This window comes from Melitaea cinxia, chromosome Z (genome assembly GCF_905220565.1).
Source record: "Melitaea cinxia chromosome Z, ilMelCinx1.1, whole genome shotgun sequence".
Taxonomy (NCBI): Eukaryota; Metazoa; Arthropoda; class Insecta; order Lepidoptera; family Nymphalidae; genus Melitaea; species Melitaea cinxia.
Window position 1 is genome coordinate 95,285 of NC_059424.1, and position 121,896 is coordinate 217,180.

Consider the following 121,896-nt stretch of genomic DNA (forward strand, 5'->3'; position numbering starts at 1 on the left):
ATAAATAAATATTACTTAAAAAATAAACTTCAATCGTACTACTGCTTAGCTATCATTCATTATCTGTGTGTAAATTCTGTGTCAATTATTTTCTGTTATTTTAAAAGGTATAATCGTAGGTATTTTTGGTACTGTATAGCGATCACGCAGACGACGTCGCGGGCAGCAGCTAGTACATATAATAAAATGGTAGGAAAGTCTAAACTATATATATATAAATTTGAAGTGTCTGTTTGTAATAATAAATGACTGCCTTTTACTAAATGCACGTGGATGTATACACGGTACATATGCCAAAATCTCTCTGTCTGTCAGTTTGTTCCGGCTAATCTCTGAAACGGCTGGACCAATTTTGACGGGACTTTCACTGGCAGATAGCTGATGTAATAAGGAGTAACTTAGGCTTTTACTTTTTTTTTGGAAATTTATTTATTTTATAATTCTGCGAACTGAAAAATAACTTTTTTGTTAAATTCCACGCGGATAAAGTCGCGGGCACAGCTAGTGTATATATATATATATAATTACAGTTTTCTACTGAGTGAAGTACCTAGTGATACATCACTATGATAATGATGTGATACATCACTAAGTGGACTGCCACTTTAGTCAGTTTATTGTTCATAAATAATTATGATGATGAATGAATGAATGAATGTCGCAGGACGAAGAGCGATCGGCAGACCAAAAAAGCGATGAATGGATTGTGTGAGTGAGGATATGAGAAAGAAAGGAGTAAGCGCTGAAGTGACGAATAGTAGAGGAATGGAAGAGGAAAACATGTTGTGCCGACCCTACATAAGTGGGATAAGGGCAAGAAGATGATGGAATAATTTTGATAATTCTTGTTTTAATCGAAGCTGATGCTTGTCTTGTAGTCCCATTTGATTTTAATCGAGATCTCATAACTACTTTTGTAATTAAGTCGGTTTTTTTCGTTTGAGAGCAAACACAATTATACTTCAGTCATGTGGTCCAATATACTACAATAATATTAAATAAAGTATAACAATAACAAAAAAAAAACCGACTTCAAAAAGGAAACTAAAAAGTGAAAAATAAATTTAATTAGTACAAAGTAATTCGTATTTTGATTTAGTTAATCAGAAATGATTAAATAAATATTTTATAATTTTGAAGTCGGTGCCAAGTAAAACAATAACTACTCTAGTATCTACTCATAAGTTGTATTCAGTTTTCTTTCATAATTTGTTTCATTGACTATTAGGTTGAATATTGTTATTATTCTGTTATTGTTTTGACATATCTAATAATATTTTTTGTACTTGTTTGTTGTGTGTGTGTTGTTTGTATTTGTTTTTGTAGCCTTGGTACCATGATAAGGAAACCAGGATCTGATGATGGGATCCCAGAGAAATCGAGGAAAACTTTCAAAAATTGTAAGGGTGACTAGTAAATTTCATCATGTTTTCATTAATTACTATAAAGCACTACTATTTAATAAAGGTCTGGAGTCGATCTGATGATGGAGAAGAAAGATAGTCGAGGGAACTCTTCAACAATTTATAGCAATTACCCGCTGTTTGAACTTAATTCGTTTCTATTGATGAGAACTTTGCACCTATATGAGTTACAAGTGCCATTACAGTCTGATGATGGAGACAAAAGTTAGTCGAGGGAACTCTTTAACGATTTATAGCAATTACCAGCTGTTTGACCTTAATTCGTTTCTATTGATGAGAACTTTGCATATATATGAGTTATAAGTGCCATTTCAGTCTGATGATGGAGACGAAAGATAGTCGAGGGTACTCTTCAACGACTTATAGCATTACCTGCTGTTTGAACTTAATTTGTTTCTATTGATGAGAACTTTGCACCTATATGAGTTACAAGTGCCATTAAAGTCTGATGATGGAGACGAAAGATAGTCGAGGGAACTTTTCAACGATTTATAGCAATTACCTGCTGTGTGATCGTCTGTGTCGCAGGACCAGGTTTGATGATGGAGCCCATAAACACTCGAGGGAATTTCTCAACAATTTACAGCAGTTACCTTTTGATGTTTGACGACCGCTTTGATATAATGGTGCATGTGCCGTGTCGGCGGCGCCTAAACACCGACGGTCGCGGGTTCTATTCCAGCTCGGAGTGGATATTTATGTTTATTCAAATATTTATTTTCGGTCTAGTTGTTAATCCTTGTGGTTCCCCCAACCTAGCCTCGGAGAACACGCTAGGCTGTCAGTCCCGGTTGTTATTACGTACACCTGATAGCGAACTTTACTCATAGTATGTCGACGCGTTAGCGCAGCGGTCACAGCACCGGCTGTTGCGCTGGCGTTAGTGGGTTCAACCCCCGCGCACGACAGACTTTTGTATTGGCCATATAGATGTTTGTCATGATCTGGGTGTTTGTGCTTGTGTATTGTGTATGTTTCCGAACCCCCGACATAAGAGAAAAAGCATCCTTATTAGGTCTACCCATCACTAAAAATTGTAAAATAAAATAATTTTTAACAAAAAAAAAACCGACTTCAAAAAGGAAACTAAAAAGTGAAAAATAAATTTAATTAGTACAAAGTAATTCGTATTTTGATTTAGTTAATCAGAAATGATTAAATAAATATTTTATAATTTTGAAGTTGGTGCCAAGTAAATACTACAACAACCTGGCTACAAAAACAAATACAAACAACACACACACAACAAACAAGTACAAAAAATATTATTAGATATGTCAAAACAATAACAGAATAATAACAATATTCAACCTAATAGTCAATGAAACAAATTATGAAAGAAAACTGAATACAACTTATGAGTAGATACTAGAGTAGTTATTGTTTTACTTGGCACCAACTTCAAAATTATAAAATATTTATTTAATCATTTCTGATTAACTAAATCAAAATACGAATTACTTTGTACTAATTAAATTTATTTTTCACTTTTTAGTTTCCTTTTTGAAGTCGGTTTTTTTTTTTGTTAAAAATTATTTTATTTTACAATTTTTAGTGATGGGTAGACCTAATAAGGATGCTTTTTCTCTTATGTCGGGGGTTCGGAAACATACACAATACACAAGCACAAACACCCAGATCATGACAAACATCTATATGGCCAATACAAAAGTCTGTCGTGCGCGGGGGTTGAACCCACTAACGCCAGCGCAACAGCCGGTGCTGTGACCGCTGCGCTAACGCGTCGACATACTATGAGTAAAGTTCGCTATCAGGTGTACGTAATAACAACCGGGACTGACAGCCTAGCGTGTTCTCCGAGGCTAGGTTGGGGGAACCACAAGGATTAACAACTAGACCGAAAATAAATATTTGAATAAACATAAATATCCACTCCGAGCTGGAATAGAACCCGCGACCGTCGGTGTTTAGGCGCCGCCGACACGGCACATGCACCATTATATCAAAGCGGTCGTCAAACATCAAAAGGTAACTGCTGTAAATTGTTGAGAAATTCCCTCGAGTGTTTATGGGCTCCATCATCAAACCTGGTCCTGCGACACAGACGATCACACAGCAGGTAATTGCTATAAATCGTTGAAAAGTTCCCTCGACTATCTTTCGTCTCCATCATCAGACTTTAATGGCACTTGTAACTCATATAGGTGCAAAGTTCTCATCAATAGAAACAAATTAAGTTCAAACAGCAGGTAATGCTATAAGTCGTTGAAGAGTACCCTCGACTATCTTTCGTCTCCATCATCAGACTGAAATGGCACTTATAACTCATATATATGCAAAGTTCTCATCAATAGAAACGAATTAAGGTCAAACAGCTGGTAATTGCTATAAATCGTTAAAGAGTTCCCTCGACTAACTTTTGTCTCCATCATCAGACTGTAATGGCACTTGTAACTCATATAGGTGCAAAGTTCTCATCAATAGAAACGAATTAAGTTCAAACAGCGGGTAATTGCTATAAATTGTTGAAGAGTTCCCTCGACTATCTTTCTTCTCCATCATCAGATCGACTCCAGACCTTTATTAAATAGTAGTGCTTTATAGTAATTAATGAAAACATGATGAAATTTACTAGTCACCCTTACAATTTTTGAAAGTTTCCCTCGATTTCTCTGGGATCCCATCATCAGATCCTGGTTTCCTTATCATGGTACCAAACTATGAATATCTCCTTTCCAACAAAAAAAGAATTATCTAAATCGGTTCATAAACGAAGAAGTTATCTCCGAACATACATAAAAAAAATATATATATATACGGTCGAATTGAGTAACCTCCTCCTTTTTTTTGAAGTCGGTTAAAAAAAAGACGACACGATTTCTCCATCTCTGGCAGCAAGTCACAGTGTGACATTTTGTGTCAAAACTTATTAAATTTGAAAAGCATGTTTTATGCATGTTGTTGCTTGCATGTTTTATGTCACACTAGGTCACTAGCTGGATTTCATTAAAATCCATTCGGTAGTTTTTGCGTGTAAAAGGAACAAACATCCAAACAACCATACATCCACACGTCCATACATACAAACTTTCGCGTTTATAATATTAGTAGGATGTATTGTTTCTAATTGTACAATAAAGTATATTTGTATTGTAATGAAAGTAGTTTATGAGCACTATACGTATATTATCAAGCACGCTTTATCTGTATGAACAAAACTTGTTTTATCTTCAAGACCAATGTACGACTAAAAATTTTACAAGACAAAGAAATATAATTTAAAAAAAAAATTATTTGTCCGATTTTTTTTTTTTTTTGTTTGTTATTTTACGTCACATACACTGATAGCGCTTTCTCTCGTGCAGTTGTGAATTTATAATACCGCAGGACCAGTAAGGAGGACTGCAGACTGCAGAAAGTATTTGTTGCAAACTTGAAACAAACGCCATTCACATCACACATGTAAACTTTGTTCCGGTCAAAAATGTCAAAAATATTCCAAGTAAGACTAGGAGTTAATACAAAATTACCGAGCTAGAAATATATAAATAAATATATACATATATTAAAAAATTAAGTTGGTATATATATATATATATATATATATATATATATATATATATATATATATATATATATATATATATGTACCAACTTAATTTTTTAACCGACTTCCAAAAAAGGAGGAGGTTCTCAATTCGACTATTTTTTTATGTACGTTACTTCAGAACTTTTGACTGGGTGGAGCGATTTCGACAAATTTTCTTTTAATCGAAAGGTGGTGTTTGTCATTTGGTCCCATTTAAATTTATTTGAGATCTAACCACTACTTTTTGAGTTATATCTAATAATGCGTTTTTACTTGACGCTTTTTTCGTCGGCCTACGTTGTATTATGCCGCATAACTTTCTACTGGATGTACCAATTTTGATAATTCTTTTTTTGTTGGAAAGAGGATATTTCTAGTTTGGTGCCATGATAAGGAAACCAGGATCTGATGATGGGATGCCAGAGAAATCGAGGGAAACTCTCGAAAACCCGCAATAACTTTTTACTGGGTGTACCGATTTTGATAATTTTTAATTTAATCGAAAGCTGATGTTTATCATGTGGTCACATATAAATTTTATCGAGATCTGATGACTACTTTTTGAGTAATCTTTGATAACGCGTAGTTACTTGACTATTTTTTCGTCGATCTACGTTGTATTACTCGTCGATGTAATTGAAGTCGGTTTTTTTTCATTTGCGAGCAAACACAATTATTCATTCATGAAGATTTCGTTTGTCGCTCTCAAGCCTATATTTCTATGTAGTTTTGTAAATCATGTGAAATTATCTCAAATCTCTTAATCTCAAAAGTCAATAATGTTAATATTATAGGAAAGTATAGGAGTGTGAATAAAGCCAGAAGCTTACTCGTAGCTACGCGATTTAAGGTTTTAAAGGACAGCCAGCGCCATCTATTGTTGATTCGATGTATTACGATAGTAAATGTAACTATAGAATATCTATATTACATTCGACTCTTGTTGATCCAAAACTAGAGGGACTCGAAAAATATTACGGATTATCGAGTGTTCGAAATATCAAATGGTTCGAAATTTTTAGAGAAAATAAATAAAACTTCGAATTATTAAGTGTTGATCAATTATAATACTTATACAAATTTATTAACTACTATTCTTTAACGATGAGAAAGTCATCTTTCTTCTCACCTACCTCTACTTTGATTGCTCTTCAAGCATTTATACTGTTTAGGACTCATAACTAACATACTTTTAATCTGTATACAACGAAAGAGTAACAGTAACTGAAACATGACTAAACAAACTAATTCGTGCTGAAGTATATGTCAAACTCACCATTTCAGCCTATTGCAGTCCACTGCTGGACAAAGTGCTCCACAAGTTCGCGCCAAAAATGCGTGAACCCGCCATCGGTCGGCTTCTTAAATTCCAAGGTGGTAGTGGAACCTTGTTATCCCTTAGTCGCTACTTACGACACCCACGGGAAGAGAGGGGGTGGCTATATTCTTTGGTGCCGTAGCCACATAGCAGCAGTGTGTCTAACTAATCAATTAAAAAAATGTATAGAATTGGTTCGAAATATAAAGAGATTTTGTAGGGAAGTCGAAATGACTTTGAATTATAGAGAGGTTCGAATTATCGCAGGTTGGAATTAACGAGAGTCGACTTTATGTATATATATCCGCTTATTGGGTTATCAATTTCTAATAGTATATCTTAATGTTTAAATACTAGATGTCAATATAGTACTATTATAGACACACTACACAACTTCTTTAAAAAAAAAAGAAAATCATTCAATTTTGACGATCCTTATTTCTAAATAATAATCTAGTTACTTATCTTCATTCTTTAGTAAATTGTCAAGTCATTGGGATACTGATAGTGTTTAAATCAAATCTGAGTTTTTGAAGTGGGTCAAAATGAATTCCAAAGGAGTCGGTTACAAACATACAGGTGAAGCTAATATAAAGCGCGTAGATTTACACGTTTTATATTAGCTTATTATTTACACGCTTTATATTATTTATTCATCTTATTATCACCGAGTATTATTGTCTATACATACCTTATACCTTGCCTTACTATTTAGTTTTTCTAAAAAAACTAAATGGTAAGGCTATAGACAATCGGGGTCTAATTATATTTTTGTTACAAAATAATAAAAAAAACGCGCTAACGTTCACTCATGCTCCGTTTCGCAGCGGAGGCTGCCTCAGACGCTCCTCTACGCATTCGTTCGCGCGCTTTCGCGCGGCGGGCGAGGGCTACCCTCCATCCGCGCCTCCGACTTTGAAAAAAAAAAACACTGGGGGGCAGACCAAGACCACGTGGACAGTGGGGTGCTCCGATTCGGTTTTGGGTATTTCGCGAATTTCTATACCTATATTCTACCACCCCCCTCCCATTCACCACCTCTCCCCCAAACCCCATAAATTAGATCCCGATTGTGTATGGCATAGCCAAAGCATTAATGTATAACGACCACTGACCTGATGGCATCGCATTATGTTGCTGCGTCGTTGAGACCAACGCTGCAAGCAGCAGGCGTATTTAATCTCCAATTACGTAGTTTCAACCAGAGTTCAAACAATTCGACTTACATACACTCATTTTCACGAAACATTTCACTTCACATTACATACAAATTATTAAGACGTAAAAAAAAAAATATCTAAATAAAATTCTATTAAGTCACATATCGTTAATAACTACGATTATTTTTACGATATTTACTAACGAATACATAAACAAAAGGCGTCCGGAGGAATAACGTCTAATGACTAACGGTCATTATGAGGCACAGGAGTAAGACTGTCATATTAGGGTTGTTCAAATTATTATTAGCCAATTGCACAACGCGCTGAAACCGTTACTCGTACACCTTTTTCAAATCGGTTCTTTCCCTCTGGGAATGTTTTTGGGGATACATTTTTTTTTTTGGGTATTTTCTTGGGAACTCATAATTCGTCAGAACATAATATATTTTTAATATTAAAAAATCTTCATTTATCAATTTACGAATATATTTTAGCAATTTATAATATATAATTCCTTACTAAAGCAAAGTATAAGAAGAAAAGGGAAAGTATAAAAAAATATTTTCAAAATTAAAATACTTTGAAAAATAAAATCTAATAAGAAAAACATTAATCTGACTGATTTTTAAATAATTTCAATTTTTGGTCTAGGGGGTTTTGTTTTCAATTTAGCGCGTACAAACAGATAATCTAAATGATTTGACAAGTTACACGTATTCGAATGTCACTTAAATTAAGCATTTAATTTCATACTCAACTTTGTATTTAATTTTTTTTTTTTTTTTTTTTTTGTTCTTAAGGCAATCAAATGTTACATGAAATTAATATGAACCAAGATTTAGTAACGTTACCAATTACCGTTAGAAAATAAGTTAATATTTATTGACACCTTACATTAAGTTTAAATTTTTTTTTAGAGTAATTATGAGACGGAAACGCTTTAAAACGCTAAGTTTTACCGGTAAATAGAAGACAGACTAATTGTCACATAAAACTCTCGTAGGTAACAGAGTTTAACTTTAGATAATTTACTTAGATCGGTTGATAATACGTCGTTCACGCCATCTACAGCCTCCGCTCGTACTATTGCTGGTGATAGCGCCACACAATCACTTTGAAAATCAATTCTGTTGTCTTAAAAAGACTAGATAATAGGTAGAATAATTATGTCTCATTAAGTTAATTACATTTTAATTAGAAATAATTCAGACATTTTAAATAAAAATGTATTCGTATGCGGCCGCCATTAATTTGAATATAGTATGTCTTGCGTTTATCAAACACGTAATATTCAGGTCACACTATGACATGATTGATATTTCCCTTCAACGACAGTAGCAAAAGACCTTAAACATTATTTATATTATCGTCTTCATCATAAAACAGCAGCAACTCATCTTTATGTGTAAAAGAAAGCACATTAGAACTACATAATTATTGATATCTACCAACAGATGGCATGAGGTGCCGTTTAAATCGCGCTAGCGTTTCGTTCAGTTTAAAATGTGTTTGTTTTTACATCAAATTCTAGACGAATTTTTTTATAGACAATTAACGAGCTTACAAGTATGCAAGCACAAGTAAACAGGGAAAAAACGACATTTTATAAAAATGAATCCTAGCTATGTCGATTTATTTCTCCTGAAATCCCCTGAATACTAAATTTCATGAAAATCGTTAGACCCTTTTCCGAGTTTCTGAGATATATATATACTAGCGACCCGCTCCGGCTTTGTACGGGTATAAAATATAATTATAGCCTATGTCATTCACTGAAAAATGATTAAAATTGATCCAGTAGTTTTGATTTATTCATTACTGCCCGTGGCCCGCACGCGTTAACGTTAGAGTAAAACAATTTTTCTTTCCCTAAACCATGAAGCTTTCCTGCTATATTTGGAATATCTAAATTCATACACGAACATTTTTACTAATTTACTTTTTATATTATACTTATAGGCACGCTCCCGCCGCCCTGGCCGGCCGGAACCGCCGCAAACGCTACGTCCCGCAATTTTTTAAATCTATAATATCTTCGAAAATATTCATTTAAATCATATGCTGTAAAGGGCCATATAGATCTATATTAAATCAACAATGTATTTGAGGTATTTAATAAGATAAGGATTAATGCTGTATTGGTTAAAATCGCTTTAAAAATTAGCCATTATTTGTCGTAAAAAGTAAATGACAAAAAAAATGTTATTGTGGGATATCCATAAGAGTATATCCATACATATACCATAGCGGAGTTTTCTGTAGACCTTTTCAATGTGTACAATACTTAGTACATTATTTTGATAAATCTCGTAGGGTTCAGGCTGCGTTTGCAATGTAAGCGGAAAAAATGTAATTATTTACGATATCACGTTAGAAACCTCAAAAACCGACTTCAATTACATCGACAAGTAACACAACGTAGATCGACGAAAAAATAGTCAAGCAACTACGCGTTATCAAAGTTTACTCAAAAAGTAGTTATCAGATCTCGATAAAATTTATATGTGACCACATGATAAACATCAGCTTTCGATTAAATTAAAAATTATCAAAATCGGTACACCCAGTAAAAAGTTATTGCGGATTTTCGAGAGTTTCCCTCGATTTCTCTGGGATCCCATCATCAGATCCTGGTTTCCTTATCATGGTACTAAACTAGGGATATCCCCTTTCCAACAAAAAAAGAATTATCAAAATCGGTACATCCAGTAGAAAGTTATGCGGTATAATACAACGTAGGTCGACGAAAAAAGCGTCAAGTAAAAACGCATTATTAGATATAACTCGAAAAGTAGTTGTTAGATCTCAAATAAATTTAAATGGGACCAATTGGCACACACCACCTTTCGATTAAAACAAAATTTGTCGAAATCGGTCTACGCGGTCAAAAGTTCTGATGTAACATACATAAAAAAAATACAGTCGAATTGAGAACCTCCTCCTTTTTTGGAAGTCGGTTAATAACAGTATTTCTCCACTATTTAATGGATGTTATTATACATATAAACCTTTCTCTTCAATCACTCTATCTATTAAAAAAAACCGCATCAAAATCCGTTGCGTACTCTTAAAGACTTAAGCGTAATACATAGGGACATAGGGACAGAGAAAGCGACTTTGTTTTATACTATGTAGTGAGATATATATATATATATATATATATATATATATATCATTAGAGTCTATACAGTCCACTGCTGGACATAGGCCTCCACAAGTTTACGCCAAAAATAACGTGAACTCATGTGTTTGTACTGTGTGGCTACGGTACTAAAGAATATAGCCACCCCCTCACTTCCCGTGGGTGTCGTAAGAGGCGACTAAGGGATAACGCAGTTCCGCTACCACCTTGGAAATTAAAAAGCCGACCGGTGGCGGGATAACCATCCAACTACTGGCTTTTAAATACACAGGCCGAAGACGGGCAGCAGCGTCTTCGGTGCGACAAAGCCAGTATTGCGGTCACCAACCCGCCTGCCCAGCGTGGTGACTATATATATATATATGTCACCGCCGACGCTTATCCGATTTCAATATTACAAGCTTTGATTGATATTATAAAATTTTGTTTGTAATTTATTAGGTTAAGATTAAATGTTTAATGTTTGTAATTAATTAACGACATCTTAGTGAATTGATTATCTGTTTTGTAACTTCTTGAAGTAAGTACCTGTTTAGTTACTATTTCTTTTTCTGTAATACTTTTGCTGTTTAAATTGCTGAATGATTAACATTAAAATTTTGTTGTAATTTTAGAAGTCAATTTTATGCATTTGTACTTTGATTTATTCGTCTAATAATTTAATTTAATATTGTAACGATCCTAATGTGTGTACTCCCTCGACCAATAGGAACGCAGAATGACAATGTCTTCATGTAATGTATAGTGGCGGGAAATGGCGTTGACGTAAGCGTGTTTGGATCGGTACAGGGGCCAGATTCCTTTTAGTATTGACCAGCGAAAGATAGTTTAGTAGTGGAACCTGTCAATTTTCGGTCTTATATCTTGAGATTTTAAAATAATTTGTGAAGCTCTTGTTAAAAGTTAAAATTTAAGAAATTACGTTTAATTTTCATACTATTTTATTTAGTTCTTTAAGTGACGGTAGTTTTAAAATAAATGTATAAATCTACCATTGAAATCTTTTTTGTAGTAAATTACAATTAAAATTGTGTTCTAATAAAATCTTTATTTTTCATTTTGCTTTCGCTTTTAATTTCGAGTGATGGATAGAGATAGCAGACCAGTAGACCTAACTGTGGTCGACGGTTACACATACACGGTACAGTCCATTTCATTAACAAGCATTCGTCACGTGATACGTCAAAGGTCGAGCGAAAGTCACCGCCTTGCATTGTTCCTGTTCAAGTGGTTTAGCCGGAGTGAACATTGCTGCACTTATAGCTGACATTCCCGGACAAGAAGCGACCAATGAGTCGGCAGGAATACATCAGCTCTTGGATACGACAGAAGCTGCGATCATCTACATCAAGAATACACGTGAGATCGTTGCATATCCTATCATTCTATTCTATCTTCCAATAACATTATATTGGAATAAGATTAAATCATAATATTTTGTCGTAAATATTTTTATATTTTTAACTTTTTATAAATTTAACATCTACCTACATAAATAAATTAATCGCCACCGTTTTACAATTATTAGCATTACTACTCATTAAATAATAGCTCATATCATCATTTTCGTTCGTTGTAGCTCGATTCAAATTGATTTTTAACAGAACTGATAATTGAGAATTTTTTCATTGCAGATCGGTACTTCAAAAATAAAACTGCACAACATTATACCATCGTAGTTACAGTAGGGCGTGACTATTTCTAATAGCAATTGCTTATTTATTGCTTCTTTTCAATACAGTTTTTTTTTTACTTTTTTAGCAAATTGCTTTTAAAATTTAATTAATTGTAGTTAAATTTGTTTCTTGCTTACTAAAGTTTTAAACGATACTTGCTTATTGCTTATAAAAACAATAATTAGAAATAAGATAATAACTTTAAAATAATGATTAAAAATTAATTACTCATTGGTAATAAATTATAACAACTGAGAATAATATTTCATGTTTTAATATAATTAACAACGAGTGATAAAAAATAAAACATGTATATAAAGCTCTTGTTCAACGAAAGTACAAAACACGCCTTCATACATCGATCGTGCAACCTTTATAATCAATACTTACAAAACATTGACCCTTTCAGCTGCTCAATCTATCGAATACTATTGAATGAGCAATTCTTGTGTATACGAGTATGTATAGAATCTGAATCTCGGTAACGGCTCCAACGATTTCCAGGAAATTTAGTATGCAGGGATTTCGGTAGAGATAAATAAATCTAGCTAGGATTCATTTTTAGAAAATGTCGTTTTATCCCAGTTTTTATAGACAGTAAAAAACATGGCTACAATATCGTTAGAATACGAAGGTAAATTTTGGAATTGTCAATAGAGTTGTAATAGCACAGGTGGTAAATCGGCCGGTCGCGATCGAAGAAAAGACCGCGGTTCAAATCCCCAATAATTTTCCTTTTTTTTCTAATCGCACTCGTTATTTTTTATTTAAATAGCCAGTTCTTATTTTTATTATTTTGTCGGTAAAATCGAAAAATATTATTCATATTTTATCATTATTAATTATTTTTTCTATTTTTATATATTACTTTAAATTTATTGATTTAGTAAAAATACGGAGCTAAGCTCGGTCACCCAGGTACTAAGTATCTACTCGTATGAGAGGAGTGTACGACTGAAGCTGATGGAAATACTAGAATTCTTTTGTCCTTTTTATTTACATGCTAGCATTGTTTTGTAAATTTTGAATTGGCTAATCGAAATTATTAATATTATGGTGTGTTTGTTTTGTATCTTTGATATTGTTAAAATTATATTAAATTTTTTGTTTTTCACTCCAAATTATTTTGCTAAATGTATTATTTTTATAATTATTAGTGGAAATTTGTTTGAAAAAAATGCGTTAGTGGTATGTTGTGTATGAATGTATTATTATTGATTTTGTTTGTTTACCAATAAAAAAAAAATTAAGTGAATGCTTATTAGCTTTAGTAATATTTTGAAATCGCTTACAAGCAGTAACCAAAAAATTACAAACACAGATCGAACTTCAATTGCGTTTTGTTAAAATTGAAGGTTTATACGATGATTTCGGTGCTTGACAGAGTGAGCTGGACGAGATGTCAGATATGCTTTAGGCCGAGACTCGGAGAGTACTACCCTCTCGTGTCTGCCGGTCGCGCCTTGATCCAGAGTCCTCCACTTCCTTCGCGGGACACTTCGGTTCCGGTTAGCTGTGTTACACATCCACACAAGCGTAAGGTTGTTGAACTTTCTGAGACTTGCCAGATTTTAATGATGAATATCAGCACTGGCTTGGTTCTGGGCGTACGATTAATTCTTCAATGCATCCGGATAACACTTTCGAACATTTAAATGAATTTCGTGAGCTAGATAGTGCTGCGGGCCTTCTTAATATCTCTTCAATTAAAACTCAAATGTCTGATAGCAGTAATCATCCCCTTCAACTTCAATCACGCTCTCTTATAGGGAAGGCAATGATTACATAACTTTAGATAGCGCCATTCAACTTCTTCCAACTACTAATATTAATTTAAATAACATACACACACCCTCGCCGCTCCATATTCCATCTACAATCAAAATACTTAATCTTAGGGTATTCTTTTCTTCTGACTAGTAGTTGACTAATAGTTTGTATCAAAATATAAGAAAGTTTCTCAAATAGATGGCGCGGTATTCTTTCCAAGGTCTATTCCGCAGATATCGCTTCACGAAGGTTAAGAACAGACATGCTTGGTGTCTCTTCTTTACTATAATCAGTGTTTTCTTTTTCATTTAATAAAAATATATATTCTGTAACTTAATTTCTAGATTTATAATATTTTTAAAATAGCAACGTATTATTTCCCTTTTTTGATTATACCAGCCAGTAACGATAGTACATCAGAGCAACATGTAAAATCTCACATTTGTGTGTTTGTGTGTTTAGCAACGGAGACTTTTAATTTACCTTAAAGAAGCTTTAAATTTATTTATAGGTTGGATTTGTTAGCAGTTGCATTTATTGCAAGCGGCTCTCACCAGCAGACACTACTGCGAAGGGTATGAATTCCACGTTTAGTGTAACTTATGCTCTCTACGTCGGTAACTTTTTCTCAATCTGTAAATTAAAATTTACAACGCGTTTTAATGCTTACAGCTTGCCGGGCACAGGCCTGCCCAAGTTCGCGCCACACATCCCGGTTTTCCGCAATCCTCATCCAGCCTACACCGGCAATCTTACGCAGATCGTCGGTCCAACGGACCTGAGGACGTCCCACACTGCGTTTGCCAAGACGCGGTCTCCACTCTAGGACCCGAGATATAATTATAATATATAATACGAAGCAATGAGTTAAAAAACTTAAAGTTCCATCCGCTTCCTCCTTTGTCCAACGATCCTTCTGATCCTCTCTCTTGTTCGTACCGTCCAACTATCGAAGCAACACTTGGGATCAATTATCTAATAAATATGTTACTTTACTTCAGCAGAAAACAACCGCGGCGCGGTGGCCGACATCCGGAGTAGCAAGCGCGAAATCAGACGGACTTCCAACACGACATGTGATACACAGATTCCGACTGTGATTATTGAAGACGACTCTTGACGCGGGGAGCGTGTTGGAGACTCCTGTTCCAGCTCGCGGGGCGCTATTATTAATAATGTGGTCATTATTTAACAACAGATAATAAAGATTATATAATCAACATTAGGGTGTTTTATTTGTATTGTGAAACTACTTGTAAAACACGATTCACAGTTACCGTGTAACGTTCACTGTGAACACTTATAAAAGTGTTTCTTTTAACTTTTACTAATGATAAAACTAACAAAAGTTTTAGGGGAGGCGGCGGGAACCCTGGCGACGGCGCGAGCGCAGCGGCGACACAGATTCGATTATCATCCACGACGCCGAGCCGTCATCACTACTGTTTTGCTACTCGCGACGCCATGCCGTCCATAGCTATATATATTTCTTGTAGTTTACAAAAATATACGATACGAATAAAATACAGTCAATTTTTTAAAGTGTACCTTATTGAATTGATTGTTATATATTTTTGTAATCAACAAATGCCTTGATTAATTAAATGATTGCCTATACTTGGTACGTACGATTCTTTAATATTATATCCAATCTCGAACACCATCTTCTGACTCTCGGCAACCGCCATATATATGTATATATTTGTTTCGTTGGTTAAGTCTAAAACCTTAGTGTTGACATTTCATAAATCAGTTTGTCTTTTTTTGCGTCAGGTCATAAGAGAGTCTTGGAACATTGCCTTCCAGGCGGTTTCTGGGCCACTCAGCCGAATACCTCTAAAACGGAAGAACCACAGGAGTCAGCTGTAAAACCAAAAAAAAAGAAAAAAGTTGTAGTCGTGCCTAAGAAGGAAACTTCTCCAATGGCAGAGTTTGAGGCATGGTGTGGTAGTGTTCTGACTTCCTGGAGCTCGAAGATTGATGGTGAGTGTTCTCAAGACTTACAATATTTCTCGGTTGACTGGTTATTGGGGCAGATTAGATTTATTTATTTATTTATTTAGTGCCGTAAATATACTACCATTACAGGCTTATTACCTAATGCGATAGTACATACTAAAATATTGTAACCATAATAATTATTTGCTGGCAAACTAAAAAAACCGACTTCAATTACATCGACAAGTTATACAACGTACGTAGACGAAAAAATAGTAAAGTAAATCATCGTCATCAATCAATCATTAAAATCGGTACACCCAGTAAATAGTTATGCGGATTGTCAGGGGTTACATAGGGGAAATATATGTATATATAATATACGCCATATTTAGAAATAAAATTTCTAAGCATATCTATGGCGTAATCACAAATGTAATATACATTTTTTACAATGTTTAAATCAAACCACATTTGTATTTGAATATTTTTATTAATACTCGTATAATTTTGTCTTGCATGTCAATATGTAATAATTTACGTATAAGCTACACTGCTAACGACTTTTTCGCTACAAATTATTATGTTATATTTTATACCGCATGTATTGTATATAAATCTCATGAAACGATGTTTCTCCGAGCTAATTTCCGATACTACTGAACTGATTTTAATGAAACTTTACACAGGTATGTAACTTAGTCCATTTTAAAATATAATCTATATTTTATTTCGATTAATGACTGCGATATTTTATTACTAAATCAGGGTCGAAGTTCGGCAGGTGAATTATATAAATAAATAAATTAAATAACGCCTACTCTTCAGTGCCTAGATTCACCGGTTTCCTCAAGGGCATTGAGTCTCCCTACGAGGTGAAGGACTATGTGAAATGCTACCTCGGGCAATCTAAGGATGCCAACGATTTTGCAAGACATTTTCTCGAGAGAAGGTAGGTGATCATCGAGGTCAATCATATTTACTAACCTTTTTCTTTATACGCCTAGGTCGGCACATCAGTGTACGGCCCACCTGATGGTGAGCGGTGACAGTAGCCTACAGACGCCTGCAATACCAGAGGCATCGCAAACGTTGCTGGCCCTATCCCCCAATCCCGCCAGCTCTGGTCACCTCACTCTCCACAGGAACGCAACACTGCTTGAGAGCAGTATTATTCAGCTGTGGTCTTCGTTGCTCTTAGTTGCTCTCGTTGCTCGTAGTCAGGGTGTTTAAGCAGTTTCCAACCGGATTGTCTGCTCTTTTCTGAATCTGTCTTAGAGCCAAAGTTCGGCCATAACGTTATACTTTTCTCATTGGATTCAAACTTGTCTTCAGCAAACTCTAGTAGTGTCAAGTCGTGTATTCTACGACCTGAGGCAAGTAATAAAATAAGTGCAGTTCTTCTTGAAATCTCAAAAAATGTCAAGCTTTGGGTCTATTTTAAACCATTCAAATAGTGTTTTGGTGCCCCATATAGGAAGGTTGTGTTTTGGAGGTTTAGCTAGGCTTATGGCTTTGAGAATTTGGTTGAAAAAAAAATTTTTTGAATAATTTTCATTAGTGTTTCCGCAGTATGTTAAGATGGCCGATTTATTTACTAGTATTGTTCGGTAGGCTAGATTTTCTTTTAGAAAAAGATTTGCTAAGAATCTTGCTATGTCATTACTCTCTGGGTATTTAGGGTTGATTTTGTTATCGCTGCACCAATCTAACCTGATCTACGCCAGCTGTTATGTAGTAGTTCTTTCTCTTTTAAACTCCAGTGTGTGACTTTATCGGACCACCCCCAACTATCCAAGCTTTTAGAGATAATTTCATCACTTGTGGTGGGCACCTGCCCGTTAAGTAATCTTTTAGTGTCTTGTGTAAATTATTTATCTGTAGTGGTTTTGATAGAGCTCTCGGGCTTGAGTGATACAACGTGACGTACGTTGTATCACTCAAACCCAGAGACAGACTTGGATAGTGTGCGCTCTTTTACTAGGACGCAAATAAGTCGCTGGAATTCGCGGGCTACAACGTAATACGCCAAATTCTTTTTGTGCTGTCTTGGCTATTTTTATTGAAATCAATGATATAAAACTATAATTAGCCACAGAGTGGAATTCAATAAACGCTTCAACTGTATTGTCAAAACCGGATCCTGCCTCTGGACTTATATAATTCACTTTTAGCACAGGTCATTGACAAAAAAAAAGTGTTCACTTGACGCCTGTGTTCACTTGTGAACTAAATTTGGGTAAGAGTGCCGAGATTTTTCTGCTCTGTTTTTTTACCTCTCGATCATACCAGGGTCCGTTATCTTAAGTAACTTGTTATAATATTTAATAAAGCCTATGACCATAGGCGATGTCCAACAACACAGTAGATAGTAGTGCAGAGTAAGAATATTGTTATGTATCGCATGACACGGTAACGGCCTGAGTTTGTAATGTACCGAATGTTGTTGTTGTTGTATTTGTTAGTTGATTTGCTGCCACCTTTGGTTTTTTTAATGTAGAATTTTTTTGTTGTTCGTTAAGTGTGTGTAATTAATCATCTTTGGCGAATTAAATATTTTCATTTGATTTCACTTCACCTAAGAAATTGACTTTTGTCATTACTGCTTTTGGCTTAGCTGTAGAAATTTTATTTGCTTCTTTTAGTTTACTTCTTACTTATTTCGGTTTGATAACCTATCCATGTCCTCTGTTTCGATCAAATTATATTTGACTATTTGATAGTTGCTTCTCCGTAAACAGACTTTCTAGCATAACATTTATTTTTGTAATGCGGATGATTATTGAGAAATTAATATCGACCTCAGTAGGGTGTCATTAGATGTCAAGAATCAAGATTTATATATGTATATAGCAGTGGGCGTCAAAGAGGTTCTTGAAGGATGAATAGTGCTTTTAATACGAGTTCTTTATCTTTATTATATAGTAATAAGAAAGAAAGAATACACTTAATTGTATATCACTTACGTAAGGAATTAACGCAAAAGGTTGAATAGAAAAACGAGTGTGCTTTAGACCACACGACTGAAGTAGAACTTCTTTAGTAGTTCCATCTAACTTATATCTTCCCCTCGACCATTCGCCTCGCCCGATCACGCTTTTCGTAACGCTTAATTCAGGCATTAATCAAATGACTCCCTTAGTCAAGCGTGCGTAAAGAAGTTTTACTTCAATCATTTTTTAAACATAACATTTACCATATACTCGTAATGGCTAAATTCCAGGCTACAGGCAAGAAATCGAAAAAGAATAAAAGGCTCAAGTTGGCGCCGGAATCGTCGGTTCTTCCGTGACCGCCTCTGAGGACAGAATCAACGTGAGCGATATAGACACGGTATGAGACGATATTTATGTGATAAAACGGTTATTGGCGCTATTTATATTTGTTATTTACTGTATAAACACTGGGGCGCTGGGCTGCCAATAATTAATGTAAATTATAACTAAAGGAGCGTGTGAAGCTGTTAAACAAAACTGTAGTCAAATAATTTCCAGTATACGTAATACTCGAACGGCTCCATAATAAATGATTGAAATAGTGTAGTAGAGTTAGTGATGTACTATTATATAGCCTTCGGTGTCGAACAAAAAGGGATTAAATGCAATATATATATATTTACCTATGGTCCATTTGATGAGAGATTTACGAAAAGATTGCAATTAAACCGTTTTGTTCGTCGACTGTTTTTTTTTATCTATTGTAAAACAAATTCAACGCCATTGCCTCGTATTGTAATCAGCAGCGTCCACTGGTATCCATTGGACGTTGCCTTAACACGTGTAGCGCTTTGCCCACTGGTGAGCTTCCGATTCGTAACGATATTTGGCACTGTGGACAGAAATTATGTGTTTTGCATATTTGCTGTTTATTTGATATTGAAATTGAAATTTTTTAATGCAAAATTCATATGAAGGTAAACATAAATATGATGAAATATCAATAATAGCTTTTTTTTAATATTAACAATAAAGTCAAATTATTTATTTCACAATTTAAACGTACATGCACGATGTAACCGAGTGCGGTGCTTTCCATCGTAATCGCTATCCGATCGCTTTCACATCGTTGTTGACGTCAATTCGTTAGTAATAACTTCGGATTTAACCGTGCAATTATTCGATTATTCCGATTTTTAGTCGATTTTTGACTCGATTCAAATTTTGCTACTACTGTTCGAGTCGTAAACGTTATAGGTCATCAGTGTTAACCTATCGTATAGTACCTAAGTCTCATACAAACATATTATACGCGTATACCGAAGTCTGCTAGATCATTTAATATTTACATAACATCCGTGCAATGTAATGCATAAATGTAAAAGTTTATATATTATAGTAGTATTTTTTTCTTTATCTCAACGAACGGTTATAAAGTAACCTCATGAATACACGAGGGTAATGTATATTGAGAATATTACATAACATACATAGACGGCTGGAAACAAATACCAGGTTCCCATATCTACAACTGTATGACAATGGTATTTCAGTTGTCTATCGTAATAATTGTACCGGTCGGTTTGGACAGTACAGGCGTTCTACGCGATGACGTCGTCTAATTACCACGAGTACTGCAAAAACAATTAACTACGGTATATTCATGATCGACAAATGACATACCGATACTATTGTATGATTATGGATCTACTAATGATACTACTGTCATATGATCTCTAATATATCAGCGCACAGACACACACACTCACACACACACACACACACATATACACACACAAACGCATATACACACACACAAATACAACCACACGCGCGCGCACACACACACACACACACACACACACAACAGAGAGAGAGAGAGAGACAGACAGACTCAGACACACCATGCTCACGATTAAATATAGTTGACTCAAGATTCCATTGAATGAATATGAGTTTAACTTATATTAGTAATCTCATTAGGATAATACGAGTATATTTATGACGTATTTAATTTAAACTTAACTACACTTGGCAGGGCTTGGCTAAGACAACTTGTCTCAACAACTTGCCTTTCAATAAGTCAACCTTACCAAGAATTGCTTATTATTTTTTTGAACGAGAAAATTATTAGTCGATCTTGATTCGATTTGATGATATTTTTCCGTTGTCAGTTTACGTGAGGTCTTCTCAGTCCAATGTCAATCGTATTATGTACTTCCGTGGACGCGATCGTAACCGCGTAGTCATCGGTAATGATAGATCACATAAATATTCTATATACACATAAAAATTATGTATTAACCGTCTCTTGTACTCGATTATTTATTTAGGTATATTATTTAAGGTAATTTTCGCATTTTTATAGTGCGTGTAATGATTTCCTCAGAGTTACCAGTTACCAGTTACCAGAGTTAGTTAGTTTATCTATTCTATTCTATACCACATTATATATAAAGTCGATTAGCTTGTAGTTGTTAGTTTGTACTTAAACTAAATTAAATTAAAACAATATTATTATTATTTTTAATTAGGTACGTGAATTAATTGTAAGCGTTTGAATTTTTGTAAATGATTTGTTTTAGTGAAAACTCTTAAAGTGCATGCTTATGATTACATATTATATATACTTTATTTGATGCGGAATTAAATTTTTCTATAGCTACATATAGCTACATATAGCTGCAACGATTGTTTACTATAAAATTATCACAATACATTCGATGTATAAGTACGAATGGGGCATTGATTTTTATTTTTTATTTTTTGTGTTTTATTAATGTTGTAACTTATTATGCATGTAACGACATTGCCGGTTTAATTTGTTTTGTATAACTTTGTATTTACGGCTAAAATGTGAACGTCTTTTTTGAATAAATGATTTGTTGATGATTTTTAGGTATTTTGAATTTGTATAATTAGCTACCTAATGTTTTTTTTTTGATTGTTGCCATAACTTGGTAAGTTTGAAGATAGTGTAAGTTTTTTTTTTCATTGCATGTGATATTGGGAACTTAAATTTTCTGAGAGTCAGTAAGAAAGCCATACTTATTGCATCATAGCAGTGTAACACCACAATGCTCTGCCTCTTTCTCCAAGTAGGAGAAGGACTGGAGTGTAGTCCACCACGGCGCTCCACTGCGGTTAGTATTTGTAAACAATAAAGTATTTTGAATATCATATCAAAAATTGACCGCTCCAGCGGGATTCGAACCCGCGTCTCCGACTGACCGTGTCGGCGCTCTAGCCAATTAAGCTATGGAACGATGTACCCGCTAGAGCGAAATTTTTGATATGATGATTTTTATTGTCGGTTTAAGCGAACCGTGGCGCCGTCTATAGTGAGTTCTTTACAGAGACCCGTAACTATTCAAAGTTTCATATTACAATGAAAATCTTTGACAGGAGACGACACCATGCTATTCTTAATATGTACGATTTTATTTTTATGTTACCCACACATTATGGATTCTAAACATTTTGAATATCATATCAAAAATTGACCGCTCCATTTCCATTTGATATGATATTCAAAATGTTTAGAATCCATAATGTGTGGGTAACATAAAAATAAAATCGTACATATTAACAATAAAGTAGTCATATTATCAAGTACTTTTATATGAATTCATTTTTTAATCAACATTACAGTTTCTATCCTGTCCATAGATCATTAAATTTAGAAAAAGTTTCAACGGTTAATCCTACGTCTTATATTTTATTTTGTTTGTCTTAGTTCTAAAACAAAACTTATACGTAACAGTCGGCAAACCGTCCGAGTCGGTGGCAAAAAGGCGATTTTCTATTTCTTGCTGTAATTTTTACAAAACATTTTCTATCGCTCAGTCAGTTTCTTTAGTCGTCTGATGTCATTTACAATTCTTTACTTATAAATTATATGCGACTATCTTGACATAACGATTTAAATCGGCGATGTTGCTGTCATACAGTTTCTGTGCAAGTAGTCTTAAAACGCAAAGTGCTTCTTAACAACAGATACCAATGTATGTAATAAATGTTCCTCGACGTTTTGTGAATACTATCGGACAGTTTTAACGATGTGTTGATTAAAAAAGAAACTTAAAATGTATTCTGTGATAATGCGAAGTACTAAATAATTCACGTGTGTTAAGTGCCTTTTTCTGACTCGCGGAAATCAATGAAATCATTAGCACATGAAAATTCTTCAAAATTTGAACATCGTACAAAATAACTGTCCGTATTCACAATCCGGTTTCGTTTCGACCACGCGACAGCTCACCGATGTTGTCAGCTAAAATGTCTCAGCTGAGACACTAAAGGCAGTCAAGTATAATTAACTGTATTCAATATATTACAATCGGCAGAGCTTGTTTAAGGTTCGGACTCGCTTGCAAGTGACTTAAAGCAGCTGCCGCACTGGACGATAAGGCTTCAAGGACCTCTCGTTCCGCCGCGCAAGTGTGTTCGTACCTTAATACGTATAGATTATATATTATTACTAGCTGTGCCCGCAGCTTCGCCCGCGTTGAAATCAGTTTGTCACAAAGTTTTCGCGGCAAACTTCCAGTGAAACTCTCATCAAAATCGGCTTTGCCGTTCCGTAAACCTTCCTCTTGAAGCCCTCTCTCCATTTGTGAAACCGCATGAAAATCCGTTAAGTAGATTTTGAGGGAATCGGTCACATACGCTTTTGGGAACTTTGTTTTATAATACACTAACTGTTGTCCGCGACTACGTCCGCGTGGTTATGAAGATATGCATTACTATTAAGATGCTTAACGCAAATTATTTTTTTATTTCAGTCACTTGAAATGCTTATCACTCTAAATAACTTTTTCAAAGGCACAATTTAGTATAATTTAATAGTTATTTTTATAAAACCTCTCTATACACCACATTTTTAGTTTTATTTTCAGGCTGCAGTATGAATAACCTATCAGGCGAACTTGATGCTACTGTATATGTTTCATACAAACTATCAACCCCAATTAAACCCCCTTAGCGACGGAATATCGCAAAATCCGTTCTTAGCGGACGTCTACTAACTATAATCTACCTCCCTGCCAAATTTCATCTTTGTCCATCTTGGATGGATGGACCATCTAGCGGTTTTTGAGTTCTCGTGATGTCAATCAGTGACCTTTCTCTTTTTAACCGACTTCCAAAAAAGGAGGAGGTTCTCAATTCGACTGTATTTTTTTTTCTTTCTTTTTTTTATGTATGTTACATCAGAACTTTTGATCGGGTGGACCGATTTCGACAAATTTTGTTTTAATCGAAAGGTGGTGTGTGCCAATTGGTCCCATTTAAATTTATTTGAGATCTAATAACTACTTTTCGAGTTATATTTAATAATGCGTTTTTACTTGACGCTTTTTTCGTCGACCTATGTTGCATTATACCGCATAACTTTCTACTAGATTTACCGATTTTGATAATTCTTTTTTTGTTGGAAAGAGGATATCCCTAGTTTGGTACCATGATAAGGAAACTAGGATCTGATGATGGGATCCCAGAGAAATCGAGGGAAATTCTTGAAAATCCTCAATAACTTTTTACTGGGTGTACCGATTTTAATAATTTTTAATTTAATCGAAAGCTGATGTTTTTCATGTAGTCACATATAAATTTTATTGAGATTTGATAACTACTTTTTGAGTAATCTTTGATAACGCGTAGTTACTGGACTATTTTATCGTCGATCTACGTTGTATTACTCGTCGATGTAATTGAAGTCGGTTTTTTTTTCGTTTGCGAGCAAACACAATTATATATATATAGATTACGATGTATTATTTGGACACTTCCTCGCCATCTATAGAGCATACATTTTAAATTTCAAGTCTCTTACCTTAATAACATATGACTTTCATATAAACTTCCAACCCCCGTTTTATCCCCTTATGGATCGAGTTTCGTAAAATCCGTTTTCAGCGGATGTTTACGCCCTATAAGGAGCCTATCTGCCAAATTTCAAGTTTGTAGGTGTTATAGTTTCGGAGATTTTGTGATGAGTGAGTAAATCTACTATCCCCCGTTTTAACCCCAAAAGGGAGTTGATTTCTAAAGATTCATTATTTGAACACCTTCTCATCATCTATAAGGTATACATTTTAAATTTCAAGTCTCTTACTTCAAAAACATGGGACTTTCATACAAACTTCCAACCCCCTTTTTACCCCCTTAAGGGTCGAATTTTCTAAAATTCGTTCTTAGCGGATGTCTACGCCTTATAAGGAGCCTTCCTGCCAAATTTCAAGTTTGTAACTGTTATAGTTTCGGAGATTTCGTGATCAGTGAGCCGACCTACTATCCCCCGTTTTAACCCAAAAAGGGGTTGATTTCTAAAGATACATTATTTGGACACCTTTTCACCATCTATCTATAGAGCTTACATTTTAAATTTCAAGTCTCTTACGTCAAAAACATGGGACTCTCATACAAACTTCCAACCCCCATTTTACCCCCTTAGGGGTCGAGTTTTGTAAAATACGCTCTTAGCGGATGTCTACGCCTTATAAGGAACCTACCTGCCAAATTTCAAGTTTGTAGATGTTATAGTTTCGGAGATTTCGTGATGAGTGAGTCAATCTACCATCCCCCGTTTTAACCCCAAAAGGGAGTTGATTTCTAAAGATACGTTATTTGGACACCTTTTCATCATCTATAGAGCATTCATTTTAAATTTCAAGTCTCTTACTTCAAAAACATAGGACTTTCATACAAACTTCCAACCCCCGTTTTACCCCCTTGGGGGTCGAGTTTCCTAAAGTCCGTTCTTATCAGATGTTTGCGCTTCATAAAAAACCTACCTGCCAAATATCAAGTTTGTAGCTGTTATAGTTTCGGAGATTTTGTGATGAGTGAGTCAACCTACCATCCCCCGTTGTAACCCCAAAAGAGAGTTGGTTTCTAAAGTTACATTATTTGGACACCTTCTCACTATCTAAAGAGCATAAATTTTAAATTTCAAGTCTCTTACTTCGAAACCATGGGACTTTCACACAAACTTCCAACCCCCGTTTTACCCTTTAAGGGTCGAGTTTCGTAAAATTAGTTCTTAGCGAATGTCTACGCCCTATAAGGAACCTATCTGCTAAATTTCAAGTTTGTAGCTGTTATAGTTCCGGAGATTTCGTGATGAGTGAGTCAACCTACGATCCCCCGTTTTAACCCCAAAAGGGAGTTGATTTCTAAAGATACATGATTTGGACACCTTTTCATCATCTATAGAGTATACATTTTAAATTTCAAGTCTCTTACTTCAAAAACATAGGACTTTCATACAAACTTCCAACCCCCGTTTTACCCCCTTAGAGGTCGAGTTTCGTAAAATCCGTTCTTAGCGGATGTCTACGTCCTATAAGGACCCTACCTGCCAAATTTCAAGTTTGTAGGTGTTATAGTTTCGGAGATTTCGTGATGAGTGAGTGACCTTTCGCTTTTATATATATTATAGATTATAGATATAGATTATAGATTATAGATTATAGATAGATAGATTAACGCTAATTGTAACAACAATGTGTATGTGAACCAATAAATATTATTTGTTTCGATTTAAGTATATCATTATGTTTTGGAGACGTGTAAATATTATTGTAGAGTTTAAATAAAATAATTGATCACTGATTGAATTTTTTTTTGTCACCACGTCACGTATGTTGAATTAAGAAACAGGTTTTGTTCTTTTATACCAAAACTCCTTAGTACGAAATAAATCGCTTAACTTATAACAGTAAGCTTCATAAGAATCGCTTCCCGCTGTCTGTATGCTTAGACCTTTACAACTATGCAACGGGTTTTGATGCGGTTTTCTTTAGTAAATAGAGTGATTCCAGAGGAAGGTTTATCTGTATAATATAGTAGAGGAACACAGATAGTTTTTGCACCCGTGTGAATCCGGGGCGGATCTCCGGTAATATACGCTACATTTTACCTAGAAGTTCCCACGGATCTAGAATAACTCGGGGAAACCGCACGGCGAAGCTAGTTCTATATAACTAGGATATCGCATCTGCGTACCAGCAAACAACGGACAGTAGGTTACAGGCGATTTATATTGCAGTAGGTGCTAGTGACCGTTTCACTATTACCTTTGACGACTACTAAAATATTATTGATGGTAATACCACAAAGTTAAATCTGTTTTGTGGCCAAGGTTATAAATATAATAGGATTGAATAGGGTTTTATAAGTTGTTTAAAAAGGCCTGCGTAGATACTTGACTATTTTTTATTTATTTACTAGCTGCCCGGACAGACTTCGTTCTGTCAAAAGTTAATAGTAAATATTTTAATTATTGGAACGAATTTCCTTACGGCAGGCTTGGCATTTGGCTGGGCGACCGAACTGATAAAAATGTGATACTAAAACCGTAAGAAAAATATATAACGGAAGTGACGTAATATCAGTCACACGACTGTATAATATGACATTTGTAAAACTAAAATATTAATAGTAAACTTTTTTGAAATTATTTATGTAATTTTATACTGTCGACCAAAATAAATAAAGACATGTTTTTTATTTTTATTATTTTTAGTATAAAAATCTTCCGTAAATCGATATTTTTTAAACCAATTATTATTTTCTTATAATCGATCGATGTAGTACTATTATCCTTAAAACGGGCAACGGGGTTGTTATAAACTGTGAAACAAAATTGAATATAGTAGCAGGGGGTTTCGAGGGCAATAATTCAATCTAGCTAGGATTCATTTTTAGAAAGTGTCGTTTAACTGTTTTCAGGCAATGAAAAACTGCTGCAATATCATTAGAATACGAAAGTAAATTTTGACAATTTCTACCAAGTTCAGGTGTGCTCGGGTGTGAAATGGGCCGGTCCCGAGAACCCAGTTTACTTGGAAGTAATCGATTATTTTTTCCACTTTTTTTTCTAATTGCACTCGTCATTTTTATTTAAATACCAGTTCATATTTTTATTATATATATTTGTACGTTCGAAAAATATTATTCCTATTTCATCAGTATGTAATTCGTATGTAAATATGATTTCCAAAAATCACGATTTACTGAAAATAAAATACCGCGCTAAGCTTGCTCACCGAGGAATTAATAATATTAATAATTTTTTTTAAACTATTTATGAATCTCAAAGGTTGTGCTGTGTGGTTACTGCAGTAAGAATAAAGCCACCCCCTCTCTTCCCGTGAGTGTCGTAAGAGGTGCCTCAGAAATAACACAGTTTCACTATATAACCATCCAACTTCTGACTTTGAAATACACAGACCGAAGATGGGCAGCAGCGTTTTTGGTGCGAAAAAGCTAGCCTTACGGTCACCAACCCGCCTGCCCAGAGTGGTGACTATGGGCAAAACACATGAGTTTTCACACAAGTCACGTAACTTTTGGAGGCCAATGTTCAACAGTGGACTGTATTAGGCTGAAGTGAATCTCAAAGGTTTATTATTTTAATTAATTCAAAGAAATTGATCCAATAAATATCGCTCCAGCAAAAACTAGTGCAATACTTAACAAATTAAAAATGTTTTTATAGCATATACTGCGTATGAATTACAATGTTATTATATTTATTTGGGAAACATACAATATAAAAATCACGTACAATTAATTTTCTTACAAAAACACATTAATCACTAAAGTTTCCACTAACAATAATATACAGACATGTCATTTTGAAATCAATTAACATAATATAAATTAAATTAACTATCAAAAGAGACAAAAAATATCACTTTGATATAAAAATTAATGTGATTTATAAAAAAAATGTCATAAAAAGAGTCGAACGTGTCAATTATGTCAAATGAAAGGGTTATAATTTAAAAATAAGAAAGGTTCGATAAGATGGGTTCGATTTGAATGGATATTCAAATCGAACCCATCTTCCAAATTATCAGAACTGTCATAAGTTATCGGAAGTAAGACACTATGAAAATGTTCAGTCTATATGTTGCAGTCACAACTCTTAACCAGTCAAAAGTACTATTGACTAGCAAATTAGTCAATTGAGTGGACAAGTTGGTCAAAAGTGGTTTTGACTGAAAATTATTGGTTATTAGTACTTTTGACTGCAAATCTGCGTTTAAAAATACTTTTGACTGACGCTCTCCGTCAAAAGTAGTTTTAACTGCAAAAAAGCGTCAGTCAAAAGCACTATTAACTCGTTAGATGTGAATAAAAAAGATATTTATTAAATGTGAAATCAATCAACTTCAATTAAATTACGAAGGTCTGCCTTTCCTTTGTCTTTTTTTTTATAGTGAGAATGGGGGCAAACGAGCATACGAAGCTATCTGATGTTAAACAGCTACCGTCGCCCATGGACATCTGCAACATAAGAGGAGTTGCAGGTGCGTTGCCGGCCTTTAGGAAAAAGATGCCTATACACTCGACGCTTGAAAACCCCCAAATTATAGCGCTCAGGGAAAACCTCAGGAGGAAGGTCATTCCACAGTTTGCAGGTGCGCAAAAAGAATGCGCGTGAAGCTCGCACGTTGGTCGCAAACCATGTCTACATCTGGGATTGGTATGGTCATATTGTCTCCAACTTTCAGTGGTGGATGAGATTGATCGCTTGCTAGCTTCATTATCTTTGCTTGTTTTACTAAATTCAAATGAGCTTTTTCTCTTGCTTCCAGTATCATTGATTCGTTTCTGTTGTGTTCAAATATTTCTTCTTGTTCGTTGTTTTCTCCTTGTTCTTTGATTTCTTCTTGTTCTTTACCTGTTTCTTTTTGTTTCAATTTTTTCTTGTTTGTCTTGGTTCTCTTCATTATCATCGAAGTTTTGATTCATTTCTGGGATTGCAACTTTCAAGTTTTCTTCACTATGTAATCCACTTATAATTTCCAAAGGTAGATTAGATGCTGTTAGCCCCACTTTAGGTTCCGTTCCAAACATTGCTTGATACGGAGACTGTTTTATCCCTGACTGAAATGCTCTGTTCTTCATGAATTGAACAAATTTAAGTCCATTCGACCAATTAGTGGGTTTATTGTCTTCCATCCAAGAAGCTAGCATATTTTCAACATCTTGATTAGCACTTTCCACGGAACCTTGACTTTGGCTATGACGTGGTTTCCCAGTTACTAGTTTTAGTTCCGGCCAATATGATGTTAATTCTTTTATAACTGAGTTAACAAACTCTCTACCATTATCTGAGTGCAAGATACATGGTGCTCCAAAGGTCAAAAAAATATCCATTAAATGATATGCAACTTCAGTAGCCCTTTTTGATGTCAGTGGTCGCAAAATTACAAATTTAGTCAAATGATCCTGATAAACCATAATAAATTTATGACCGCGATCTTCTTGCGACTGCAGTCAAACAGATCGACTTGGCAGCGGCTGTTCATTTCAGTATGCGGGATTGGTTTCGAAACCAGACTCCTTCTTTTCTTGCTTTTCTTCCTTTGGCATACTTCGCACGTTGATAAATATATATTAATCATTTCTTTTGTAACATTAGCGTACTTTTTTGCCGTTTAATTCTTAAGTCTATCGCGACCACCATGCCCTATAGAAATATGAGCAGCATCAATAATGTCGTAGATTTCCTCAGCCAGCAAAATATAAATGACAGGTTCTGTGTTTGTAACTAATTTTTTTTTATACCACAAACTTCAATGATGTTAAAGTGTTGTAGTCTACTGTACTGTAATGGTGTTTTCTTTTCATTAAATTTCGCGTCTTCCACAACCATTGCAAACTTTTCAAATGATTATTTTGTTATCACATTGAAATTACTATCTTTCATATCTTCCATCGCTAAAATTGTTTTGCAAAAAGCCTTCTTTCCTTTTGTACTCACTCATTTTTGTTCTAATATCAGCACGTTCTCCACTAATAATGAGTAATATAAAAGTTTATATGTGCGTTTGTCGTTATTTTTATCGACCGCCTTAACTTTTTAAGATTTTTGACTGATACAACCAGTCAAAACCACTTTTGACGGAATCATTTAGTCAAAAGTACTTTTAACCAGCTCTATTGGGCAATAGTACTGTTAACTGTTATTTTAGTCAAAAGTATTATTGACTAAAGCAAACGGTCAAAAGTGCTTTTGACTGATTTTGCTAGTCAATAGTGCTTTTGACTGGTTAAGAGTTTTGACTGCAACATATATACTGGTACGTGAACAAGTCAACAAGCTATTTAATAGCGCACAGTGACATCTATTGGCGGGGAGGTAGAGGATGGTCAACAACAGACTCACCCTCTTCCTCATACCGGTACCTAGTTTCTCCTTAAAATATCTAACAGATACACCTAAACCTTATCACAAGCATAATAAGGTAACATTCAATAAAAAAAATGAAAATTTTAACTTTTAACATATTCTCCCTTACCTATAAACCTTTCCTCAAAGTAGTACAATAGCTAGCGAATTAATGATTTAGTATTATTATACAGTAAATACAGTATACTATATATACTATAGATGTATAGCACTAATATTTGGTTCATAAATCGAGCCCAGCTTCAAAAATTGCGTATAGAGAATCAAATTTAACACAAGTAGAACTAACGTGCTATTTTTTTTCGAATTGTAAAGTGCTGCTGTAATCTTCCATACTGTACCGCGTAAACAAAGTTTTAGCGCGGTCCATGTTGATCCGCACGCCATCTATCGAGCGTTGGGCAACTTCTACATACAACGATATTTAATCATAAACAATATTGGTCAACGTTCTGAACAATTTGATACTTTTTTGTGTTGATCTAAAATAGTTCGCAGAACAAAATGTTTTCTGACACTCAGTATCTCACATTCTGTACACCTACCAGTAACTCCTATGTTAAAAATTTATAGGGATAGAAGATCGTGTTGGGCTCTCTCTAACATAATCGTATTACTTTTATTTTCACCGTCCCATGCCAACAGACAATACGACAAAATCGATTGTGCCAGGGAAAAATAGTTTTAATGGGGTTTGAGTCTGCTACGTGACGCAGAGATCTATGTAAATATACTTTCCAACACTCTCAAATATTAGCTCGATACGAGGTTTCCGTGTAAAGGGGGTGATAGACTTCTTTTTCGCTCGTGTCGTCTCCGCCGAGGAAGTTCGTTGGCGATCCAACAAGTTTGAAATTTTGCTCGTAACCCGCCTCCGCTCGTGCGTGTGGCAGCACTGAAGCCGTAAGCCACCATTTTTAACCGACTTCCAAAAAAGAGAGGAAGTTCTCAATTCGATTGTACTTTTGGTGGACCGATTTCTATGATTTATATTTTAATCGAAAGGTGGTGTGTGTCGTGTGGTCAATTTGATTGCGATCTAACAAGTAATTTTTGAGCTATTTCTAATAACTGCGTATTTACGTGACTGTTTTTTCGTCTACCTACAATGTGTTACTTGTCGATGTAATTGAAGTCGGTTTTTTTTGTTTGCGAGCAAACACAATTACGTAATTTTTGTTACTTTTGATTGTGAAATTACTCAAAATGAATTATTTCAGAATTTTTCATTTTTGATTTTTAAAATGTACTACGATACAACTCCTAAATAACACAAAGCTTCTTCTGTCGACGACATCGCAATACAGAACGAGTAAGCTTCACGTGTGTCACCGACGTCGAGCCGAGTAAGTTCGCGATCTTCAAAACCGCGTACTGTAAGTTCGCACGTCTATCACCGCCTTCAGTTTGACCAACTAATACGCCCTGATATTTTATAGTGTGTAATCTTTCTATTTCGGTACACTGACAGGACTGAGCTATAATAACTTCGCTTCAGCCTGTAACATTCCACTACTGGGCATAGGCCTCTTTCCCCATGTAGGAGAAGGACCAGAGCTTAATCCACCACGCTGCTCCAATGCGGGTTGGCGGATATATTTTCTACTATGAGTAACGACCGCTATCAGGTGTACATAACAACCGGGACCGACGGCTTAACGTGCTCTCCGAGGCACGGTGGGGAGACCCACAAGGACTGCACAAACACCCAGACCACGGCAAACCTGTATGGCCAATACAAATGTTCGTCATGTGCGGGGATCGAACCCGCAACCGCCAGCGCAACAATCCATAGCTGTGACCTCTGCGCCAACGCGGCGTCAACTGAATGTCAAATAACAGTCAGTCAAATAACTTGATATCCGTGAATTTTGATTTTAAAATTTCCCTCTCGTAATACGGCTTTAGACCTTTCGAAAGTTAAAAATTTTGTTTTCGTTTCCTTCAACATTAGTACCTATATTTAGCCTGTGGTTAGCTGTTAGTTGCAATCCGTAATACTTCCGCCGCTTTGGATCTTACATCTTGCCGTGTTTATATCATTATTATTATTATTTTTTATTTGTATCTAGTCTTTTTTTTGGAATTTTTCATAATTTAGTTTCTGACAATAATTTTTGAATTTAATCTCGTATATTCATTACTGTATGCTAAATGGACAATTTTGAATTTGACTCATTTCGATGTTGACGATATTCTTAGAACACCTGTAAATAAAAATAGGTAAAAAAACTTTTTAAGTTAAACGGTTTTATGTTAAACATAGGGTAAACCGTATAGCTATTGCCCACTTAAGGACTTCTAATGCATTGACATCAAAAAAATAAAAAAGTATTATAACAATCAACCATTTATTACTTTTTTCTTGTTACCTGATAAATTCTCCAACAGAATATTGAAAGTTTTTAGTTAAAACTTAGATAACATAGAAAATAATGAAATAAACTTAAAATCTTCTAAAATTTACAGTAATTGCCCCTTTCCTATACTAATTGCCCACATCACAGCATAGTAATTGCCCAGAAACTCAAAATGATAAAATAAACCTTAAACGTAAGTAAATAATCAAAATAAAATATTAAACTTATACATCTAATAGGATAATCTTCAATCTTTCAAAATAAATTGTGTTTGGCTCTAAAAACTCTATCAAATAATTCTTTAGCTGATGTTTATGAATCAGAATCGCCAGAGACAGAGTCATCTACTTTAAAACAAAGATGGCATAAAAATAAATGTGAATCGGAGCTGTCGGGTATATTTTCTTTATGTTTTGGTGGAATGCAACGCACATGAAAGATCTTTGAACAAGAACTGAAAGTCAATCATTTTTTATCACATTAAAATGACAAACTCCACAAGTAGGCTTTGGTACAATGTTACTAGGTTTTATTACAATATTATTTAAAACAGTGATCTTTTTTGATGTTGGGATTCCTGGCTTTTCCTTATTTACTATGTCTATTTCTTTTTTAACTTTTTGGTATCAGTTCAAATTGTGACTCAGAATGATCAATCAGTTGTTGGCTATTATTCCCTAAAGTCGTATCTATTTCCTTAGAACTAAGTCTCAATATTAGAATTCAGAGTTAAATTTTTATTTTTTGTATTTTCCTCTGATTTTTTTTATCAATATTCTTAGTATATTTATTTTCATTTTCAGTCTTTTTATTTTCTTTGATCAACTTCTTCTCTTCTTTTAATTTTAACAGATTTTCTTTTTCTTTTTGTTTTCTATGTAATGCTGCTTTAAAATTTTGGGATCTAATGGCATAAGGCTGTCGTTCAGTTTGCCCTTTTCCTTTCTTTATTGACGTTTCTGGCTAAGCTAAACTTGCTTTTGTCACTCCTTCTGATGTTCTGACTGTCAGCTTCGGATGTCTTTTTAAAAATGCCTTCCTCCAACCATCACCTGGCCTATTATTTAAAAATGAATTACGACGCAAGTTTTCCACCAGGAACTTTTGCACGGTATCTAAAATGTCTTCTTTATTTCGGGAAATCCTTTTCTTGCCGAAATTATTATCCAATCGTCTAAACGAATTTTTTCAGTTATAGTTAATATAGGTGATGGGCCTAAGCTAGTTTTATGTCCTGGATTTTTAATATGGTATCGGAGACTGAACCTAGGAACACCGTACTTTTCAGCAGTTTGTCTTGTAGATAAATTGTTGGAAATATCTTGTACAGCTTAGATCGCTTTCTGAAAATTCTCTTTGCTATATTTAACTTTTGGTCTCTTTGGCATACTGTAAATGTAATAATAATAACCATTTAGATAATCATGCATAGCAATTGTGAAACAAGTTTAAGCAATGAGCAAGTTAGACACTACTTCATGTGATGACAAGACACTTTGGTAAAAGAAATACCCATAACAATAATTGCCCTGGGCAATAACTATAGACATTATCATATGGCAATAACTAAAATCATGGTGGGCAATCACTAAAAATATGTAGATTTAAATGCAGTGATTGCCCACCGTTAAAATAACCGTTAAGAATTAAATATTACCAGGTATAACTAATTTAAAACTGAGAAAATACATATAAGTTCATGATAACTATACGCCAATAGTTTAATATCAAATAAAATGCGAAAAAATGAGCCTTTAAGCAAGTTATTCCTTATGAAAACTGTTAAACTACTAACCTTTTTGAATAACACGTTCACCCGTCTCGATAAAATCCGTCATTACTGTTTTTTTTCTTTCAGTGTTGCCAGCAGTCAATTTTAAAAATACTATACACTAATCACAGAGCGACCTAGTAAATTCTAATCGAACTAGAATTATTCAAAGATAGCACATGAGAATATTTTTCTTAAAGTGGGCGATCACTGTCAGTGGGCAATCACTCTCTGGTTTACCCTACATTGCAATGTTTAAGATAAATGTACTAAAAACCAAAAAATAATAAAATAGATACAGTCGTGGGAATTATAAACATATGCATAGACTAGACTAAAATAAAACCGTGGGGCACGTCAATTGTCTACAATCGTTGATTAAAATGTTTGTTTTGTAATGTTACACTATAATTAGGCAGTTGTTCAACCGACAACGATGGACGTGTGATAAGTAGGGCTAGAATGTGGAAACAAGCTAGCAAGCTCGATTATAAGCGAGTTTTAGGGTTTCATAGTGGTGAGCGAGTAGTACTTTTATCATATGTTTTGTCGATTAAAGACAAACTACGAGCAGTGAAACGATTCCTCGCCAGCCAGCAGTGTGAATGTCCAACGATAAACTAGTTGAAACATCTCTTTTATTTACATGGAGTGTATAACTATTGGAATTTCCATGAACAAGAAAATAGTAAGTAATTTCCTCACCGTCTGCGGGCCAACTGCCTATTTTAACGACGAATTAAACGATTCTTCTATCGCACATTAAGTCGATAATTTGTAGACAATTGACGTGCCCCACGGTTTTATTTTAGTCTAGTCTATGCATATGTTTATAATTCCCACGACTGTATCTATTTTATTATTTTTTGGTTTTTAGTACATTTATCTTAAACATTGCAATGTATGTTTAACATAAAACCGTTTAACTTAAAAAGTTTTTTTACCTATTTTTATTTTCTAGTTTTTAGTTTTTATTTCGCATTCTGTTTAATTCATTTAGTGCTTCATTATTGCAAGGCCCATCTTAAATATTGAGGTTGTATAGTGCACTGTATTCTTCTTGTCAAGCCCTTTTATTTGATACCCATATTGGTGGGATTGATAAAAAATTGTTATCAGACATTTGGTAGCGGCGGCCAGCTTAGATTTCAATTTTGCATAGTAAATTGTATTCTACTTGTTGAGACCTTTCATTTGATACCCATGTTGATGGGATTGATAAAACCTAAGTTATCCGCCATTTTGTAGCGGCCGCCATCTTGGATTTCAATTTTTTATAGTATATTGTATTCTGCTTGTTGAGCCCTTTCATTTGATACCCATATTGATGGGATTAATAAAACATGAATTATCCGCCATTTTGTAGCGGCGGCCATCTTGAATTTATAATGATAATGAATAAACATAATTGTATTGTCACCAAAATCCAAAGTGTATACAAAATTTCAGATTAATCGGTTGACAGGAAGAGGGTGAAATTTGAATTACTAAATTTGACCCAAGAATAAATAATAAATAAAAAATAAAACAAACGGGGTGAGCTAAATAAAACCGTTTAATAAAAAGTAGGCAATTAATAGATACCGATGTTTACTCTGTTTATTTTGTAGTTGTCGTTTTACTGCTCGTTGGTGTTGAGTTATGAATAAATAAATAAATAAATCAATTTGTAATAAAAGTCATATAACACATCTAGACATATATTTCATTGACTATGTTAGGGTTTAAATCTGAAGATGTGATAGTTTTTCATAGAACTGTACAGTTTGCCAAATATTGTTATTATCATATTAGATAACATTATATAACATACCCCGACCTTATACGTAATAAAAAAAAACCGGTACACAAATATGAATAGTATTTATTTAAATTGTAAATACACAATTTCTTAAAAATATTATTTATAATGTAACTAGCTGACCAAGCGCACTTCGTACCGCCTTATTTTGTTTCTTAAATATAACAATTACATATATCAAAATATAATATAGCCTGTCTTTCAAACTGGATCGAACTGCACCCGTTATGCAAATTTGATTAAAATCAGTCAAGTACTTTAAGAGTCCATCGCCGACAAACAACGTGACGCGTAATTCATATGTACTAAGAAGATAGAATACACTTCATTACATTCCACTTTGAAAGGATTTACAACAAATTTTGTTACATTAGAGAGACGTCAATTATTTACATAGCTAACAATTTTAAGTCATCCTCCGATAACCTCCCTTCGTTCTGACGTACTTGTAATCTGAAAAAAAAAGGTAATTGTTAGTAATTAAACTGTACAAGAAAAAATTACTATTTAGTATAGCAGACAGTGTATAGTCACGGGAGTAAATCTTAAATTCTGTATTACAGGGTTGCAATAAGGTTTGTCGATAATAAATAAAATAAATCTTGTGCACCAACGATATACTTTCGAGGTATTATTAATGGACATTTTATATACCACGGAAATTATAAAATCTTATAAATAAATACAATAGCGTTAGTGCGACGTACAAGACAGCTAGCGCCATCTATCAAGAAATATTAGAACTAGAAATTAGTTTCGAGTCTGAGTTGGAGATTGGAGAATATCTGTACAAACTCGAACCTTAGTTCTGAGTTTTCTTAATAGATGGCATCATCGGTATTTTACGTCACGCATACATTACTATGTATATATTAATAAGACTTAATCAATTAATTTGGTGAAATATAAAATTTGTATACTCTTCAAATATACCGTTGCTTGCAGGGTTTTTTATACCCAATTTAAAACGCTCGCTTCGAGCCGTCAACACACAGTACCAGCGGCAGTGACGCGTTACCTCTCCGCGGTGTGCGTCACGGACCACAGTGCGGGCAGGTGTTGCGGCCGCATGGACTCCAGGAAGTGCTCGCGCCACTCCTGCTCCAGCCGCAGCAGGCCGTCGTGCCGGCGGTAGTGCTCCACCACCTTGGAGCCGTGCGACTCGTAGTCGTCGTTCTCGAAACTGTACATAATAATAATAAATATCTACACAATACACACACGGTCGTCTGTTTCTAAAGTAAGCAACTTAATGCTTGTGTTATACTAACAGCCGACTGGTATGGTACATATATTTTTTCCGATAAACTTACTTATAAATAATAAATATATAAATATACAAACAAATATTTATATTGAACCAAGACTCGGGGTGGGAATCTAACCCACAACCCTTGGAGCAGAGAGCAGGGTCACTACAAACTGCGCCAACGGGCTAGTCAAACATACAAAATAAACTTGTTGTTTTCTAACTAGGCATGTATTAACAATTCATTTATTTAAAAAAATTTAAACAGCGTAGAAAAAATATTTTGACAACGGAAGGTGTAGGAGTAAAACTTCTGGTATGCTATCTGACTTACCATTAAAAACACCTAAGTACCGGCAACAACCAACCGTGAACATTTGCAAGCAATACGAATTCACAGAGACGTCGATACTCACGCGACTTGAATATTGGCCGCCTCCTCCAGCAACTCGGTCGTGATCTCGTCGTGCTGCAAGTAGTGCTGCAGTACAACAGACTCCAGCTTCCTTCGACGCGCCTCCGGCAGCACGTGCTTCCTCGAGCCGTGCAGCAGCGCGCGGGCGGCGGAGCGGATATTCCTACAACGATATTACTCAGGCTGACTTCTGTCTCAACCTTAACGAGCAGAAGTGAAAAATGGGTACATAATTATCATCAGTGGACATGTAATAAGTTGCAACTGTCGGGAAAAATTTAAACATTTAAGGAAAACATTTTATGCAGTAAAACTTCTTTGCGCACTCTTGAGTTGGGGGGGGGGAATCGGTGAATGCGTGACGAGAGCGTCACGAAAAGTGGTAAAGTGGAAAAGTCGGTAAAGATAGAAAGAGAGAGTCACGTTTCGTATGTTACTGTAGGGGCAAAAGAGAGGTGCGAGCGCACATTTCCTTTCTCTCATATATACATAGTTCCCACAGGCTCCGTCCTGTGTGTAGGATGGAGCCTGTACGGGTTAGCGCACGTTGAGCAATATGATTGTTTTGCTAATTAGTAACCTCTTTAATTTAGCTGATTTATTACGAAATTTTTATTTTACTAATGCAGAATTCTAATGAAATCGATATTTGTTTGCTACGAATGTCGTCTGTACTTCTGCCTATATACACTCGGGATAATCCTAATAAATTTAGTGTTGATCGACTTTCATTGGGTTTGGTCTCCCTCATAACCTTCCCTCACATGTCATCTCTCACTCAACCATAGACTGTTTTTTTTTTTACATCTGATATACATCCACGGGCTGAACCCATGTCCTTTTTTATTCTAAAAACATGCAATTTTTATTTTTATTTTTTTCTATTTCAAGGTAGGCGTTACTACCATACCATTACCATAGACTGTTCCATACAGAGCCAAAGAAGTTTGACTTCGGTGGTGTGGTCTAGGCACGGTCATTCTCTTGAAGCGGTCCACGGTCTTGGGTGAGCTCACCTGCAGGCCGCGTCCTCGGAGGTGCGCGCATGCGCGAGGGGCGCCAGGGGCGCGCCGCAGCGGGCGGCGAGGCGCTCGCGGACGGGCTGGTCGCGCGCGTTGCTGCGCTGGTGGCACGCCGCGCACAGCAGCAGCACGTCGTGCGACGAGTGCTCCTTCATCACCTCTGCGACAGGCGGGCCGACCGCTAGAGCCGTGTACAAGCTGCGCGGGCGCGATTCGACGGCATATCCACTTACACATCATCATCATTACAGCCTATACCGTCCACTGCTGGACGTAGGCCGTAGGACGTAGCTTTTTGGACAAAGTTAATGTTATACCTCATCATCATCATCGTCATCATCATCATTTCAGCCTATTACAGTTCACTGCTGGACATAGGCCTCCACGAGTTCACGCCGAAAATAACGTGAACTCATGTGTTTTGCCCATAGTCACCACGCTGGGCAGGCGGGTTGGTGACCGCAGTACTGGCTTTGTCGCACCGAAGACGCTGCTGCCCGTCTTCGATCTGTGTATTTCAAAGCCAGCAGTTGGGTGGTTATTATCGGTCGACTTTCTAAGTTGCAAGGTGCTAGCAGAACCGTGTTATCCCTTAGTCGCCTCTTACGACACCCACGGGAAGAGAGGGAGTGACTATATTCTTTAGTACCGTAGCCACACAGTACACATCATCTAGTGTATTTGTTGCAGCGTGGAAGGAACTATAATAGTTCGTTATTATAATTTAATAATGCTCTTGTTCAAACACGGCGACACGAAACCTTTAACGATTATAGACCCTTCACTATTATTCGGTCAATTACCGAGCATTGAGATGTGCGATGTTGTTCTACTGAGCAACACCTGAATGCTCGGTAATTGACCGAACAACTATCCTATTTGTAGTCATTTTTTTTCTAATTTTAAAATATACGTGACATATTAAATTTTTAATTATTTTTATTTTATGAATTGTAAGAATTGTTTCTAAAAAGGTCTATTTAATTTAAACGAGTTGTTGGCCCCCACCAGCGCGGTCTTTGTTCATAATAAACATTGACATATTTGACATTGTGGCGACATGTATCGCGCGAAATACGAACGACTACAAACTACGTAATTAGAGAAAACTGACGTATGCTACATCGCGCTATCAGAGTTTTCAAAGTGATTAAGTATATATACAAGATCCCGACAACAACCGTTGGGCCAGTAGCCCGCCAGACACAACATCCGTCTGGTGGAGGATCCTCCCTTTTCGATGGCGACGCGATTCACACTACGTTTCACGCGCATCGCCAAAATAGTGTACTGGACTGTCCCGTTTTGCTCAGTTGTATTTACTTATCGACACCTGCTAAATGTCTGCTTGTAAACAAGCGGATGCTTCTCTACGAGGTTCGATATTAGCCCAATATTCGTCGAAGTTCGTATATGCGTGGTGGCACTCACCGGGGAAGTGCTTGCGATACTCGCGAGGCACGACGTTCTTCCTGATGAAGGAGTGGCCGGCGCCGCAGACCACGCACCTGTTCTCCTTGCTGAGCTGGTAGTAGCGCCCCGCGGCGCCCACGGAGCGCCCCGCCGGCTCGAAGCGAAGCCGCACCGTCAGCGGCTCGGCGCACACCGTGTCTGCCAGCTCGTTCTCCACGTACCTTCGGATAGTAACCACTTTCATTAAACTGACCTAACACGCCGGCCATCTAAGAAACATAAACAAACTTTATGTAACTACCTCCAATATTTTTTACATTTCTTTGATTGTACGTAGCTGCCTACTATTTATGTCTTATGTTTAAACTTTAATTGTTTCTTATGAAAGTGAATTGATATATTCTTATAAGAAATAAAGTTCTTAAACCTTATAAACCGCGACAAAATCCAAAAAACTTGTTTCATTACGACGCTCCAGCCTGTAATATCCCACTACTGGGCATAGGTCTCTTTCCCCGTGTAGGAGAAGGATCAGAGCTTAATCCACAACGCTGCTCCAATGCGGGTTGGCGGATATATTCCCTACTATAAGTAGCGATCGCTATCAGGTGTACATGATAACAACCGGGACCGACGGCTTAACGTGCTCTCCGAGGCACGGTGGGGAGACCCACAAGGACTGCACAAACACCCAGACCACGGCAAACACCTGTATGGCCAATACAAATGTTTGTCATGTGCGGGGATCGAACCCGTAACCGCCAGCGCAACAGGCACAATCCATAACTATTGTACCAACGCGACGTCCATTGTTTCATTATAACGAGTGAGGTTTCAGTTCAGCCTATTGCAGTCCACTGCTGGACACAGTTCCCCGAGTTCGCAAAATAATATTGCGACTTATTGTTAGAAATCAAATGGGAATATTTATTTCGCCGTAACGTACATACACACACTTAACGAACGTCAAATAAGATACATCTGCATTTCAAAAATATAAGTCTCGGTAGCAAATGAACTAAAAATTTCAGAATCGCTACAATATTGGGTGTACGTTGCCAAAGCAGCTCGTATATTAAGACAAAGTAAAATTTAAAAAGGGCTAGAAATTCGAAATTCACGTGGATCGTTATCTATAACACCTACGGAACTCCTCACTTGAAGAAACGCAATTCGAGCATCCTGTATATTATGCAGTTAGAATTCGAGCATCCTATATATAACATCTATTGCGACGTTTAACGAGGTATAATGTATTAAAAACTTACCATTTTGCTTTTTTATCATCACAAGTACTAAGCAATTCGCCATCGGGCGCTGTAAGTAAACAGTTGTGATACAAGGGCTTGGAGCGAGTTGCGTGCGTATACCTCTTGCTGACCACTTCTTTTGTTCCTTTTGATTTCTTCTCTTTACACCTAAAATCGGAATGACGGCGACTGTAATAACATTCAGGCAGTGAGGCGTTCTCTATAATTATAATTTGTAAATTCCCAGGACCAGGCGTCAGTGCAGCAGTTAAGAAAGATTTTAAAACTATATTTCACTAGCTGACCTGGCGAACTTCGTACCGCCTTATTTTTTGGTGAACTCAATAATTATATATATCGAAACAAAATATACTCTATCTTTAAAGTTGGACAAAGTTACATATCTGTGCAAATTTGATTAAAATCGGTTAAGTAGTTTAGGAGTCCACCGCGGACAAACAACGTGAAAACTACGCAGTGTTGTTAGTGTTCTTTTCTAACGGAAGACGATGTTTATCAAGTCCTATTCATATTTTTGGCTGCACATCCAAGACCCAATATATTTTTCAAATACTTTGTTTATAACAAATCAAATAACTTACTCTTTATCATTCTTGGCTTTGTTCTTTGTTTTGTACCCAATGTCTAAATATTTTGAACAAAACTGTGATATATTATTCCAGTGTTCAGTACTATTTCTTCTCGATGGGGAAAATTGTGGTGTTTTATTATAATCATTTACAAGTTTCACAAATATTTTTAAAGCGACGTGGGCGTCTAAAGCTGCATATGTAATCTGCCGCTCCGTTAGCTCCTCAGCTTCCCAGTCACTGCATCTGATCTAAAAATGACGGCAGATTAACTTTCAGTAATTCATCTTACCAAAGCAAGTTATTCAGTTACAGAGTGTAGTTACATGGTGGGTAGTATCGAGTTGCAGTTACATTTATATTATGAACATTAAAGCTACAACTCACCCTCCAACTTTTATCTAGTTCGATGCCCAGCAAAGCTTTAGACAAGGAGCCCAAGCCGCCGGGTTCGTAATTACAGAGCTCCGCGAGATGTCTGATATCCAGTGTAGACTTCGTGTAAACAGAGTAGTCCTTTGCCAGATACTTTACATCATTCCCGGGAGACACGCCCACTTTGTATATGTCCCCATCTTCTAAGAGATCCTAAAATGCAGTTATCGATGTAGAATTTGTAAAACAAAAACCATTTAAGTGCTTGGTCTATTGCCGATCACTAGGTGTTCCGACACACCGAAACAATATCGCACACGCATGGCTTAGAGCTCAACACATTAGACCAACGCCGTGCATTTTATTTCAGTGCATACTTTACCATTCTGACAATCGGATGCGTGCTCTCATCAACATTAAAACAGTTTACGTTGACGTAACATTTAATAAATGTAATAATCATTTTGGAGCCACATTCCTTTGTAATTTAACATTAAATATTACACTAAAGCAAACAACACAGTTTCTTCTTAAAATATTAGAAAAGACAAAACAGTGTAGACGAAAAAATTACTTGTAAATAATTGAAATATGAGGTAACCATCATTCATCATCATCATTCCAGCCTACTGCAATCCACTGCTGGACATTGGCCTCCACAAGTTCACGCCAAAAATGCGTGAACTCATGTGTGTTGCCCATAGTCACCACGCTGGGCAGGCGGGTTGGTGACCGCTGGGCTGGCTTTGTCGCACCTAAGACGCTGCTGCCCGTCTTCGACCTGTGTGTTTCAAAGCCAGCGGTTATATGGTTATCCTGCCATCAGTCGGCTTCTTAAGTTCCAAGGTGGTAGTGGAACCTTGTTATCCCTTAGTCGCCTCTTACGACACCCACGGGAAGAGAGGGGGTGGCTATATTGGCACACAAGTGGCACACAGCACGTAACTAATGATCAGATAACATCTCAATTGTAGAATAACAAAATCTACACACTTAATAACAAACTTAAATAATACCTTTAAACAATTAGGAATAGACTTCAGGTGAGAAAGCCTGAAGAGTGCACAGTAGCCATCATTGGTGGAGAGCTGCAGCAGAGCTACGGGATGTTTCTTTCCCTGGTCGCTCACCCACTCGCAGTCAAAGCCAATGGCGTGGTACCGAGCACTGCGCCTAGTAATTTAATTACATTATGATTTATTCTACTATCTTCTATCACTGACACCATGATTCAGGCTGTGACATTCCACTGCTGGGCACAGGCCTGTTACTGCATGTAGCGATCAAAATGCAAACCGCCAGTGTTTTAGGCCACACATGACATGACATGACATGCACCACTACACCAGAGCAATTGTTATTTGTTGCGTTGTCATTGATTTTCAAATGTCTTTAATAAATTATGTGTTTCGAAATTGTTTAACAAAAGCTCAGTTATTGTTAACATCATGTTTATAATACATTTTTAGACTAACTCACCTCTACAAATACATGTAGAAACACAAAAAAGTAATTATAACATGTTTACACAAAAACACTTCGTAAAGTACCTAATCGTATGTACCTTTTGAGTATTTTTGTCCTATATAATAATAAGGAGGTGCTTCCTAAGGGCAGTCCTGTTAAAATTGACCTGTTAGTAAATCAGTAAAAGTACATCAAAAATAATTGGAAGTGATTACTTAATGCATTAAGACCGCCTTTGCATGCTGGCAGTGTATATGAATACTTTTATTTAATGTTTTTATACTAACATATTTTTTTACTATGTGAACGTGGTTTACTAGTCTATATGTATGTATATTATATTAAATAGTTCATCATTATCATCATCATCATTACAGCCTATACAGTCCACTGCTGGACATAGGCCTCCACAAATTCAGGCAAAAAATAGCGTGAACTCATGTGTTTTGCCCATAGTCACCACGCTGGGCAGGCGGGTTGGTAGCCGCAGAGCTGGCTTTGTTGCACCGAAGATGCTGCTGCCCGTTTTCGGCCTGTGTGTTTCAAAGCCAGCAGTTGGATGGTTATCCCACCACCGGTCGGCTTAGTCGCCTTTTACGACACCCACGGGAAGAGAGGGGGTGGCTATATTCTTTAGTACCGTAGCCACACAATACATTAATAGTTATAATAAATAAATTAAAAAATATAATAAATTAATTAACAGAAATACAAACCGCCGCAATTCATTCACAGCATCCTCACTGTCTTCTTCGGATGTTATTAAATTAATATTGAGGTTATCTGGCGCAACATGTGATGCCTTTTGTTTCAAACTTTTCCTTAAAACCACGTACGTGATGCCAGCAAAACCGAGGGCAATAGCAGAAGTGAGAGCGATGTTAAGCGTCGATGAGGTATTCATTTTTATTAACTTTAATTACAACGTATAAAAAATTACATAGATTTTTATTTAATTTTTTATACCTAACGTAAAAGCACATTAGCTCGTGCTGTAGTAGATAATAATAAACTAGTTATTCCATATGTATTACAGCATAATACTAAATTATTACTTTTCAATTTGTCACAATTTTTTCTACGAAAGCGAAATATACAAACATGTTTCAAAGAGCAGGTTATAAGCTAAGTAGGTATTATCCGGTTAAAAAATTACGACACATTAGTTATGTGTCGAATGAAAAAATTTATCCCTAATTGATTCTTGATTCCGTCAAAATGTTTACATTGAGGTAATAGATTTATTATATTATTGAATGTTTTCTTTACTCTTACTATGGTTTGTTGTTCTGGTTTGAGACTTTGAAGTTTGAGTAGTAGTTAGTTGTCAGAGCGAGAGCTGTCATATTGACGGTTGATACCGGATACGGGGAAACGTCCACAGACGAATATTAGTTATAAATATAACTTTTTTTTCTTTCTTTCTAATTTTTAATATATTATTTTATATTTATTAAAATAATTTTCTTGTCATTACATACATAAAATGGAAAAAATATATCATGTCTGTCCTTTTTCCATGAATCGCAAACTAAAATTTATGCGATATTTGAAAGACGTGCAAAGCTGCAAAGCGCTCTTCACTGTGGCACTAAGCGCTCAAGATCGGGCCAACACCTTTAACTTACAAATAATTTAATGGATAACAAAGTTGATCGTTATTATTGTACGTGTTCAACTCCTAATTTCGTTTCTTCTAATGGGGCTCTCTAGGTGCAACGACATTCCACGTAAAAACAATATTCCTAAACCATTTTTAAATGTGACTTTGTTCAAATGGACGAACTACACGGCTATAATCATGAAACTTTGTACAAATATTCTTGGAGGTATTACAAGTAACATAGAATACTTTTTATGAAAATATATATATATATACTAGCTGATCCGGCGAACTTCGTATCGCCTAACACAAACTTTATCGTATGGTATTAAAGTTCAAATTGACTTTTAAGTATTATCACAAATCTTTTGTATGGGAGTATAGAAAAGTGTTGTTTTTAGACTTTTTCAGGAAATTTAATTTTTTTTTTTTTAGAATTTTTCTCTCCGTAAGAACCATCCTCGTACTTCAAGGAATATTTTAAAAAAAGAATTAGCGAAATCGGTCCAACCGTTCTCGAGTTTTGCGCTTAGCAACACATTCAGCGACTCATTTTTATATTATAGATTTATTTGGTATAAATAAATATATATATAAATATTTCATTTTTTAAGACTAAGAAAAATACGAGTAGCACTGGACGGTTATGCAGAGGTATGTTGCCAGAATAGCTCGTATATTAAGACAAAGAAAAATTTAAAAAAGGGCTAGGATCTATTTTCACGTGGAACGTGATCTGTAACACCTACAGAAACCCCCCATTTGAAGAAATGCAGTTAAGAGTCGAATATCCTGTAGTATATGAGCATTTTCCACTTTTTTTATTGGAATAAGCAATTATACATTTCTGTTAATCATAGAATTAATCCATATGATTAAAGATGTCACTAAATCTGGATGTCTTAAGCTATAAAACAACTCATAATTATTGTCCGCTGTAAGTTCTAGATCTCTACGTCGGGTGGGTTGGAAAGCATCAAACTAATATACCTACTTGTGTGTTTAGGGTTGCAAAATAAAAATATACTTTTAATCTGAAAAAATATTTTAATTCTTAAAAATGACCGCAATCGTTATCGAAGTCCAAGTGCCACAAAAACGTCATCGCCTATATTCTTGTAATTGGTCTACAGTACTATAGCAATCCGAATTCACACCCGCAAACATACAGTTATATCGACAGTTGTACATATTCCCGTTTCTTATTGCATAATTATAATTGATATTAATTTATTGCTAAAAGTGCATTCCCTTTTTAACTTATCAATGTATTATCTAATAAGGTACATTACGTAAATATTTAGAATTACAATAATAATACAATCACATTAGAAAAACAACAGGAAATCTTCAATATATACTCGTATAAACAGCGAACGTAGGAATATAGGGTACCTACTTTAAATATAGGTATCGTTAAATAACATCTTTGCGTCGAAACACGTAATCACTAAACAACGGCGTCGCTTTTCATAAAATATTTAAAGTTGTGAGGAATAACTTGAAAGAGTGTGACCAACAAATCATGGTTAAGTTATTGACTAACACGCGGACGGACTGACCGGCAGACGGACGGACACTGAAGCTTGGGTTGACGTGGGCGTACCCACGGTCGGGCAATCAGTACTCTCAGTGGGGCATTTGCCCCATCCGGACACGAAGCTAATTAATATTTTAGATTTTAATAAGGACATTTTAGGTAGATTTAGCCAAAACCTATTGTCGAAGTAGTGTAAATAAAGAAGGTAAACGAAAAGTTGCAGTAATTAAAAGGCATTTTTAAATTCTACAACTTATTTAGTTTTTAAATTTACTTATTTTTGTCCCACCCTTACAAAATTCTGGGTACGCCCATGTCGAGATGGGTTGCAGCGAGAGCGAGTAGTGATTAGTGTGAAAGAAGAGACGCGTGGAATAGGCGGTCCTGCGAGCAAATCATTGTACCAATAAGTCCTAATATACACACCCTCCCAACCAGGAGGACCCTTATAATTATTAATCGACATCGAGGTGTAATCGCGACCACTGCTCATCATTGTAACACTGTGGCAGATTATCGACATCATAACTTTTGGTTAAGACAGCTTTTGTCATATTCAGTCGATTCGAAAATTGTCACTGTGGCGTCGGTCTGCCTGTGACTGTATTAATTATTATTATACAATAGTAGTAATTCGAAGCTGTCACACTATCATTGCAATGTCAACGATCAACTATCATCGTTTGTATCGCGCCCCTGATTCTGCAAAACATAAAAAAATCACGATAAGTTCCGCCTTCACATATATAAGATATTCGCTACAACAACTCAGAGGTAGTAACGTTCAGGAACGCCGCCATTATGTCGGTCTTGAGGCTCCAATATTGTTCGAGTCACTTTTGAAACACGTACACACAAGTAACTCGGTTAAGAGTTTGCTGACACTGAAATTAATACGACAGTATCTAGCTGTATTCCATTGCTATGGAGTCAATTCCAAAATTTGAATCGAAGCGCGACCATAGTCCGTCACTCGTGAGTCGGTCGGAGGGACGCTGAGGGGAACGGATTAAAGCTTATTATGTAAGAGTAGGTATATGTGTGGTTACTGCATTAAGAATATAGCCACCCCCTCTCCTCCCGTGGGTGTCGTAAGAGGCGACTAAGGGATAACACAGTTCCACTACCACCTTGGAACTTAAAAAGCCGACCGATGGCGGAATAACTATTTACTGCTCTCTAAATAACTGCTGGCTTTGAAATACACAGGTCGAAGACGGGCAGCAGTCTTCGGCGCAACAAAGTCAGCCCTGCGGTTACCAGCCCGCCTGCCCAGCGTAGTGACTAAAGGCAAAACACATGAGTTCACTTCATTTTTGGCATGAACTTGTGGAGGCCTATGTCCAGCAGTGGACTGTAATATGCTGAAATGATGATGATGATGATGATGATGATGAGGTTAACGTTAACTTTGTCCAAAAAGTTTATACAAATTGTATAGTATGACACGCATTAACTTTAGACGCAAACAAGAGAAACTGTAAGAAATGCTTGTTATGGTTACGGCGGGCGATTTTTAAAAAGACTTCTAACATTTTTATATTCAAGAGTTTGGATGAAAAACGTATGATAACAATACGTAGTCAGGTAATTTAAAGTTCAAAGCGCTCTGTACAGCGTACTCACTTCGCATCCCACGTAACAATAATATCTCTATACTACTAAGAATGGTTAGTTTTGCTCGTAACATCTACGCAGCAGAACTCGGAAGAGACGGTATCAGCTACTGGCTCACCAGTATCGAGTACCTACTCGACCGCATTGGGGTCATCAGTTCATACACGATCTTCTTCGCGTTTAAACCGAACGAGATATCTCCAACTCTACTAGTAGGAGACCGAGCGCAAGGCTCTTCTGACAGTACACGTCACGCGACTTGTTCGAATCTCGTTGGAGCACGTCAGACTTCAGACAGGGGCAGTTTAGTTCGGTCGTCGTCCAGTTCGTCGATAGCGACGCGGCCGCGCCTATCTTAATTTCTTCTATTACAAATATAACACACACACATTGGCACAATCGGAGCCAAATTAAGTTATTTATTTTAAGTTATATTTTAATTTTTATAACGTTTGAGTCTAACATAAAGCGCTATCGCACGTCATCTGTAAGAGGCTGAACGCGACACCAATGACATTTAATAATTCGATATTCGTTTGTCAGCGGTCATTCAAGTATAACGTAAACACGGTTAAGAATTACTGTAATTCTGCTTACGTAATACTTGAATCACCCCTTACTTTAATTTTTATCTACAAGAGTTAATATTTATTATAATAATACTCGGGTTATTTCCTAAATAAGCGTAGATGGCCATATGCGAAACATTTTAAACAGGAAAAAGCACTCGAAGGATTCTCGAAGTCGGTTTTGATAATGAGAACAGCATCATAGCATATTTGAACAAAATAAATACCTAATTATCTTAGCCGGGAAGGTGTTGTGTATCTTAAAGACTAACAAAGGAACTAGTTCCTAAATGTAGCGGATAACACACAATGAATAGAACCATCCCTGCTGGAAGTTCCAGATCAATCCAAATAAAAAACAATGAGCGATGGCAAGTTATTGTAAACCATTGTGTTTGAAACAGGGATTCCAAATACTTTATTCATAATTGATACGTTAAAATACAATTTTGATCTGGGCATTTTTCGATCCAGATAGATCTATCAGGATCCCCAATGGAACTTAACATTTTATATCGGAGTTTTTCCACAGGGATGTAACTGTCACTTACTTAAAGAAGGACATTCTGTGAAGTTTAAGTTGTTATAACAAAATCTGTGACAAGATCCCTATAACTAGTGTTCTGTATCCGTCCCGGATATGGCCGTGTACGCTCACTTGAAACGTTTGCCCCATAACATCCTGATAATCTTAATTCATCTAACTAACTCTGAATTAGAACGTCGATGTCTGTCGAACAATACGAATGTGTTTACATAAAATATATTATTCATTAGCCGCTGTACTGGGAAAGATCACAGGAATCTTTACTGCAGGTTAGTTCACCGCGTAAAGACTCCGGTTCCACTTTGTGCTACAAATACTAACATTAGTCGGAATGCTTTGTGCATAGAAATAAAAAAATATTATCTCTCGAGAATTGACCTATCTACGGGAGCCGCGCTCGCGCACGGGTGTGTTAGGGGTTGTCCATTAAACCACGTGATGTTTTTAACAACATTTTAAACCCCCTTGGTGATATTTGGCAAGGTTTTAGAGTATCCTCCCTTCCACAGCCAAAAATCACGTGTATTTTTTTTTTTGAGTATCATATAAATAATGTACTGTGGGTGTAATATAAATATTTATTTATATATTTATATATGTATTATTTATAAGTATGTTTATCGAAAAAAAAAATATGTAGCTATATACCAGTCGGCTGTAACCTATAACACAAGCATTAAGTTGCTTACTTTAGGGACAGACGACCGTGTGTGTATTGTGTAAATATTTATTTATTATTTATTTATATCTTTAAATACAGATACCCATAATCTGATTAAATTTTGCAAAATTGAACATAGCGATACAAATTTCTAGCCAAACATCACCAGGCTGGTTGTTAGGTCAACGAAAAATAAACACACGTGATATTAGCATAGCACAATATAACCCTCTCTTGATATTTCGTAATGATTTCCTAACCCCCCCCCCCCCCCCCATTCCTTCAAGCGTCACGTGATTAATGGACGACTCCTTACACGGTATGCACGGACGCGGGCACCAGCGCGTCGCGCGGTAGCGGCGGTACATCCAGCAGGAAGCGCTGCAGCGCTGGATAGTAGTCGGGGCGCGTCCACGTGTCGTCGTGCCCGCCGCCCGACAGCACGGCCAGCCGCTTGAGCGGTGCGCCACAGCGCTGCAGCAGCTCGCGACCCATGCGCGGCGGCACCAGCGCGTCGCACGCGCCCACCACCACCAGCGTGGCGCACGACACATGACCCACCTTACTCAGCGACTGGAACTACGAACGCGACTTTTATTGAGGCGGCGCATAGCAGGCTATATCCCTCGGACTAGAAGATCACAGCTAAACATTATTGCTCCCGAGTAATGTTGTGTTCCTGTGGTCAGTGGGGTAGCCAGAGCTCCTGGGGAGGGTTGGGGGATAGCAGTGGTGATCGGCAATGCACTTGCGATGTTTCTAGTGTTATAGGCGTCTATAAGCCACGGTAATCGCTTACTATCATGTGAACCGTACGGTTATTTGCCGACCTGGTCGAATATAATTGTGTTTGCTCGTAAACGAAAAAAAAACCGACTTCAATTACATCGACGAGTAACACAACGTGGATCGACGAAAACATAGTCAAGTAACTACGCGTTATCGAAGATTACTCAAAAAGTAGTTATCAGATCTCAATAAAATTTAAATGTGAAACATCTTATATTTATCATTAAATTTACATGACAAACATCAGCTTTCGATTAAAATAAAAATTATTAAAATCGGTATACCCAGTATTTTTCGGGTTTTCAAAAGTTTCCCTCGATTTCTCTGTGATCCCATCATCAGATCCTGGTTTCCTTATCACGGTACCAAACTTGGGATATCCTCTTTCCAACAAAAAAAGAATTATCAAAATCGGTACATCTAGTAGAACGTTATGCGGTATAATACAACGTAGGTCGACGAAAAAAGCGTCAAGTTAAAACTCATTATTAGATATAACTCGAAAAGTAGTTGTTAGATCTCAAATAAATTTAAATGGGACTAATTGACACACACCATCTTTCGATTAAAACAAAATTTGTCGAAATCGGTCCACCCGGTCAAAAGTTCTGATGTAACATACATAAATAATTGTGTTTGCTCGCAAACGAAAAAAAAACCGACTTCAATTACATCGAAGAGTAATACAACGTAGATCGACGAAAAAATAGTAATACTTTGTTCGTATTCCATATAACGCGACATTATAAAATTGTAGAATTATATAATGTTCTACTGTTATTTCTAACATTTTGTTAGCGATTGTAGGCAGAAATTTCATAAAAGGCCCGTCGTCGATTCGCGCGAAGCTTATTACGGCGGGTTTTTTAGTTGAAGCGGATTTATATTGAATTACGGTTTATGTCTTTTTTATTAAAAATATGTAATGTTCATGTTTTCACACAGCTCCGATGCACGACTGGAGTTTACCCCTTCAGATCAACTGTCTAAATAGGCACAAAAAGGCTTACTAGTCTAAGAAATATATTATTACTATATCAAATTGTAAATAAATGAATGCAATAACGCCATCTATCGGAACCTAATTGCGTTATTAGAAAACGTCTGAACGCCATCTCTAACAAGGTCATTCGTTCAGTAGATTTTACTGTTCAATTTTTTCATTCCGGGGCCTTAAATGAAAATCGATTCTTAAGGAGAAAACTCCAAAAACAGTCAAGTAAATACGCCATATCAGATATAGCTCAAAAAGTTCGAGTCAAATCTCAATTATATTTAAATGGGACCACATGACAAGCACCACCTATCGATTAAAAAAAGAATCATCGATATCGGTCCACCCAGTAAAATAGTAATGAGGTTAATATAACGTTAGTCGACGTAAAATAGCCAAGTAAATACCCAGTATTAGCGATAACTCAAAAATTAAAAGCTCAAATATATTTATAACGAATAAACTGCTACTCTCTACTCTAGTGGAATATTGTAATTTGATCGATAGTGAACGAAGTAATTTCATTACATTTTGATAGATGGCGTTGTGGCAAAGTATTGAACATGACCACAGTCGTCTTAACATCGTCATGTAAATACGTGACATCAAAGATTACTCAAAAATTGCTCATTATATCTCAATCATATTTAAAACGGACGACATGACAAGTATTAGCTTTTGATTTATACAAAAAAGATCAAAATCAGTGCACCCAGTAAAAAGATATAACGTATAATACAACGTAGGGTGACGAAAAAACCGTCAAGTAAATACGCAATATTAGATATAACTCACAAATTACGAATCAAATCTCAATTAAATTTGAATGGGACCACGTGACGAATAGTAGCTTTTAATTTATATAAAAAACGTCAAAATCGGTGCACCCAGTAAAAAGTTATGAGGTATAATACAACGTAAGGTGACGAAAATAATGTCAAGTAAATACGCGTTATCAAAGATTAATCAAAAAGTAGTTATCAGATCTCGATAAAATTTATATGTGACCACATGATAAACATCAGCTTTCGATTAAAGTAAAAATTATCAAAATCGATACACCCAGTAAAAAGTTATTGCGGATTTTCAAGAGTTTCTCTCGATTTCTCTGGGATCCCATCATCAGATCCTGGTTTCCTTATCATGGTACCAAACTAGGGATATCCCCTTTCCAACAAAAAAAGAATTATCAAAATCGGTACACCCAGTAGAAAGTTATGTGGTATAATACAACGTAGGTCGACAAAAAACGCATTATTAGATATAATTCGAAAAGTAGTTGTTAGATCTCAAATAAATTTAAATGGGACCAATCGGCACACACCACCTTTCGATTAAAACAAAATTTGTCGAAATCGGTCTACCTGGTCAAAAGTTCTGATGTAACATACATAAAAAAAAAAAAAAAAAAAAAAAAAAAATACAGTCGAATTGAGAACCTCCTCCTTTTTTGGAAGTCGGTTAAAAAAAAACATAAAAAAAAACAGTCGAATTAAGAACCTCCTCCTTTTTTGGAAGTCGGTTAAAAAAACGACACACTCGCTGACGAAACTCGTCTGCGAGTTTACCACGTAAGGTAAAACGACGCTCCCCACTCGACTCACCTTGTTTTTGTGACAGAACATCGGCAACCAATTTAAGCAGCTCCACTTGAGTAGTATCTTCGCCATGTCCGGTATGCTCGTAAAAGTATTTTCGACTATCAAGACCCAAACTTTATTTTTATACTCTAAGCGTGACGCCAAATCTATTGCTACGGCGCCCCCTGCGACAGTATAAAAAAAATATTTAGTATGCGAATCGGTTTTGTAAAGAAGGACCTGAATCTAATAGACACCGACCAAGAGATCTGCCAAAGAGTATAATTTGAGTTCTGTCAATATCGTTTCGTTCCATGATGTAATCAAAAGCAGCCTGCGCGTCCATGTACAGGCCCTGCTCTGATGGCGAACCTTCAGACAGCCCGTACCCTCTATACTCCACTAACAGTATATTAATGTTTAGCTTGTGATAAAACCCGGAAACATTTGACAACCTGAAACAGTGATATTGATTAGACAAGCTCTACTAGGTGCGGCTAAGCGGTCGCTCCAAACAAGTACTGACCTCTGACCCATGTTTCCAGCGTTCCCATGAAAGAATATCATGGTTGGTCTGTGATTACTATTTGTAGATTGCTTTATTAGAAACATGTGTATTTTAAACCCATCCTTACTCTTTATCTTAATACTTTCATATGGTAGCTTAAAGTTACTGGGCTGAAGAACGAACACTCTCGAGTCCGGCGGATCATTGGGGTAGTACAGTAGAAGATCCTGGGCATTGTACAGTATTCCTGGAGAAATTAGCACAATGCTTTTATAATATTTTTATATGAACTTACATCTACTGCTGTTGCAGCCTCTAATATCCCACTGCTGGGCATAAGCCTCTTACCCCATGTAGAAGGACATAGTCATCAACCTATCTGATTAATATTATATTAATTATCATGTTAGATGTTTGTAAAAAATTGCAAAATGTCCCAAAAATTTGACTACATATTTTTGACTAAAAATATCACTCCAATCTGCAGCATCTATTGGACATCTACAAATACATAAATTTACAAAAAACAAGTATTTAATCAACAGCCTTATATACAGGTCTTGCAACAGAACCCAATTTCAATGGTGAGAAACTCGTACAATCGTGTCATAACTTTCTTTGGTATTAACGCTATTGTACGTCACTCCTATCGATAGGTGCCGTGTGCATTGTTTATATTTTAAAACATAAATGCAAGCAAATCATAAGTTTCCACAATAAAACAACTTGTGTTGTGCTTATTATATATATATATTATATCTATTGTGCTTATTATATAACAAACACATGTGAAACACATTTGAATATAGATAGAAAAAGAGACACAAATGCATTTCTGTCTTTGTTGCACAGCACACTCATCAAATAAATGCCTCTGGCGGCCGTCAATTGAAAAGAAAAGAGCAACCATTAAGCCGACGTACCCCTACTACTGTTGCTGCAAGACCTGTGTAGAAAACTGTGATTTAAACTGTTTGATGGTTATCTTTTTTGAATACTTGTTTTTGGACAGTCATGCTGGTGTGATTACATTTTGTTTTTGTAGGTATACTCGTATGATGTTAAAACAGTTGTAAATAATTTTGCACGTAAAATATAAAGTTTAAAAAATTGTTTAAAATATAGATTTTTATTACATAAGTCACACACTCTTTGCTTTTATGTCATACTTCATTAAACTTTTTTTGTTTTAAATTAGGAGTAAACAAGCGTATTGCAAGCAAAATCAAAATAACTTAATTCAAAAAGGCCTCAAAAATAATAAAAATTTAATATAATAAATAATAAATAATTTTAATTATCATTACAAGTGAAGATAAAACCGATTCGGAATGTTATTCCACATCCAATGGAAAGAAACTACACATTTACAAAATTGGTGACATCATGCATGAAATACAGCATCACTAAATCCACACATCTTTTTATCATTTATGTAAGCATGTGCCGAATAATAAGCTTTTATAAACTATGGCATTTATAGATACGAGTTTGTTATTGCATAATATGTATATATTATATAAAATCTTATATAAAATTATAAAATTCAATTTTGATAAAATTCAGTTGACTTTAAACTGAACACCTATCTCCAGCAAATGAAGTAGCACACTTATGTTATGTACATAAAAATAACACTGGTTAGTAAAAATGTTTAGTTCAACCCGATTCATATTTAGAGGTATATTTTATGTATATAACGTATAAGAGAAATGTTTATTGTAATTAGTCCTACAAAAAAAGTCTGCAACAGCATAAATCTTTTTTTATGAGTAAGCGAGTATCGCAAAAACAGTGAACCATAAATGCAATAAAAATTCATAATATATTTCTAATGCACATTTGGTAGTAACAAGTTAATATTTATGCATGATATTGCAGAACCAATTTTGATGAATTTTGGTTTAAAGATAGATATTGAGAAGATATTAAGCTACTCGAAGTACTTACTAATCCTGCGCAGACAACGTCGCGGGTACCAGCTAGTGATATATAAAAGTAATGTTATCTCTTATTTAATAAGTTAGCTTCCAAAATGATTTAATAGCGATTGGAATAATTTTTAGACTAAGACAGTCAGAAAATATGAGTTTTATCAACATAAATAACTTACCCGTTATATTTTAGATACGATAATACTTGTAAACAGAAAACGGTAATAAGTAGTGCTTACCTGATATTCCGAAACTGAATACAGTGAGTCCTAGAAAAAACCCATAAAACCAGAATATAACAGCACTAGAGAACAAAGTGAATGTAGAAACAACCCATAACCTGTACAATAACACTCGGAGAATGTGATACATTATCTAAATCTTTTAAAAATTCTACAAAATATCATCTTCTTGATATGAACTTTTTAATCACAATTACTCAAACATTTCTTTAATAATTTGATTTATTGTACGTGTATACAAAAATAACTATTAAATTGGACGAAACAACTGCAGATTTCTATCCCTTAAAAATAATTTATTCTTTTAATAGATTGTAAAACCAAACATTAAAAATACTTGTTTATTGAAAGGTTATATTTGTAAGGCAATAGATAGGCAAATTGACAAGTCGGAAAATGACAAATATGTGACATTTTATTATTTAAGTGTCTGTTTAGAACTTTAGATTTATATGCTTACACGAAGAAGACCCTATAAATTGATAATAAATAGCTTACTAAATTATACGTTGCAAGAAAAAATATATTTTAAATATATGAAAATTACAAAAGATCTGACTATTTTTCCATGAGCTACAAATATATTAGAGTTAATATCGTTAGCGAGTCAACGAGGAAATGCTGCCAGCATTCTTGGTACCATTCCACGCGGATATGATTTGTACCAAAACTCTCTGTAATATATATCTGTAAATATTTAGGTATATAGTTCTTGTTATATAAAAAAAAAAAGAAAAAAAATCGCTTTAAATAGGTAATAATTTGTAAGATATAACAAAAAATAAATTTATTTTTGTTTATGAATTTATTTCCTTATCTTTATTGTTTTTCTTATTTCGTTAGAAGTAATAAATATTAGATTGGTGCGAGCTAAAAGTTAAGGTAATAATTAAAAAAAATCAAGACAAAAACGGACCTAAGCATGGTTTTTTATCCAAAGTCCACTATACTAGTATCAATGCCTGGCTGCACACTAAGGACGTTTACCCACTTGTATATAATTATTTGATCTGCATTTATCGACCGTGATACATAATATTTAGATAAATATTAATAATAATTAACTGGATAGAATATAGCTACGCCGTCTTTTCTGAGACTGTCGTAAGAGATGACTGAAAGATATGAAAGTTTCACTATCATCTTGGAACTGCATAAGCCGACGAATGCAGAATAACTATCGAACTGCTGGTTTTTAAATACACAGAACTGATATGGGCAGACACTACTTCGGTGCCAGTCCTATGGTCATTAACCCGGTTAGCCAGCTTAGTGACTATGAGCATAAATCCATATGAGTTCACTGTTCACTCTCGCACTCTTCGTGGTCCATCAACAATAGACCACGATGACCGCTCTGGTGTGATGGTGCGTTACCGTGTCGGTGGCACTTGAATACCGACGGTCGTGGATTCGATTCCCGGTCGGAATGGATATTTATGTTCACACAAAAATTTATTTACGGTCTGGTTGTTAGTGCTTGGGGGTCTCCCCGCCGTGCCTAGAGGCACGTTAAGCTGTCGGTCCCGGTTGTTATCATGCACACCTGATTGCGATCGTTACTCATAGTATGAATATATCCGCCAACCCGCCGTGGAGCAGCATGGTGGATTAAGGTCTGTTCGTTCTCCTACCTGGGGAAAATATGGAATATGCCTAGCAATGGGATATTACAAGCTGAAGCGCGAATCGAAAATCAGACTACATGGAATGGAGTGCACGAGTCACAGGGGACAAATACTGTTAGTCAACTAAAACACACACACATTGACACTCTCATCTTAGTGTGGTATGCAGTGGATGTAATGCTGCGTGAAATGTAATGAAAATATTTAATTCGTCATAAGGCGACAACACACACTTAACGAACGTCGAAAAAAAATGCATTTACAAAAAATTCAACAAAAATAAAAAAGTCAATGAAGCAAAACATCGACCAATTAAAAAAAATGAGATCTAATCATTAGGTACATTACAAACTAAGGGGAAGTACCAAGTGTTTTATTCAACAAAACATATAAGATCTAAGGACTGAGTTGTTATGGTTTTATTTTTTGCGTCAATTGAATACGAATTAAACACATAACGTACATGTCGATACATCAATATGCTTTCTTATTACAAGCCGTGTACCCAAATATTGTTAGGGCTCAAATCATCACCATATCGTTAGACATTTAACTTTGAGTAAATGAAGTCCAAATAAAACAAGGTACGGTTGTGGTAAGACTTAGTTTATTTATTATTCATTTTATTTACAATAAACAGTTATAAAAGTGTAACAAATTGATTCGATTCAATAATATTGCATTGGATATATTATAAGAATAAATCGATCAAGGATACAAATTTCTAAAATTCAGTTATTTCTCTCAAATTCGTCCTACTTCTATATATATATCCGTGTAGATACCTACGATAATATAAGGCCACAGAAATATTCAGTTTTGTACATCTCGTATAGTCTCACGCAGCGAAAATAACATTTACAAATGACGTGTACAATATAACGATAACAAGATACACTGTAAACCGTTCTAAGCTGCGTCGGTCGCGGAACATATTTGTACTCGTAGGAGCTCGCGAGTGAGCCGCGGTGTGTATATACTTATATACAGGACGTTTAGTTTAACTACAGTATATTCAGTAAAATTCACTAAGAAACCGTAACAGTAAACAACGTTACAAAATAGCGTCGAACAGCTTGTGTATATTGGTAACCGATAAAATACAAACGGTATAAAAATACGAAGTGATATGTGGAGCCCGGGCCGTCGGCGGCGGGGCATTCCTGTGAGACGATACCTACACACTCGTCGGGCGACGCGCAGAGAAACAACGAGGAATCCGTTTCAAATGCGTTAATAAAAGCAATCGCGTGTAGTTCCGCGGCACCATTACTTACTAAATAAATAACATTAAAATTAAGAAATATTTATACCGTCACCTCCAAGCGATACCGAAGTACACGCGTGCGCGCAAGTGCACGTCTACCGCCTCTTAAACTATTCGAGTATAATCGCTACGATTAGTAAATAATACAGCGAACGTAATCACTACGTTTTAAAGCACTATTGCATTGATTTATTGAAATATTTATAACATTTTAAATATTCAAACGCAACTAGTACGTCCGATTGTGATTGACGATTGATTACTTAACATATCTTCGCTTAGGCGTCGTTCATTGATCACGTGATGTTTCCCCTTTCCCCCCTTGGTGGTATGTGGCGAAGTTCCAGACACCTCCCCCCATACCCTAAAATCACGTGTATTATTTTTTTGTTAAAAATTATATTGAAATTTCCAGAATACTATCTGTAACTATAGGTATAATCTGATTTAATGTTGGAAAATTAAGCTTCGTGATACAAATATCAAGACAAACATTAAGGTTACAAGAGTTTCTTATATTAAATTACGCTTTCAACGAAAAATAAGATCACGTGATACTTCATTACAGACCCATCTCCTTGTGATATTTCGTGATTTTTGAGACCCCCCTCCCCCCTTCCCCCATCACGTAATTAATGGACGACCCCATGACAGTAAGTCAAAAACGACATCACTACTCGGCGGCGACCTCGCCACCCCTCGGCCTCTCCCGCCTCTACACTTCGTATCTAACACAATTGTCAGTTGTGAAGCGATGTTAGAAACAAGATGAAGTACGAACACATTCACCGCGGCCTAGTCTACGTGGTCAGTTGACGTGGCATCACGAAACAACAGGTTCGATTAGACGTTTAACTTTTAAGACGCCAGATGAAAATAATTATAAAGTTACAGACAGAAGTGTTTTGTATTCGCTCACAACCAGTTGTACGTCGTTTGTCTGTGATGGAGATTATAAATTAATAAAGTTAAACGAAACGGCGACCCTCGTACATCGTCAGTTTACAACCCTGGAACGGACTGTCACGTGAGAAAACCCGGTTATAGTTAAAATATCTAAGCACATTTAAGACAAGAGACGGGCCAAAAGAAAACAGTGATTCGTGGTCCCAGTTCACGACGTGGACGGGTCGAAATAGGAAGACCGTAACTGACAATGTTCACAATGAAACGAGTAACTTTTACAAATTATACTCATACTCGTATCGACGACACAGACACCGAGAGCCCGATTTAAAAGTAAATGAAAAATAATACATTTTGTTTCGTCAGAATCTATTGTTGCCGTAGAGCTGAAGATCACTCGTCGCCCCCTCCCCGGGGGCGGGAGGGGGCGAGGCCGCCGCCCGCAGCGACAACCGCACAACACTAATCTAAAGCAGTAACGGGCGCGCCCCTATTTGTCCTTCTTCACACCGTTTTTGAGCTTATTGTATTCCGTGAATAGGGTCCGCACGTCCTGCAGCGACTTCTCGATCTGTTTCACGAAGTTCGACGAGCTCTGCGGAGGAGTAGACGTTTCAAAATTAAATTACCGTGAACCAACACAAGGCGTTAAGTGTAAACATGGCCGTGCCTGGAATCTTGTAAAGGTGGGGCAAAGACAGATAATTTTAAAAACTCAATAAGTAGTAGAAATTAAAGCCTTTTATTAACTGCAACTTTTCATGTACTTTTATACCCGACTGAGGTAGTGTGTGGCCAACAGTAGGTGGCCTATAAGTAGGTTTTATGTGCACCGCACCCATGTGACCATGGAACGGTGGGTAGTGGGGACTCACTGTGATGGGGCAGCTGATCTTGCTGGACACGTGGAAGAAGATGGTGTCCTCGCCGACGATGATGTACGACACGCCGTACCCGTCGTCCGCCACGGGCCCGAACCCGCCGCCGGCGCTCACGCACTTCGGATACTTTTTGAGGTCCAACATCTTCGTCTGACCTAAATTACGGCGTCATATGAGAAAATTACTCTTCGAACCGAGTTAGAGGCCATCAAAAAATTACGTCACTCGAGGTAAGTAGGTGGTAGAGGGAGTCGACGAAGTGTGACATTGTTTGAATTTAGTGACATCCCGTTTTAACTATATATATTTCAATTATACGCCTACTAACGATTAGCTCAGCTTTTTGATAGTGTTTTATAATTCTTAGTGTAAAATTGAAAATGTGTGACGTCACACTACGTAGGAGAGCTTATATAAATGTGACAATGTGTGACAATGACGGGAGAGGGGTTTAAAATAGTGGAATTCGTAGGACGCTATTTAAGGATGATAAATATATATAAAAAAATACGTGTGATGCGAATCGTTGCGTACCGAGTGGCGTCTGGCTCGTGGACAGCCGCCAGGGTTCGTTGAAGACCTCCTGTAGGAAAGGCGACTCCAGCTCAAGGTATTTCGACACGACGTAAAGGCAGAACAGATGTCGGTCGATGCCGCGGCCAGCCATGGCGTCTTGGTAGCCCAGCTGGTGGCGCTTAGTCGCTTTTATGAACAGGTCCATGCGTTGTTCGATCTGCACCAAGTGGGGGTGATAATAATAATATAATTATTTATTGGACATCAAAATAAAGAACATAACAAGAAGAAAAAAATAGGAAATAAGAACAAATGATATTACAACTAAGTGTGTATACAAAATTTCAGCTCAATTTTCAGCTTCAAAATTGGTTTGCTAGATTCCATCACATACATACATTTTACGTTACATAAAAACTTTATCATCAACGAATGTTATTTTATTGTACCTCAGCTTGTTCTAACTTGGGCTATCAGGCACTTTTAAACAGGATGATGAGATCCTACAGTATTATTTCAAAAAATTTGAACATCGATATTTTTAATGACACAAATTTTAAATTTAAAATAATGATTAAATTGTATTTATCAGTATTTAGTATTTTACAATTTTTTTTTTTATATTTTGATTTCTTTTGTTCAATCTTTTAATCTAGTTAATTTAACTGTGTAACACTATCTTAAGTTCTTGTGTGTTATGTTATTTATGTGTGTTATTAGTGTATGTTCCTCAAATTTAATGTAGTTATCACCTATAATTAAAGTTACACTCAGACTCTACTGTTATTGTATATGTACTTGAAATTTGGTGTATATTTTGTTGGTGTTCTATAAATAAATAAATAAATCGTACTCAATGAATATGAATTTACTAATAGTAAATAAAATACACAGATAAGGGGCAGGTAAGTAGACGGGGCGTCACCCCGTCTGCAAAAGGGGTGTGAGAGAGGCGAGGGGCGTGAGACGTACCGAGGCGCTCTCGTCGAGCATGGAGCGCACCCAGGCGGAGCTCTCCAGCGTGCACGAGCGCACGGTCTCGGTGCGGCCCTCGCGGAACAGGCGCGTCATGGACGCCTCGTACGTGAGGCAGAAGCGGCCGGCGTCGCGGAAGTAGGCCAGCTGCAGCGCCATCTGGATGTAGGCGTCGGGCGACACGCGGCAGGCCTTCATGAAGCCCTTGCCGTAGGCCGCGAACATGAGGATGCGCAGGTCCACGTCGCGCAGCAGCGCCTGCGCCTCGGCGTGCGAGCGCTCCACGGCGGCCCGCAGCGGCGCGCTCAGCTCCCAGCGCAGGCGCGCGGGCGCGGGCGGCGCCGCCACCGCGCCGCGCGCGCTGCCGTCCGCCTCGTACCTGCAGACAAACATTGCTAGCACTTCTACGAGTTGTTTAGTCTATTTTTATTCGCCACCGGGGTACAAGATATTGCTGGCACTTCTACAAGTTGTTTAGTCTATATTTTTTATTTTTTTATAAATTTGTTAATATGTAGTATGTTACATTTTTGTATATATATATAAATTTTATTCTTTTATTTTATTTATTTTTTCTTCGGTGTTTTTTTTTTAATATTTATTATTTATTTTTTATTTTCCTCTGAATGAATACTTCTTGCACTGTTTGCCTCGCTATATGAAACACTTACTCATGACCATAGGTTGACTGGAAGAAATCTCTTTAAGAGATAAGTCCACCTTTGCCATAAACCTTTCTATAATTGTATGTTTTACATCTATTTTTTGAGTGCAATAAAGTATAAAATAATAAATAAATAAATTTTTGATCCACGGGCTCAAAATGTCCGTGACTTTGTTTATCATGCATGCATTATAATACCACAGGCGATTTTTCTACTTATTATACTACAGATCAACAGTCCTGTGACTGCCTAGTAAAACTAGGACGTGGTCTGACGACGACGATTTTAAACGGTTTGTTTAGTCTATTAAAATGTTGATCTTCTCAATCAAACTATCTTAGTTAATTTATACAAACAAATCTACATTTAACGTCCAATACTCACCCGTACTCCAGCTCATGCCAGATGACGTACTCCCAAAGGTAGCCCATGACAGGTGCGTCCGCCCTGCGAAAGTAAAACGCCATTTAAAATTATATTATGCAATGTGTATAATTAGTATACAAAGATTATACTGAAAATATTATTATAACATTATAGGGGAAATTGCCGATGGTAAGCCGTTCAGTAATTAAGTTAATTAGTGTCATTATAGTAGAGTCAATTGGAATTAAAGATAATAATTTTAAATGAGGTACATAATCGTGCGTGCGCAAGCGTATTTTGTTAGCTTCCTATGCACCAACTTGCAAAAGATATTTACACTATCAGTTACATATTCAAGAATGCCTCATTAGTGATCGCATAGAACAAGTTCAGAATAACAAGAACTTCACTGTATTTTTTTTTTTTTTTTTGTATTGAAAGTATTTTGTACAATCGGAACTATTCACAAGGTAAAGTCAGAATTTATTATACAACAAAAGGAAAGGCCGTGTTACGTTTGATTTTAAGAGTAATAATAAATAAACAGTTTTACTTACCAAGAGTGCTCTGTATTGAAGCCGACCTGCAATGCACAAACAATTAGTTCTGGCGCAGTTCTACATTACTCGGAATTTACAGTTGGGTGTATTAAAATAGAAGCAGATAAGTAACATACGGAGCCGTTGGTACTGAAGCAGAGGTTGAAGGACTTGTCGAACCAGCGGTCGTCTCCGTTGCCGTGCAGCAGGATGCGGCCGTAATGGTCCAGCTTGTTGGAGTCGTTCTCGTCGAATCCGTACTCGATGTCGTCTGTGGAGGTGGGAGGGGTTAATTGTGGTAGGGCCTGCACAAAATCTGAAGCGCGACTGGGGAAGGCACCTCGACCTTACAAACGATCACAGCTAAATTATTTGTATTATGTTCCTGCGGTGAGTAAGGTGACCAGAACTTCTAGGGGAGTCGGGGTAGTTTTGCGATACTTCATGTGTCGCAAGCGTCTATAGGCTACGGATCGCTTGCCATCGGGTGAGGCGTGCGCTAGATTGCCGACCAGGTTGTATGAAGGGTCTCACCGAGGCACACGTGGAAGGCGGCGCGCTCGATGCAGTGCAGCGAGGTCCGGTTGTGGCCGCGACTGAAGTGCGTCTGTCGTACTTGGGCCCAGTGGGTGCGCTCGCCCGCCGTCAGGGCCGCTAGCCGCAACTCGCCCTCCTCCGCCGGTACGTCGTCATCCAGGATCTGCTGGATCTGCCTACACACACACGCACATACATTTTTTTTCCTATAACATACACACACAGTCATATGTTCCTACGGCAAGCAACATAAAGCTTATGTTATAGATATCTAAATATTTTTTCTGATACATAGAAATATTATGTATATATAAGTAAATATAGTTTACAGTAACAGACCCAGACTCACACTTTAAAATACACCGAGAGTCAGGGGGGAATTTACCTACAACCCCCAGAGCAGATAGCAAGGTCATAACAAACTGCTAACCTAGTGAAGTTTACATAGCTTTTATTTATTTCTTTAATGTTATACCAAATATATATTACAAGGTTGTAAATACATATCGTCCGATACATGTCCGACATGTTCGTCAACAGCAGGAATTCAGAACTTTAAATGAGAACATTAGTGACGACAAGACTGAATATGAATTACAAATTTTGTAACAAAGTAACTAAACGAAATGACTAAACTTTTGTTCTCATTGTTAATAATTACAAACATTATATTAAAAAATAAATAAATATAAATATTATATGACATAAACACACTGTCGTCTGTACCTGTGGTAAGCAATTTAAAGCCTATAGGTAACTGCCAACTGATATAGCTATTTTTATGATAACTATACACATAAATGACATATAGGAATATATAAATACACATGTTACACCCAGACTCGCTCGAATCGAACTCGCAACCCGCAGAACAGAAAGCAGGGCTACTACTAACTGCGCCAACGGACTAGTCAGAAAAATTCCAAATGACTCACCCTCAAAGGCATACACTATGATTTACACCTGTGCCGGAAACACAGAATACACAAGCACAAACACCCAGAACACGACAAACACCTGTATGACCAATACAAATGCACGACACGTGCGGGATTTGAATCCGCAACAGCCACAAGCCAGAACTGTAACCACTGCGCACGCGCACATACACGTGATACATACCATACATGCGGGGTTTGTAGGGGGGGGGGGGAGGTTAGGGGTTAGGACACTCACACTTGTATCTCGGCCGGGTTGAGCAGACGGCCTCGCGAGTACATGAGCAGCTTGTAGTATCGGCCGCGGTGCGAAACGGTGATGTGGGTGGAGTCGCTGTAGTGCACTAGGCGGTCGGACTCGACTCCGGGCACGCGGACAGTGTTGAAGATCCGCTCGTACTGCCAGGAGCACAGCGGCACCATCCCTTGCAGCATGATGGGCTCGAGTTCCTGCCGTTCGATGAGGCGGCGGAACTGAAGGCAGAAGTGGATGATGGTGCCCGCGCGAGCCGCCTGAAGGCTGGTGGGGCGCAGCAGCGTGTCCGTGCCGTAGAAGTTGGAGTTCACCATGAGCGGCGAGCGGCCGCGCAGGTAGACGTACTCCTCCCACCAGTCGGACACGTAGTTGCTGGACCACCTGCGACATGTGGTGGCGTCAAGCGACTCATATCCGCTACAACTAGGTTAGACTATAGAGATGGACTGATCGTTAACGGTTTATTGCTAAGTCAAAGTTCAAACTCAAAGCAATAGTTCATTGATATTAATGAAACTCGTGAGAGTTCGTATTCAGCCTTCAACATCCCATGTTGGGCAAAGAGCCACGATCGTATAATTAAACTGGCTTTAATATAAATCTGAATATGTGTGCACTATTAACATAGGCATGAATCATTTACAAGTGCACTAATTGTAAGTTATTAGAGCTCGGGCGAGTTATGATGGGGTTGGTATCAGTGGTTGAGGGAGATCGCCAGGCGCACGCACCAGGACTTGAGCACGAGGTAGCGCTGCAGCTTGACGGCGATGGTGTGCTCGAACTCGTGCGCGAGGCGCTCCACGCGCGCGTAGTTCTCGTCGTCCAGCAGCGGCCGCACGCTCAGCAGGTACTGCGGACACGTCTCACTTTTACACTAGCCGTGCACGCGGTTTGCTAATCCCAACCTACCTAAACATTATGTAGCTTCTAGCATTCTCGGTAAGTGGACTATACCAATACGAAAAGAATTTTTCAATTGGAACCAGTAGTTCCTGAGATTAGCGTGTTTAAGCATGCTCTTCAGCTTTGTAATATTTTTTTGGGTTATCTGAAGGAATTTGAATTCGTTTCTTCGGGATTTACACCATGTACCTTTTTATATTTGAGGCTGATGGCGCATGCAATTGCGCCGACTCAAATATAAAAAGGTACATGGTGTAAATCCCGAAGAAACGAATTCAAATAATGTTAACAACCATGGAAATTTAAAACAATATATCTGTAAGAAATGGCTAAATAGCCACAAGTCCGCTCATTGTACTACATGTACATAATATGTGTACAATAAAGTATAAATAAGTAAAATAAAAAATAATATGAGCACAGATATCTTACACTAATGAACGATCGCATCTTGTTTATACACAACTGTTTCGGCGAAACAACATACAGACAAGACAATGTTCAATATGGGAGTCTCGAACCTGTGTCGCAATCTTCTGCGCTGGAAGTGAATTACTAGCAACATTGAACTTTTCTATGTAAACATTTATCGTTTTACAAATTAAAATTACTTGTATAAAATTAAATATTATTCACTTTATATTACAGAGAGCGAGGGAAATGTGGTATATGTGCTGAGATGTATCCGTAGATAAGCCTATGAAATGATGCGACATTACAATAAAGTCTGCATTAATTGCCTTTAATTAAGTAGCCGTCAGTTCGCGTCACTGCGACGCCATGCGAAGTTATCAAGATATATTCCTACACTAATCTAATAATATATTCCTACACAAATTTCACGATTTTTAGATAATTTGTGATAATTTAATATATTGTAATTTTTTTTAGTTTTAATTTAAATTGAATGTCATTATTTTTTATCCTTTTAATTGATTGAATTTTGATTTTAGTTTTAATTTTAATTTTAATATTGATTTTTGTTTCTTTATTGATTTTAATTCCAGTTTTAATTGAATTTTCGTATTGATTTTGTTTTTAATTTTAACTATTGTAATTTTAAATTTTAGTATTTATTTTAATTTTAAATTTTAATTATTGTAATATTGAATTTTAGTATTGAGTTTAGTGATGATTTTAATTTTGGGTTTGATTGAATTTTAGTATATTCATTTTGATTTTAGTGTGATTTTGTTTTGGTATATTTTGTTTTGTCACAATTGTTTAAACTAACATAGTTTAGGAAAAAAATGTAACTAACAAAAATATGGACATATGTCTGAGTTAAATTATTATTATTATTATTATAATTTTAGACCCCTCCCCCGTCCTTGTCACCGATGATTACATTTATGAGACCCTCCTCTATCTAAAATTAAATTGATAAAATCTAAATTGTTATTTATTAAATAATTAAAAAATCAGTTTCTACTTTATTTTCATTTCCATTTAACTAACAATTAGATAAATTATATTTTGAAAAGTGATGTCACTAAATTTGGACCTCGCCCCTACCCCTTGTCACACTTCGTCGACTCCCCCCACCCCGACACGCGACGTATTTATGTACGGCCACTGGTGTCCTCAATCTCGTCTGGATTCTTATCGTTATCACATTAAACAAAATATAGAAAGGAAACGTCATTCAAATTGTACCTTGTTCTATTTCAGTACGACTATAAATGTGGACCGTTACGTTACGATAGCGTTGAGATAACAATAATTATGATTATCAATCATAATTAGATAACAATTAAATCGATGTGTAATTAGGAAGTCTAGTCGCACGGATACACTGGTCGTCAATGTCGGGCGACAGGCGACACTCGCAGGGGAGCAAAACCTCTCAGACGTGTGTTTTGATTGTTATTACTTCCTATTTCCTTACCATTACATGATATCTAAATGTCGGCACATCGGCGACGTATCCGACAAACCTACTATTGTTTGTAGTCTTTTACAAAACAACGAAATTGATTTTGTATTAGAAACGACTTATGTTTACACAATTTTATATTAAGCGAATATGAACACGTGATGTAGGCGTAGTGTGTGTGTGTTTGTGGACGTGGTGTGTGTGTGGGCGTGGTGTGTGTGTGGGCGTGGTGTGTGTGTGGGCGTGGTGTGTGTGTGGGCGTGGTGTGTGTGTGGGCGTGGTGTGTGTGTGGGCGTGGTGTGTGTTTGGGCGTGGTATGTGGCACTCACGCGGCGCATGGTGTCAGATACGGAGGGCAGCGGCAGGCGCGGCAGCGAGCCCTGGAAGCTGTAGAGGCGCGGCTTGTTCCAGCCGGAGAGCACCTTCACCACGCTGGCCCACACCATCGTCTTAAGCGACAGCTTCGAGCCCGGCCCGCGCGACTCGTACATCCAGCCCTGAGGACACGACATAATAATAATAATAATAATAATATACTTTATTGCACATTTAAATAAAGAACAAAATTAAAATTACAAGCAATTATAGTAACAAATTGTACAACCAGGCGATCTTATTGCTAAAAAGCAATCTCTTCCAGACAACCTGATAATGAAAGGGATATTGCTTTCCAGATGGGCAGGTGGTAAACAGATTTAAATAAGTCAATATATGACATACATGAAGGTATCAACTGACCCGACAGACGTTATCGAATTTTATGCGCGATTTTCTTAAATTTCCATTTCGTAAAAGACGTTCTACAAAGTATTAGAAAACTTTAAACAAAATATAAAGCAAATCAGAAAAGTCGTTCTCATATTATGGCGTTAGCAAGGACAATAGGGATATCTTATATATAAAATACTCGTGTCACAATGTTAGTTAACATACTCCTCCGAAACAGCTGGACCGATTTTTATGAAATTTTGTGCGCATATCGGGTAGGTCTGAGAATCAACCAACATTTATTTTTCATACCTTTAAGTTATGAAGGGGGAGGGATTAAGGGGGTTAGTAACATATATGGAAAGCAACGTTTGCGGGATCAGCTAGTGAGTTTATAAAAATATACATTTTTAATAAGACGGTCAGAGCTGACTTAGTCTTTAAGGTTTTAAGGCTGTATGGCTATAATAAAGAACAAAAAATAAAAAAATAACGGTTACTTTTTGCAAATTTTTCCTCATTCTAACTATTCGTTGGACGCCATTTGGGTTTAACCGTTGAAGACTCTTGACCTATATTATCTCTTAATTAGAAGTTTGTCATTTTTCTTATTACATTAATGTCATTACAATAATGTGCACTTTTTAACTAGAACTATTAAAAATAAAAAGTAATTTTTGACATAGATAACTTAAAAACTACGTTTCAGATCTCACTGAAATTTAAATTTTAACCATATGAAATACACTAAAAACTTTCGAATTAAAAAGTGTCATCAAAATCGGTACACCCAGTAATAAGTTATGAGATAACTATAAAAGGCATTAAGGGGGTTAATAACTAATCCTTCCGAGTGATAGTTTTTATGTTTTGCATTATTTTATTTGTATCACTTGGACCGACGATCTACGTAAGACTGCCGGTGCAGGTTGGATGAGGATTGCGGAAACCGGGATGTCTGGCGCGAACTCGGGGAGGCCTATGTCCAGCAGCGGACTGCCATAGACTGAAGTAATGTGGTGTGTGAGTGATTTGTATCACTCATGGCGTTTTAGTTAATATTTACAAAACTTCGAGTTTAATAACCAGGAAACAGATTAACAAATAAATCTATTGTGACGCATTTTTAATCGTAGATATAATTAAACAACAATGTTGATATATATAAGGTGTTCGATTTCTGACTTCCTTTACACGGGGGTTGTAGATGTAATACGTAATTCATGTTCCGCGTTAAAATAAAAAATCTGCCCATTTTAAAATTTGATTTTGTTTAAACAGACGAGCGCGTAAGTATGTCTTTAATTTACAATAAACATCAGTGAACGAGAAAAAGAATTCGTTTCCACGTGCGGTTCTTTATTTGTATGCGGCAGTCCGTATAAATATTTCACTGGATCGAATCGATCGTTCTTTAACGCAACAAATTATAACGTTGGACGGTTATGCAGAAGTACGTCGCCAGAGCTGCTCGTATATTAAGACAAAGTAAAATTTAAAAAAGGGCTAGGAACTCATTTTTTACGTGATCCCTTTGAAGGAACGCAATTAGGAGTCGAACTGCCTGTATATCCTGTGCGTCATTACTTATTGATGTTCACGCTACAAAGAAGTCCTAAGCATCCTAAAAAAGCAATACGTTTATGTTTTAAATTACAAACAACATACTATTTTATTCAAACATTACAAACAACATTCATTACAAACAACATACATATATATATATGAAAGTAACAAAAAGATAAATAAACTATAATTTTATTAGTAACCTTCAGTGTAGGGCAGTACTTAGCATCTAACTACAGAACACGACACGCGGTCCAACGGTCATCACACGCTAGTAAAACGCGTTATCAGTCAGTGATAAGTGAACTTGATTGTTATAATTAATTTATTAAACTGGAATGCGGATTCTCGCCTACACGGAAATAGTAATAATCTTTGGTCGTGTCCTAATAAATAACACAGACATAGGGCCAAGACTGGGGCAGGGCGCAGCATAAAATATCCTGCTCAAAATCTATAGCAGACCGACTGGGGGACTTCGACCTTACAGAAGATCACAGCTAAATAATGAATTTAAGCAGTGTTGTGTTCCTGTGATGAGTAAGGTGACCAGAGCTTTGGGATGGGGGGGGGGGATTGTTGTACATCGTCGACCCAGTTGTGTATATATATATATATATATATATATATATATATATATATAACTAGGTCGGCAAAGAAACGTACGGTCAACGTGATGTTAAGCGATTACCGTAGCATATATCAACCAGAAGCATCGGAAGCGTAGTTACAGACCCTATGCCCAGTTCCCCCATGAGATCTAAAAACAGTATTATTTAGCTGTGATCTTCTGTAAGGTACTACCCCAGTCGGGCTGCTCCATATTTTGAGCAGGAAATTTCCTGCTGTGCCTTAGCTCAGTTAAAATAATAAATAAAAGTTATATATCTAAAGAGAGGTACAGTACATGTTGGTCAGGGAGTGTTATACCTTGTACATGAGCAGCAACTTCAGCAGGTACCGCATGAGGAAGATGACGGACAGCCACATGGTGAGCGCGGCCAGCAAGCACGCTATCACCTGCCACATCGGCGACGACCTGCAACAAACACGGCCTCACTCACGGGTCCTCCCATAGCAGCGTCCAATAATCTCGTGACGTTCGAAAGGGGCGAGTGGTTCGGAAAAACATCAAGAAAGATCACGACGATCATCAAGAACATAGCCTATATTGAGATATTACGTGTATTTTTCGTTGAACGTGCTATTCTAAACCAAAAAACAACAACGAACAAACTTGTGTACGTGTTGAACCTGTCTGTATGGAAATTAGTATCACGATGCTTAACTTTCCAAAATTTAGTCAGATTATACCTGTATTAAAAGATAATATTCTCAAATATTCAATTTACTTTGCACAAGAAAAATACACGTGGTCTTTTATATAAGGAGGGGAAAGTCTAAAATCTCACCACATAGGACCACCGAGGTTGGGAGTTAAAAGTTTGGCACAAAGTCACGTGATTAATGGACGACCTCATACAGTGCGACGGTAGATCAGTCTCACCCTGGCAGCACGGCGAGGGCCTTCGTCACCAGCCCGAAGGGGATATCGACTCCCCCGAAGTGCGCCGCCACGAGGACGGTCCACAGGAAGTAAAGCGACTGCAGGTGGCCCGGGTACACGCCATTGTGCACGCTGTTCTGTTATAACATAAACAGTAGGCCTTCATTAAATCCGAGCTGACTCCACTGACGTCCTGACGCAACTATGAATATTCAATTCGAACTGGGATAAATGTATCTATTATCTATTTACGGCGCACGAACCGTCAGAGTTAAAATAGTCGTTAGCTTCTCTTATAATTTTCCAATATTTTGCAATATTCTTAATTTTTTATGTCGTGCTAGCGACCCGCCCGGCTTCGCACGGGTGCGATGCTGCTACTATACTAAATTGCCTTAACTCTAAATTCAAACCAAGGTCTTAATAAAACAAATACAATTGATAAGTTATAGTTTTCATCGAATCCTATTCAACCTATAATGTACACCATTAGTGCAGCCTAAAAAATTAACTTGAATACGGATTAAAGTACGGACACACTATTTCGAATATACCTGTATATTTTTAATATATCGTAACGTACTTATATTATGACGTTGGCGCTGAAAAGCATATTTTATTAAGCAAGTAATTAAGTATATATTATTAAGTAATAATTGTTATTTTCCTCGCTAGAGAGCTTCGATAAACGCGTGCGGTCGCTGCTAATCATAAAGTGCTTATATAGGGAATAGTACCTGGGTGACCGAGCCTAGCTCGGTATTTTCAGTAAATCGTGTTTCTTGGAAATCATTATTTATAAAATATGAATAGTATTTTTTTTTACCGAGAATGATAAAAAATATAAATAAATATAAAAAAATCAAAAATAAAAAATAATTTAAAAAAATATTGATAAAATATGAAGCTAGCTTATAGCATGGTTATTATTAACATAATAACAACAACCTTCAAATATGCGTCGTCAGATTACACGTTGTTACAGAATGCGTTAAGAAATAAAGGTTCACTGCTCGTTCCCCGTAGGTGATAGCGTGATAATATGTAGCCTATATGTTGACCCGACTTCTTAATAATATTCGTGCCAAATTTTAAGTAAATCCTTGCAGTACTTATTGAGTTTATCCCGGACATTACATACAGAAAAACAGACAAACAGACAAAAAAATCTAAAAACTATATTTTTGGCTCCGGTATCGATTGTAGATCACACTTCATATATATTCATACTTGGAGTATTCTTTAAAAGAAATATTCAATGTACAGTTTTGACTTTCCTAGCATTTCATTATGTCGCACCTTCGGTGGTACAAGGGCTCAACTGCACTTTTAAAGTTTTTTTTTTGCATTCCGAGTCGTATTATTCGTCTTTGTACTGCTTCAAACTGATTGTTCTTTGCATGAAATACGACCTATTCATTTGTACGTGTATGGCCATGTACTTTGCAAGTGTCAAATATTTTTTGTTGATTGCTATCAATATTTTTTTCAAAAAAAGGTGTACATTAATGCCTTTGTACCACCAACATTTAAATCGTTTTGTAATTATGACCATATGTATCGTTGGTGTTTTAAAGATTTTGAATAATAGAAACTAGTTTATTGTTAGTGTTTTTGTTGCAAAAAATGTTTTATTTTATCATTCTAAATCTTGTTTAGGGATCGCTATTGAAAATCTTAAAAAACTCTAGCGAAACTCTTTGGAATTTGCCTCTCAAATTAGCGCCAATATTAACGTTATAAAATCTTTGTCCATAGTAATCAGTCCGTTTTGACTTTACTCTCACAAATCAAACTCACTTACTCACTAACTCTACTTAAATAAATCAAAACTAACAAACATAAAACTACAAACAATCATCGTAGTTATTGTTGTAAAGACCACTTTGGCATTTTACAGTAAATCTTTAACAAAAAAAAAATACGATACAAAAGAAAACGTATCTAAGAAACTAAAATAATAATAGCGACAATGCTTTCATAGAAAACAAATGAATCACGTAGCACGAGATCTATCCCTTAAAGAGGTATCTGTAATCTCACGCATATCTTCACATTCTATTCTTCGCCGACCGGCATAAAATAGTGCTACTTCATCTTATCCCGTGGGTATCGTAAGAGGCGATAGAGGGAAAACCACTAGAGGGTGGGCAGCAGCGCCTTCTAAATACATGGTTACAACTGTGATCGCCAACCCGCCTGGCAAGCTTGGCGATTATGCCAAATCCCCCTAAATAGCAGACACGACAAAAAATTGTCCCCCAGTCCTCGGCGGCCCCGCTAGTCCTGACTACGGCGGCAGCCACTTCGGGATCCCATTTTCCCCTGAAAATTTAACTGTATAACTTAAAATAAAGCTTCAAAGTTTAAACAGCAACACCATTTTAAAATTAAGAAAATAGTTATTTGTCACAGTGTTATTAACTACTCAGAGTTAGAAAGGAATTCGGAATGAGAAAGTATGAATTGTTTTTATGCCTATTTATAAAACATGTATTGGAATAACAACACCACATTTGTTCCACATCCAAAATGACAAAGACACTTTTGCCGTGTAGCGACTTTTAAAGTGAAATTAATGGGAGTCTTTGTCCCACTAGATACTAGACTGTTTTTGGGCATTTCCGCATATTTAACTCATTCTACGATTTTTTGTAAGATGCGCCCTTGTACCACCGAAGATGCGATATGTATAGATACAAGAATTGCTCGTTTCATAGTATAAGACAAGGCGAAGCGCGGCCTTCGACGCGCTACCGCCGCAACCGCTATGTCCCTGCATTTTAAATCTGTAACATCTTCGGAAATATTCATTTCCATTACATGCTGTAGAGGGCCATATTGATCTATATTAAATTCACCATGTATTTAAGGTACTTAATTGGATAAGGATTAATGCTGCATTGCTTAAAAACGCTTCGTAAATAAGCCGTTATTCCTCGTAAAAAGTAAAGTATAAAAAATGGTTATTGTGGGTTATCCCTAAGAGATAGACATACCGTCGCGGACTTGTTTGTACTTTTTAAGGTGTGCATACTGTTTTGCATTATTTTAGTCTGTCTCGTAGGGTTCACCAAGCGTTGGCAATTTAAGTGCAAAAAATGTGTTTATTTACGACATCACATTAGAAATCTTTAAAACTATCAGTGTTTCTCTACTATATTATGCATGTATTATACATATAAACCTTCTCCTTAAATCACTCTATTTATTAAAGAAACGGCATCAAAATCCGTTGCGCACAGACAGCGAAAAGCGACTTTGTTTCATACTATGTTGTGACAGCGAAGAACCTTCTACAAAGTTACGGCGTGACCGTAACCGAAATGACGCACTTTGCAGACGTACAGAGATTACATAAGTATTGATGTAAGGGTGTACATATCGAGGCGAAGAAATTCTTTCACGGATTGCGATCAATCAAATCCCTGTTTACCCTTCAGCGAGCGCCGACGTGTTTACAGAACCGCGCCGAAATACTTAGCAGTCAAGAGCTCGTACAGTACTAACAAGACCCTCGACGATACAATGTCATTATCAAGCAAATGTGTGAACTTGATATTACGTAAGACCTATTTGAGATTTATTACTTCGTTAATTTTAATTCCTCTATGTTTTTATTTATGATTATATTCTGATGTTAATGTCCTCATAATGTTTTCGTCGACGGCCGATCACGAGACAGTCTGTTTGTTTTCGTAGCGCGAGCGAGCGGAGCCAGACTTTACACCGTGACCGGCGATTTCGATGTCCTCGTTCAACGGCCAGGCGAGAGTACGACCCAAGTGACGTCACACGAGCGATTGTAGAGACAATGACAGCCGACATTTAATAAAATCATCTTATACTATTAAACGAGCAATTCTTGTATATATATAATCTGAATCTCGGAAACGGCTCCAACGATTTTCATGAAATTTAGTATGAATACGAAGGTAAATTTCGCACTTTGTCAATAAAGTTGTAATAGCTCAGGTGGGAAATCGGCCGGTCGCGATCGACCAAAAATACCACGGTTCAAATTCTCAAATTTCCAGATCGATTATAATTTTTTCTTTTTTTTTTTTTCTAACTGCACTCGTTTTTTCGTTATTTAAATAGACAGTTCATATTTTTTATTAATATGTGGGTAAAATAGAATAACATTATTCATATTTTACCATTATGTAATTCGTATTTAAATATAATTTCCTTAAAAACACGATTTACTAAAAATACCAACCAAGTGCGAGTCCAACTCACGCACGAAGGGTTCCGTACCATCCCTACTTAATATTATAAATATGAATGTAAGTTTGTTTGTTACTGAATTGATCATCGTGAAACTTTGTACACATATTTTTGGGGGTATTAGAAGTAACATAGAATACTTTTTTATTTAAAAAAAAATCAATACGATCGAAGCCGTGGGTAGAAGCTAGTTATCAATAAAAACGGCAAAAAATCACGTTTGTTGTATGGGATTATTTATTTTTTAACTGAATATTTAACTAACTATTCTGTGAATATTTCACGTGTCTACCTGTTACCGTTATTAATATCGAGCAAAAACGATAAAAAAAATTACGTTCGTCGTATGGGAGTCCCCTTAAATATTTATTTAATTAAGTTTTTTACTATTTGTTGTTATAGCGGCAACAGAAATCATCTGTGAAAATTTCGACTGTCTAACTATGACGGTTCACGGGCCCGGTGATAGGCGGGCGGACAGCGGAGTCTTAGTAATTGGGTCCCATTTTCCCCTTTAGGTACGGAACCGTAAAAACGATTTCATTACGATGTCAGTGCGATTGTTTACAGAGAGACAACTGGACTTGTGGACTGTGTATCAAAATAACACCAGATTTTAATTTAGACCTGCAGGACTAGAATTGTGGTAAACGAATGAAATCGAGATATTCCGAGATGAACTAATATACAGACAAAAGTTCTAAAGATAATTCCTTAAATAAAAGTTTTAGCTACTATTGTTCTCATAAATATTAGGAGTATCAAGATATCAATTCTTTTTAAAAATGTCTCGTCAACGTACCTACTGAATTCGGCCAGCTACAAATTTATAATTGATATAAATAACGGTCCAAAAAATCCACCCTCGACAGCGTTCACAAGAGTTCACCTGTTTATCTTAATATATGACGTAGTCATACGGCCTCCCAACCTTCAGATCTATCGTGTACCTTGACTTAACAGAAGCGAAGGCCGGTCGCAGTGTCCCTAACCACTGAGTGCGATACACGAGAATGCTTCCGCGGTCATCAATCAATAGAGCGAGGTGAGCGCGGTAGAGCAGGTAGAGTGCTCCGCCTGGCGGCTATCTCGTATCGCCAGGGCTTTAATTTACTTATAGCTCTGCAGGATTCAGTCGTGTCACATTCAAAACTTTACGTCTCAAACATGAAATAGGTAATATTCTTAACAATAGTACAATTAGCGGCGCGGCTCCGGCGATAATTTCGCTCCGTCACGCAGCGCCGAGCCCGACTTAAAAATTAAATACCCAGTTTTACTTCTCAAATCGCTTCAAATTAATCAGTAATGAGACTTGTTTTCCCGTTAACAGATTTACGTCGACGTTATCGCTGTTTACTTTCATATCGAACGCGATTGCTAGCTAATCTACGAAATCACTTCGGTTTTATCATACAGTTTTAGGTCCGATCTGGAATATTTGAATGTCCTTTGTTTGTTTCAGCGTTTTCCTGTCGGAGACGTTTAGAAAGTAAATTGTGCGCGCGTGCAGTGAGTCTGCCACGTGTGGACGCGAGTCGCGGTCCGACCGCGACGTCTGCGTGTGCATTATTCTTAGCGATTCCGGCCAAAATTATCGAGGCGTCTAGACGAGACGAGCTATTTTTTCCGCGACGCACTTGTCGCACGGCATTACAATACTCATTATTCGATCCTGCGTACTTCTACGATACATTTTTATCGTAAAATAATTTCTCATCGAAATCATTCGAAGGGCCACGGAAAAAAGGGGACTGAAGTCACTTAACCAAACTTTTTACGAGACCCATTTAAAGTAATTTTATTTAATGTAACAATTTGGTTCCGCTCTTCATATACATATCACTTATAATATTAGGAACCGATATTATTCAAATGAAAATATTTATTTCGCTATAAGGTGACAACACTTAACAAACGAGCACAGCCTCAAAATGGCGATCCATAATAGGGATGCGAATGTTATTGAGGATGTGCTCGCGAAACTGGCGGCGGGCGCTGTTTTAGAAAAATGAGAGTGGCCGTCGACAATGCGGTAAATTAACAATGTAGAGTTACACATGTAAAGTATAAAGCATGTAGTGTGTTATGAAACAGTAATGCATAGAGCATGTAGCATAAAAAAAAATACCATAGTCGTAAATAATTATCTTAATTATTAACCTACATAAATATATATGTATATATAAAGGTATATATCTCTCTCACGGTCAGTTTTGGACTCACCATCGAATTAGAGAAAATAAGCTTTAGTTCGCAATTTGAAGCATGCAGTGTTGAAAATAATACGCCTCAACGCTTTGAAAATTAAAATGTAAATAAAAAAGGCATGGGCACTTAAGAGCCTATGGATGTAAAAACTTATATTAAAACACATAACAAAAGACAAAAAAACGACATTCTTAAAAAAAAAGTAACAAAAACAATCAGTTAAGGTATCAAAAACATCAATAAACAAATAAAAAATCAACGTATATTACGTACTTAGGTAGTGTACCTAGTGTGGTAATAAACGACTCGTGCGACTTGAATATACATACATACATACATATAATCACGCCTCTCCCGTAGGGGAAGGCAGAGACCACTTCTTTCCACTTGCTACGATCCTTATATACTTCTTTCGCTTCGTCCACTCTCATTATTCCCTTCATACATGCTCTTCGGTTTAGGGTACTCTTGGCCTGGCTTTTTTTCAAGACGTCCCTTATTTGGTCTCGGAACGAATGATATATACGAATATCTATCACCTACTTAAACTTCTACCGCGACGCTACCACATGACAGCGTACCAGTATGGCAGGCCCTGAAAGTTGAGAAGTCAGTGAAGTGAGGGGCACTCACCCTGAAGCGCGCCAGCCGCTTCTTCCAGGATCGGATGCCAGACTCCCACACGAGGTAGAGCACCTCGCGGTCGAAGTTCACGTCCCAGCCGTCGTGCGTGATCGCGAACGAGAACGCGACCGCCGAGTGCGCCTCTGCCATCTTGACTCACTCCTGCGCACAAACACCGCCGTTATTCACTAGCTAATTTTTTGAAGTAAACTTCGTTAGGTACGCTTGACTTGGGTAAGGGTAAACTGGTGTATGCATGTCGAGAGCGTTACGACTAGTGTGATCGGGCGAGGCGAACGGAAGTTGAAAGGAATATATAAGTTAGTGTAGATAGAAAGAGCGTTACAGTTCGTATAATACTGTAGGGGCAACTAATCAAGTTATACTTCAGTCGTGTGGTCGAAAGCGCACTCGTTTTTTTCTTTATTTTATCTTTGGTGAACACATACGATCGACTGTACCTAAGGTAAGCAACTTGGAACTTAAAAAGCCGACCGATGGCGGGATAACCATACAACTGCTGGCTTTGAAATACACAAACCGAAGACGGGCAGCAGCGCTTTCGGTGCGACAAAGCCAGCCCTACGGTCACCAATCCGCCTGCAGTGTGGTGACTATGGGCAAAACACTTGAGTTCACGCCATTTTGGGCGCGAACTTTTGGAGGCCTATGTCCAGCAGTGGACTGCAATAGGCTGAAATGATAATGATGATGATGATGATGAAGGTAAGCAACTTTATGCTTGTTTAGGTAACAGCCGACTGATATAGCATTTTTTTTTTTCGATAAACTTAATATAAATAGTACATATATAAATATATATATATATATTACACACAGACTCACGGTGGGAATCGAACCCACAACCCTCGGAGCAGAAGGCAGGGTGCACACTAGGCCGTCGGGCGGACGGACAGTTGAAAATCAATAAATGTAAGTTTATAACTTCAAAGTAGATACGCTTCATTCACAATTAATTTTAAAAGCTGTAATTAAGTGTCTACACTATGTTTTGACATCGTTAACTAGATTAAATAACAGACTATTAACACAAATGATGAATCATTTATTGTAATTAGCTGATGGATCTTAATGCTTGTATGACAGAACAAATATTGTAATCTTATCTAAGATACAAAGAGGAGGTTAAAAGCAGAGCTATTTAAAAAGAAAATTAGACAATTAAATGTTTACTTTTACAGATTTGTGTAGCTATGTTTAAAATTTCGTCTATAAGCTACGGTAATCGCTAATAATCAGGTGAACCGTACGTGTATTTGCTAACCTAGTTATATATAAAAAAGTGAACATTGGTTTGGCTTCAATCATTTTTTATAATAAAAAAAAGTTTGACGCCCGAGACAGCATCAATGCTCGCACAAGTATTCCGTTCAGATTTCAACAACAGATTAAGCTGGAGCATCCCATCGCAAGTGCAAACAGTATGTGAGTGAGAAACAATGCCACAAATAAATATAAAACTTATTATACAACTCAATACGCATGTAGCAACATACATCCAATAACATTAAATTACGCATGGTACAATACAAATTAAGAAACAAGTAAAACTGAATTAATTTGCAATATCCTGCATACGTCTGTACTTCGTTACTTTCAAGTACTCTGTACTGCTCGGAAAGTCTTACTAAAAACAATTCTTATAAAGTAACCTAAAAACACAGGATGCGCTAGTAATTTAGCTAGTTATTTTAATTAATGTAGACAGGACTCAATTGTTCTGCAGCTCTTAAGGTGGTAATGTATAGCATAAAGTCATCTCATTAAAGCAACACTTTTATAAATACCATTATTTTCATATAATTACTGAAATGAAGTCATTTAAAGTTAATTTATAATTAATTAAGGAAGACCTTGGAGATAAGGCACATGTTAAGATACAGATACTGATGGTAATTGTAATATAAAAGTATTTTAATATTTTAATGGAAAGCAGGCTTATAAAACTCAGTCGTCAATAACTTTTAATATATCTTTGTCATACATACAAAAAAAATTCACTTTCATGAGAAATTGAACACATACGTTGTATACAAATAACTCAAAATTTGTTAAAATTATTAATATTTTTAATTGCTGACATTTTTCTTTACATCGTGTAGTTAAAATATTGAGGGTACCTTCTCTTACTCTCTTTCATATAATTATACTAAAAGGTTCAGAAAAGACCAACTTTCTCTCATGAAATCGAAGCCTAGAGCGATCATCTATATTTTTAATGAAAAGCTCGCATAACTTACAACTTAAGAGAAATCGTTCCAAAAACTCATTCGCGTAATCGGAATTCCGACGAACACATTCGCAACAGCTCACGCACACAGGCGACGCAGTGTCAAAGTCTAATCAAAGAACGCGACACTGTTCCACATATACGTGGATTATTGAGTGAAAAACGTTTTAAAACGAACGCGGACGCCGCTTGTGGATATCTATATTTAACGATTACCGTTACCTACACTAAATTGTCTAATAATAAATACAGACTGATGTGCTCTTTTAATATTTTCATTCAGCAGCAAATATTAAAATAATCTTGTTAAAAACATCGATTTAGAAAATGTTTATAGTATATATTATTTACTCACCTATAACTACAGACGATGATTTTAGCACCAGCAGGAACGGTGTTTATTGCGACAAATAGCTACGCAGGTACTGAAATAACAGTACCTTGTTGGTTATTATTTATACGACACCTATTACAGACATAATTGTTAGGACGCTGTAAAAACGTATGCAATAAAATAATTAAAACAAATAAATTTGCTATAGGAACTAAAATATATATATACACGTCGAATAAATATCTCTACACTACGATGAAAGATTGTACTATAACACAGTAAACTATACACAGTAACGCAATGTGCAGTGTACACACGGTCGCTTATGTCATCAAGTGACTGACTGACACACGACACAGACGATTATACAGTCTGCACTCCTCCTGCTACAGGTGACTGACAAAACACAAAACAATCCAGTGCTGCCAAGATAACATTTCACGTAATGTAGCTCAGAGTTGCCAACTATTAATAAACTACATAGAATAGTAATTTAGGATTAAATTTAGTAAAATACGTTTAGTCTCGAATAAATATATTAATAACAAATTCACACTTATGAACCGAGATGATATAGTGGACAATACATGTACTACATGTACACACAATATTTCATTAAATGTGTACAATTGAAATTCACTTTACAAGACCCAAGATTTCGAATATTTTTCAAAACAAACCCGTTTGTTATGTCGCATACAAGGATTGTTTCACTAAACTCATTTGTTTTGCTGTTTTAATCTAAAATATTATTTTGCTACACTATAAGATAGTAAATGATAATTATTTTATTTTTATTAGTTCTACAAAGCTTATGTTCGCTCTTATTTATAAGTTAAAGGGTTAACTTAGGGAACTTTAATTTGTTACATATTTTGTTGCTATAATAGGACCATTAAAGCAACAAAATAATTAATAAAAAAGTATAAGGTTATTATGTTAGAAACGCATTTATTTTCGGCGCTGACAATTTATGGTGTATTAAACAACGAAAAGTTGTGTTGTGTTAGTAACAACTCACACCCTCCTGACGTAGTATATAATTTTCTGAGTGAGAGAGTCTCATCATCAGTGTGAGGCCCGCGATAGCGATGGCGATAGGAAAAGATGGAGAGGAAATATTTGAGCTCACTAACTTGTTTCCGTCAATATGGATAAAGTATTAACTATAGTTGTCTAATTACTTTCGAATTACTGCATTGTACTTTACCATTTTTAAGCCGTCGCAAATATTTTTGTAGATGAAATAGGAATAATTGCACCCTACGTTACTTTCAGTTTTTCGATGAAAGCTCCAGGTTATTTGATATATTCCAACGATTTTAACAATCGTCGTTAAATTTTAAATAATTTACACAAAATCTTAACAAATATCAACTCATCAAAAACTCACAAGTCCATGACTCACTCGGTCTTTTAGTAATATAAGCATAAAGATCTATTAAACAGCTTTTGAGTTTATAGCGAACTAGCAGACAGACAGAGAGACAAGGCGAAAGACCATATTCATATAATATTATATGTTGCTTGTATATTTTGGCATTGAAATGATATTTATTTAAAAGCATAAAACTATTTTAAAGTTTGACTAAAAAAGTTTTAAAGAATCCTTACGTTTATTATAACTACATACATAGATACATATTCAAACAATTAGTTCATTATTGAGATTCAAAGACGAAAAACCATGTCAGTAATTATGGGTAAGATCATTATTACTTCTTTATTTAAGAGAGCTGTAATTCTTAAAAAGTATGTCAAAGTTATCAACACGATCACGCAATATTTCTAGTACAAGATCGTGTATCTTAATTGACATGTTAAAATCTTTTGCCAAATCACTTTCTTCACACCGTTTGCAATTATTTAAATAAACTGCAGTCATGCCTTTCAGTTCGGGTGATGTGGCGCAGTAGACTATCGTACTAGCGCCTTGCGTCTGAAACGAAATAAAATGAATATATATATATATACATGTTATAGACAATTATTCAGACAAAATTTTTTAACCTTAAGGTACATTTTATGTTGATTATTAAAGTACTAACTATCGATTTAGAAAATGGTATCATAAGTATGTACAGTGCTTCGTAAGCCCACCAATTTCTACATAAACCACTTTTAATAAATGAACCAGGATGAGCACAGAAAACACTTTTTCCTGTTTCATACCACAGGTAACTCAAATAATGCATCAGCAATAAGCCACATAGCTTCGATATATTATACGACTTAATGGAAGTGTATCTATCCTGTGGTAATGAAATATCTTCTAAAGTAGGTGACAGGGGCCAGTTGATATTTCTGTAAGCGACAAACGATACAAAATTAAATTAAATATAATTTGTATTCTCACTTCTTGTCTAATTGATTGCCGAATCGAATTTAAAATTATGTACCTGTGAGATTCAGAAGATGTAAACACAACTCGTACATCCGATGATAGAATTTTATCGAGACACATGAGCAAGTAGTACTGACTGAAAAAATTTACTTGAAAAATTGTTTCGAGCCCATCTTCTGTAATGGTCCAAGGTAGTCCAAACGTAGCAGCATTTAAAATAACAATATCTATTTTCCTAAAAAAAAATCTACCATTATGAACATTGCTAATAAACTAAGGCCTTGTGAGACAGCAATTGAAAATATGTTCTCTTCCACTTATAATAATTTTAAGCGGTCACAGCCACGGGTTGTAACTGTTGCGCTGGCGGTTCTGGGTTCGACTCCCACACATGACGAACATTTGTATTGGCCATACAGGTGTTTGCCGTGGTCTGGGTGTTTGTGCAGTCCTTGTGGGTCTCCCCACCATGCCTCGGAGAGCACGTTAAGCCTTCAGTCCCGGTTGTTATCATGTACACCTGATAGCGATCGTTACTCATAGTAGGGAATATATCCGCCAACCCGCATCTGAGCAGCGTGGTGGATTAAGCTCTGATCCTTCTCCTATATGGGGAAAGAGGCCTATGCCCAGTAGTGGGATATTACAGGCTGAAGCGTATAATAATTTGTGCACTATTCATGTAATGAAATAAATCGAAATACAACTAATACTTTTCATTTGCGAGGATGTTTTCAGCACAAGTCTTAACGGAAGCCAGGGATGCTAAGTTGACTTGATAAAACGTGAGGTGATTTCTCTCGCAAGTATTGTTGGTAACAAGTTTAGCTTTGTAAACATTACGACATGCCATTAGGACATTACAGTTTCGTAAACTGAGACATCTCGTTACTTCTGATCCAATACTACCACTAGCGCCCGTTATGAGACATGTTTTTCCCGCTAAGTCCAATTCTTTTACTACCTAAAAATTAAATAAAATTATCGACGCTCTCTATTGTTTACTCGAAATGAAGTGGCTAAATATTAAAAAGGAACTATGCTAGTCGACTGGCAGAAGAAATAGTTTTAATAATTATTGTAAATTAAATAGTTTCTTCTTTACTAAATTCCATTTAACTCAGTGAACTTTATCTTCGAAATAATCTGACTAAAGTGAGTGAAAACAAAATATTTTTTATTGATTGTTCATCATTACCGCCTCAGCTGGTGGTCCGAATAACCTTTTATAATTCGCGTTCCTTTTAATGTTCTTAAGAATGTTTTCTAGGAACGAATCTTTCCAAATAACAGAACTTATATTTCTTTTATTTATTGCTACGGTACCACTGTAAGTATGGAAAATTATTTGATTATAATATAGTATTTTATAATTATAACTGAAAGACAATACATTTCTCTTAAAGATTTCTTTTATTTTCTTTTAAAGATCATAATTATGACCGAATATTCGTCGAAGTTTATTGGGAAATAAATTGGATCACTAAAATTATAAACCATAAACTTTTCACATCGATGTGAATCACGTCAGTAACATGTATAATGTACATCAATATAATTTTAGAGATAATAACCGACAAATATTGTAGCTATACGATATCATCATCATTTATATTTATATATTAGATCCAGATATGCAGAAAAGTTATTTCGTTTCTGATACGCATTTATCTAAATTCACTTTATTGAAAGTAAACAACAGATTCTGTCCAGGATAGTATTATTATCTTTTGTGTTACATTTGATGTGAAACCAAAAAGTATGTCATCGTAATAATATAAACCACTAATTTTTTAATTATTAGAAATAAAATTCATTATAATCATAATATTATTTAAAAAGATAAAAATATAAATAACAAAATTTTTATTCTTGGAAAAATATTTAAATTTTTTTATAGTAATCAAAGATTAGTTGTAATAATATCTCAGAATATTTTGTTTCTTTCACATTTCTCACTTTAACTAGTAAGTTATATTAATATACATATGTTTGCCGTGATCTGGGTGTTTGTGCAGTCCTTGTGGGTCTCCACACCGTGCCTAGGAGAGCACGTTAAGCCGTCGGTCTCAGTTGTTATCATGAACACTTGATAGCGATCGTTAATCATAGTATATCCGCCAAGTCGCATTGGAGCAGTGTGGTGGATTAAGCTCCTTCTACTGCACGGGGAAAGAGTCCTATACCCAGCAGTGGGATATTACAGGCTGAAATGCGTATTTATACTATCATCTTTTTATGTCTTAGAAATCAATTAAATATTGTGGCCCACTATTATTGTTGCCAGTTATAGAGCAACACGGAGTTGCTCTATGTTGCCAGTAGTTCAAACGTCGAAAAGGATTGCGAAAAGGCGACGTCACTCTGACAGACATTGACAGTCATTGCCAACATCATTAAGCAATTATTTGACAATCTTAAACCTATGATTATTGTGTATTTGACTTTGTTGTAATATTCAATGCCTTTATAAATCACCAGTCTAATTGCGTAAATTCGTGAACCTTAAACAAAATATAGCTATTTATTAACCAGTACACTTTTTTTTCAAACGTGGAGTTTTCGAATAAAAATTCAGTCACGATGATGGCTGGTTCGGCTTTAAGAAGGCTAATGGCCGAATATAAACGTAAGTTACATGTTTACTTTTTTAATTCCATCTACTTAAATCTTTAGTGAATACGTTTTATTAATTTTATTATAAAATATTGAAAAGTAATAATTTATTTATACATTTTATGTTACCTCTTCTATTTAAATTTGTAGCTTATAAATAGCACTGTTTATAATTTGTTGTCTGTAATGTGTAAGATAATACAACCTGTGCCTATCACTACATTTGCTATCCTGAATGTTCAGCTACTTACAGACAAAGTTATGTTACAGTGAGTGCACTACTTTTTGTCTCATTTATTAACACACCTCTAGCTATACATTTATTAATTAATTCTAGTTGGACTTCATATATCTTAATATCTAATAAATGCTTTTCTATACACAAAGGACAGGAATTCTTGTAGTGAACATGGTTGCTTGTTCTAGATGCTTTTGAATAAATTTTGACTTGCTCCTTGGTGCGGATTGCATTATAATATACTTTAAAATATAAATTTATTTCATTGAAATCTTTGTAGAGTTAACGGTGAATCCACCTGAAGGGATCATAGCTGGGCCTGTTAATGAAGAGAATTTTTTTGAATGGGAAGCATTAATAACGTAAGTTGTATGTCATTATTATCATCACAGCAGCCTTTGGCAGTCCACTACTAGACATAGGCCTCCACAAGTTCACGCCAAAAATGGCATGAACTTATGTGTTTTGCCCATAATCACCATGCTGGGCAGGCGAGTTGGTAACCGCAGGGCTGGCTTTGTCGCACCGAAGACGCTGCTGCCCATCTTCGACCAGTGTATTTCAAAGCCTGCAGTTGGATGGTTATCCCGCCATCGGTCGGCTTTTTACGTTCCAAAGTACTAATAGAGTAACTTGTATGTGGTGATGTAAAATTATAACTTGAGGTCCCATACATACAGGCTAACTAATGACAAGCTGTTTCAGCCAATTATTTCTGCTTTCAGAGGTCCAGAAGGTACTTGCTTCGAGGGAGGCATATTTCCAGCTAAACTTGTTTTTCCACCAGACTATCCCTTGAGCCCGCCAAAGATGCAGTTTATATGTGAAATGTTTCATCCTAACAGTATGTATTGTTTCATTATTATAATTTTAGGTATGGGTTAAGAACAAAATAATTAATGTTTTTTGCTAAAAGCTTAAGTAAACAACCATAATAGTAACAATAATCAGTTTCCAAACATTCACAGTATATGCCGATGGACGAGTGTGTATATCCATCCTGCATGCGCCCGGAGACGACCCAATGGGCTACGAAAGCAGTGCTGAGCGCTGGTCGCCCGTGCAAAGTGTCGAGAAAATTCTACTCTCCGTTGTCAGCATGCTAGCCGGTAAGACGTGACTAGGACTAGTCAACGAATAAGTAAAGGTTCAATTATTAAATAAAGTCTTTTCCAGAACCAAACGACGAAAGTGGAGCTAACGTGGACGCGGCAAAGATGTGGCGGGAGGACCGCGAGCAGTTTAATAGAATAGCTGAAGGCTTGGTCAGGAAGACACTAGGTCTGCCACCACCCGAGTAGCCACATTCATTTTCATAAAAATTTGGGGTTTTTAAGACAATATAATTTGTTATTAATTTTATAATTCTAATATTCAGCCATAGTTGTATAAGTTTGTAAATACTCAGTAATCGGCAGCGCATTTTTAAATGGAGATAAAGATTTGTTGATGTACCTCATGTTATAAGTTGAATATTGGTTGATGCTACTAAAAGTTTTGTTTTTTACAACACTTCTTTGAAAGACGGATTTGTTTCGTCATTTAATCTTGCCTTTGATATGGGTAATATAATACATTATTCATTTATTGAATGTTATATAGAAAATACATTTTTAATGAGCGACATGTGCCCCATTATAATGCTCATGTTAAAAATAATTTAAATAGTAACAAAATTGTATTTATTTTGGATCAGCTTCTTAGACAATACACTTTTTAAAAGTCCCACTATTTATAATGCAAATGTTACAGCTGCTGATTATAGGAAAGGCATTGTGGTGTATGTAAATAACACTAATTTCATTGATGTCTGTGTACATCACACATGTGCTTAATTCCACTTGTGTGTTTCACTGACAATTTATTGTAGATTGATTAATTAGTAATTTAATTATTTAACACATATCAAATCAAGCGGGTAGAGTATATTTAAGTATTATTGTTAACTTATCTTTTTGAGTGCCCGCAAATACTTTTAACTGGACGGATTTTAATTAATTGTGAAAAAAAATTCTTTGATTCAATAAAATATTATTCATATCGTAGCAATGCATAAGAAAATATGAAAAGACATGGGTGCTGAAGCCCACTCGGCCGCAACTACTTAGCAGCTAGGTGCAAACAGGTAATAACTTGTTGTATTTTTACATTCATGATGTTCATGCTTTTTTTATCAAATTAAAGCTAATTTTTTTATTATTTAATCATTTGCTAAATGCTGCCTGTGAGAATATGACCGCAAATAAATGTTGATAGTAATTAAAAATGTTAGGTATCGAAGATAAACGATTAGAAAGCTATCGCGCTACGACTTGACTAATAGGGTGCGCCTTGTAAATGTAATCATTTACAAGACACACCGTAGTAAATAATACAACAATAATGTCGTGTGCTGCCTCGTGGAGTAACGTAATTAAAACTGTTGGAAGGCAGTTGATATTGTAGTTTCTTAAAAATAAAAATAACAATCGAATGTAATGTAGCAATTAAAATGCAATGTGACGTTACTGTATTGGTAATTTATACCTAACGATTGACCTATGTTTGCATCCGGTCGCTATGCTTGGCGTCAGGTTAGCAAGTGTACTGCGAGCAAGTCAACGAATTAACGAATAATCGATGGATGACTCACGTCTAGTAACTAATTCCTACGATATACTCGTTAAAATTCCATTTGGATTTAAATTTCCATTGGAGGTGTATTCAATAAAATGTACAAGTTAAAGTGATTAATTATTTCTTTGCAATAACGAGACAATAACATGTAATGTCGCTAAACTTTTGTGTACCATATCAGGATAAAACTTAATAATGATTATTAGTGCACTGAATTTGTGTGCTTTGTGTGATTTAAATTGATATTTATTTTTTTTCTAGAAGAACAGCATTTTATACAATTTTATCTTTATTTACAGTCTGTGTGTAACATCTTAAATAGTTAAGACGTGCGTGCCGTTGTTGATTTATTCAATTGTGTTGGAAAAAAATAATCTTTAAAAGTTGTACAGACTACAGTGGAGATAGAATGACGAGAGTAGACACGCTTAGGGCCGTTATTTGGCGCACGGCAGTATCCCACAGCAAAATGTTATTGAATCATTATTCTTAATTTGTACGATTTTATTTTTATGTTACCCACACATTAGGAAATTCTAAACATTTTTAATATCATATCAAAAATTGACCTATTATTCTCTTTTACAATCGATACCTTCTACTATTTTTTTTACTGGTGGCCGTAAGCCATTATGCCAACGTACCCTCCCTGTAGTATGATTTAAAACCGTTTTTTGTATCGTCATCCGTTAAATATCCACAACTACTGACACAGGCCCTTAGTACAACATTTTGTTTACATGTGTATTATGACACAAAAGTTGACTATAGTTTTTGACTTACGTTTTCTTACGAGTAATTTCCGTAGTGTGTAGTATTGCTGTTCTTTTGTGATTTTGAGTAATAATTAGAATTACTATATATTGCAATGTATTTTAATCTCAGCGACTGACAACTAAGTGATAATTTACAAACGTTATACTATTGTATATAACAATTCGTAACGGGGCATTGATTTAGAAATAAAGAAGTTTAAAACGAATAAAAGTATTTTTATTTTGTCCAAAACACGTATTACATGTCGACTTGAATGTACCAAAGGACAATCTTTTTATAACCCATCGTTAGAGTACGATTCGTAACCGAAGTTATAAAAAGATTGCCCTCATCGATTACGATAGAGTTTGAAACGATAGAGTTGAACGTTTGAAAGTAAAATCAGTTGAAAATAACAATTTTTTTTTTTTTTTTTTGAAGGAAATAGATAATATATTAAAACTTAACATTATTTCTAGCGAATTATATTATGTAATTCCTTATGGTAAGAAGAGAAACAATATCTTGTTTCCAAATAATTTAATAATAAACACATACATCTTTGTAACCTACTTAAAAAAGAGGGAGTTTCTCAATTCGACTATTTTTTTTTTTGTAGTGAAGTTTCTGTAGAATCGTTGGGATTTGAAACTCGATGAAACGAAAATATGTCACGATACAGAAACAAACATTATGATGTAGGAGGGAATGAAGGTGCTAACGACTTTTTTTATGAGATCGTGATCATCGTTGATAGAACAAATGACAACGACCTACTTTCCCACAACTTTTTGGGGTTTCACTTCTGCCGTGTGTGGACTGCACAGTGGCACACACACTTTTGCTACGCTTTACTTTGACGAGCAATATTTTGAATATAATGTCTAAAAATACGTATTTATTTGATATTTTCATCGTCTACCTACGTTGTAGTACTTGTCGATGTAATTGGAGTCGGTTTTTTTTTTTCGCTTGCGAGCAAACACAATTATATAGCTTTGTGTTCGTAAAGATGCCATATAAAAGTTCCATAATTGTTACCGCTTTATTCATTTTAAATTTTGTGTCAATTTCAATTCAATTTCTTCGTATGGCTTTTAGCTGTATCATTTACACATTACTTCGCTCACGAAGTATACATATAGGTATCCGAATGTCTCAATTTAGGTTTAGGGGACGAAATTTTTACCGGTAGAGCGCGCCATTTTTCAAGAAGTACTCGTTTAAATCCTTAAGTGGGAAGTTTTGTTGTTATTGACAGCTCTGGATAGCGTATTTTAATATTAATATTTTACTTTTAAATTAATTAAAATCGACGTTTACGTGTGATAATAATAGCATTGGTATGTCCTAAATTTTAGCGCAGCCAGTGGCAGAAAAGAGAACTAAGATCTGGGTTTATTATTGTGTACATGAATACTATGGAAAAGCCTATACCACTCGAACTCCTTGTTTCTTCACTTCGTGACTTCGCCAATATCAACTTGAGTGGCAAAGACGAAGACTGAACTAGTGAAGACACAACGGAGACTCTCGGAGACTGTTCAGTTCAGTGAGGTCGAGAATATAAACTCGGTTAAATTTCTTCGTATTCTAACGTGAAAATTTCAGTGTTATTTTTAACCTCTCAGACTCTCAGATAATCTGAGTTCCTAACTTGGAAGTTGGAATCGGAATGTAAGGAACACGTCAGTGTCATTAGAATAAAATTATTTTGTAATCAATGATTATTATAAATTATAAAACAAGTGCCTTGTCTGTCTGTACCATGGAGCATAGAGAATGTCTGGCCATGGTCTGTACTCTGTACCTTTATAAGTTTATATACTCTTTGGTCTGTTCATCTACAGTTTTTCCTTAATTATCTGTTGTTGATCTGTAGTTTATTAATTTCGATTGTAATTGTTAAAAGAAGACAAGTAAATTGTTTACTTAAAATTTCAAATAAATCAAATATTTCTCATAGAAATCTACGATGAGATTTGAAGCGCTATAAATACAAAACTAGATATATCAAATTAATACTTCAATTTTTATTTATATTTGTAAATAAAATATTATTACTTTTATTAAATGCGTAAACAGTACTGTACATTGCGACACAACACAATCGAAATAATAAAAGAAACTAATGAAAAACTATAAGATGGCTTCGTCTAACACGGACATGCAGGACCGGTTAAAGTTGTTTAAGTTTACAAAGATATTAACGTTGAAAGTGGCTCAAATCGTCGTCCAAAGCAGACAAGGAAAGAAAATAGCTCACGACTGCAACGTCGTTAAACCCTCGGACGACGGGCCGCCGCCCTCGCCCACTAGCTTGCAGTGGGTAAGTTGTGGCAGTAAATAAATAGAACAATAAAACTAACCAAGCACCGTCAGGGAGAGCACCTTGATAGCTTTCAAACAATATCAACAGGTAGAATATTGTAAACAAGTAAGCAAAGTGAAACTTTTACAATTATTTGTTTGATAAGAAAAAGTACTTTCGAGCGTATGTTCTGAGTAAAAGTGGACTTTTTATTTCTTTATTTGTATAAGTACTGAATTATGTTGGTTGGTTATCTCGGATATTGATTATTATTTAATCAAGAGTGTCAAATGTAAGAAGTATGTAACAGTTCTAAAATCATTAAAGAAATGATTGTTACCATGTTTGTTCATATAATATAAACTGATGACTCCAGCGGTAATTTAGCTTGACTAGCTTGACTGACATTAAGTACAGTTTAAAATCTGTTCTGGTTCTGTTTCCGTAATTTAATCACGCTGAATACCCATACACTGTACTTAGGAAGCTGGAGGAGCGGAGGAGAGCAGCCCTCGCCCGCTGTAATAAAACGCAGACACCCGGGCGAGCATGGGTGCCTGCATTTTGTTACGCAAGAGCGAAGGGGCTTCACCTTCTAAAACGCCAGAAACGTCATAGATTGAAATTATGCCAATGAACGGTCTAATTTTGAGGTTAAGTCTATGGGATTTTTTTTTTCAACAAGTACCAGTCATGCTAGATTACCGCTGGAGTCACGCTAGTGTCCAAAGTTCCTTAGCCTAATATGAATCTCCACCTCCTGAAAATTTGAATTATTCAATGAGTTCATTATTTTTAATTTGCCAATAATTTTTATCGGCAAAATAAAACCATGTTAGAATGATCTGTTTTTTTAAAGTATCTGCTCTTATGGACAATAATAAATTAGCGAACAAATTAAACCGATAAATATGTATCTCTGTAACAGTGTCATTTTGGATGGATTAAGGAGTCGTAGATTGTGAGTTAAGAGAATTTCTTCAATAATTTAAGTGTCAATCGAATTACTCTTTCTCTTATCCATTATGACTGTGTTCTCAGATTAATAGTAAGTTGTAGTAGGATTAACTGATAAGACTCTTTCTTGAAGTCAACTGATGTTTTTGTGATGATGAAATAATATGAACTGGATTGTATCTTTGTTTCAAGTTTAATTTATCTATTCCGGACGTGCCAGAAGTCAACACAGACACAACGAGAGTATTAAATGGTGAAGTGATCGAAGCTTTAAGTAATGTTCTGTGCATTGAGATTTCGTTGCACACAACTGACGGTGATGAGATGGTGCTAGAGCTATGGACAGTCCGCATGGCACCCGGCGGGGATGCCGGCGTCAACTCTGTCTCAACTATTTACTACCGAATGAGTATCATGCTCAAGTCTACGTTGAGCATATCGAGAATAACACCTGCATATAAATTATCACGACTGCAAAATAAAGACTCTTATAAAATTTCTCATAAAATTTATGGTGGAAAACCCAATTTAGACCTTTTAGGTAATATATCTGTATACATACTCGTAGTGTAATTGTAACTGATCAACGTCTGGTACCGTAGTATATTATGAGTTATAATTGTTGTCTGTATTTTTGCTAATGTTGATATGTAGTGAGTTAGCTGAGTGAGTCTTCACAGTTGTGTTCCTGAAAGTTTAACTTTAACTTTGAAGTAAGTTTCACCTACGTTTGACTAGGTCGGCAAACAATCGTATGGCTCACCTGATGGTAAGTGATTACCATAGCTTATACACGTTGCCGACCCTATCCCCTATACCCCCCAGGAGCTCTGGTCACCTTACTCACCAACAGGAACACAAGACTGCTTGAAAGCACTTTTATTAAGCTGTGATCTTCTGTAAGGTGGAGGTACTACCCCAGTCGGGTTGCTCCATGATTTGAGTAGGAAATATCCTGTTATTCTCTACCTCAGTAAACATTCATACTCTGTCTAAAAGAGGCGTTATTATTTTACAAACCTTGGTAGTGTAATTATAACAAAGCTTAACATAGTTGTCAAAACGAATAGTCTTCTATGTTATGTTATATAGTCTACTATGTTCATAGAGGTCTAATTTATAAATGATAAACACTGTTTGTCAGTCTATCTATCACTGTAAATATTGTGCTGTGACACACATATGTTAAGCCTTATCACAAAGGCTAAAGGTGGTCAAGCAACCCGTGTTAGCAAGTTAGGTTAGCGTATATAAAGGATTTTTTGCGTCAGTCAATCTTAAAATATATTTATATTTCCAGGAGAACAGTATAAGACTATTAAAGTGAGTGAATTGCATACTCCAATAGGCACTATTTATATTGACGTCGTGTACAGGACAAAAATGACGATACTTCCGGAGGACAGGAAACCTGTCGAGAAGAACGTCATGATGATGAGCGACGACATTGTGATCAAGAGTGACCATTTCCCCAAGGATAGTCCTCGGTAATAGACTTAGACGTGCAAGTTGCCAGTTTTGCTCGATCATTGCTGTAACTCAATTCGGTTTTAATCAAATAGATATTAATTTGTTTCAGAAAAGCTTACAGCGATAAGAAAGAAGTGGATCTGTCGAAACCCTTAACGGCTGGCGCGTTCGTCGACACCGTCAAGATAAAGGAACTGCACGACTCGCTAAGCCAGCAACTGCCCCCCGAGTCGCCCATGGTGTGGCTGCTTGCTGAGAGGGACAGGATGGACGAGGTTAGCAATGAGCTCTTAGTTTCTTCTGTCGCTCTAGAGTCTAGAGTATTTAATGCTTGTCGAAATACTAAATGTACTCGGATAGCTTGAAATGTTCAATGGAATTGTATTCGTATAAGGAGTCGGAGGGAGTCAGAGTAATTCAGTAGCGTAGATGTTGCGAGGGAGTGGGGCGCGTGTAAGTTGAGTGAAACTAACAGTAAGCGGTGTTTGTTCGGTAGAAGATGAAGCTTCTCGCACTCGAAGAGGACTTGGAGGACGTTGAGGAGGAGGAGGAGGAGGGAGAAGGAGAAGTCGCTGCGGCGGGTGGCAGCGGGGATCACGTCGTCAGCCAGGCCATCGACGTGCCCAGGACGAGGGACGCCGGCAAGTACGCCAGCCTCATGGTACGTGTGTGTAAGCGCCCGCAATAGCACTCCTAATGAAATACTGAACTTAATCCACAGTCTAAGAGAGCTGTCTCCATTGCGAATTATAGGATAAGTCATGGTCTATTCACTTACATCCCTCATTGTACAGTTTATGCCGAACTAACTTACCTTCTTAATTTATTTACTTTATTGATTAATTAACGTTGCCTGGACGCTATTTCATCAGGGAACCTATCAGATATGTGTCAATATAACAAGTTCTTACAATGCTTCGTTTCTTAAACAAAATCTCAGCGGTGCACGCCTGCGCTTGTACTTTTATCAGTCCTTATGGTTATCTGTAATCAAGATGTCATGTAAAGGCTCTCGCTCACCTACAGCGATAATTGAACGTTGATTGCTCGATTTCAATTAATCTTGTCTGTGGCGGTAAAACATTAAGATCTGGGTAGCCATTATCGAGCCTCCGTAGCATATTCTGTTAATATTTTCGGAATATTATTACCTAATTTTTAACTGAACTATAAATATGGCAATTAAAAATTAATTAATTTAAATTTAATTAATTTATTTTTTATTTAATTAATAATTATATAATTTAATCGTATTGCAAGCTTAGCGAGGTTCTTAAAAGATAAATTTGTGAAATGTTTGCTTCGGATGTGTACCACAGAACTTAGTATGAACACAGCGACTTCTATTCGTCTATAATAGACGGACTGAACCTTTTGTGTACACTAGGTCTAATCTATTTATAATAAAAAATCATGTCGGTCATCGCACATTAATCGATACCAACAATTTATACTACGCCAACTCGAATTTTCGATAAGTTGGTTTCTTTAATGGGAATTTCATAAAATGTGTTTTAATAACTACTTAAAATAATTGTTAAATTGCAATGAATAAATTAACTACTAAAGATACAAAATTTCAAATAAGTTTCTTAATTAATATAAACGGTATCACGTTTTTACCTTTTATAAGCTTCTATGGTAAAGTTCCCTTTATGAATTAGCTTAGTATAAATTGTTGGTGTCGAAATTTGTTTTGAACAATATTTAAAAATATTTTATTGCTTACAACTTTTAACGAAACTTTTCAAGTAAAACTTCTTTACTCTTGACTTGGGGAGTAAGTTGGTGAAAGCGTGCGTAGCGTTACGAAAAGTGTGATCGGAAGTTGAGAGGGAGATATAAGTTAGTGAAGATAGAAAGAGAGAGAGTTATGTTAAGTTTTATTTCAGTCGTGTGATCCTAAAGCACTTCGTTTTTTATTATTGATTTCAATTTTATTATTAGACATTGATTTAATTTTTTTTGCAATTGATTGTGGATTGGTGTGAAGTATATGAGAATTAATGTTAGCTACATACATTTCTTTTGAATACAAAGCTATGCGAAATTATTTTTATTTATATTTTACTTTATTGTACACCACAAATGTATTACAAAGTACAAATAAATCTTAAAGAGAATAGGTATATAATATAATGAAGTACAATGGGCGGCTAGTTAGCGATTTCTTCCGGACAACTCAAATAAATGGCATTTATAAAGTAGCATGTATGGTGCAATAATGTGGTGTAATGCTTGTTTATTGTTGTTATATTTACAATAAGTGTTATTGTTTTGCGATTGATTGATCTATTGTTATTATATAAATAAAAATGAACGTTGTTTAGCGCATAACTCGCGAATGACTCGACCGATTCGGGTAATTTATTTTATGTATCTTCCCTAAGGCCATTTCAAAAATCTCTAATATATAAAATTCTCGTGTCATGGTGTTAAACATTGAACTCCTCAGAAACGGCTCGACCGATTTTAATAAAATTTTGTGGGCATATCGGGTCTGTGAATCGGCCAACATCTATTTTAAGTTATAAGGGGGGGGGGATTAAGCGGGTTAATAACATTTATGGCAAACAAACGTTTGCGGGGTCAGCTAGTAAATAAATAAATTAGTCCTTACTCGGAAAATGTTACATTTATTTTATTATTAACTATTGACAGAACGGAGTCTAGCAATAAATAAGTTTTCTAATTCAGGAACTATGTATGTTAAACATATTTATTGTGATTTATAAAAGAAGTGGTGATTAAAACTACACTCGTATACAACGATAGGAGGAGAAAAATAGTAATTTTTGTTTTAATTTACTCACATTTATTTAATTTCTATTTAAAAAACTAGCTGTGTCTCGCAGTTTCCATCGTTTTAAAATAATATATAACTCTCGATTAAACTAAGCTAAGCGTTCGATTAAGCTAAGCGAAATTATTATATATCTTTTATTTTTTATCATCCGAACAAAGATAATGTGTGAACGTCTTAAAGCGAGCGACGTCGGTGTGTGCACAGGAGTTCCCGTTCGCGGAGGGCAGCCCGATGCGCGAGCTGGCGAGCTTCTACCGCGAGTGCGCGGCGGCGCGCGCGTGGGCGGCGCCCGAGCCGCTGCTGCCGGGCGCCGAGCGGCGCGCGCTCCTGGCCGCCGAGCTGCGCGCCGCCGAGCGCGCCGCGCCCGCCTTCGACCGCCTGCTGGCCGCCATGGCGCGCGACCGCCGCGCGCGCCGCTCGCCCTAGCCGCCCTACCCGCCCTACCCGTCCTACCCGCCCTAGCCGCCCTAGCCGCCCTACACGCGTCACGCTGCGTCGCGTGCTCGACTAGCCCGTCGGCGCAGTCTGTAGCGGCCCTGCTTTCTGCGCCGCCCGGGTCTGGCTGTAATATTTATATATGTATATATGTAGCTCAATATCTCTTCTCCTTCAAAAAATACCTTAAACTACATTATTTGTCACTAAGCACGTCATGATCGCCTATATCGTCTTTGTATGATATAATATATATTTACTATATATATATGTGTGTATTTTATATATGTAAGTGTTATGTATGTTTATTATTATTATATATTGTCTATTAGTACTTTGTTCGAGTATTCTAATTGCACACCAATCGTATGTTTACTTCCTAACTGCAGTTTCTATTTCGTGTCCTATACCCAAAGGTTGTCTGTAAGAGATCGCTCTTTCAGTGATAAGACCGCCTTTGTACATCTTTCGTTTTATGTTTTTTTTTTCTCTGTTGTTTCTTTTAATGGTGTACAATAAAGAGTATTATTATTATTATTATTATTATTTCTATGTATATTTATCAAATCTTGATTGAAGATTGCCGGTGTAGGCTGGATGAGGATTGCGGAAGACCAGGATGTGTGGCGCGAACTCGGGGAGGCCTGTGTCCAGCAGTGGACTGCGATAGGCTGAAGTGAAATTTATCAAATATATATATATATATATATATATATAGTAATGACAGTCGGCTGTTACCTGTAACACAAGCATTGGGTTGCTTACCATAGGAACAGTGAACCGTGTGTGTATGTTATATGATATATATATTTATTTATTTAATTATAAGACTGCGCCAGCGAAGTCAGTCGCGGTTCACTAGTTGTGTCGACCGCAACGTCGTTAATCTACTAGATATTTTGTATTTTGGAGGGACTTGTATTGTTTCAAATTCTTGATATTGTTTAATACTCATGTATATCGGATGAAGGGCGAGAGGCGTGGGAAAAGCCGACTGCAACAGTGTACGTTTCTCCACGTACGAGAAGGAACTGACGTTGCACAATACACGATGATTAATTACACCATATCACGTGTATGACATCACTCACATATTCTTACTCTCTGTTCGACGTCCTCTCCTAGTTATTTATATGTTTATCAATCTTAAGTTAGTCGTTACTATAAGTTAATCATTGTATCATGTGCGACAATATCATATTTAACTGTGTGTAGTTAAGACAACATTGCTCAATGTTCCGAGGTGATTCCGTGTCTCGGGGAGATGATAACTCGATGAGGCATATTTTTATTAAATATGCTTTTTAAACAGAGGTCGCACGCAGCTGCTACGTGGTGTTCTGTCCTGTTCTATCACACGGACCTCGGACGATCTACTTTCTCTCTCGCACCTATCAAATAGTTAACATTCTAAAACTTATATCTTGGCAATAGTATTTTATGTGCGATATTTTGCAGGCCTATTATATAATTGGTTTTGTTATTACAATATTTTACCTTCGATGTCAGTTTCGATTGGTTAACAGATCGAACTGTATTGATTTTTCTGTTCACAAACACTGTTAAAAACTATCCATTGAGATAAAACTCATTCGATTATCGCAAGAGTGAAGGTAATGAAAAAAAATTGATTAAAATTGATAAAATTAAAGATAGCTATGAACACTGACCTGTGATTCACAACATACACAGAGACATATTTTAAGATTCAGCGCCCCGGGCCAATAAAGTTTGGTGCCCCCGAATTTATCGCTTGACCTTTGTTTTAGGCCGCATATTCCATTCCACAAATCCATAATGTTTAACTAAGTACGTATTCTCGGCTTGCGCCTGTCAGAATGTGAACCATGCCATAGCCCTATTGGTCCTAGAGTTAATACTCCCATGCACATGCAGTTTTGAACTTTATATAAAAAAAAGTTACTCGAGTATAAAGTATGAAGACGTTGACTAAGTAGGACTTTCGCGCTTTTCACTAATTTTGATGAATTTGAATTTAAACAATTTTTTTTTTTTCGATATTTGGTTATCCATTGGAAATGTTGTGCTGTGATCGTAGATGGTTAGTATCGCCGCTCTAGGCAATGTTGAATGCTGTAACGTTGACGCCGTGTAGCTGTAAGTTATTGACGGATACTATAAATATATTCATGTTTAATTCTCAGAGCAGTGTTTAAATATATGTTGCATGGTAGAACTATGACTTTTCATTCAGACCTTTCCTTCACTTGAATACATATCAAACTATCTACATAATTTCAATAAAAATGAATCAGAAATCTAATACTATTCAACGAGCAATTATATATTTCAAAATCAGTACACCCAGTGTAAAGTTATGCAGATTTTCGAGAGCTTCCCGCGATTTCTCTGGGATCCCATCATGAGATCCTGGTTCTCTTGTTACGCTACCACACCAGGGATATCTCCTTTACAACAAAAAAAGAATTATCAAAATCGGTTCATAAACGACGAAGTTATCCCCGAACATACATTAATATACATACTAGCTAACCCCGCAAACGTTGTTTTGCCATATATCTTATTAACCCCCTTAACACCCCCCCCTTCCCTACAATTTAGGGGTATGAAAAATAGATGTTGTTCGATTCTCAGACCTACCTGATATGCACACAAAATTTCATGAGAATCGGTCAAGCCGAGTTTAACTACAAACACCGCGACACGAGAATTTTATATATTAGACTAGCGGCCCGCTCCGGCTTCGCACGGATATAAAATATATAAAATATATGTCATTCACTGAAAAAATGATTAAAATCGATCCAGTAGTTTTGATTTATTCATTACTGCCCGTGGCCCGCACGCGTTAACTTAGAGTAAAACAATTCTTTTTTTCCTAAACCATGAGAATTTCTTGTTATCTTTGGAATATCTAAATTCATACACTACATTTTTACTTATTTACTTTTTATATTTTACTTATAGGCACGCTCCCGCCGCCCTGGCCGGCCGGAACCGCCGCAAACGCTACGTTCCGCAATTTTTAAATCTATAATATCTTCGAAAATATTCATTTAAATTATATGCTATACAGGGCCTTATAGATCTATATTAAATCAACAATGTATTTAAAGTATTTAATTAGATAAGGATTAATGCTGTATTGGTTAAAATCGCTTCGAAAATTAGCCATTTGTGTTGTTTTGTCGTAAAAAGTAAATGACAAAAAAATGTTATTGTGGGATATCCATAAGAGATAGACATATACCGTAGCGAAGTTTTCTGTAGACCTTTTCAATGTGTACAATATTTAGTACGTTTGATAAATCTCGTAGGGTTCAGCCTGCGTTTGCAATGTAAGCGGAAAAAATGTAATTAGTTACGACATCACATTAGAAACCTCAAAAATAACAGTATTTCTCCACTATTTAATGGATGTTATTATACATATTAACCTTCCTCTTCGATCACTCTATCTATAAAAAAAAACCGCATCAAAATCCGTTGCGTAGAGTTAAAGATTTAAGTCGTCTCCAGTCGTCTCTTGGCATTGTCGCTAAACACACGCTTGTTCGTTTGAATAGTTATTTCAGTGTTTCTCAAACTTTTCACGATGTTTTCCTGCTCGAGTTGCGGTCTTCAACACTCTGACGGTCCAGTGTGCAGTTTGTGTAAAAATCGGTACGACTTCGGTTGTGCTGGAGTTACTGAGGCCGGGTTTCGGAAGCTTGGTGACAGAAGGAATAACTGGCGCTGTCCGAAGTGCAAGGCGGGCCCATCACTTTCGCCGACTCCTAACGCACCAGCGGTTAGTCAGATGGACAATATACTTGAACAACTGAACTATATTAATCTGCAGTTGGCTCCATTGGCATCCCTGATGGAAGACATCAAATCCATCAAATCTGATGTCAACAGTCTGAAGTCATCGCTAGAAATGGCACACGAGTCAATAAATAATTTTCGAGCACTATAAAGTCCTTGGAATCGAGGGTAGCTAAAGCTGAGGAGATGGTGAATGATGTGCCGAGGCTGCGGGAGGAATTAATCAAGTTAAACCAGGAACTTGACGTTAGGGATCAGTGGGCTAGATCCAATAATGTTGAAATCAGGGGAATACCACAAAAAAATAATGAAGATCTCTATGATTTAACTCAGAGAATTGGTAATAAGTGTAATTTTCCTATAAAAAAAGAAGACACCAATTATATTGCCAGAGTGCCCACTCGTGTACCGAATGTTGAGAAACCAATAATTGTTTCTTTTAACAACCGATATATTAAGGAAAATTTTGTTTCGTCTTCGCGCAAGACTCGGCTGTCGGTGTCTGACTTGGGCTTTGCATCTACTGGATATTGTTACGTGAATGACCACCTAACCCAACGGAACAAGGTTTTGCTGAGTAAAGCCAAATCTCTGGCAAAGGGTTCAGGACCAGACCAGATTGTACCCATCTTTGCCGTCAAATGCGCTGAATCAATTTCCGTGCCTTTATCTATTATATTCAAGCGCTCAATCTCGGAGGGACTCGTACCTCGTATTTGGAAATCCGCATTTATTTCCCCGATACATAAAAGTGGTAGTAGAAATGATGTCAAGAATTACAGACCTATATCTAAATTATGCCTCTTCGCTAAAGTGTTTGAACGCATAGTGTATTCTCAAGTTTATCAATCATTATCATCATTCTTTATTCCAGAACAGCGTGGATTTTTAGCGATGCGTTCTACTTCGTCTAATCTTTTATCTTTCACAGATTTTGTTACAACTGGCATGGATTCTGGGGGTCAAGTTGACGCAATTTTTACGGATTTTAGCAAAGCTTTTGATTGCATTGATCATCAAATATTGCTACAAAAACTTCTCTTTGCTGGAATTCATGGTAATTTATACCGATGGTTTACCTCCTATATCGAAAAGAGATCGCAAGCAGTAGTAGTGAACGAATTCTCATCAAACTGGAATAATGTCCCTTCTGGAGTTCCCCAGGGGTCATTGCTTGGGCCCTTGCTTTTTAATATTTTTATAAACGATGTAGCCTCCTGCTTCCAACACTCTAACTTCCTTCTGTACGCCGATGACATGAAAATATTTAAAAATATCGATTCACCAAGCGATTCTAAGCTATTACAGGAGGATTTGGAACGTTTCGAGCAATATTGCCTTCGTAATAACTTACAGCTAAACATTCAGAAATGTTACTGTATGACTTTCACTCGTAAATTTAAATTCCTGAAAACTCTATATAAATTTACAGATCAGGTGTTACACAGGGTAAATGAGATCCGTGATCTGGGTATTATGCATGATTCTAAATTAACATACGACAGGCATATAGACCTGATCTGTAAAAAGGCTAATAAAACTATGGGCTTTGTTTTTCGGTCAAGTTCCCAATTTAATAGTATAAAGGTAATTAAGGTCCTTTATTGTTCCTTGGTGCGTAGTATTCTCGAGTATTGTTCACAGGTTTGGAATCCACGATATAATGTCTACATTGATAGGATTGAGTCCATACAGCGTAGATTTTTGAAATATCTACAGTACAGGCTGGAAATCAACGATTGCAATTATGAGGCAAGGTGCCGTAGACACCATTTACTACCCTTACGGGAACGGCGACAAATTGCCGACGTTGTCTTTCTAGCCAAAATTGCTCAAAACCGTGTAGATTCTCCACATTTACTCTCGAAGATTAATTTGAGGGTGCCTTATAAAACATCTAGGCAACCTTTATGTTTGGACATTCCGCAGTCCGCATCAAATTATAGACAAAACTCTTTTTTTATTCGTGGCGCTAAAAGTTTAAATAGTGTGGTGGCATCCACTCAGCTTGACCTCTTTACTTCTTCAACACTTCATTTCAAAACTACTTTGACGAACACTTGGTTTGACGGCTCTCGAACTGATCCGTAGGTGGCATTTATTATTTTAATTCAACTGTATCAAGTGAACAAGCTTTTGTAATTTAATTGTGAAAACATGTAATTGGTGTATAGTTTTCATTTGGATATGTTTTTTTGTAATGAAACACTGTTTGTTTTCCGAATAAATAAAAATAAAAATAAAATAAAATAAAATAAGCATACATAGGGACAGAGAGAGCGACTTTGTTTTATACTATGTAGTGATATACTAGCTAGCTAGGCACACGTTATTTTGCCAATAAACTATCTACTATATGTGTGCGCGGATTTACTTATAATCGAAAGCGTTGTAGACAATGAATAATTACAGGAAATTATTAAAAATAATAAAAAATAAAAATTGCGATGGAAAAATAGGGGTTGATCGTAGAGAGGTGGAAAATTAAGAGTACCTAATAATTTTTTTTTATTCTAAGTCATGACAAAATAAAAACAAAAATCTTGCCCAACAAATAAAAGTTTATAATTAACAAATAAAATATAGGGGTTGATTGTAGAGGGTTGAAAATTTAGGATTGTATTTCTTAATATTGTATCATAAAAAAATAAAAAATAAACAATTTATCTAAAAATTAAATAAAAAATTTGGGGTGGACTACACTTTATATTTAGGGGGATGAAAAATAAATGTTGTTTGATTCTCAGACCTACCCAATATGCACACAAAATTTCATGAGAATCGGTCAAGCCGTTTCGGAGGAGTTTAACTACAAACACCGAATCGAGTAACCTCCTTTTTTGGAGTCGGTTAAAAAAGACAATCCAAACCGGCAGCGAATCATTTTAACTCTCTCTTCTACTACTAATCCTTCACGATTTACTAAAAATACCGAGCTGAGCTCGGTCACCCAGGTACTTAACAATAATGTTTATATTCAACTATTATTGTTGCTCCCTGCTTTCTGCTCAAGTAGTTGATTCTTTCCCCACCCTGAGGAGGGGGCAATACCCGCCCTGAGAATGTTTGTATATTTATTAAATCCCTGCTATTATTAGTATTATAAATGTGAATGTTAATTTGTTTGTCACGCTTTCACGCAAAAACTATTAACCGATCATCATGAAACTTTGCACACAATATATTCTTGGGGGTATTAGAAGTATCATAGGATAGTTTTTATTCAAAAAATTCAATACGAAGCCGTCGTTACAAGATAGTAATGTATATTGAAAACGTGTACCTATATCAGATGGCTGCTAAAATTTACGAAACTTACATGTTTTACTAGACGCTACCAGCGACAGCGCTCGCAGAAGCTGAAGCTTGTACTAAAGCTCGCGCTGTATTATGTATTTGCTAATTGCCTTGTTTATTCGTGCTTAAATTACCTGTTAGTGCATGAAATGAACTAACGTTCCTTACTATGTTACGTTCGAATCCAATATTGAACTTGTAATCAAATTTTGGTAGGGTTGAAATAAAAAAATCATTCCAAAAATTTATTTAGCTTTTCAGCTCGTGTTATAAATGATGGACAGGCCCAAAAGCAAGCAAAAAAAAAAGCAAAGTATTATATTAAAATATCAAAAAAGGCTTTATAGAGAGTTTATACAGCATGCTTGTTTTTCGGTTGAATGCATATATGCAATATCTTCACATACTGGCCGGTCACATTCTGTAACACATCCAATTGTTTCAGTAACGTGATTTTTAAGTACCATTTTACAATGACACTAAATGTGTTTTAATATACATATATTTTAATCATTATATTTAATGACAGATAATGATAATAATCGAAATTTGTTTTCTTTAAATGAAAACCCGCATTCTAGGCTAGCTATTACATTATTAGGCTAGGAGAAGTCATTTTAATTGATTTTATTTTACTGTTGGACGACTCCGTCCCTCACTAAAATTGCTCATTAGATCGAATGGGGTGTCATCGTTCAACTGGAGGCTAATGAGCAGACGGCCCTAACGAAGCGAGGGTCGAATTTGGCACCTTAAGTACTTTCGGACTAATCGGACCTGTTCGTCAAGCGGAGGACGGTAGGTGCGCAGCAGGTCCTCGTGGCTGCTGCTCGTCGCGATGTTCTGTGGGGGTCGCACGGTTCTCGCAGCGCAGCGAACCTCGCGCAGTGCATCCAGCGCGCTCGTCAGTCGCACTCGCCCCAGGAACTCGTACAGCGTGCTCTCTTCCTCGGCTTCCTGTGAACGAGCCTTACTGTAATGACGTGTTACAGTCATTCTCTTTGTTTCGGTTGGAGCTTAGTCAATTTTTTTTAAATTCAAATTTGAATATGTCATATTTGAAGATATCTTCTGCTTAACTACTCCGATTGAAATGGTTTTTTGAACGTAGCTTAAATTTTTGAAAAAAAAATACAAATGAATAAATAAAAGGCTTAAATAGTTTAATTTAAATAAGTACTGTTAGCATAATCTCGATTATTTTAATACGTTTCGTGACGTCGTGCAACAGTGTTAATAAAAATAGTTCCCTACCCGCTAATACGTTTTGTAACGTCATGCAACAACGTCAATAAAAGCAGTCCCTACCCGTTCAGAGGGCTCTTTTGCTTCTCGGCTTTCGGAACGATGGGTCGTTGTTTCATGACGAGTGCGTTGATCATTTTTATATTCAAAGTAACGGTTGTTTGCTTGGTTAATTTAAATTGTAATTCTTGGTCATTATTTTCGATTAAGTTAGTGGTTAAGGTTAATTTTTGTGATAATTGTTATATTTGTAAAAATGAGTAATAAATAGAAGTTAAGTGTTCGGTTTTCTGTCTTTTTTTTTAAATAAATAAGTTTGTTTCTCCTAAAAGTACATATAATAATTAATAATTTTAATTTAATCATTATAATCTGAAATCGACTGTGTGGGTACGGCAGTATAGAATATAGCCACCCCCTCTCTTCCTGTGGGTGTCGTAAGAGGCGACTAAGGGATAACATAGTTCCACTACCACCTTGGAACTTAAAAAGCCGACCGATGGCGGGATATCCATCCAACTGCTGGCTTTACAATTCACAGGCCGAACACATGAGTTCGTGCTATTTTTGGCGCGAGCTTGTGGAGGCCGATGTCCAGCAGTGGACTGCGATAGGCTGAAGTGAAGCGAAGTGAATAATATTAATATTATTAATGATATTTGTTTATAATATTTAATTTAGTGAACATCTTAAATGTTTTATTTTTTTCTCTTAATTTGGTTTACCTTAAAAGTATGTGTTATTCTAAGCATTAGTTGTTTGAAGCTAATTTTTCGCATGTTAATAATTTTCATGTAAAAAATGGGAAATAATATAAAAAGCTCATTTATTTAATTATTTACTAGCTGCCCGGACAAACTTCGTTCTGTCAAAAGTTAATAGTAAAATATATATTTTTTTTTTTAGTTTTAAAACCTTCCGTGGGCCTTAAGGAACATACAAAGAATACGTAATTGTCGAGCCATTCTCGAGTTATGCCCTTAGCAACATTCATTTCTAACCGATTTAAAAAAGGGGATGTTATGAACCGATTTTGATAATTCTTTTCTTGTTGGAAAGGAGATATCCCAAGTGTTGTACCATGATAAGGAAACCAGGATCTAATGATAGAATCCCAGAGAAATCGAGGGAAACCCTCAAAAATTGTAGTTACGACTAGTGCGTTTGTTAACTTTTTTCGTCTACTTACGTTGTATTACTTGTCGATGTGATTGAAGTCGGTTTTTTTTTCGTTTACTAGCAAACACAATTATTGTTTATACTAGCTGACCCGGCTAACTTCATATCGCCTAACACAAACTTTATCGTATGGTATTAAAGTTCAAATTGACTTTTAAGTATTATCACAAATCTTTTGTATGGGAGTATAGAAAAGTGTTGTTTTTAGACTTTTTCAGGAAATTAAATTTTTTTTTTAGAATTTTTCTCTCCGTAAGAACCATCCTCGTACTTCAAGGAATATTTTAAAAAAAGAATTAGCGAAATCGGTCCAACCGTTCTCGAGGTTTGCGCTTAGCAACACATTCAGCGACTCATTTTTATATTATAGAAGATAGAAGATAGTATTCATGACTCAGTTGAATGCCCGTCGATTGCATCCACCCCAGGATGGAACCCCAGAGTCGATACAAGAACTTCACAATTATTTATTTACCTTTTTATGATATTTTTCCAGCACGTCCAATTGTTGTCGTCTTATCTCCTTCGCCCATCCTCTGAATGTTTAAGCAGAGATTAAGTACTTATACTCTATTTAAAATCATCGTATTATAGTGAATTTTTACATAAAAACACATGGAATATGTTTGTGAAGCTAACATCTCAGAACTATTCCAGTACAGAATAGAAAGCTTTGAGGGCTTTATTTTCAGTAGGTTCGGAACCTATTCAAAGCAAACAAACGAAAAATCAAATCTTTCCTTTTATATTATTAAGTATAGATTATAGAGGTTTTTTTTTTATGTCACTAGGTCGGCAAACAAGCGTACGGCTCACCTGATGGTAAGAGATTACCGTAGCTTATAGACGCCTGCAACACCAGAAGCATCGCAAGCGCGTTGCCGACCCAATCCCCAATCCCCCCCGGAGCTCTGGTCACCTTACTCACCAACAGGAACACAATACTGCTTGAAAACAGTATTATTTTGCTGTGATCTTCTGTAAGGTCGAGGTACCTACTACCCCAGTCGGGCTGCTCCATATTTTAAGCAGGAAATTCCTACTGTGCCCTACCTCAGTTAAAGAAGGTTCTAGAAAATTTAAACATCCTAGGATAACTATGACGTTTTTTCTAATTACATACTTATTTATTTCCAAAAATTCGTTGACGACATCTTCATCCTGTATCAAAAGTCCTGGACTCTGCAGCTTCGTTTCCAACCAAGTCTCGTTGAGTTTGATCGTCATATAGTGGGAACATAGTACCAAAATTACCTTAAAGTCAAAATAAAATGTGATTTCACGTAAATACAAATATAAGTAACATCAAATTCCTATTCATTCGGCCTAATTCGAGTTCACAACGAGGCACACTTCGATAAGTGTACACAATGCAGTCGCACTAAAATAAAACATTGATGTTTTTAAATAATCGTGCATAAACATTTAACGTACCGTTCGTCGGTGACAAAAGTGTGTATTATGACTGTAGGAGCTCTATATTCAATTATACATTCAATGCCACAGTAAAATAAACATACAAACATTCCAATTATTAAGTAATAACATCTGTAACGCCAACGCACCTCGTCCTCGGGTTCCAGTCGTATATTTTTATACAAGTTGTACGTCTCATCGGCCAGAGCTACTTTATGCGCTAGATCTTCCGATAGTAGTTGCAAGAGGGCAAAAGCCTAAAATGTTAGTAATCATAACTCATAAGCACGGTTCACAACCATATCTGTCGGGAATGTTGTCGCTACACCTTAGACGCGCGCGAGCCCGCCGCCTCCGCCGCGGGCCAGCACACCGGGGTGCGCTGGCTCGCACCTTCTCTATGCTCTGCACTGTCCATTTCGTCACGCGATGCTAATGACTGAAGAGGGTTGTTCACGTCTATGTAAAAATAGCGTCATTTGCAAATTAATTTACTTTGATGTGGCTACTATCAACATGGATTTACACTTTCACTGTCATGAAATGTTACTACAACTGTGTGTAACACTTGTTCGAAATTACTCCAATTGATAAAAAATTACACTAGCGTAACTATCGGACGTTGCTCGCGACTGGATATATATTATATTTGCGTTTCCGTATGTCTATATTTTTAACAACAACTATAACAACAGAATCACAATAAAACGAGTTAGACATTATTAAGTTATACAAGGAAACTCAAATTGATATTTTTCGTTACTTTTTTATTGAACGTGTGTCAAATAAGCGAAGAATGCTATAGGAAAGCTCGTACTCTGAATGACTCCGCGCTCATCCAGCTGCGCCCCGCTGGACAGACACTCGTCTCTGAACACCGCGGCCAGCAGGCTCGCGACCGATGAGCCGCTTTTTGCCACACACGGATACTGTAATTACCTTTAATGTAGAGTTTTATTTGTGTCAGACAGATACAACAGAAAAGGATTGCTGACGCTTGATATCCTATACAGATCTCTAGTTATACTTAATTAAAAAAATCATACCCATCACGTCTATTCATAGAAATTGTTATAACACTCGAGGCGGACCTTAGTAGAAAACTCACGGCGTGAGAGAGGCTTCTGTTGCGTGTAAGTAATTAAATTCAAAGACTTTACATCTGTAAACTCTATGTATATATCTCTAAGTGTGCGTGTGTGTTGTTTGGTAAGTAGTCGTATAAAAGATACAAAAATAAAATCATTCTATAGTGTGAAAACCCCATGATATTATAAGTATAATTGTTTCAACTATCGTATCCTAACTCTTTCATTGAGGCTATAATATCCTGCTCAAAATCTGTAGCAGCCCGACTCGGGAAGTACCTCGACCTTACATAAGATCATGGCTAAATACTTAATACTGCTTTCAAACAATGTTGTGTTCCTGTAGTGAGTGAGGTGACCAACATTCCGGGGGGGGGGGGGGGGGGGATTGGGCTAAGGTCGGCAACGCGCTTGCAATGCTTCTGGTGTTGCAGGCGTCTATAGGCTACGGTAATCGCTTACCATGAGATCCATACAATTGGTTTCTACATAGTTGTAAAAAGAAGTAACGACCAAACACGTGAATGTACGGCGCTGGAGGCCACGAGGCCGGCGCGCCAGGTGACCAGCTGAGCCAGAGCGTCTCCGCTACGCGCGACGTCGCACAGCAGCGCCAGAGCGAGGCACTGCACGGGGGCCGTGCTCGTCTGACAAAGAATATCCACCTCTTTAAATCACAGTAGTAATTCACATTGCGTATATAAGCTATACTAACTCCTTGTGGGTCTCCCCACCGTGCCTCGGAGAGCACGTTAAGCCGTCGGTCCCGGTTGTTATCATGTACACCTTATAGCAATCGTTACTCATAGTAGGGAATATATTCGCCAACCCGCATTGGAGCTGCGTGGTGGTTTAAGCTCTGATCCTTCTCCTACATGGGGAAGAGGCCTATGCCTAGTAGTGATATATTACAGGCTGAAGCATAAATAAACTATAATCTTATATATATAATTCTCGTATCACAATGTTAGTTAACATACTCCTCCGAAACGGCTGTGCCGTTTTTTATGAAATTTTGTGTGCATATCCGGTAGGTCTGAGACTCGGCCAACATCTATTTAACATACCCTTAAGTTATAAGGTGGGAGGTTAAGGGGCTAATAACATATATGGCAAAACAACGTTTGCGGGTCAGCTAATAGAAAATTTATGTGAAAAATGATAATAAATAGTTATTTCATCGACATTTTTGTCTATATATTCCTAAATCCTATTCTTTTCTACGTGTTATAATTTGTAATTGTTTATTAATATGTAGATATTCTAAAACTATAAATACGCCTAAAAAGTCTACACAAATAAATAAAATTATATTCTCTGTTTGTAATATTAAAAAGACCGCTTTTTACTAAATGCATATGGATGGATACACGGTACATAGGAATACTAAAATAATATTTTTTATAATTTTTGCCTATCCGTCTGTTTGTTCCGGATAATCTCTGAAACGGATGAACCGATTTTGACGGGACTTTCACTGGCAGATAGCTGATGTAATAAGGAGTAACTTCGGCTAATTTTATTACAAAAAATATATTTATTTTATAACTCCGCGAACTGAACAATAAATTTTTGTTAAATTCCAAGCGGACGAAGTCGCGGGCACAGCTAGTAAAAAATAAAATAAATAAAAATTGCGAATGATGCTGGTAGTGGTAACCACTTACAGTTTGATTTTACATATCAAGAAGGAAGTAAGGGTCCTTTTCAATATCTATTTGTGTAGTCATATCCTCATTTGCTATCAACGTATTACTTGTACCTAAATGTAACAAATTGACTCTTGAGACAATAAATGATAATTCGCTGAAAGCATTCTCAAATGAGAAAGACCTCCCTATATACATGGGTACACACATATATCTTACGAATATACGAATGAACCAGTCTCTACGAGAGTGCACACACCGTAACTATGTCCAGGAGATGGTAAACACCGTGCTTTAAGACAAACTTTTGTCTATACTCTTTGTTCCAAACAATGGCTTCCCAAATGAAGTTCAGTAATGATACGAGCCATCTGAAAAGAAAACGTTAAATTATCGATATGCCCTTGTTTAACATGTACGCTTGTAAATTATGTGATATAGGTTTTAAAATGTCACTATTATATAATATGTATTAATCGCACGCATTATTACATAGATTTTCACTGAGGTAGGGCACAGCAGGAATTTCCTGCTCAAAATATGGAGCAGCTTGAATGGGGTAGTACCTCGACCTTACAGAAGATCACAGCAAAATAATACTGTTTTCAAGCAGTATTGTGTTCCTGTTGGTGAGTAAGGTGACCAGAGCTCCTGGGGGAATTGGGGATTGGGTCGGCAACGCGCTTGCAATAATTCCGGTATTGCAGGCGTCTATAAGCTACGGTAATCGCTTACCATCAGATGAGCCGTACGCTTGTTTGCCGACCTAGTGACATAAAAAAAAATCAATGAAACGATATTGACAAACAGTGGTCGTTGAGTTCGAACCGCACCTGTCGCTGACGATGAGGTGGTTATTGAGCGCGTACAGCACGACGCTCAGCATGCGCTGCGCGAGGTCGCAGCCGGCAGAGGGCCAGCGCAGCGCGTACACGCAGCATCGCACCGGCCGCGTCTCAGCCGCCCCCGCCAGCACGCATAGCGCCAGCGAGAGCACCGCCTGGCTGCGCTCCACGGGTGGACGCTTCTGCTCCAGCAGCGTGTAGCAGAGATCTACAGTGGATTACAGTAAATGTTCAGCCTGTAAGGCGGCTGTGAGGTTCAAGGAGGGGGGGGGGTCGTAGAAAAATCACGACATCCCACAGAGAGGAATGTAGGAGTCCCAAAGAGAGGGCTGTGATATATTAGTGTATTTGTTTTTTGTTGACATACGATTTCTAATCCAATTACACCTTGCAATCTTGACATCTGTGTAGAAATTTGTATTACGATTTTTAATTTTCCAAAATTCCAATTTTACAAAAATACATTTACATACATTTTACAAAAATTTTAATATACTTTGAAGGAAAAAACTGGGCATTAAAAAATTGCTAAAAACATCACGTAATGAGTGGGTGACTCCTATGACGGTTTACGTGTCAATATGATGACTCCGTGGGTGTCAAAAAGGTCGTCGAGCGATTGCCGCCGATCGCGAGTCGCCGCGCGCAGCACACGCACGCTCCAGTACAACGTGGGCAGCGGGTACGGGCTCTCCGAGTACCACTCCACGTACCACAGTACCCTACAATTGTCACATCTCATAGTAGTCTTGTGATGAAAACATCGATCAAGTGGAAAAAACAGTGAAAGTAACCTTCTTATTATATCGTATTCTTGTATTAACCGCTGCGGCATGACCGGGAGTGTACAGACTAGGGCCTGTAGCCCAGTTTTGCGGATTTCGGCAAATAGAGCGGGAGACCAATGAGCTCGGAGGGGACTGAGGCACGGGTCCAGCAGAAACATTAAACCCAGGAGCCAGTGTTGAGACTCCACCATCTACAATATTATATTCGTATTAGACTTCGATTAGAACGATTGATATCAGAAAATTAAAATTATCCTTTTTTTTAAACCAGTTTATAATGTTGAATAAATTAATCAAGGCATGTTAAACTCACGAAGCTATTAGCTGGTAGAATCTTGAGAAAATCGACGCACAAGTGTAATAACAATTTTTTGAAATGTACATCGGCTTGGGAAGTATTGAAATGAACGGTCGCGGTCCAGTCCGGTCTGCGAGGAACCTCGCTGAGGACGGACAGCGCCATCACGTCTGGAACGAGATATTTAACACATGCAGGTGCAATGTGAGTGTGCAGTAAAAAAATTCAAAAGTTTTAGAATGATCTGCACCTCTAGAAGTAATGTTATTGATGAAAAACAAGAGTATGAGCGACTATGGTGTGGACAAACATTAGTATTATTAATTTTTCAGGCAATCCGATCGTAGCTTTTCGTTCATATATACAAACATTTTTTTTTCATGTTTTTGATTAGTAACGTTAGTTTTAGTTTTATTGATTGACGTCATTAGTCGTAATACGTAAGTTAATACATAACTGTCAAAAACGTTTGCAAACAAAAATACTCACTAAGAGGTCGTTCATTAAGCTTAACAAAGGGGAGAGGTTCGGAAAACATTACAAAGTATCACAAGGAGGGGAAGGGCATTATTTTGACATGTCACATTTATTTCTTTAGCGCTTTCTAAGTCAAAAAACAACCAACAAACAACCTTGCAACCTTGACGTCTTTCTAGACGGATGGTATTATTTTAGACGCCACACAATACATCACCAAGGGGGGGTAGAGTGTACAAAGTTGCTAACATCATGTAATTAATGGGCGACTCCTATCTAGTAATTAGATACCCGGCATCAGTAAGGTCGAGAAGGCCGCCAGACGGTCACCGAAGCAGTGGAGGAGTGCGTGCGCCACCACGGTCAGAGTGTTCCGTTCATGCCGGTGATCGCGAGCGCGGCACTCAAAGCGGTACGCCCAAATAAAACACCTGTTGACGCAACAATAGTCACCACACACAACATCGAAGAATAATCAACATATTGACTGCTTTTTTTATAAAGAAGACCGAACCTTTGAGAGTTGTAATCCGGACAAGGAAGGAGGGTACGGCATTTTGGGTTCACATTTAAGTAGTTTTTCAGAGTTTGCAAAAGTACCAGAAGCAAGGACAATATAGTATCCATGTTGGTGCTACTGTCTCCTGTTAAGGAACGAGTTAGTGTTTATTTTACACCATTACACACAATACAATATGATTTGAAGATATTTACAGCACGACCCGCGAAGGTAGTACCTAATTTCACGGTGTAATCCTGAGGATCCACCGGATTAAACTCATAAGCGGGTAACTCGTGAGGAAAGTAAGGATTGAAGCGGTAAAATATATTCTCAAATATATTTTCCTTTATCATTTCAACACCTGCAAATAATGTTACTATTAATAATAGAGTAATGCACTCACGTAATGAAAAACTTTGGTCTGCACTACCTATATATGGGTGTAAAATGGTAAATTACAGTAGTCGTCGGAGTGGCAAGCCAGAAGAAGAGCGATGTGAAGGAAGGCGGGGAACCGGCGTGGGGAGGTGACCGCCAGCATGCGCGGGGCGGTGTGCAAGAGCGCGCGCGCGGCCTTAAGCATGAGTGACCGCCGCGATACCTCGCCGCCAGACAGCTGCCACGTCACACCGCGTGCTACCAGCTCAAACAACTCGTCTTCCTCGCTTATTACGAGCAAGGAACCTGGAATACATAACACGATTACTAACCAATTATCAACACGATAATCAGCCAATGATTGAGCTGATTGAATGATTACTGTTGACGATGATGATAAAATCGTCATCATCGGCGGTTATCGCTTAATCAGCTTTGAGATTGCTCCTTTTTTATACAACTAGGTCGGCAAACAAGTGTAGGGCTCACCTGATGGTAAGCACTTACCGAAGCCGATAAATGCCTGAAAAACCAGAAGCATCACAAGCGCGTCGCCGACCCCAACCCAAATCCCTCCTACAGAAGATCTGGTCACCTTACTAACCTTACTAACAACAGGAACACAACACTGCATGAAAACAATATTATTTAGCAGAGATCTTCTGTAAGGTCGAGGTACTTTCCCAATCGGGCTGTTCCAGATTTTGAGCGGGGTATTTCTTATTGTGTACCTCATTAAAATCCCTTAATGTATCTAGCCCTTCATCTTCATCATAACCTTAATAGATGAACAGTTGGGTACATTTTTTTCGGTGAGTGAAACTGACTTCGTATCGAGATAGACTCATTCATTAGTAATATTTTATTAAACCGATACATAAAAATAAAGAATCTTAAAATTTTCCTGTTAACGTATGTGCAACACGCGCGCTCCATAAGCGTCGCCTCCGTACTAGGAGCGGAGCCCCGCGATCGCGCCCTGTCCCCAAAGATCGCGCGCCGGATGTACCTACACTACATTGCAAACATAATAAACATTTTCACATTTCAGACCAGACGGAAGTTGAGTCTTGTGGGCTACTGCCCCAACGGTTGTTGTCGGGTTCTTGTATATATATTTAATTGCTCTGATGACTTTGATATCGCGATGTAGGATACGTCAGTTTTCTTTAGTTTGTATGTCGCGAGATAGATGTCGCTACAAAACTTCATACTGGTGAACGAATTTTCAAATCGGTTAAGGTACAGGCCTTTCACCTACAAATAATTTCACAAACTTTATCTCTTTGTTGCACTAGTACAGATAACATATTACTTGTTCTAAAACTTACCCAGAAACTCGACGTATCTCGTGAGAGCATCAAAGTGAGACACGACGTCGGACGCGCGCGTCAACTGGACGGGTTTGTCGATGTTCTTCAGAAGTAGAACGGCTCCTTCTCGTATGTTAGGTTTCCGTTTCATACTATCCACTAGGTAATCCAGAACAACGCACAAGCTGCTTAGAACTTCAATGTTCTGACACATGATGGTAGGAAAGAAAAGGTCTTACACGTACTTTTAATACGCTTAGGTGATATATGGCTCCTAGTATTGGTTTGGAATATTCTACAGATATTGAGACTGTATTGATTTAGCAAAAATGGCTATCCGTGGCATTTATGATCTTGAAGCTCGAGTCTCCCTCCATCATTATAAATATTTATACTTAGAGTGAAATTTCCACTTTAAGGTGTTGCATCTATCTAATAAAATAATTCCTTACACTTCTATAGCTCTAATAAAGACGCGATAATTTGTTATTCTCAAGTATCACTCGTCACGTCTTCGGTGCGACAAAGCCAGCCCTGCGGTCACCAATCCGCCTGCCCAGCGTGGTGACTATGGGCAAAACACATCATCATTACAGCCTATACAGTCCACTGCTGGACATAGGCCTCCACAAGTTTACGCCGAAAATAACGTGAACTCATGTGTTTTGCCCATAGTCACCACGCTGGGCAGGCGGGTTGGTGACCGCAGTACTGGCTTTGTCGCACCAAAGACGCTGCTGCCCGTCTTCGGCCTGTGTATTTCAAAGCCAGCAGTTGGATGGTTATCCCGCCATCGGTCGGCTTCTTAAGTTCCAAGATGGTTGTGGAACCTTGTTATCCCTTAATCGCCTCTTACGACACCCACGGGAAGAGAGGGGGTGGCTAAATTCTTTAGTGCCGTAGCCACATGGGCAAAACACATGAGTTCGCACAATTTTTGCGTAAACTTGTGGAGGCCTATGTCCAGCAGTGGACTGTGATAGGCTGTAATGATGAATGATGAAGTATCACTCAAATAGAGACATGGTCCGGTTACAATTTAGTTAAAGAATTACCAATCAAAAGTTTGTTGAATAGAGTTGTTAATTGTCACGACTTAGTACTTTGATACTAGCGTCGTACAGACGTATGTGGTTTTAATGAGACGCACTTTTCAACATAATGTAAAGGATACATATCCACGTCGAGTGACCGCGGCGAAATCTCGGAGATACGCGTCTATCCTATCCGCGAGCTGCTGCCCCGCCGCGTCCGTGACCAGAAACTCGAGGGCCTGCGCCAGCTCGCGTTCGCCCACCGGCTCACATTCACTGCTCCATTCGCGAGCTGGCAAATATCTTTAAGTATGATGTTTTATGCCCCATCTACACTAAATATCTTTCAGCTAAGAATTAATGGTCTATAGAGTGGCCAAGAATGAAGAGAATTAAACGATTAAATAAACAAATTTGTTTAAAATTTAACAAGTACGAAAGCGACTGGCTCTCGAAAAGTTCCGTAACATTGAAATGAAATGAAATCTAAAATAAAAACATAAAGAAGGTAATATATGTAGATAGCCTCGGCGAGTAGAGCGTGCAGTAAGAGGGATTTTAATAATAATTAATCTAAGTTAAAGAGGTCTGTGAATTTTTAATTTACATTAATTGATTTTTATAATTTCAAAGAGATTCAGAGCACCCAGGCTGGCGGGGCGGTATCTACTACGAGTAATTGTAAATTTGTTTTTGACGTAAAACTTCTTAACGCACGCTTGACTTGGGGAGTAAGCTATTGAATGCGTGACGAGAGCGTTACAAAAAGTGTGATCGGGCGAGGTGGACGGAAGTTGAGAGGGAGATATAAGATAGAGAGACCTATGGGAAGAAAATTAAGCTTATTGTATAAAAAGACATAATGGTCTTATTAATTTTGAATTGGACTAATGTCCAGTAATCCCCAAACCGTTTCAAAAAAAAAAAAAAATGAAGTGTCTTATTACACCGCATTGTCTATGGCAGTCGATTGAGGCTCGTAAGGTAATTCGATTCCATTCAAATTGGTAGTAGTGCAGTGTAACAAATAATGCAAGTACTGAAAGTATTTCCATGGGCGAGCGACGAATGAAACTATTATATTTAACAATGGAAAGGTTTGCGGGTCAAGATAGTAGCACGCGAGAAATCTAATAAAAATATGACACTCGAACTATGGGAATGTAGGTTAAGGAAAGCGTATTTTCAACTCCAATTGAAGGATCTGATGGCTTTGAGTGCAACCTCGTACGTGCTTCACGCGGGAGGTGACCAGCGACACGCGTGTCCTTGAGAGAAATTATTTTGTTTCTGACGCTAATATGAGTAGACGTCTAACGATGCGAACCTATTGATTACATATTACAGCGACCAGCGTCAGGTAAAGGCGGGAAGCCTTAGTAATGCTTGAACAAGTGTAGTCGCAGCTTTGTTCTTTCTTTTACACAAAAGAAATGATTCGAACTAGTGATACTATTCAAAATTATTTCGATGTAACAAGATAAGGCTATTTTGAATTTGACTTTATCAAAACGTTTTTCTTTTCGGCTTTTTTTGTCAAAAGGGTCTAAATAATCTGAGCACGTATTAAAAGTTATAGTAAGGCTTTAGATTAAGAACTGTCGAATTATCTAAGCTCATTTGACCGTTTATCGACATAATTTCATTACAAAAAAACACTAACCTATCTAACTTCGAAATGATGGTTCTTAATCTAAAGCCTAGCCAAAGTTAATGTAACACTACCTGTCGGATGACGGAACACGTAAATACAACGAAATATTTCTTCCTATAGTTTTGATATAAGTTCTTATACATTACTCGTATAAAATGAAACTCACGAATTGTTATGGGGTCTAAGTTCTTCTGGAGGCGGCGCTCCTGCGAGTACGGCCGGCCGCCGGGCCCGTGCACGCACTGGAACGTATCGGACGAGCCCGAAACCGATGGTAAGACACCGACGAACTCGTCGCTCGTGATGCGCCTGTACTCGCTCTTATACTTATCTCGTCTGAAGATGTGCGTGTGAGACGAGCTCTCGCTATCATCACAATCTCCCCTTGCCTTCCTTGAAGTTGCTTTTGCTATGCTATGCCCCTGCGCAAGCTTTGGCCTGGTAGACGTATGAGCCGATCTTTTTTTATCCATCGAATAAATTAATATATTTTAGTCACTACCTTTAGAAGTTAGTTTGTAAATGGTTTATGAGTTTCGCAGTAACCTGTAAACGAAATGTATTAAACTCAACCAGGCCGCAATCACTTTGTATATGTACATTTTTTATTTAATTTAATCAAATGTCATATGTGTCAGTGTACTATTTTATTTTTATATGATGTCTATATATAAAAACTCATTTAATATATATAATAGAGGTGCTAGTCCACATACGTCATATTGTTTTAATGGGAAACCGAGGAGAATCGGTCAGGTCCCCTGCGCGCGCGCACTTTAGTGCGAGGGACCAACGCGGAGACGTTCACTCGCGCGGCTCAGTCATCGGTGTCAGTACTGTCAGTCGCACCTCGGTAGCCATTAGCGGTGGACGTGTGTCGTGGTCACAAACACTTTATAGATATTACGCCCCACACTTAGATTCATTAGTTTTCCTTCCGAGAAAACCAAGTGAAATAGAGCTAGTCGCGCCTCCAGGGCTTGTGAGTGGGTTCAACCTGTGTTATTGTACTCGCAAAGGGAGCATTCCACTACACCACTAGGTTTCAGTAAGTGAGGGATTTTATTTACTATCGTTAGCACCTTTCAAGTTGTTGACATATCGCACGTATAGTAAACACAGCAAGTATAACGATAATAATATATCGGAATCACTTAAAATTTGACATTTATAACACTGAATATAAAAATAACAGAATTTTTTTTTTTATTATTTTAGGTACCTATATTTTTGTGTTATTTTTACAATAAAGTGCCCACAAAAGACTTAGGAAAATAGCTTGTTAT

General features: G+C 36.7%; 8 protein-coding genes and 1 long non-coding RNA gene across 9 annotated transcripts; 3 read left to right on the forward strand and 6 right to left on the reverse strand.

Moving 5' to 3' along the window:
• Window positions 1–29,329: 29,329 nt before the first annotated feature.
• On the reverse strand, window positions 29,330–30,089 carry LOC123668439 (KRAB-A domain-containing protein 2-like). The gene is made up of 2 exons (XM_045602170.1): window positions 29,611–30,089; window positions 29,330–29,540 (listed from the first exon to the last, which is right to left on the reverse strand). Exons 1-2 carry the CDS (start codon window positions 30,087–30,089, stop codon window positions 29,330–29,332), a joined length of 690 nt encoding a protein of 229 aa, XP_045458126.1.
• Window positions 30,090–37,401: 7,312 nt separating this feature from the next.
• LOC123668442 (exonuclease 3'-5' domain-containing protein 2) lies at window positions 37,402–45,742 on the reverse strand. Its single transcript, XM_045602172.1, has 10 exons — window positions 45,555–45,742; window positions 44,388–44,544; window positions 43,384–43,584; window positions 43,009–43,247; window positions 42,425–42,574; window positions 41,175–41,377; window positions 39,738–39,903; window positions 38,723–38,884; window positions 38,076–38,240; window positions 37,402–37,510 (listed from the first exon to the last, which is right to left on the reverse strand). The coding sequence occupies exons 1-10, from the start codon at window positions 45,740–45,742 to the stop codon at window positions 37,447–37,449; spliced, it is 1,695 nt and encodes a 564-aa protein (XP_045458128.1). The 3' UTR covers window positions 37,402–37,446.
• A 5,699-nt stretch (window positions 45,743–51,441) lies between these two features.
• Window positions 51,442–57,552, reverse strand: LOC123668974 (protein ABHD13). The gene is made up of 5 exons (XM_045602659.1): window positions 57,420–57,552; window positions 55,265–55,493; window positions 55,000–55,193; window positions 54,763–54,923; window positions 51,442–51,954 (listed from the first exon to the last, which is right to left on the reverse strand). The coding sequence occupies exons 1-5, from the start codon at window positions 57,550–57,552 to the stop codon at window positions 51,688–51,690; spliced, it is 984 nt and encodes a 327-aa protein (XP_045458615.1). The 3' UTR covers window positions 51,442–51,687.
• A 3,603-nt stretch (window positions 57,553–61,155) lies between these two features.
• Window positions 61,156–80,674, reverse strand: LOC123668954 (carnitine O-palmitoyltransferase 1, muscle isoform). The gene is made up of 14 exons (XM_045602644.1): window positions 80,534–80,674; window positions 73,460–73,596; window positions 72,883–72,991; window positions 70,008–70,175; window positions 67,628–67,749; window positions 66,879–67,277; window positions 65,700–65,878; window positions 65,303–65,436; window positions 65,184–65,209; window positions 64,645–64,707; window positions 63,593–63,974; window positions 62,639–62,837; window positions 62,099–62,259; window positions 61,156–61,818 (listed from the first exon to the last, which is right to left on the reverse strand). The coding sequence occupies exons 1-14, from the start codon at window positions 80,672–80,674 to the stop codon at window positions 61,714–61,716; spliced, it is 2,325 nt and encodes a 774-aa protein (XP_045458600.1). The 3' UTR covers window positions 61,156–61,713.
• On the forward strand, window positions 76,729–77,314 carry LOC123668955. The gene is made up of 2 exons (XR_006745645.1): window positions 76,729–77,024; window positions 77,162–77,314. It is a non-coding gene; the product is annotated as an uncharacterized LOC123668955 (long non-coding RNA).
• A 4,032-nt stretch (window positions 80,675–84,706) lies between the features above and the next one.
• Window positions 84,707–87,221, reverse strand: LOC123668443 (WW domain-containing oxidoreductase-like). The gene is made up of 6 exons (XM_045602173.1): window positions 87,193–87,221; window positions 86,652–86,781; window positions 86,167–86,417; window positions 85,509–85,688; window positions 85,158–85,413; window positions 84,707–85,048 (listed from the first exon to the last, which is right to left on the reverse strand). The coding sequence occupies exons 1-6, from the start codon at window positions 87,219–87,221 to the stop codon at window positions 84,833–84,835; spliced, it is 1,062 nt and encodes a 353-aa protein (XP_045458129.1). The 3' UTR covers window positions 84,707–84,832.
• An 815-nt stretch (window positions 87,222–88,036) lies between these two features.
• LOC123668432 (ubiquitin-conjugating enzyme E2 G2) lies at window positions 88,037–89,608 on the forward strand. Its single transcript, XM_045602162.1, has 5 exons — window positions 88,037–88,082; window positions 88,588–88,669; window positions 89,033–89,151; window positions 89,276–89,416; window positions 89,484–89,608. The coding sequence occupies exons 1-5, from the start codon at window positions 88,037–88,039 to the stop codon at window positions 89,606–89,608; spliced, it is 513 nt and encodes a 170-aa protein (XP_045458118.1).
• Window positions 89,609–93,508: 3,900 nt separating this feature from the next.
• Window positions 93,509–99,649, forward strand: LOC123668444 (autophagy-related protein 13 homolog). The gene is made up of 6 exons (XM_045602175.1): window positions 93,509–94,008; window positions 95,140–95,488; window positions 96,248–96,434; window positions 96,527–96,692; window positions 96,914–97,078; window positions 99,428–99,649. Exons 1-6 carry the CDS (start codon window positions 93,811–93,813, stop codon window positions 99,647–99,649), a joined length of 1,287 nt encoding a protein of 428 aa, XP_045458131.1. The 5' UTR covers window positions 93,509–93,810.
• Window positions 99,650–107,060: 7,411 nt separating this feature from the next.
• On the reverse strand, window positions 107,061–121,083 carry LOC123668445. Its single transcript, XM_045602176.1, has 20 exons — window positions 120,777–121,083; window positions 119,097–119,248; window positions 117,941–118,127; window positions 116,691–116,915; window positions 116,467–116,592; window positions 116,244–116,373; window positions 116,021–116,160; window positions 115,268–115,422; window positions 114,961–115,145; window positions 114,740–114,888; window positions 114,155–114,374; window positions 113,581–113,692; window positions 112,203–112,319; window positions 111,402–111,513; window positions 110,913–111,043; window positions 110,734–110,841; window positions 110,292–110,422; window positions 109,644–109,704; window positions 107,522–107,701; window positions 107,061–107,165 (listed from the first exon to the last, which is right to left on the reverse strand). Exons 1-20 carry the CDS (start codon window positions 121,081–121,083, stop codon window positions 107,097–107,099), a joined length of 2,997 nt encoding a protein of 998 aa, XP_045458132.1. The 3' UTR covers window positions 107,061–107,096.
• Window positions 121,084–121,896: the final 813 nt, after the last annotated feature.

What these genes read in the sequence shown, in the direction of transcription:
- LOC123668439 (XM_045602170.1), bottom strand. Translation starts at nt 30,089, where the DNA reads ATGGATATTTTTTTGACCTTTGGAGCACCATGTATCTTGCACTCAGAT. An exon ending in ATTGAAACAAAAAGAAACAG is followed by an intron (nt 29,541 to 29,610) that starts GTAAAGAACAAG and finishes TGAACACAACAG; the next exon opens with AAACGAATCAATGATACTGG.
- LOC123668442 (XM_045602172.1), bottom strand. Translation starts at nt 45,742, where the DNA reads ATGAATACCTCATCGACGCTTAACATCGCTCTCACTTCTGCTATTGCC. An exon ending in CTATTCCTAATTGTTTAAAG is followed by an intron (nt 43,585 to 44,387) that starts GTATTATTTAAG and finishes ACTGCATTTTAG; the next exon opens with GATCTCTTAGAAGATGGGGA. An exon ending in AAAGCCAAGAATGATAAAGA is followed by an intron (nt 42,575 to 43,008) that starts GTAAGTTATTTG and finishes TTCCGATTTTAG; the next exon opens with GTGTAAAGAGAAGAAATCAA.
- LOC123668974 (XM_045602659.1), bottom strand. Translation starts at nt 57,552, where the DNA reads ATGTATCACATTCTCCGAGTGTTATTGTACAGGTTATGGGTTGTTTCT. An exon ending in ATTCAGTTTCGGAATATCAG is followed by an intron (nt 55,494 to 57,419) that starts GTAAGCACTACT and finishes TAATTTCTCCAG; the next exon opens with GAATACTGTACAATGCCCAG. An exon ending in ACTCTTTGGCAGATCTCTTG is followed by an intron (nt 54,924 to 54,999) that starts GTCGGTGTCTAT and finishes ATACTGTCGCAG; the next exon opens with GGGGCGCCGTAGCAATAGAT.
- LOC123668954 (XM_045602644.1), bottom strand. Translation starts at nt 80,674, where the DNA reads ATGGCAGAGGCGCACTCGGCGGTCGCGTTCTCGTTCGCGATCACGCAC. An exon ending in TACCTCGTGCTCAAGTCCTG is followed by an intron (nt 67,278 to 67,627) that starts GTGCGTGCGCCT and finishes CACATGTCGCAG; the next exon opens with GTGGTCCAGCAACTACGTGT. An exon ending in GCTTCAGTACCAACGGCTCC is followed by an intron (nt 65,210 to 65,302) that starts GTATGTTACTTA and finishes TGTGCATTGCAG; the next exon opens with GTCGGCTTCAATACAGAGCA.
- LOC123668443 (XM_045602173.1), bottom strand. Translation starts at nt 87,221, where the DNA reads ATGACATACTTTTTGGTTTCACATCAAAT. An exon ending in TTTTTGGTTTCACATCAAAT is followed by an intron (nt 86,782 to 87,192) that starts GTAACACAAAAG and finishes CCATACTTACAG; the next exon opens with TGGTACCGTAGCAATAAATA. An exon ending in ACATCTTCTGAATCTCACAG is followed by an intron (nt 85,414 to 85,508) that starts GTACATAATTTT and finishes TGTCGCTTACAG; the next exon opens with AAATATCAACTGGCCCCTGT.
- LOC123668432 (XM_045602162.1), top strand. Translation starts at nt 88,037, where the DNA reads ATGATGGCTGGTTCGGCTTTAAGAAGGCTAATGGCCGAATATAAAC. An exon ending in GCTAATGGCCGAATATAAAC is followed by an intron (nt 88,083 to 88,587) that starts GTAAGTTACATG and finishes AAATCTTTGTAG; the next exon opens with AGTTAACGGTGAATCCACCT. An exon ending in GAATGGGAAGCATTAATAAC is followed by an intron (nt 88,670 to 89,032) that starts GTAAGTTGTATG and finishes TTCTGCTTTCAG; the next exon opens with AGGTCCAGAAGGTACTTGCT.
- LOC123668444 (XM_045602175.1), top strand. Translation starts at nt 93,811, where the DNA reads ATGAAAAACTATAAGATGGCTTCGTCTAACACGGACATGCAGGACCGG. An exon ending in CGCCCACTAGCTTGCAGTGG is followed by an intron (nt 94,009 to 95,139) that starts GTAAGTTGTGGC and finishes CTTTGTTTCAAG; the next exon opens with TTTAATTTATCTATTCCGGA. An exon ending in TTCCCCAAGGATAGTCCTCG is followed by an intron (nt 96,435 to 96,526) that starts GTAATAGACTTA and finishes AATTTGTTTCAG; the next exon opens with AAAAGCTTACAGCGATAAGA.
- LOC123668445 (XM_045602176.1), bottom strand. Translation starts at nt 121,083, where the DNA reads ATGGATAAAAAAAGATCGGCTCATACGTCTACCAGGCCAAAGCTTGCG. An exon ending in GAATACGATATAATAAGAAG is followed by an intron (nt 114,889 to 114,960) that starts GTTACTTTCACT and finishes TGACAATTGTAG; the next exon opens with GGTACTGTGGTACGTGGAGT. An exon ending in CGGGCTCGCGCGCGTCTAAG is followed by an intron (nt 110,842 to 110,912) that starts GTGTAGCGACAA and finishes CTAACATTTTAG; the next exon opens with GCTTTTGCCCTCTTGCAACT.